Consider the following 144,179-nt stretch of genomic DNA (forward strand, 5'->3'; position numbering starts at 1 on the left):
GTGATCAGGTAGGTTATTTGGTGTGAAGTTGAGGAGTCAGTTAGTTTTAGATAGGCATAAAATAATTATTATTTAAAAGTACACATGACATTTCCAATTTGCATAAAAAAGAAATGCATGCACATAGCACACTATGAGCACTATACCTCTCATGCATTTAGAGATTGTGGTTTTTGGATATGGGTCTGGTGAAGAGCAAAAGAGAAGGAGCTGTTGAAACATTGAGTGGAGATAAAAGTCTAAGTGATTAAGGGCCTGATTCAGAGGACTGTATTTCACGGCTGCAAGGAAGCGGGATACAGTTAGTATCCCAGTGGACACGATGCCGGTACTGATATTACTGGTACTGGAATCCTGATGCTTATCACAATCCTGGTGCCGACATCCCAACCGCCGGGATACCAAAGGTAAGTAGTGGGGTGGGAGGGAGGGTTTGGGTGCAGGTTTAGGGTGAGACACTAGAGAAAGGGTTAGAGTTAGGCACTAAGGGGGAGGGCAAGGTTTAGGGTGCGGGGAGTGGGAGGTTAGGTTCAGGTACAATGGAGGGAGGTTAGGGTTACGCACCAAAAGAAGGAGGGCTAGGGTAGGGAGAGGGGGAGGGTTAGCCCTGTTGGGATGCCAGTGTCAGGATTATGACAGCCGAGATCCCGAATGCCGGCATCCCATACCGATTCCCGAGGAAGCAGCTCTGCAATACTGTTCAATAAAATGTAAATGCAGCAGGAGGTGTCTGTATAAAATACATCACAACTATCGCGATCGCTTACCTCAGCCTAGCCGGTGCCTGGTCACTTGTGAGGACTCGAAATCTGTGTCCACTGACACAGACCCTGGCCTTGCAGCTCTTCTGAGTGCCACCATTTTGTGTCTATATGGTGGGGATGCCGTTCCCTGTAATTGGAGGTCACTGAAGCAAGCAGTTTCATCTTACACAGTGAGTGCTGGATCATTGTTGGAATTTTATATATATATATATATATATATATATATATATATATATATTTTTTTTTTAAACTTTACTGTGTTCTGCTGGGAGAACACAATTGGAGCAGCAGACGGAGCTGGAGGAGGGATGAGGGAGTGAGCCGGAGGAGGACATGCCCAGCTGACAGCAGTAAAGTGTAACCCACTATACGCCGCCTGAGAGTGGCAAATAGTAACACCATCAAATTCCAAAAATACATAATTTTCAAAATTTGATGAATAGCCTACTTTGTACATCCCCATAGTAATGTACTAATATATGGGGAATGTGGAAATTAATGCAGGCAGACTTAACCAGGAGATGTCAGTGATATCTCCTGCGTTAAGTGTGTTCATGAATACTAAAATAACGGTAATTAAAGAAAATGTCCTAAAAACCATTATTTTAGTGTTGATGAATAGGCCCCATAGTCTGTACATGCACAGAATGGGTCTTGTAACTGTGCAGACCCCTAAACATCAGAGATGTACGCTAACCATCGGGTTAACATACTTCTCTGAATCAGGCCCTAAAAACATAGATCCATAAAAATTGTTTTCCATTTTATTTCTTTCCATCAATCTTGTATTTATTCTGCTTTGTGTGAGAAATGTAACATTTTTGCATTCAAGTCACTTTACCAGAATCAGTACAAATGTGTCAAGAAATGTAATTTGTTATTTTATGAATCATTGGACACAAATGAAGAATTAGAAAAATTTGCTTTGGGAATTCAGTTATACTCACTCCAGAGAATTATTATAAAACAAATAATTCTGGTGGGATGAAGCCATTTCAGAATGCTATATGTAAGTACAGTAGAATGGGTTCCTACTGGATTTCAGATATCAACAGAACCCACCTTTGGAATTAATAATAATTCCACAGTGATAGAATGGATTACCAATGGAATAAGGTTAGTAATTGGGGAAAATCTACAACAAATGAAAACTTTTGTAGGAACAAGGAAGTAATCCAACAAGATCTTGTCCTCAATTTAAGTGTTGAGGAGAGATCCTATTGTGTGTAGGAATTTCCCAGAAGAGACAAAGGGCCTTATTTATGAAGTGGCAGATTTTGTAAGATGCCGCTTACTGGCAGGTTGGAGTTGAAAATATAAAACTTCACTCTCATTCAATGTAAAGCGTGTCAGACTTTACACTGCCTGCGAGTGCCATTTTAAATATTCACCTCCATTCCACCAGGAAGTGGTGGCTTATACTGTACATGCTGCCTCTTTGTATATAAAGTCCAAAATCTCAATAAATTTGGTGAAAGCAGAAATATTAGAAGTATACCAATTAGTTCTGATTCTGAAACACTGGTGCATAACCAATTTCAGGTATTATGGTCCCCTTTTCCAAGCAAGGCTCCAAGGAATCACTTTTTGAAGAAGAGACACCATCATATTTGAACTCCAACAGTGGTAGAAAAACTTCAGATTGGATACCCCTTTAGGCCAAAGGGAGTTTTCCATCAAATAGAGTTAAATGAGAAGGCAGAAAGGGAGCATCAAAAGGGAGCCACAGGGGACTTTTCAATATTGCCATAAAGAACATTCCTACAAAGGATTACATTGTGCACCATCTAAGTACAGCAGTTGATTGGCCAGTTATGTTTCCTTAAATAAGTATATACTGTAGGCTCACTTTGAAAAGACACTATTTGAAAGATCCAATTACAAGACAAGCTCCTGTAGTGGTAGAATCTCAATTTAAACTTTAATCAAAATTCTACCCCGTATAAAACATAATGAGTCACCTGAATATGTTTAGTGGCCTAGTTATGGAGGATTTTATGAAGACAATGATGATAACCAAAAATATTTTTCAAATGTAAATGCACAAGTGAAACTTGCTCTTAACTTTCTAAAGAAGGTTACAGATCTAGTTGTGAGATCTGCAAATAAAGGTTTGGTGATGTCATACAAGAAAAAGGTGCTTATATTTTAGAAGCAAATTGTATATTGAGTGAAGCAAATATTAACCTCTCACCCTACAGTACTGTTAAGAATAGATCTGCATAATTTACTATTTACAGCCAAAAGGGGGCATGGATAAGGAATTTGATTAGTTGTATGTAACACAACCGGTTATAACATTCTTTCTATCTTATACCAAAGGTGCATAGGTATAAAACTTACCCCTCACCACAAGATGCCAATAATATCCAGGATTAATTCAGTGACCCTTAAATTATCACATTTACTCTATGTCCATCTGCAGCCTTATGAGGTAAATTTACCAACTGTCTGTTTTGGTCAAATTCCAAAACTGTTGGCTCTGGTGGGTATAAAAGTCATGTTGTTATCTTATAAATTTACTAACCATCAATCTTACATCAAGGTCGGTCCTTTTTGGTTGCTGAATTTACCATTGATTCTGACCTTTCCAATTAAATCAAATTGGTAAACAGAAGTAAAAAAAACAGAAAAAAAAATGTGCACCCCCCAAAACCATAACCAGCCTCAGACCACCGAATCTGAGCTGTAATTGGAAATTAGGGGTAAGAACTATATGGTTTTATCACTATATTACACAACCAGTACTAGGCTGAACCAGCTGGGGGATACCACTACTGCAGAGAGATGCACAGCATGAGGTCAGGGTATGACCATTTTATGTTCCCCTAGTGTTGTAATATGAGGTTAAACCTGCAGTGAGAGCGATTTAGCTAAGTTAGAAAGCAGAGTTTTTTGCAAGATGTAGTCAGACAAGTGTGTAAATTACATAAAATGTCACTAATTGTAGCTGCTTGAATGTTACTGTCAACATTCAAAAACTTTATTTTTGTCTCATCTTAAAGCATCAAATGATTCCATTTGTAATTTCAAGGACATTTTGTAACATTCAGGTGCTGCAGTTTGCATCTTGCTGTGGGGATAGGCATCATTCACGGAACTCTTCCAAAAAGTTTCTGCTCAGTGAGTTGTCATCTGTTAGTACAGGACAGGATTTTGAAATGTAAAAACCCCAACATTCAACTAAACTGTAACCATGACTTTAGCTTTGTATTCTCTGTATGTTGGGGGAAAAAAGGTCACGTGACCTCTTTCTTGCAGATTTTCAACTCTTACTTTTGTTTATTTTACAAGCGCCCTGATTGTGCTTAATGGTAATTTCAACTGACTTGCAAATTTTGTTTTAGAACCATTTCTAAATCTATGCAGGTTCCAGTGCTCAAAGTAAGGTGGCATGGTAAATGAGAGGTTGGTGCGATGTACCTCCCTACCACCTTACCACTGTGGCACCACTATTATCCCAACAATGCTCTGTTGAGTCACAGTGCTCACCGGCATGACAGGTCCTTTACTTTTCCCTGGCTGCAGCCAGGAGCCTGATCCTGGTGTCACAGCATCACGTCACGCTCCCTGCCCTGACTGCTTGCTCCCAGAGTGCCATGAAATAGGGGTGTTGGGGAGGTGGACATGCCCCTGTGACACATGGCCAAGCCCCTCCTGGCACATGACTTTGACTGTTTTTGCATGCTCATGTGGGTCCACAACCTTCTGTGTCAGTTGAGTTTCCAGAGCTTTGGTTTTAGCCATGTTGATGAATGAGACAAGGAATTTACATCACAAAAGCAATTTAGACACCAAGGGGTAAATGTAACATTCTGCGGCTTTGAAACATTGTTGTCCTGTGCAAGACTGTCTGATGTTTTATAGTAGCAGTCTTTTAATAGGCAAAATCAACCTGGTTTTTTTTGGTTGTAACGTTGTATTTTGTTATAATGTGAGGGGTTTGAATTGCACTCTGAGGGGAATGCGGAGGTAGTTGTCAGGTGCGTGAAGCTAACACACATTGGTGGGAGAGGTAAGTGAGACAGGCAGCAGCATTAAGCAGGATTTCTTGAGGGGGGTTTCCAAATGCTTGATTTTAGAGTGAGTGTGGCCAGGGCATAATTAGCACTTACCCAACTTTGCAACATACAAAGTGTATAGTGTGTCATAATTCCAGCATATGCAGGACCAGCGATCACAGTAAGCCATTAGAGGCGGCAGTAGGGCCATCCTGCCTGAGCTGAATGTTTTTATTTCAGATGTGGGCACCATTCCAGAGCATTGGAGCAAGTCCGGGAGTCTGGGGGAGCAGCAGAAGAACCTAGCACTGCCCTGGATATATACTGTATGTACATATTGGTCTCATATGCACTGGATAGTGTATTATTATGCAGTATTAATAATTAATCCAATAGTTGGCCTATAGCAGTGCACCCCTAACAGTGCATGTTTTCCAGATCTCCTAGTTGGTGCATAGGTGTATTTATTACTGGCTGACACATGTTAAAAGATCCACAGGTGGTGCTAATTATTTCATTTGTAATACTGAGAAGAACATGCAGCACTAGTAAAATTCTATTATATTACTATTTCTATTGTGGTCATAGTGTGGGTTGGGACCTTGCAACCGCAAACCCCCCCCCTGTGTTTACCTATGTTAAGGATAGATTGAAATGGGGAGAGACAGGTGAGAGGAAGACTAGATAGGAGAAAGTTGCAGCAGTCCATGAGGCAAATGACAAGAGTATTGATGAGAGTATTGGCAGCCTCCATGGTGAAAAAGAGACTGATTCTACAGTTATTGCAAAACACAATTGTGAGATATACCCAATGATGGAGATAAAGGAGAGGACAGAGCCAAGGATTACACTGAAGTAGCAGACATAGGAGACAGATGAAGATGGTGCTGTGATCAGATAGAGAGAGGAGGGGAGGAGTTCCAGGATGGGGGCAATACAATACAATTGTTTTGGACATAGTGAGATAAAGCACTGACACATCCAGGAGAATAGAGAACAAACAGTTAAAGACACAAGAGAAGTAAATTAGGACATCATCAGCGTAGAGATGACATTGGAGGCTGAAAGAGCTGATGAGATCTCCAAACAAAGAATTGTAAAGAAAGAAGAGAAAGGAACTAAGTCAGAGTTTCTCTTTCCCCAAGGCGCCCTAACAGGCCAGATTTTAAGCATATCCATGCTTGTGCACAGATGGCATAATCAAACTGACTGAGGTACTAATTAGGTCACCTCTGCTTAAGAATGGATATCCTTAAACCCTGGACTGTTGGGGTGTGTGGAGGACCAATTTTGGAAGTCAAAGGGCTAAATGAAGATCCTTTGGGAACACCAAGAAATGAAGAAACCTATACATGTTGCAGAAGTAAGTGCATATATTTCCTTAGTCTAATAGTGCTTATTGGCATCTGGTGGAACTGACAATACAAGTTATCCTGCCAGCCACCAGAGAGTTATACGTTTCCTTACAAGTGCCAATATTTGGCTATAGAGTAATATGTGGACTGCAGTATATAATCAGAATCTTCCCTGAATATTAAATCCATTAGATATTTATTTTGCCTAAGACATGAACCAGTGATTTTACAGATTATAATGCATTGATTTATTTTTACTGTCTGTAATTTAATATTGATAATGATCTCTATGCATTTAGAATATTTGGATTATTTTTAGATCTGCAATTTATATGTTGGAATGTTAACTGATATAAAATAGGAGCAAATTGAATTAAATTACGGCTGACAATATTAAGCAGTGACGATCCGTTTTTTATTAAGTGATGTTATTACATATAAAATAAACTAGATTGTATATTATTTATCATTTTAAGTGAGACTTAATTCTGATAATGAACCATGTTTTGATTAAAAGGTGTTTTGTATAGAGCTAATTTATATGCATTATGGTATTTTTGTTTGAGTAACAAGTTTCCCCAGCTTTGGGAGCTGTGAGTAATCCTTTGTGCTGCTCTCACAAGATATTAAGTAATTTCTGATTGAAATAAATATCGCACTTAGGGCCGTATTCAAATAGCCACGATAAGACAGAATCTGCGGAAAAGTATCACGGATGACGTCATTTCGCCAGCGAAAACGTATCCCCGTTTTCAATTCCAAACACTTTTCGCCGGTGCGGAAAGTCAATGCATTGGAATAGGCGAGAAAGATTTGCATACGAATAGCAGTCAAAAAAAAAGTGCAGAATTGGGGTATTGGGGTACAAAGCTGCGAGAACCACCCTGCACCCTTGGGACAGGCCCCCAAAGGTAATCTGCGTAAAAAAAAGTTTAAAAAAGTATTTAGATCACCCTCAAAATTTACTTTTGTTTTGGGGGCGAAAAAGTTCAAAGTTGGGGGACAAACTTTAAATCTAGCAAAATAGACTCCAGGAGGGTCTCTAAGTATGCCCCAGGTGTTTTAAAGTTTGCAGGTGCTTGTGGCAGGTGGATTTCGTATGATTTTTAAAACTTTACTTTAGCAACTTAAAAATATGCTAGCACCCATTTTCATGTACCCCAATTTTGCTGGGAGTAGTTATTTTGAACAAAAAAAACCTTGCAAATTCTATTCTTCACCACTTCTTCAAAGACACGAAATAGAAGCTATTGAGAGCATATAAGTACCCCAAATACCTTCAGCATGGCTTTTTAGGGGTATATACAGTGATCCACAATGTCAGACCATCTTTTGGAGGGGTCTCAGGCTGATTTCCCCAAAACTTACAGTACTTTTCACATGTTACAGTTTCGCCTACTCACGTTTTTGCCAATTTCTAATTGAATACAGCGGAAAGCGGGTACGTGCGCAATTCTTTTCCGCATTGAAAACCAGCAAAGTGGTAGAAAAGTACTGCATGCAATAAGTATGGGACTTTTTGCCTGGAATTGAATATGGCCCTAAGTGTTTTATATTTATATCACTTGTATGTCTTATGAATGTCTTAAGTGGGTCAATATTGGACAAGGAAATTAATGATGTCCGTATAGCTTCCTGGTGTGTGTCCTGTTTAATTGAACATCATTATTTTATGGTTTTACCTCACCCCCCAAATAAATAAATATATAGATCTGCAGTTAGTTACAGAAAAAGTGCATACAAAATTAAATAACTGTAAATTGTGTTCCTATGACATACTGTAAGAGATATCTATTACAAATGTGTGGACAAAGTTGAGTTAATAAAGTTTACCACATACTCTGGGTGCTGGAACAGTCTTGATGTTTTTTGCTTTATAAACTAGAACTCTCTGTATTTGATGCTTAAACCTATATATGATGATTGTATAATCCAAAGGACAGAGACATAAAAAAACAAGAAACCACATTTTTTTCAATATGTTGTATGAGACGTTTAATAATGGAATTTTTAATTTTTGAAAACATGATGATTGCAAGACGAATGTGTTCCCTTAATATGATCCACAGATGCTGGAGAGGAGAAACTGACACCACCAGTCTACATGTACAGACAGAGGACATTTGTGGATTGTCTGCAGCAAGTAATACAAACATACAGGCATGTCTTGGCAAATCCCATCAGTATTTATACTAATTGGAAGACAGAAAGTATTGTTTTATTCACAAATTTAAAACAAAAAAATGTATAAAAATTATTCCTAATAAATAATACATTTTGAACACGTCTTGGTGCTTCCTTGAACGTTATTGTGTGGTTATTCTTCAAACAAAGTGAATTAATTTTTCATGAACAACGAGATTAAGGTGTGAGTGTTACAGGGACAGTACAGTATACATTTAGTAAATAGAGACGGTGTACAGCTGGTTATTGGTTTCAAAATATAATTTAATAGTCATTAAATGTTGGCAATGATCAATGCATGGAGGATTATTTTTGTTTCGGTTGTAAATATTTTTACTTCCTGCCTAATAACCAGGAACCCAACTACAAAGGAACCAACAAGGAGTTATCTAAGAGATAAAGTGGGGAGAGATACAGTATCCACCAATCAACTTCTAACTGTCATGTTACAGGATGTGTTTGAATAATGACAGTTACAGGCTGATGGCTGCTACTTTATGTCTCCACCTTATCTCTCTATAAGGGCGGGATGTAATAGAGTGTGAGTTTTTAGTCATTTTTAAACTCGCACATTCTCGTGCGATGTACTGGGGTGCGAGTTTTCGGTAAAAGAAGCAAACTCGCGTGCGTGTTATCACAAGAATACAAATCCAGAAGTATATGTTTTTTTGGACCAACCGGATGGTGAGTTTCAATTAGTTTTATGTAGAGTTTTAAGCAAAGTCAGTCATTGGCCCTCAAAAGTCTCCTGATGCCTACCTCACCCTATAAAAAACCCCTGTCCTCCATTTTGTCCTTTGAAAGGTAGTGAGGAGTTTTGTGAAGGAGTGGTGAGAGAGAGTAAAAAAAAAAGTTTTGTATTGTGTTTGTGCTGCAGCATGGCATCCAGAAAGGCAAGGAGGGTGGCCAAGATGGAGGAGGAGGAGGAGGTTGTACTGCAACATGAGATTGGTGAGGAGGTCAGCAGTGAAGAGGTGGCCCAGGGGACCCACATCCATATGGCCAGTGACTTGAGTAGGCATCTGGTGGAGCTAACACAGGCCGCCAAAGACAAAACTGAAGCCATACGGGAGCAAACCCAGGCCTTTGTGGCATTACAAAGGTAGCTGGTGACACAAAGGTCGCTCTATTGAAGTGCCATCAACATCTACTCCCAGCTCACAAGCCACCAGTCCCCAAATTGCCTCACCAGTCAGTCCCCCAAGGCGAAGTGCCCGTACACGGGGGGTGCAAGTAAAGGGGCAGGGAGGGGTAGAGGCTCATCTGCCTCACAGTATTTTTTTTTACCCAAAAATGTTATGTAAATTTTGCAGAAATCTTACTAGTTTAGTAAAATTAGTAAATTCAAATTTGTGTCTGTCTTTCTTTATAAACTAAACTTAGATTTTAAAGTATATTTGGAACTATATTAAAATGGTAGATATGTTTGTATTCAATTAGCGGCAAAAAGTCAGAATCTGCGAAAAAGTATTGCCAATTGTGACTTTTGCCAGGCGGAAACAACTCCGTATGCAAAACAATATAGTTTTCGTGTACGCGAAAATGCAAGGCAATGTAATGGTAACACTGCTTAGTAAATAGACCCCTTCTGAAAAACATTACAGTTTGGGTTTGGTAATGGTATCTATACACTTTGAAAATATACATAAATAAGAGTATTTACATACTTAAAAATGTGTTTATACACTTATATGCATTTATATTTGTTTATGGATAGATATTTCCTTTTTAACCTTTTTCCCCCCCCAAAAACATGTCACATACAACTCTCCATTCACACCTAGGTCTATTTTTTGGTGAGATAATGGTAATGTTTTATATGCGAGTTTCGAACTCGCATCCTATTACATTGCTCGAGTTGTATGTACACACTGGTGAAAACATCTGGATGCAATTTTGAAAAAATGTGCGATTTGAAAAATGCGAGTTTGCATGATCTCGCTCGTTATTACATTGGTAAAGATTAAAAAATGTGCGAGTTTTGCGGCAAACTCGCAATTTTGCAAAACTCAAACTCTTTTACATCCCCCCCTAAGTGTTGATACATTTTTAACATCAGATTGTTTTATTGTAAAAAAGAGACATCATTACTTTTCAGTGGGAAAGCTGGGGAATGAGTGGGCAGTTTGCGGCCACCTGAATAAAGTAATAAATCCCTCCATTTGTAGGGACCTTGTTTCTGACTGCTACAGCTCACAGTCCCTGTCTCTTCTTTAGAGGCCCCTCTACAGTAGCCTAAAAGGAGTTGATGATTTTTGAGAAGTAGTTAATTAGATCTGAAGGGAGGTTATTGTGAGGCAGTTTCTCGCTACAGGATGGCAGCAGCATCCCGGCGTGCGGGATGCTGATGGTTGAAATACTTGCACTGGAATTTCCAACAGCATTGGGATCCCAGTGCCAGAATCCCAACCACAGCATCCCGAAGGTAAGTATCGGGGGTTACGGGAGTGTTAGGTTTAGGGTTAGAGGACAGGGCTAGGCACTATGGGGTTAGTAAGTTTTGGGGTGCGGGGAGGGGCCTGTTAGGGTTTGGCAACAGAAAGGGATGGTTAGGGTAGGGAGAGGGGTAGGGTTAGCATACTGACCAACAAGTGTCGGTATGTTGACTCTGTCGGGATTCCAGCATCAGTATTCTGACTGCCGGGATCCTGAATGCCAGCATCCCATACCCAACCTGCTCTTTATATTGTTTTTCAGGAACTAAGAAGCTCACTGCATTGCACAATTACAGACACTAATATATTTTATATATTGTACAACAGTCAACAGGAAGCTCTCTATATTCTATGGGGGGGAGGCGGGATGCTCTTTGTATTGAATTCCAGTCACTTAAATGCTCTCTGCAATGTAGGTCACTTGGTTGATCTCTATTATATGACAGGCACTGGGAAGCTCTCTGTATTGTATTGCAATCTCAGTCAACCAGTGCATCTTTGAGGTGTTGATTCACATTGATTTCTACAGTCAGATTCCAAAAAAGTTTATAGGTTACTGATCTCAAACATAAATATTGCTGCTGATGGTTGTGTGCTAATAGTGAGTCTGTTGGCATAAATCTAACATATACTGCAGAAGCTGGAAAGTGTTTGACTCAAGATGTAAATAGGTCTCTATATGAGCAAAATATTCCCCTTGTGCACGGGCTTCTTACGTGCAAATTAAAATAATTTTGAATCAGACTCATTGTCTTCATCTGTTAATATTATCTTCCAATACAAAGGCATTTATTACAGGCAATCAAATCAGATTATGATAAACTGTTTTATTTTCCCTTGACCAAAAGAGTTTTTTGGGTTACTTCAGGTCTCATCAGTATATAGCAGCATTTAGGGAAAAATATACAGCCTAATATTCCAATGCAAGAAGCTAATATAGCAAAAACCTCTACAACTACCAAATGTTTCCCCTTAGTACTGAGATAAGCTGGGATGGCACAGACCCAAACACTGCAGAACACCAGCATGCTGAATGTGATGTATTTGGCCTCATTATAGATGTCAGGTAATGTCCTCACCATGAAAGCCAGAACAAAGCTCACAGCTGCCATAAGTCCCATGTAACCCAACATGAAATAAAAGGCCAGCACAGAACCCTCATTACATTGGATGATGATAGTCCCAGGAGTAGTGTCCATGTTAATCTCTTGAAATGGAGGAGAAACTGACAACCAGATAACACCATTCAGGACCTGCACAGATGAGCAGATCAGTACTAAAGAATTTGGTAGCTTAACTCCCACCCATTTTCTCCAGTAGCTTCCGGGTCTTGTAGCCTTGAAAGCGATGCAAACGGTGATAGTCTTGGCCAGGACAGAGGACACAGTGACAGTAAATATGGTTCCAAAGCAGACTTGGCGTAGCATGCAGGTTATATGCTCTGGACGGCCAAGGAAAAGAAATACACAAAGTAAACTTAACTTAAGAGATATGAGGAGAATAATGCTGAGGTTCTGATTATTAGCTCTGACTATTTGGTTGTTATGGAAGGAAATAAATACTCCAATTATGAAAACAATTACAACAGAAAATAATATGGCTGTGATGGAAAACACAGATGCTATAGTGTCCATTTCATATGAAAGAAACTCTTGAGCTTTGGCAATACATAGGTTTTTTGCATCATTAGGCCATTCAGTATCAATGCATTTCATGCAATTTTCATTGTCTATGGAATAAACATGTGACATAAACAAAAATATTTAATCAATAATGTTGCCCTCAATTATTTTCTCTCTTCCTTACTTCCTCATGCAATCTCGCCATCTCTCTTTCTTTCTCCATCCCTCTCTCTCTTTCTGTTTCTCCCTTTTATTGTCTACCTTTCTTTTTTTACTCTAATTTTCTATCTCATTCCCCCTTGCTTCATTTCCTTTTTTGATTTTGTCTCTCTCTACCGCTCCTACATTTTAGTTAGTAAATCAATTTATAGCATTTTCTGATCAATTCAGAAAATTTCAGAAATGTTTTCTCATCTGCCAACAAAATCTCAAAATCAGTAGAAAATATGAAGTTATGCTTTTGAACCTATGTGACTCTAGACATGAGATGCCAGCAACCAATGATTGCTATTTTCACATTTTCTTTTAAATATATAAAAACTCAGTAATCGTGTTGATAAACTAATTAATTAACACAGTACATGTAGTGATTATCTAGCGTATAAAAACATCGCAAAATTTGCTTGAGATCTAATATACTATACAGTTAAAAATGCACAACTTCCCAATCATTTTAAAACACCATACTGTAGATATTATATACTGGAAATACTAAATATTGATCCCTGAGAAACCAACCTTTGGATGGCTCTAATAATTGTTCCTAATTTCTGAACTGTTGACAATGTTAGGATTCAGAAATGTACTTCAATGCTGTATCCAATACTTTTAGGGGTCAATTCATTATCATTGGCAAATTTAAATATACATACTGTATAAAAAAAAAGATGACTTGCATTTTAACTGCATATAGTTACATAGGCTATCGCTAACCAATCACTGCATGTGTGCAAGTGCGGGTTTGGCGCATGCACAGTAGCAAATAATCAGAAATACAAAATCAAAAATACATTGTATGCTTATCTGAGTCAAGTCCTGTGTCTCTGATTAGAGATATGTTGGTTTGTTCTATCTGTGTCTCCATGATGACACATACTGTAAAGTTATATGTAACCTCTCTTTACAGATATAGAGGGAGGTTGTGTAAAAAGGAAGAGTTCCATACAGGGGAGTATTTACAGAGGAGGGGGCCCATGTAAACTCACCCCCTCATAATGACACATTCAGTAGACTTCAGACACTAGTCTGTGCCTTGAGTCTACTGCGCATACTGCCTCAACATTTTCCCAGCAATTTCCCTACTGCGAATGCTGCTGCAACATATTCCCAGCAATGTCCCTGCTGTGCATGCTGCCGCACCATTTTCCCAGCAATTTCCCTAGTGCGCATGCTGCCGCACCATTTTCCCAGCAATTTCCCTACTGCGCATGCTGCCGCCCCATTTTCCCAGCAATTTCCCTACTGCGCATGCTGCCGCCCCATTTTCCCAGCAATTTCCCTACTGCGCATGCTGCCGCCCCATTTTCCCAGCAATTTCCCTACAGTGCATGCTGCCACACCATATTCCCAGCAGTTTCCCTTCTGTGAAGGCTGCTGCACCATTTTCCCAGCAATTTCCCTAATGCGCATGCTGCCACACCATTTTCCCAGCAATTTCTCTACTGCGCATGCTGCTTCACCATTTTCCCAGCAATTTCCATACTGCGCATGCGCAGTGTGTTGAGAAAGTGGCCCCTGCAGCCACTTTCCAGGCATTCTGTGTAGGACCTCTCCAGCCAACATGGGACTTCAAAGAGGTAAGTATTTGGAAGTATGGGTGCACGGTGTGAACCCTGCACCCATTACAGATACACCCCTGGTTACATGCAATAATGGATCTCTAAATGAAACATGGGGTGTATTTGGAAAAAAAGAATATTTGAGATGTCTGCGGACTATTCTGAGACTGGTCAAAGTTACTTTGGGCTGGGGTAAAAAAACAATAAAGGGTATATTTACTAAGGTGTGGGTTTTATTAAGTGGAGGTGTTGCCTGTAGCAACTATTCAGATTCTACTGTATTTATCATTTATCTACCAACTTCTAGGAAATAATGGCTAGAATTTGGTAAGTTGCTATGAGCAACATCTCCACTTCTAAAAACCCACACATTAGTAACTATACACCTAAGCCTGCAAATGATGAAAATTTATTTTTTGTTTCTTACCAAGTACTTTGTGAGGTTTATTGGGTAAACTATAAGTGGTCTGGTGTCATTCTGACATTTTTCTCTTTAAGCAATGAGTTAAATGTTTGATTATATCCAGTGGTGGCTCCAGGGGAGGGGTTGCAGCGCAGTTCAAAATTCAAGTAGGGGAGCCACACCAATTGTCATTTTAAACAAAGCCAAACATCACTGGCTGGGACTCACTGGCAGTTGGTTCGACTCCATTTGAATTTTGAACTGTGCTGCAGCACCAACGCCGGGGGCCGCCACTGTTTGTATGTAATATTTTAGGATGAATTTCAAAAATTCTGTTTAATTTGCTGCACCCAGATAATATTTACTAAAATAGATGAAAACCAATATTAAAGATAACATGTTGGTTTGTGCTGATGTTTGAGAAAAGATTGTTGTGTAATCATTTACTTTACCCTTCATTTGTGCTTTCAAATCTAAGGGGTCTATGTACTAAGCCTTGCAGAGAGTGGACAGAGATAAAGTACCAACCAATCAGCTACTAACTGTCACTTTATAGGCTGTGTTTGAAAAATGACAGTTAGTAGCTGATTAGGTGGTACTTCATCTAATTCCACTGGATTTCTCTCCAGGGCTTAGTACATAGGCCCAGATTCAGACCCGCTCGCAAGGTCTGTGGGCGTTTTTTTTTTTTTCTTTTGTCTGGCCACTCACAAAGCTGTGGGAGACATCCCACAGTTTGTGTGAGCGGGCAGGAGGCCGTCATGATAATTGAGACCATCGGCCTTGCAATGGTACCCTGTGGTAGGGTCTCGGCTACCTCAAGGCCGAGTGGGCTTCCTGCTCTAATAGAGCAGGAAGTCCACTACTGACATCACTTGTGATGACAGTAGGGCCTCCCACGAATGCTTGGCGTTCCTAAAGGAACACCTGCGTTTGTGCAGCCACCCCCCCTCCCCACCTACAAAACGGGGTGAGCAGTCACTCGCCATCAACAGCCGCCCTGTCTTGTAGCAAGCGCCATAGTGACTGAGCTGCAGTCGCTGGACGTGGCTCGCGCACGCCAGCCGTGGTGCGTGCGCAGTGGGGCACCATCGAGCCACTTGCGAGTGCTGGGCGCTTGCGAGCAGCTCTGAATGAGCTCCATAGACCGCTAAATATTAACATAGTATAAATATACTATACCAGACTTATTGGATATTTCTCCTTCTGAACATGGTGCACAGTCATAGCAACATGCATGGTGTCCTCCCATTGTAGCTTTTCTGAATCCATCAAGACACTTTTCAGAACATTTACCCCATGGCATCTATTGAAAAAGAAAAACAGATAATGAGGGTTTAACTAAATCTTCCATAAAAAGTAACTATTATTTATTTTTACATATATATTAATTGAAGCACCGCAATTCATTAGATCCAGACAGAGGAAACATTCACAATCAGAGGTCTTATATTTTTAAGGAGTTACAGATTATTCGACAGAACAGAATCACAATGTGACATGTGGGGGTTAACAGTAAATATTATTTGGGGGACATCCCCATAATGTTGCTCACCACTAAGGAAAAAAAACTCATAGCTTTGAAATTATTTATTAAATGCAGTCATATGTGTAATCCAAACAATCTACTATAAAGCTATGTAAACAAATAACCCTATGTGACCAATGGGGGTTTGAGGAGCCATATGAAGAATCCAACTAAGGCCCGTATTAAATTTGAGGTGAATGTCTGGATCCGCGATACTTTTCACCGATGGCATAATTTTCGCCTGTTTTGCTTTTACCACGTATGCAATTTGAAAGACTTTCCGCCCAGGCGGAAAGTCAATGCAATGTAATAGGCAAAAAAGTTTTTCCTATGAATAGCAGGCAGAAAAAAGTGCAGAATTGGGATTTTGGGGAGCAACATTGCCGGAACCCCCCTGCAGCCTTCAGACAGTCCCCCAAAGGTAAACTGTTTCAAAAATGTAAAAAAAAACACTTAAGAACACCACAAAAAATCACTTTCAATTTGGGGGGGGGGAAATGTTGGGGGACAAAGTTAAAAACTAGTGAACTTGACTCTTGAGGGGACCCCAAGTATGCCCCAAGTACTCTTTTTTATTGCAGGTGTTTGTGGCAGGTGGATTTTTCACGATGTTTTCAACTTCACTTTAGCAACTTTTAAATATGCTGACCCCCATTTTCAAGTACCCCAAATTTGCTGGGATAACTTATTTTTTGGAAAAAAAACTCCTGAATACTATTCTGCATCACATATATAAAAACGCTATTTCGCAGCTATTGAGCCCATTTAAAAACACCAAATACCTTCAGTGAGCCAAATTGGGGGGCACCATAGGGAACCCCCATGTCAGAGCATCTTTTGGGAGGTGTCAGGCTGATTTCCCCAAATCTGAGAGTACTTTCCGCCTATTCAAGTTTCGCCGGATCCCATTTTCGCATACTTTCAAATTTAATATGGGGTAAAGCGGGCACGTGCGTGATACTTTTCCGCCTACAAAACAGGCGAAGTAGGCAAAAAGTCCAGACTGCAAAAAAGTATCGCGGCTCGCTCAAATTGAATACGGCTCTGAGTTGAGGGGAGGTTATTGTGAGTGATAGGAGCCAACCATCAACCTTCAAAAAGTATGAGAGGGTAACAACACATCAAAGCTGTTTTACCAGTCCTGTTCGGAGAACCAACCAATAGTAGCACTAACATAGTGCTGTGCCTGAAAAAATTAATTGGAAAGTACCGGGTCAAAAAGACAACCAATATCCTGCCATTGCCAAATTTTGTAGCATATTCAAAATCAAGGAAAGAGAATCCTTAGTAACACATTTGAGCTCATTCAGAGCCGCTCACAGACACCCAGCTCTTGGAAGTGGCTCTATGGTGCCCCACTGCGCACACGCTGCATCCATCGTGCACGTGCACGAGCCCCGTCCAGCAACTGCAGCTCAGTAGCTACAGGGCTTGCTACAAGACGGGCGGCTCTCGATGGTGAGTGACAGCTCACCCCGTTTGTAGGCGGGGAGGGGGGTGGCTGTAAAAATGCAGGCATTCTTATAAATAAAACAGTAGTACAAGGATTCCTGGAGCAAAAGAATAGGATTAAAGCTGCCTGCTTCCAAACAGGGTTAACACCCTTTAACCCAAACACAGAATATACCAAACAAAAAAATTGAGTGGAAACACCGGCGCTAATCCTTCACCACTAAATACTCAAAGAAATACCACTCCCCTTCTTTTGATCATCTTCTCTTCCTTGTTCCAATTGGAAGTGTTAAAAGATCGTGTGTTGCAATTTGGAAGAAAAGATTCAAAAATGGAGACCTGATAAATCGACTTGATTTTGACAGAGCATAGCACGTTTTGGGAGGTGTATCTAGCAAATAGTTGTCCATAGTAACCCCAATCTGCCAGAAGTTTTATCGATCTATATACATCAATTTATCAGGTCTCCAATTTTGAATCTTTTCTTCAAAATTGCAACACATGATCATTTAACACTTCCAATTGGAACAAGGAAGAGAAGACGATCAAAAGAAGGGAAGTGGTATTTCTTTGAGTATTTATTGGTGAAGGATTAGCACTGGTGTTTCCACTCAATTTTTTTGTTTGGTATATTCCCTTAGGAATGCCTGGTGTTTGTGGGAGGCCCTACTGACATCACTAGTGATGTCAGTAGTGGACTTCCTGCTCTATTAGAGCAGGAAGTCCACTCGGCCTTGCGGTAGTCGAAACCCTTCCACAGGGTCTTGTCGCAAGGCCGATGGTCGTGATTATCGTGATGGCCTCCTGCCCACTCGCACATGCTGTGGGAGGTCTCCCACAGCTTTGCGAGTTGCCAGACAATATAAATAAAATGACAACAGACCCTGCGAGCTGCCAGCTGCAGCAGGCGGGTCTGAATCAAGGCCATTGTCAGTAAGTGTAGAGAATTTCACTATAGCAGTGCAAAGGTTATGCCATAAAACATGGGAAGGGCTTGTAAAAGACAAAACCGGGTAGATAGACAAGATGGTATAGGGGTCAACCCTGCCTAGTCTAATGCTGCATGGTCACAGGATCCCATTTGAACCCATTAACTAATAATGACAAATATAAACAATGAATAAGCCAAATAAATACAGTATTGAAATAACATATTTCCAGAACCTTAAACAGATGAGACCAGGCCACAGAGTCAAAAGCCTTATAAGTGTCTAATAGAGATGTGTGGTTTGGTGTTGCTGAAACCTGAATACACCCGAACTTTTGGATTCCAAGTCAAAAAGAGTTTTGGCTTGGATCACTCTTTGGGTTCCGGGTTGAACCAAGGACCAACTCGGGTCTGCTGTAAGTTCAGAACTCAGATCTGAAAACTGAATCTTGGGTTTTGGATTGCATATAAACAGGTCCAAATTACATGAGTTTTCCTTTATCAATTTTAAAGAAATTCAAAACCAAAACAGAAAAGAACCAAAACACATGAAAGTGGTTTTGCCAAAACCATAACATTTGAGGATGGTTTTGCCAAAACCAAAACACAAGGGTCTGAGCACATCTCTACTGTTGAGGCTTAATAAAATATTCCTCGATTTAGAATTTTAGGCAGACACCGTAGTAGCCACAATTGCTGTTCTAGATACCTTTACTGAATATCGAACACAGACATAATGCTGGGAGGTGAGCAAGTCAGAAACAATAAGTTGTAATCTATTGGCCATAATTTTTAAAAAATACTTTAAAATTGTCATTCATAAGGGGAAGCAGTCGGGAAGCCGACGGACGTAATCCTGACCATCGGCTTCCTGACTGTCTAATCCCAGCAAGGCACTAATGACAGGCATTGAAATCCTGACACCTGTCATTAGACCTATGCCAGGAACCCGACACCCAGCTTTCCGATTGAAGGTAAGCCAGGCACCACGCGTGGGCAGCCACGGGGGGAATGGTTAGGTAAGGACTCCCGGGGGTGATATAGGGTAAGGCATCCCCCCGGGGAGGGTTAGGTTTAGGCTAGGGGTAAGGGGGGTTAGGATTAGGCACCCCCGGGGGAGGTTAGGGTTAGGCACCCCCCCGGGAGACTTAGGTTTAGGCAGCGGGGAAGGGGTAGGCACCAAGAGGGGGGGTTAGTGTTAGACACTGGGGGGGAGGTTAGGGTTAGGCACCCCTAATGGAGGGTTAGGGGGTAGAATTAGGTTAGTGAATACTTACCTTTTGACGATTGGGATTTTCACCCCTGCCGGGTTGCCGCTGTCAGAATTTGAACTGCCGGTCGTACGACCAGCAGTAAATCATACTGATTCCATTCATAAAATATATTGGACTATAAGAGTCTACATATAGCATATCTCTCCATGATTTTTGCATAAGCATGGTTTAATATATTTACAAAAGTGTATCAGTGAGCTCATGACAGAGTCTTTTAAATTATAACCCCGTGTAGCTCTCTGGGGATGGGGTCAAATGAGTCTGTTAGCCAGAAAGGACCTGTTACGAATCCCCATGCCTACTCCATGTGAGACCACAAGAACCTGGCTAGCGATATCTTAAACAATAACAACCGCCCCTTGTTCCCTTAGAACTTGGATACGTTCACCGGTACTTAGGCAGCCACCTGGACTTATGCTCAGGGTAGTAGCGGCTCACATGGAGGTACAAGGGAATTCAATAGGTGAAATGTACAGTTGGAACAGATGCAGGTGATGGTATGGCATTGAGGAAAAGAAGAGAGGATATTTGACCAATGGTATGACTTGAAGTGGTCTAAAGTAGCACAGCAGCCGATGATGTGGCAACAGTATCGATGGTGTGGCAATAGTGCCATTGGTGTGGCAATTGTGCCAATGGTGCGGCAATAGCCATTAGTAAACAGTCTCATCTTTGGAAACGGCTTTGGGAGCCAATGATCCAGTGAATGTGCCGATGGTGCGGCAGTTGTACTGATAGTGCGGCAATAGTGCTGATGGTGCTGCAATTGTGCAAATGGTGTGGCAATAGCCGTTAATAAACAGTCTAAGTTTTGGCAATGGCTTTGGGAGCTGATGATGTGGCTATAGTGCTGATGGTGTGGCAATAGTGCTGATGGTGCAGCAATAGCTGTTAGAAAACAATGTAGGTTTTCACTGTAGCTGGGATGCCATATAGAAGTTGATGAGCTGATGGCAGCACGGGGGCTGCTTGGTGTGGCTAGGAAGCCATATGGAAGCTGATGAGCTGCTGGCAGCACGGGGGCTGCTGGTGTGGCTAGGAAGCCGTATGGAAGCTGATGAGCGGATGGCAGTACGGGGGCTGCTTGGTGTGGCTGGAAAGCTGTATGGAAGTTGATGAGCTGTATCAGGAGGAGAAACAAACAAACTGACCATGCATCAAAGCCGATGAAACTCACAGACACGCTATAGTCGGCACAGCTGCAATAGTCCAGTGAGTATAAATAGGCTGGTCCCAATCAGGTTTGCACTTGTGGAATACATCACTTCCTGAGGCATGCCAATCACCTAGCAAAAGGAACAACTGAAGTAACCCCGTCCTGTCTGGTCAACATGTTAGAAGGATTCAAGTTGTGACTGCGACTTGAAACATGACCATGGTTATTTCCCATTTAGTAATATCCCCTGACAATATGGCCCTCATTCAGAGGCGGTCGGAGGATGCAAGCAGTCGCTCAGAAAATGGGCAGCCACTTGCATCATGACTGGCCGCCTCTGTTTTGGTCATTAGGCTGTGGGTTAACACCCACAGCTCTAACGACCGCTTGGGTGCATCGCGACCATCGGGGCTTACGACGAGACCCTAGGGTAGGGTCACACTTGTCGTAAGCCCTGGAGAGCTTCTGGCTCTGTCAGAGCAGGAAGCTCTCCATTGACATCACTAGTGATGTCAGTGGGGCCTCCCCCAAATGGTAGGTGTTCCCATGGGAACTCCTCCATTTGGGCTGCCACCCCCTCGGCCCACCTTCCAAATGGGGTGAGCTGTCAATCAACATCGACAGCTCACCCCCTTTGGAAAGAGACCCACTATGACCGGCGCTATCTGTCATAGCGGGTCTCATGCATGTGCATGAGGGAGCCGGCTCCCTCATGCGCATGCGCACTGGACAAACATTGAGGTGGCCGTGCAGTCGTAGACCATACGGCTGACTCTGAATTAAGCCCTATGTCCCTTTTAGGCAAGGAAGCTTAGGCAGTGCTGCATAAACCAATAACCTCTCTAGGAGAGTATCATCAAAAGGAATAGAACTATAGAGCTCAATCTACAATTGGTGAAAACGTGATAAAATGTCTGGGGTAGTATATAGGTCGTGTCCATGGTCAAGTCCTTGATAGCCTAAATGAAAAAGCATTTTTTTTTACTACTAGGGATAACATTTTCCCTCCTTATTGTCCCACATGTAAAAGGGATGTTTGGTATAATCTTATTGTTGTGCCTGAGATGTGAGGAAAAATTGTAATACCCATTTGTTACATAGGAGACTAAAGTGGCTGCGGAAGGGGTGTCTACATACTGGTGGAATTTACGAGACACTGCGCCACTTAATTAACTACAACAAGCAGTGCTTTCTTGTCATAATTAAGATACAAAGCTAATAATATGTCCCCGCATAACTGCCTGTGATGTCTCCTTGAACAAAATGGGAGTATTCCAGTGGTTGATATATTTTTTTTATCAAAAAAATTGGATTGTGAATGTGATAAAAAACATTTAAAGTGCTCTGACCTGGAAAGGAAATCTGAGAAACGCCAACATCAGTCAAAAATCTGCAGATAACATAGTAGAAACATAATGTAACCACATAAAAATTGTAAAATCTAAGAAATAGTAAAGCCAATATTAAGGAATATTGGGAAGCAGGAATTTACTGTAACAGATCAGGAATATTGGGAAGCTGTAATATACTATAATAGATCAGGAATATTGGGAAGCAGGAATTTACTATAATAGATCAGGAATATTGGGAAGCAGGATTTTACTATAATAGATAAGGATTATTAGGAAGCAGGAATTAACTATAATAGATAAGGAATATTGGGAAGCAGGAATTTACTATAATAGATTAGGAATATTGAATTTACTAAATTAGATAAGTGCATTTTTAATGGAGACTTGTTTAGCCAATGTTGATACAAAATGATTAAAAGAACAGCTGAGAGTTTTCAGAGATTTTTCCTCTGAAATCTTAGGCACCTAAAACTAAACACTAACAGAAAAGTTATCCATGATACTTGGCATAGGTTAATAAAATGAAAATAAAATAAAATTTCTATCTTTTATCAAATTTGAGATATGTAAATTTAAATAAGTTAACACTGATGTCCAAGGTGCTCATGTATATAACATAGATGTCCAAGGTGCTCATGTAGAGAATATTGATGTCCATGGTGCTCATGTAGTGTAACATTGATGTCAATGGGGCTCATGTATAGTAACATTGCTGTCCATGGGGCTCATGTATAGTAACATTGATGTCCATGGGGCTCATGTAGAGTAACATTGATGTCCATGGGACTCATGTAGAGAATTTTGATGTCCAAGGTGCTCATGTAGAGTAACATTGATGTCCATGGGGCTCATGTAGAATAACATTGATGTCCAAGGTGCTCATGTAGAGTAACATTGATGTTCACGGTGCTCATGTAGAGTAACATTGATGTCCATGGGGCTCATGTAGAGTAACACTGATGTCCATGGGACTCATGTAGAGTAACATTGATGTCCATGGGGCTCATGTAGAGTAACATTGATGTTGATGGTGCACATGTAGAGTAACAATGATGTCCATGGGGCTCATGTAGAGTAACATTGATGTTGATGGTGCTCATGTAGAGTAACACTGATGTCCATGGGGGTCATGTGGAGTAACTTTGATGTCCATGGGGCTCATGTAGAGTTGGATCAACACAAAAGAACAAAATGCTCTTTTACATAAAGCACATGTACCCTAAAATGGAGAACATCAGATAACAGCTGCAAAATCAGTGTGAAAAAAAGTGTGTGGTCCACTTGATTTATCTGATACAATCGCTAGGCTATGGCACCCAAGGCTGGTGGCAATAGAGCAAACTGTGAGTCCCCCTGCCATAGTACCAACCAGCCCTGGGCTGATCAGCATTGGGCTACTGTATGTTCCCTGGGGCAGAAGTTCATAATTAAGGGTACCTACAGGGTATATCTAGGGACCTGATTGCCACTGGCAAAGTAATGGACTGGCGCCCCGCATAATTTCTGAATAATTACACTCTGTACTTATAATGTCTCCCCAGCCATACCCCTTCTGTCTCCCCAGCCATACCCCTTCTGTCTCCCCAGCCATCCCCCTTCTCTCCCCAGCTACCCAACTTCTGTCTCCCTAGCCATCCTCCTTCTGTCTCCCCAGCCATCCCCCTTCTCTCCCCAGCTACCCAACTTCTGTCTCCCTAGCCTTCCACCTTTTGTCTCCCCAGCTACCCACCTTCTGTCTCCCTAGCCATCCCTCATGTTTCATCAGCCAGCACCTCCTTTTATTTCATTAAGCAGCACCCCTTCTGTCTTCCTTGCCATCCTCCTTCTGTCTCCCAGCCAGCACTATTCTGTCTCCAAAGCCATCCTCCTTCTGTTTCCCCAGCCATCCTCTTTCTGTATTCCCAGCTACCCCCTTCTGTCTCCCCAGCCATACCCCTTCTGTCTCCCCAGCCATCCCCCTTGTCTCTCCAGCCATCCTCCTTCTGTCTCCCCAGTCATCCTCCTTCTGTCTCCCTGCCTACTCCTTCTGTCTCCCCAGTCATCCTCCTTCTGTCTCCCTGCCATACTCCTTCTGTCTCCCCAGTCATCTTCCTTCTGTCTCCCTGCCATACTCCTTCTGTCTCCCTAGATATGCCCCTTATGTTTCCCAAGCCAGCCTCCAGCCACCCACAGCCCACACAGATACTTACCATATCTTCTGGCTGTGGCTGTGGCTGGCTCTTCACTGCAGCGATGCTTCGCACAGGATGTCATGACAAAAAAAACTTTATTCATTACTTGAAAGTACCAGAGAGTTGGATTGAGGTGGATGGGTGATTTTTAATTTTTTATTTATGATGATTTATATAAAGATACAGTTTTTTTTAAAAACAGATCACTGAGGTTGGGATTGATTTCTTTTTTATTTTTCTAATATTGGATTTTAGGATATTAAGTGAAACCACCAGAGGCGAATGTCATATGGGCCTATTTGCTTCATTTTCTACTATGAAATTGTTAATAATGATAATAATAATAATAATAATAATAATAATAATAATAATAATAAGCAAGGAGTACAATAACAAATTATGTAAACTCCAGGGGTATGAACACTTAAAATATTTAACAACCTCTGCTCTATGGGGATATTGCCCACAAATATAATAGAACCCCATCCCCAGATAAGCCATCTCAATTTTAATATCTATATCACTATTTCCACACTACTGAGCTGTCGGAGTGAGTTGTTAAGTTGAATAAAATATTTAAAAGATGGGTTTTATGTGCTTGAGATTACCAATGGCTGCTGGGACCCTGCGTCTGGAACAATGTGCTTGCTGGGACTTGTAGTATACCAGTAATAAACGTATAAAAGAAAACAAAGACAACACATGATTACACATACAGTATATTACATAGTCCTGCACAAAAAAAGTATTTTCCACCAATTTAAAATAAATAAAACCTTTGTGAAATTATAACTTGCTGAGATGAGAATAAGAAATAAGCAGTTTTTAGATCTATTATATAAAGTAGGGGTTTCCCATAATCTGATATATTGAAGTGATACACCTCTAGCACATAAAATATGTCTTTTACATTATATAACGTGGAAAGGCATCTTACACTAATGTAACTGTGGCTCATTTTACCTCTCATATTGAATAACAGCCATTTAACACAATTTAAGAACCCCCAAATACTTTTATTAGGACCAATAATGCATTTCTATATTGCTTTCCTATGTCAGTTTCCCTTTTTATGGGGTACAGACAGATTTCCCCAATTTCTGTTGTACTTTTCACAGGTTACACCACTTAAAAGACACTAAATTATCACACGAAAAGCCGCAAAGTGTGCATAATTTTAACACACATTACGTTTTTGCTTTATAACAGCTAATTGGATATGGCCCCTAGTATGAAGTTAGAGACAGATATGTAACATGTGCCCTTATAGTCACACACAGTCAAGAGGTGATTCAAAAAAATTAAAACCTTCAAATGTTAACATCATACTAATGTTGAGCTGAGCGGTGAATGATTAAAAGTTTCCATGAATAAGTGATCCCGTCAGTTACCAGCTCTCATGTACAGTATGGTCAGGGCAGGCTCCAGGTGTTCCAGCACCCTGTGCGAGAAATGTTGGAGTTTTGCCTATGAACAGGGCCATCTCTTCCATTGGGCTTGTTGGGCCATTGCCAAAGGGCCCGCAGCTTGCAGGGGCCCACCAACCCATCCCCCCACAGATGCGGCCAGTTGGTAAATTTGTGATTTTTTTAATAAGCTGGCTGCCGGTGTCCCCCCCCCGATGATGAGTACTCACCTCAGTCCCAGTTTCACATCACCTGCTGGCATCAGACCAGTCAGACAGAGTCTCTCTGCATGTGGGAGGTCTGATGGGCATGCAGGAGGGTTTAATTTTATTGACCATTTACATTTTATTCCCGTGAGTGGGTGGGTAGGGGCCCCAGTGCATTGCTTTGCCCAGGGCTGTTGAGACAACCCTGCTTATGAACATTGATGATAAGCCAGTTTTGTTAGAGTTTTTAATATTTGGCCTGTCAGATGCTGAGTGTTAGCTCTTGTGTAAACAGGTATAGTTGTTACTTGCTGTGGTAGAGTGAATCTACTGTATGTTACAAGTAAATGTAACTGATTTAAATGTTGCAGTTGTAGTAGGTAACTATGGGCCTGATTTTCAGATGAAAGCTGGAAAAGGCAGACGGACCTCATGGATATCTGAATACTATGCATGCGCCGTAAAATAAAATTGGTGACTGAGCATGTACCAGACCAGGCATAAGCACATGAATGGAGATTACATATGCATACAGATATCGCTGGAGCGTTCTTTCAGTGAATTTGGGCGGTAACAAGGTAGCGACTATGTTATGAGTAGTTTTCAATATTGACCAACTGCACAATGAAATTCCCCTCCTTACTGCATTATTAGTGAAAGAGAATATATAATGTAATTCTATAAGTGGGTAGTTCATCTTCTATCAATAACATTTTGTAGCAAATTGCAATCACTCTCATTCATCTTAACACTAAGGGATGTAGGAAAATTTTAGGGACACTGACTTCCATATTGCCAATATGTTCATACAGCTTCACATGCCATCAACCCAACATGCCCTATAGAATATATGCCAGAATATAATTAGTATGTCCAATATAGCCAGTTTGCTTATTTAGCCTCACAAGGGGATGTGGTCAATATCCCGACCACGGGGATTCCGGCAGTCAGAATGCTGGCTTGGAATCCCAACACCTGTCAGAATCCAGGTGCCTGCATCCTGACCACCAGAATCCCGAAGGTAAGTAGCGGTGTTAGGGGGAGTGTTAGAGTTAGGGGTTAGGCACTAGGGGGAGGGTTAGAGTTAGAGGTTAGGCACTAGGGTTAAGGTTAGGGGTAGGCACTAGGGGGAGGGTTAGGGTTAGGGGTTAGGCACTAGGGGGAGGGTTAGGGGTAGGCACTAGGGGGATGGTTAGGGTTAGGGGTTTGGCACTAGGGGGAGGGTTAGGGTTAGGGGTTAGGCACTAGGGTTAGGGTTTAGGCACTATGGGGAGGGTTAGGGTTTAGGCACTAGGGGGAGGGTTAGAGTTATGGGTTAGGCATTAGTGGAAGGGTTAGGGGTAGGCACAAGGGGGAGGGTTAGGTTTAGGGGTTAGGCACTAGGGGGAAGGTTAGTGTTTAGGCACTATGGGGAGTGTTAGAGTTGGGGGTTAGGCACTAGGGGGAGGGTTAGAGATAGGGGTTAGGCTCTAGGGGGTGGGTTAGGGGTAGGCACAAGGAGAGGGTTAGGTACTTAGGGGAGGGTTAGGGGTTAGGCACTAGGGGGAGGATTAGGGTTTAGGTACTATGGGGAGGGTTAGGGTTTAGGCACTAGGTGGAGGGTTAGGGGTTAGGCACTAGGGGGAGGGTTAGGGGTAGGCACTAGGGGGAGGGTTAGGGGTTAGGCACTAGGGGGAGGGTTAGGGTTTGGCACTAAGGAGGAGGATTAGGGTTTGGCACTAGGGGGAGGGTTAGGGTTAGGCACTAGAGGGAGGGTTAGGGTTAAGCACTAGGAGAGAGTTAGGGTTAGGCACTAGGGAATAAAATATATCCTCATACAGCCATTTTTGCCCCTCACCCCCTTTCCCCTATATCACACAAGATACTACTCTTACTCCTATTCTGCTGTGGCTACAGCAAGTCAAATTGTGGTATAGACACAGTGCCTGCAGTATTGAATTCTATTACACCACTCTGTACCTCTTACTTCCTCTCTCCCCAGTTCCCCTTCTGTTAATTTAGCACAGAAAGCATTGGGACAGAGGAGGGAAGGTCTGTGGCAATTAATTATACTTCTCTCAGCCAATATGCCAGCCTCTAAACACAATTATTCACACAGTTTACCCTGTACTATTAATGGACTCTCCTTTAACCCTGAACTACATTCAACCTCACTGATTCAGGAAACAGCAGTGATCATGACTCTGTATATTGCTATCAGGGTGTGGTACTGTAATGCATGTGGGAGAGATTATTACATGGATGCCCAGTAGGACACCAATACACAAATTTAAGTTGGATACTGTTGGCCTTCTAAAATGACAAGAGGATACAGGTGGGCAAGGCCTGAGAATCCAAAATGGGAGGTTTTAGCTACTATACTAATACTAACCATTTCCATCCATCAGGCTCTGCTCCGCAGTGTCCACATGGCCACCCTCGTCGGTCGATGATGTCTCCTCTCTGGGCCTCCATGTCCACCCAGTGCTCAGGGTGCAGACTGCTGACAATGCACTGGTCCCAATCTGTGGCTGGCTGTCCACCCACCCACGCGAGCACTTTAGCCAGTGACCACCACCACCACCAGCCAGAATCGGAAACTGCGTTGACAGGGATGGCGTATGACGTAACACCCGGTCTGCCCAGCCAAATCTGGGAGGGAATGGCAGCAGCTGTTGGTGTTATAGGGCGGCTGCGGCACCATGGGTGTGTCTAACATGACAGCGCAGCAGCGGGATGGGTGGGCAGGGCCCGACATGACAGCACACAACAGGGCCAGGCTGGCCAGGGAAAATAGTGCATGCCCACTGTAAGTGGTGCCCTTGTGCAGCCACTCAGGTGGAACTTGCCTAGAGCTGGCCCTGAGTATGGTATCTTATTTCTGTCATCAGCAATCAATCACAGCCGATAATATAAATTAAGAAACTCTCCTCTAAAGACATCTCAATCAATGTGCACTGAAAGGGTAACAAGGAATCAGGGCTGCCATCAGAAATTGTGAGGTCCAGGACTGACAAAACAGGCATACATCCCTCCCCTGGTGTTTCTAATACTCCAGCCCTGCAGCATTTCTCCAGTATCAGCCAATGCAACTTATATTTCTGCCAGCCAGTACCCCTTATGTCTTTGCCAGCTGGCCCACTCTTATGTCTCTGCCATCCTGCCCCCCTTATGTCTCTGCCAGCCAGCCCCCCTTATGTCTCTGCCATGCTGCCCCCTATGTCTCTGCCAGCCAGCCCTCCCTTATGTATCTGCCAGCCAACCCCCCCTTACATCTCTGCCAAACTTCCAATAATGGTGCCAAAAGTTCCCAAGAAGAGGATCAGGTCTATAACTGTGGTCCTCTGACCCAGAGCCGCAAGTAAAGATTTGGGAAACAAATGAGGAAATGCAAGTCTCCCATTCCCATGGTAATCCCTGATCCTATAGCCCTAGGAGAGACATCTATCAAAATCAGCTGTGGAGGGCCAATTAGTTCTACTGCCCCTAGTGGGGCATTTCATTTGTCAACAACCTCTGGAGAGGTCTTAAAGACCATTACCGATGTTCTAGCCAATGACCAATCTCCAGGAGGAGTACCAATGTACAGAATCCCGAAAGAGTGCCAGAGAACCCAGAGGTGGCTGCCTTTCCAGAGGTCCCAGAGGTGTCTGCCTTGCCAGAGGTCCCAGAGGTGTCTGCCTTGCCAGAGGTCCCAGAGGTGTCTGCCTTGCCAGAGGTCCCAGAGGTGTCTGCCTTGCCAGAGGTCCCAGAGGTGTCTGCCTTGCCAGAGGTCCGAGAAGTGTCTGCCTTGCCAGAGGTCCGAGAAGTATCTGCCTTGCCAGAGGTCTGAGAAGTGTCTGCCTTGCCAGAGGTCTGAGAAGTGTCTGCCTTGCCAGAGGTCTGAGAGGTGTCTGCCTTGCCAGAGGTCCGAAAGGATCGACGCATGTCTACCTTGCCTGAGGTGCCGACTCCAGAAGGGGACCCTGAAATACCAACCACACATAATGGGGATAATGTCCAATTCCTTGAGGGGGTATCTAAGTCTCCAGTTCCAGGAACAATATCGGGTCTATCTACCCCCGTAGAGACATCTGATTCTGTGGCCTTAGAAAATACATCTGTTCCCAAGTCTAGTCCTATAGCCCCTGGAGAGGTATCTGATTCTGTGTCAAGTTGTGAAGCACCAGAAAGGGCATCTGTCATCAAGTCTAGTCCTATAGCCCCTGGAGGGGTATCTGATTCTGTGTCAAGTCCTGAAGTAACAGAAAGGGCATCTATTGTCAAGTCTAGTCCTGCAGCCCCTGGAGGGGTACCAATTCCAGCTGAGGCCCCAAGAAGGGGGTAATTCCTCTCGAGTTCCCTGAAGGGGAGATTCCAGTTGAGACCCCAGGAGGGGTAGATCCTGCCAAGTTCCCTGAAAGGGAGATTCTAGCTGAGTCCCCAGTAGGGGTAGATCTTGCCAAGTTCCCTGTAGGGGAGATTCTAGCCAAGACCCCAGGAGGGGTAGATCTTTCCAAGCTCCCTGAAGGGGAGATTCTAGCCAAGACCCCAGGAGGGGTAGATCCTGCTAAGTCTCCTGAATGAGTGATTCCAGTCAAAACCCCAGGAGGGGTGGTTCATCCCTTGTCTCCAAAAACAGTCTTCTGAATGTCCAGCTTCAGGAAAGACTTCTAAACATTTACTTTCTGAAAAAACTTCAAATCTGTCAGTCTTGGGAGGGGCACCACGCCCTGTAAAGTCTAGAAAGAAATATGAACCAGTTATTTTGGCAGGGAATTCACATCGTCCTCCTAAAGACTCTCAATCCATTGTTCCGAACCGAGACCCTGACCTAGTCATATTTTATGTACAATTAGAACAATATCATGGTCTGATGCTTCAGTGTCTAGAAGTAGCTCCTCTTCTTACTCCAGCTGAGACCATACGATGCTTGACTATGCCCTTCAGAGGGGAGGGTTTGAAATGGGTAAAGCCATTTATTTGGTTCAATGATCCTATTCTTCAAGATTTCAAGCCTTCTACAATGCTGTTATTAGAAGATTTGGTGGTCCTGACATAATCCTTTCTGACTCTTCTGGAAGTTCAGCCTTGTTGGACAAAAAAATGCCTATCACTGAGCTCAGAAAATCTTCAATTAATCAACGCACCAACAAAAAGTGTCAAGTTTGTAAGAACTAGACTTCTGAGGACTTGCAGTCTCAGGTCAATCACAACACTGTGTAACCTTCTTCAAGATCTCCAACCAGGAATATAACTGTTGGCTGTGCTGCTTTGTCCTCATCTTGTAAAGGAGTTTTGAATAAATATGATCTATTGTATCCAATACCCGTCCAGGCTATTGGCCATTCTGCCTGTGCCCAATCTAATCATGTTAATTAATTAAAACTGGGGAACAGCTGATGATGAGTTACCCAATGTATCAGAAGAATAAAACCTATAACTAAAGTATTTAATCTGTCTCCAGTTTTTTCAAACATATATATCAGTTTACAGCACTTAGGATATTGGTTATTATTAAGTGATACCATATATTATTGAACACAAGCTATTGGCTAGGTGTACTTATGTCAATGATTTACATGTGTTAGAGATATTGAAGGACACAAATGAAAAAGTAACATAACCTTTATTTAGACCATAGGATACTATTTAATTTAATTTAGCTGAGTTTTATATCAGTACATTTTGAAACAATCTATAAAGAAACCTCTTGTGACAATTCAAAACTTCAACCATCAGTGCAGTTAAATAGAGCAGATAAGCCTAGAAATAAAGACACAATAGATTCACATATTTTTATTAGCAGCCGTTATATTTTAAACACACTATATTTTCTTACACTTCTATTTTATTTTAATATTTCACCGATTCTCATATGTTATTTTATTATATACCAATAAAAGTATATGTTTTAGAATAAGTTGGTTCTGAGTGCACCATATAGGATGCTTTCTTTCTTCTTGAATATTTTGTCCATGTTATATAGCATCAAGGTAGCACCCTCATAAAATTGATAAGACTAATAAAGAAAATTATATTGGAGGTAATTTATTCCCAATGTATATGAAGATGATTGCAATTATGAGGTTTTGAACCTAAAAGTAATATAAGATAATATAATATAATATAAATCCAGTTTTCTGGACACTGGTGCGGGATTTTTTCACAACAAGTTTCTAATCATGTTTCTTGTCCGGTATCATCTGTCTCTGAGAAGAACACCATAATCCTTCCTTTCAATGTGGATTCTAACTCTGATTACAACTCTGAAGCCGAAGAAATTCCTTTGATTGAGGGTACCTTCAGTTCTGACAATATTTTTGGACTTACCATGCTCAGACCTCAGCAATCTCGCAGAAAGAAGAAGTCTCGACGTAAATTTTGAGTCTGCCTTGTTCATTTGTTTTCTTGTTTTCAGTTCGTCTTAGTCATGTTGGGGTGTCCAGAGTCCACCCTCAAGGGGGGGTACTGTTACATATGCCACTGCAGCTCTCTACCAGATTGGTTCTCAGTTGCTATCCTAGCTAACTGGACTCTGGCTACTATGTGCAGTTACTCACATGTTGGTAGTCTTGTTACCTGACCTCAGCCTGATGGACCAATCACAGGAGACCTCTCCCTTCATTAGGGAGTCAAGTCAGTTCCTGCCTGCTAGTGATATTATTAAGTTCTTGTACCTAGTGGATGTTCACGTGGTCGCTGCATGCTGTTTAGTTCCTTGCTCCTGAGCCCATGTTCATGTGTCCTGCCACTGTATACATTTGCTCATAAACTCTGTCCTCAGGGTCCTGTCCCTGCCAGTCCTACTCCTGTGTCCTGCTGAATTCTGCCTGTTCCCATGTCAATTCCTGCTACGTGTTTGTGCCTTGCCAAGACCATCCAGCTTACCTTTTGTGTCACCTCCGGTTTGTGTCCAGTCCAGCGTGTACCTGTACATCTGCCTGCCAGTTCAACCTTTTCAAGTACTGATTCTGTTACAAGCTTCAACCTGCATTTACCTGTCAGTTCAACTATAGCAAGTACTGGTTCTGCTACAAACTCCAACCTACATCAGCCTACCAGTTCAATCATTTCAATTACTGATTCTGCTACAAACTCCAACCTGCATTCACCTGTCAGTTTAACCATATCAAGTACTGGTTCTTTTACAAGCTCCAACTTGCATTCACCTGTCAGTTCAACTATTTCAAGAACTGGTTCTGTTACAAACTCCCACCGGCATCCTGAGTAGCTGGTCTGCCACAATCAAATCCACTTCCAGCATTACAGGTTCCACAGTATTCCCACATGCATCCTGAGTAGCTGGCCTGCCATAATCAAGTCCATATCTACAATAGCATTACTGCTTCAGCATAATTCCAGCCTGCATCCAGAAAACCTGGCCTGCTACTATCCAGATCTACACATCCTTTCTGTTTTGGTGCTTATCTACCTGTGCCAGTTAATTGCAAGTCTTCAGACCATCAAGCCAGTTTCCCAGCAGCAGAATCTAGCACACACCTGCATCTGTTAGCCTCTGTTATTAACCCCTACCTTGCTTGCTGCTTTACTCCAGGTAAATTATTCTCTGTGGATCCCTGCCTATTGCATGAGACCCATCAGCGATCCCATACACAAACTGGCTTTACATTACAAGTTGTCGTCATCATTGTTGTCATCCCCATCAGTTATACATCCTCTTCTTCACATAATATTAATTTGTCCCCGCTGGAATCCACCATAGGCGCCTCTGTAATTTTTTGATGACATTGTTGGTAGAGATCTTCCTCATGGAATTTGTAATTCATTTTAATGAACATCATCCTTTCCACATTTTGAGGAAGTAACCTCCTACGCCGATCACTGACAAGGTTGCCAGCTGCACTGAAAACTCTTTAAGAGTACACACTGGAGGGTGAGCAACTTAAGTAATGCAAAGCCAGTTTGTGTATGGGATTCCAAATTGCCTCTTTTTCCTGCCAGTACTGAAAGGGACTGTCTGACATGTCTATTAGGATGTTAAATAGTCCTCCACCATTCTGTAAATTCGAGACCGTATCACACATAGTCACGGCAGACATGTCACTGGTAGGCAGTTCTCTCAGGCCCGACCAGATGTCAGTTTTTGGTGAACGATCTGCATGACCAGCTGGCATTCTGTAAGGAAAATTTAGTTTTTTTCTGGCAGCTGCAGAAACTGAAGGAGGAGATGATGGTGTTTCATGTGTGGCTGCAGCTGACAATTTTTTTGCCAACAGCTCTTTGCATAGTTTTAGATTTCGGTCTGTTGGAAAAAAACTCACAAGGTAGGACTTAAACCTAGGATCCAGAATGGTCGCCAAAATATATTTTTCGGATTTCAATAGATTGACGAATCTTGGATCCTGGAGAAGTGAATCAAGGGCTTGATCCACCAGTCCGACATACCTTGTGCAATCATTCCATTTCAGCTCCTCCTTCACTTTCTCCAGCTGTTTTTGCAAAAGTCTGATGAGGGGAATGACCTGACTCAAGCTGGCAGTGTCTGAACTAACTTCATGTGTTGCAAGTTCAAAGGGTTTGAGAACTTGCACAACATGGAAATTATTCTCCACTGCGCTTGAGTAAGGTGAATTCCCCCTCCACGGCCTATGTATAGCCCTGGATGGCCTTTTGCTCTGCATACAGAGGGTAGAATTCCACCGAGTTACTACATCTTGCTTCAGCTGATGGCAAGGCAAATTTAACAGTACCTGCTGGTTAGGCAATCTTCGACAAGCATTTGCCAAATGTCTAAAATGTCATGATATTTTGCGGGCCACCGAGAGCATCTCCTGCACGCCCCTTTCTTTTTCAAAAATATTTTGCACCACCAAATTAATTGTGTGAACAAAACATGGGATGTGTTGGAATTCACCCACATGCAATGCTCTCACAATATTGGTGGCATTGTCTGAAATCATGAATCCTGAGGAGAGTCCAAGTGGGTAAGCCATTTAGCAATGATTTCCCTGAGTTTTTCTAAGAGGTTATCAATGGTATGCCTCTTAGTGAAACCAGTTATACAAAGAGTAGCCTGCCTCTGTATCAGCTGTCTTTTGGTAGATGTTGCTGTTGTAGGCAATAAACCTACCCAGTGTGCTGTCACAGTTATGTAATCCTTAGATTACCCTATCCCACTTGTCCACATATCAGTGGTCAAGTGGACAGTGGGCACAACAGCATTTCTGAGGACATTAATAATGTTTTTTTAATGTCCTTGAACAGACTTGGAATTGCTGTTCTAGCGAAGTGGAATCTAGAAGGGATCTGGTAGCGAGGACACAGGACTTCAATTAACTGTTGAAAACCTATGTCATATTTCGTAGTGTAGCCTTGGATGGCCTTTTTCTGCTCCTCCATCTGCTGAAGCATATAGAGGGTAGAATTCAATCTAGTTACTACTTCTTGCTTCAGCTGATGCAGGGCAAGTTCAACAGTACTTGCTGGTGCTGCAATCTGTGGAACGCAGTTGCTGAATGTCAAATATGTCCCGAAATCTTTTGGGCCACCGAGAGCATCTCCTACACACCTTTGTCATTTAAAAAAAAATGTTGCACCACTAAATTAATTGTTTGAACAAAACATGGGATGTGTTCAAATTTGCCCACATGTAATGCTCACACAATTTTGCTGGCATTGTCAGAAATCACACATCCCGAGGAGAGTCCAAGTGGAGTAAGCCATTTTGCAATAATTTCCCTGAGTTTTTCTAAGACGTTCTTAGCGGTATTTCTCTTAGTGAAACCGGTGATACACAGAGTAGCTGTCACACTCTGCTCAAATTGTGTGACTTGCCTTGCCATTTGCTGCAGGTCAGGATTTCTGCCTGAACTTGTTCGAGAACCATGCACTGACATCACGATCATGTACTATTTCAGCTGCTAGAATTCTACTAGTGGGAGTGCTCCTTCCTCAGCTGACCTCAGCAACCTAACAGGGACTTGCACCAGAGTCATAGAAGGGATCTGGTAGCGAGGACACAGGACTTCAATTAACTGTTGAAAACCCACTGCAGTAATGGCGGATACTGGATGCACATCTAATACCAGCATAGCTGTTATGGTGTCAATAACCCGCTGTGCAACTAGGTGATTGCTGTCATACTTGTTTGCCTTTACAAACAATTGTTTGACAGGTAATTGCTTTTAGGAGGACACACTACAAATAGTCTTCCTCCTGGTCCCCTACTGGGATGAAGATCCACTAACAGCAGCAGCAACAGGCATAGTTATCAAGGAACCCTCTGAGGAATCACAGATAGGAGAGGAGTCAATCATGCTTCGAATAACAACATTGGATTCAGCAGGACTACTCCCAATGATGAATGAGGATGTTGATGATGCAGGTTTTGGAGTTGGAGATCGAAGGCGCTTGGATCCCACAGAGAAGGGGCAGGTAGACACTGGACTTGTTAAGTTTTGATTTTTGGAACTTGTCGACATACACTTTGATATTTAATGAATGTGCTCCAAGTGACGTAACAAGGAGGAGGTTCCTATGTGGTTTAGATCCCTCCCTCTACTCACTCTTGCTTTGCAATGGTTACATATGGCTTGACAACTGTTGTCCGGATTGGGGTGGAAATAATTCCACACGTGAGAAGTGGATTTTTTTGTCTTTTGCCCCGGCATGACAACAATGGGCTTTGGCTTTTTCATTCCATCGGCAACAACTGTTGCCTTACTTACACAAAGGACATCCTTGGCATCAACATCCTCATCACCAACATCTTTATCATCAATATCCTCATCATCCTTAACACCTTCAACTACCAAAATATCCTTCTCCTCCATATGCAATTCCACAGAAGCATCCTCACTGAGTACGTCTGCAAGATGTTGACTGCCCTTCCCCACATTTACAGAGGGCACACAAATGTTGGAACTTGGAGGATCCTCCAGTACACTAGTATTTAGGTCTGGCTCATACATGGCAACCACAGGCACACTTGCACTCTAAGGGATTTGTCATTTCTCTGGGCACACAGTTGGTTTTTATGGAGCTGTTTACGCTTCTTAACAACTTTCAATTTTTTAATGGTACCACCACCACTACTACTACAAGCAGAAGGGCTATCAGAACCAGCAGTCATCATAAATAAAGGTCAAGGCCTTATCCTTTCCTTGCCACTTCGTGTAGTGAATGGCATATTGCCAATTTTTTGTTTATCTAAAGGCAACTTGCCTTTCGATTTTTTTTTTTTTCGTTTTGTTCTTTACTACAGTAAAAGTAGCTTTACCATATCCATGGTGTGACTTAAGCCCTGGGGCATGGGCCTTTATAGAGGATGAGGAAGTTGACGACCTTGCAGCATCATAATGACTGCTGGTGGCAGCTACAACATGCAGTTCTTGGCCTTTCTCTCCTGTCATGTGACAGCCTCCATATTTTCTGCGGTCTTGAAGCAGTGTCACAAGCACCATTAGAGTAGCCAAGGTGCGGTTACAAAATTCACATATGTGCAGTTGTGTGCACATAGAAAAATTTTTTACAAAAAAAGTTACTATTTGTTTTATATCTTTTTCGGGTCCACAACTTGGGCCCAGAGCACAGATTGATGATGACTGCAGTCGGATATTTGTTTTATATTTTTTTTGGGTCCACAACTTGGCCCCAGAGCACAGATTGATGACAACTGGAGTCGGGCAGCACTACGTTGCTGCTGTATCTTGTGCGGCTAATCCTAACTTGCACACACAAACACACAGAAAAATTTTCTACAATAAAAGACTATTTGTTTTATATTTTTGTGGTGTCCACAACTTGGGCCCAGAGCACAGATTGATGATGACTGGAGTCGGGCAGCACTACGTTGCATTGCTGTATCTTGTGCGGCTAAGCATAACACTCACACACAGAAAAAAAAATACACAAAAGACACAATTTATTTTGTTTTTCGGGTCCAGAACTTGGGCCCAGATGGACGCAGAAAACATCACAGCACCAGCCCAGATGGACACAGCAGACAGCACAGCCTTGACAGCACCAGAAGGATCAGCAGTGCACCAGACCAGGACACAGCAGACAGCACAGCACCAGCACAGGTAAGTACTACCTCTCACAGTCCTACACTACCCACCCTCCCTGTTCGGTCTCCACAGCCAGAGTGAAATGGTGTCCGCCGCGTGGTCCCTTATATACAATGCAGATCATAGAGACGAAAGCTCCTGAGCTGCGAGATTTCCTCTCTATGGTTTTGCCTCTGTTTGAGATCCGGGGCCGGCGGGGTAACCGAACACACATTCGGTTCTCTGCCCGGATCTCAAAATTCGGGTGGGTTTGGATCTCTGAGATCTGAACCCGCTCATCTCTAACTGTAAGTCATTGTTTTCTTGTGTTCCTCATTTGTAAGGCACTGCGGAACTCTTGTGTCACCATAAAATAAAGAATAAAATAATAGTAATGCCAATATTTGTTACTATCCAAAAGTTATTCATGTCTTTTAAAAGGGGATTATAATGGAATGTTCAGTTAAACATTCATTAGAATATAGATTAATCTTGATTTTAAACATTTTTACCATTGTACAGTACTTCATCACATACCCTTCCATTTCTCCAATGTATTTTCCATGGTTTCATGTATAGCTGCTTATCATCTGGAACTGATCCATCAAATGTTCCCACATATTCACTGTTATGCTCAATATTTCCTCCTGCATTAATATATATCCAATTTACTATGTCTAAAGGAGAAAGCAGTTCTCCATTTCCATTATAAAATATTTCTTTACCATATTCATCTTTATAATGCACCTTTGTTATGTATAAGTGAAGCTTTCCAATACAAAGAGAGTGAGAGAGAAAGAAAGAGAGAGAAATAGAATAAATATGGTAGAGATACTGTAATAGACATTTATGAGCACAACTAGATAGAAGATTTTACGGTTGTAACAATATAATGCAGCGGATTAATGCAAATTTAAGACCTAGCAAATTTTGCAGAAAAACATTAATACATTAAGGTATAGAAAAGACTTCACTTAATATTAATGATATATTTACCATTCCGGATCATGAATAGATTATTACTAATATATTTGGGTAAATTTCATCAGTATGTAGGAAAAAAATTGTGATTGCAGATCTCACTATACTTAGGTTTGCCATACTGTGATATCCCTTCAATCTGGGACAACTGTGATTAACACAGGTTCTGGGGCTGAATAAAATCAGGTGAAATCCAGGACTGAGTATATCCAGCTACAGAGCCTGTGTAATTCATGCGTGTCCCAGATTAAAGCAATATTATGGCTAGCCTAGCTATACTCCTCTGTCACTCAGTCATTTGCCACTTCAGTGCAGGCTACTGACAGAGAGACATTGTGCTAGACCAGACCTGGACCCGCCCTGTAATTATCACCAGCTAGTACAACCCCACTGCCTTTATGTTCTTATCTGTTTACTTATCTATCCAGTCAAATTGTTTGTTATTGTTTCTTGTCTCTACTTATACTGATTAATATACAATTTTAGTCTAATTCATTCTATATATAGCCCATTTATTAATTTCTATTGGTCTACCCTATTTAATTAATTGAGTATTTAATTTATATTATTTATGAATTAATATATTTGTAATTTTTTTTTCACTCTGAAAATCCTGTCAATCCATTATGACTCCACCCAGTGCTCCAAAGCTAAGAAGTAGCTAGTTACTATCTCAATAACTTGGAGAACCTGTGTCAAATGCCAGAGTCTGGCACCCTGTTACCATACCTGGGTGGTGTCACGTTGTGTCCATCCATGTCCCTGCTAGCCGCCTGCGGCATCCCCAAAGTATTTAGCTGCACTTGTCTGTAAATGATGCTGGCGTTCTCCAGCTGGTTCCCATAATTCTAAACCATGGGTGCTGTCATCTTGGATTATGTCTCTTGACCCACTCTACCAACTATCTTAAAGCAACTCCAGTCACATTCTCCATCCAGTCTATCTGCACTTAAGTCACCCTATTCACACCAAGAAGTGCTGGCAGCACATTGCTAGTATAACTTTTCTCTCACAGGGACAGCACCCTGTCCCTTGGTTGTCTAGCACATACCAGCATGTTGTTCCAGTTACCTTCTTCAGTATTGCTTCACAGCATTCTGAACCAGTCTGTTCCAGTTACCTGTGCCAGTGTTGCTTCACAGCATTCTAATCCAGTCTGTTCCAGTTACCTGTGCCAGTGTTGCTTCTTGGCATTCTGCTTTAGACTGTTCCAGTTACCTGCTCCAGTATTGCTTCACAGCATTCAGTCCTGGTATATTTCTACAGTCTGCCTCAGTAGTGCTCCCGGCACCCAGCTCCAATATTTCCTGCAGCCTTATTCAGTTGTGCTGCTGAATCAAGTTCCAGTGTTTTCTGCAGCTTGTTTAAGTTGTGCTCTTGCACTCAGTTCCAGTGTTATTGCAGCCTGCTTCAGTATTGCTTCTGGCACCCAGTTCCAGTGTAATTGCAGTCTGCTGATACACCAACCTGCTGCTTCAGCCATGGTCTATCCTGCTAGCATGCATCCTGGTTCATCAGTGGCCTGTATGAGGAGTATCATTATTAGGCCATCTAGCTTCACTCACACTCCAACACATATAGCTAGCCCAGGGGTTCCTGAGCCGAATCATAAAACTTCTAGATTTGTGACATCTTGTCCTGGCCAAATGGATTTAGAAGGGAAATTGGCCCCAAAGACCAACCAGTATTTGGTTAGCAGATTAGAAAAGCAGATATATAAAAGAGCTGAGTAGTGGACTCTAGCGCTGAATTTCAAAATTAGTAACACTGCTAATTCTTCTCACAGTCCTGATATATTTGTTATTTATGCAAAAGTTTCGAGGTCCTACAGAAATTTATAAGAAAGTTGTCCCTTAAAATATTTTTTTCAGAGAAAAAAGGAGAGTGAAGAGTCTGAGACTTGTAGTTCCTCAGTGAAAGTATTCAAGAACAAAATCACATTTTGCATGTGAGAATTGATGAAGCTGCATACTTACCTGGGCTTAATGAAGTGTGAGAAGTCTGACCAGAGTACAAGCAGTGGGACCATTTATGTTTAAACAAACCTTTATATTATGAATGAACCAAGCTTGCTGAAAGTAATGCTGCCCATCCATTTAACGATGCGGGGGACGATGGCACGATTACGATGCCATCGTCTCCTGCAGGGTGAACTGCATACAATGAACGTTCTGACATTCAGTGTATGCAGATCAATCATCCCCGAACATGGCAACCTAACTGTCATGTTCGGGCGATGATTGTTGTTAAAAATGACCAGCGGGCGCGCGCATCGCTGGTCATTTTTTAACCTTTTACTGCCCGATTTGCGGGCGATTACCAAGCGACGGAGCAATACCGACCATCGTTATCACTCCATTGCTAGGTATAATCGCCTGGTGGATGGGCAGCATAAGTGTTCTCCCATTGGGAGTTCATAAACTGCATTTTTTATGGGCAACTGGAGATTGATACATATTGTATTACGTAAGAGAACAATCATCACTACATACAGACATCTGTCATAATAATTATCAAATATATCAGGACTGTGACCAGAATTATCTGGTTACTACTTTTGGAATTCAGCACTAGTATCCACTACTCTGGTCTTTTATACAGTATATCTGTATTGTGGTGTTGGTTGTACACCTGTAGTAGACTGAGCAGCAGATACATTCCATAGTACAGGTGGTGGCTTATTGATCTTTTAACAGATTGGAAAAGCAAGAAGCTAACCAAGGCCACTTCATGCTATTTCTGCAGGACCGATCCACTCGCATGGTTTCAATCCAAGTATACGATCTGAATAACCAGATCATAGTGATCTGGGCATTCTTCTCCCAAAATCGCCTGCCTCAGGCAGAAGTATTTATTTTGAGATTTGAATATCGGTTTTGTAGTTGCTTTTAATTTGATTTTAATTCCGACTGTTAATACAGCAAATGAGGGGATCTTGCAATAGTCTGTGAAAGCATCGATGTTTGGTTGATAATCGGTTTTAGTCAAGATTCAGTTTTATATTCGATGTTCTGGTTAATTTTGACTTTAGTAAATATCTGAGTTGCAAAATGTAATGAAAATCACTTACAAATACACCAAAATAGACCTGTAGTAAATATACCCCAAAATTTTCAAAGTCATTTTGGATTTTGAGGCCACACATCATAATTACTTACAACACTTTCTCTTGAACTATGAACTAGAGTCTAATAATGATAAGACGATACTAGTTGATAATTAATGTTAATATTGGACAAAAGAGCTCTTTTTTCCTGTAAGCTGTTAAATTTGCACTCCACCCCAGCAGCCAATCAGTTATTTGCTTTTATCTCTCTATTGTCAATTGGTCAATAAATACAAGTGTCTTATTGGTTTGTATGGGTTACTGCATATTTTGCTCCCAAGTGCAATGTTAGTAAATCAGTTTTCTGAGGATGTCACTGTCAGTCTGTACTAAGTTGGTAAATCATGCAACTGTTATTTATATTACTGTAACTGGGCATGTATTTATATCAGAATCGGTATGGAATCCCGGCTGCCGCACGGCCGGCAGTTCAATTCCCGGCAGCATCAGCCCGTCAGAATAGCAGAGCCCAGCAGCGGAAGCCCGACAGTGCTGGAAATCATGATCGTCCCTAAGGTAAGTATAACTTACCTAACCCAAACCCTCCTTAGGGGTGCCTAACCCTAACCTCCCCCCCAAGTCCCTAACCCTAACCCCCTCCTTCCCCGCTGCCTAAACCTAAGTCCCCCAGGGGGGGTGCCTAACCCTAACCTCCCCCCAGGGTGCCTAACCCTAACCTCCCCTTCCCCTAGCCTAACCCTCCCAGGGGGGTGCCTAACCCTAAGTCCCCCCCAGGTGCCCTAAACCTAACCCTCCCCCCTCGCAGCTGTCAACTCGCGGCGCCTGGTATCCATTCGATCGGGATGCCGGGCGCCTGCCTCCCGAAGTCGTGAAAATGACAGGCATCTAGATAGAGATGCCGGTCATTTTTCCCACGCTGGGATAAAGCAGCAGGGAAGCTGGCTGTCAGTATTAAGGCAGCCGGTTTCCCGACTGCATACCCTTTCTATCTGCATAGGTCAATTCAAACTACAGTTAGGGCCCGTTTTCAATTGCCGGCGAAATGTCACTGACTTTTCACCTGCCCGACTTTCCGCCTACAACGTGTGTTTTTTGAGAAAACACTTTCCGTGTGAGTGCCGCTTTTCACCCTATTCAATTCCAAAGGACGTGAAAACACATCCCGGCGAAACTCAAACAGGCGAAAAGTGCTGTCAGATTTGGGGAAATTAGTCTGACACCCCCCAAAAGATATAGCCCTGCTGAAGGTATTTGAGGTTCTTAAATTCTCTCAATTGCTGCTATTTAGGGTCTTTGCACAAGTGGTGAAGAATAGCATTTAGCAGTATTTTTTGGCAACAATAAGTAGCCCCAGCAAATTTGGGGTACATGAAAATGGGTGCAAGCATGGTTAAAATTCGCTAAAGTGAGATTTTGAAAAACGAACCTTAAGCATGCACCTGCAATCAAAAAAATACCTGATGCAAACTTGGGGACCCCCTGGAGTCTATTTCGTTAGTTTTTAAGTTTGTCCCCCAACTTTGTTTTTTTTTCACCCTCAAAACAAAAGTACTTTTTGGGGGTGATCTAAAGTTATTTTTTTACTTTTTTTGATGCAGTTAACCTTTGGGGGACTGTCTCAAGGCTGCAGGTGTGTACCCGCAACTTTGCACCCTGAACCCCCAATTCTGCACTTTTTTTCGAATCTTTTCCGCTGGTTACAAGACGCAGACTTTTCGCACCGGTGAAAAGTCTTTGCAATTGAATACAGTGGAAAGTTTCCGAAAGACGAAATGACGTCATCGGCGAAAACTTTTTGCTGAGAACGACTTTTCGCCTGCAATTGAATATGGCCCTAGGGGTGAATTCAATTAGCCATGATAATATGGTAATTTTTCTCACGCTAAGTTTTTGCACCCTTCGCATGGAATTCCGCTTATCGTGTCTAGGCGCCCACCCATTTTTCAAAACCAAAGTCGTGAAGCTTCATTCACGCAAAAATTCTTCCTGCTTTTACCAGTGATAAGTGTAGGTGAACATGAGGAAATCTGTCAGTATCCCAAAAGAAGGCAAAGTAATATACAGTAGGATAATAATATAGAAATGTATTAGTTTCCCTAATAAAGGTATTTGGGGTTTTTAAATTGTGTCAAATTGGTGTTACATACATTTATCAAAACAGCCAAATAATGAAAGGGAGCAAGTGTTTTTTTTGGCAAAATAAATGTTCTTTTTAAATTAGGGTGCATTAAAATGCCTATACGTATATACTTGTGTCATTTAAAGACACTTTAAAAAACACATCAATACAGTATATGCCTCTAACAACCCAACTGCAGTATTAAAGACACCTGTCCCAATCATACAGCACCCACATATATCTATCCCATTCATACAGTATCCTCATTTACCTGACCCATTTAAACAGCACCCCCATATACCTGTCCCATCCATACAGCACCCCTATATAACTGTCCCATCCATACATCCCCCAGCATATACCTGTCCCATCCATACAGCACTCCCATATACCTGTCCCATCCATACAGCTCCCCCATATACCAGTCCCATTCATACAGCCCCCAGCATATACCTGTCCCATCCATACAGCACTCCCATATACCAGTCCCATCCATACAGCACCCCCATATACCAGTCCCATCCATACAGCACCCCCATATACCTGTCCCATCCATACAGCACCCCATTATACCTGTCCCATCCATACAGCACCCCCATATACTTGTCCCATCCATACAGCACCCCCATATACCTGTCCCATCCATACAGCTCCCCATATACCTGTCCCATCCATACAGCACCCCCATATACCTGTCCCATCCATACAGCACCCCCATATACCTGTCCCACCCATACAGCAACCCCCATATACCTGTCCAATCCATGCAGCACTACCATATACCAGTCCCATCCATACAGCACCCCCATATACCTGTCCCATCCACACAGCACCCCATATACCTGTCCCATCCATACAGCACCCCCATATACCTGTCCCATCCAAATTCTCACGATAAGCCATTTTTCATGGAAAATTGGCATACCGCGGCTAATTGAATTTCCCGCCAAATGTTTTCCAACCAAAGTTATTTTGGTCCCTCCAACCATTAACATTCACATGAACTGCTGATTTCACTGACTGGCTACTCTCTTCCCTTATGCTACATCAGCAGAATATACATTATGTTGATCAAAATAAACTATCATTATTTACACTCACTTTGTGTTCATTTATTTGAATTTTGTTCCTTGTTCCATTATTGCTTAGGAATAAATACAAATGGTGCAAAGCTTGAGCCATGTTAAGGACAGCAGTGTACACTCTGTAGGGAAGCGCATCTTTGGTGTAATTGAAATAGCCCTGAAAACTCTTCTTCAAATTACAGTTTCGTAGGCGTATTCCATGTAGCATTGTCAACGCAGAATTTTTTAACTCATTTCTAGTCCTGCACCAAAATTCAGTTATCCAGATATCCTCCATTAATGGGTCAGATGAGTGGTCTGGAGGATTAACATCATCTAGAAATTCCTGCACTCCAGGGATGTTACATATAGGTAGTGAAAACACAAGAGTGCAGTTAAGTGGTACTCTCATATTATAGGGAAGTACCAACTCTGGCATAGATGACCATAATGCTGGAAAAATAAAGGTCCTATCAACAGTAAATTGTGCTAGACTACGGATAAAATTTACAAAGACTAAGGCAGTTGTGCCACAAATGATGATGATTTCAGCAGAAGATTTCTTAATAATTTCCTGATATAATGAAGTTGAATTTTGTTTAGGCAAAAATTTAATCTTGAATTCGATACATATCCCATGAGTAGTTAGCTGGCTGCTCAGCTGCTGCAGCTCCCGCTCTCCACTGTCATCATCTGATGAAATGATCCCGACCCAGTTCCAGCCAAACAGTTTCAATAACTTTGCAGTTGCCACAAATTGTACCTGGTCATTGTGAATTGTTCGAAAAAAATGTGGGTAAATGTTTCTGTCACTCAGCGCAGGGTCTCTTGCTCCATAACTGATCTAAAATTGATAATGTAGAGTTAAATCATTTATTAAAACAGACAATTTATTTTCCAAAACATGTTTAGAAATCTTCCACACTACTCAGGGGCAGAAATACAGGAGACAAAGCAAGGTGGTCGCCTCTGGGTGCCGGCCATGGAGGGGTCACACTGACCTCCTCCATTGCACCAGGTTCTGTTTTATGCACCCCAGAGCAGGAATAAGCAGGGAGCCCAGGGGGCATGGTCCATGGTCATCCCTGTTCCAGGGCACCCGCCCTGGAGTCTGGTCTTTAGGGATGGATCTCCAGCAAGGAAACTGCAGAGGAAAGACTGTGTGTCTGGGTTCTACTAGGTTTTTAGTTTTGGATATGGAGGGTAGGGTGTGTGTGTGGGTGCTGCTAGAATGTTAGTACTAAATGCAGAGGAAAGAGCATGTCTGGTGACTGCTAGGGTGTTAGTAGTGAATTCAAGGGGAAGCATATGTCTGCATGCTTCTGGAGTGTTGGCAGTGAATGCAGGGGAGAGAGCATGTATTTGGGGCCTGCTAGGGTGTTGGCAGTTAATGCAGTGGGAAGGATGTGTGTCTGGGTGCTGCTGGTGTGTTGTCAGTGAAAAGAGGGTGGAAAGTGTGTGTCTGGGTGCTGCTGGGGCATTAGTAGTGATAGCACAGTAGGAGGGTGTGTGTCTGGGTGCTGCTGGTGTGTTACTAGTGCATGCGGGGGGGAGTGTGTGTCATGGTGCTGCTGGGGTGTTGTCAATGAAAGCAGAGGGGGAGAGTGTATGTATGGGTGCTGCTGAGTTGTTAGTGAATGCAGGGGGGTGTCTGGGTGTTTCTGGGGTGTTAGCAGTAAAAGTATGAGTCTGAGTGGATGTTGCTGGGGTGTTGGTAGTGAATGTAGTTTAGCGGTAGCGTGTATGAGTGCTACTTCAAGTGTAGGCCAGTATTGTGCCTCCGGGCTCTTTGTATGAACTTATGCCCCTGACACTACTTATTTCATCTAAAGAAGGATATTTTTATTTTTACCTATACTCTAACTTACTATACAACATCTATGTATTATGACTTTGAGTGGCAAGAAAAATACTCTATTAAGAGTGAAAATTAATAAAAATAAGTTTCAATCTCAAAGAACAATCATAAAACAAAAGACAAATGTACATTTCAAAAGTAAAAATAATTAAAATTGGAGCACATATTTTTGGTTGAAATGTATTTTTTGAAAATATGTTCTGAAATATAGGGGTCCAGTGCGATTCAGAATTGTGGACATTTCTCTGATGAACATTTTCATGATCAGGGACATTTTGGGACTGTGGATAATGACAATGGAGTTGTTTGTTTCTTGTGTCGGATTTGAAAGGTCATATTATAATAAAAATGAGCTTTCCTATGTACTGTTCCCCTGGACAGAGCAAAAAGTATCATTGAACATTAAGGTAGATTTCTAATTTCTGAAAATCAGTTTGTTTTGTAGGGAAGATGGACATTAGCAGGAAACATTTTTTAGAGTAATATCATGCAGTATGTTAAAGGAGCCATTCCAAGGCCATGAAAGCAATGTCTCAAGTGCTCTATAAGAATTAGAACACTCTCCAATCACCTCCACATACTGTACAATCTCTAATTTTACAAATTTAAAAGAGCTTTAGCCGGGAAGAGAATGTACAGTATGATGACTCGCAGACTCTATGTTCTTGTAATGAAGCAGAGAAATTGCTTTCACATTCAGAGAAGTGTACACCATGGAGGGATTCTTCCCCCTTCTCTCTATACCCTTAGACTAGGGGAAATACAGACATTATATAACTAATGAAGTGTAGCAGGATATTTGTAGTAATAAAACAAGTTCCCTTTGAGGGAAAACTAGAGTCCATGAAAATCTATAGATGTTCTCCTTAAATCTCTTCAGTAGAAAAAAAGGTTTAGTAGTACTCCTTACGTGGCTCTGCTTACTAGAGCAAGGATGTAGTCAGATATATCTAGAAAACGTCACTTCTTTAACACCAAATCATTCAAATACCATATTTAACAACCATATATATGACAAAGAGAAACTCAACAAAGACAAGCAGAGCTTTGTGCATTATTCTTATAACAGTGACAAGTATATATTAAAAAGTATACTCTCATTTGCCAAAAATTATCATAGCATATAAAGTCTCAAAAGTGTCAGCACTGATCCAGCCCAGTGACATTAGAAAAGCCAATCAATCCTTTTGATTATAGTATTAAAAATATCAATTAAATCTACATGTGTTGACTACAAAATAATATTTTACAAATTGATATTGAAATAACAGAGTTTATTAAAAATAAAGTAGAGGTGTACATAATAATCAGAAAAAATATGTGATTAAAATTTCAACAGTATTTCCACTGTGTGTCAGGACTCAATAAATAAATGACTTTAGTGTTAACTAGCTGAAGTACCTGGCATTGCCTGGGTTTAAACCTTCAAGCTATTAAGGTTTATTATGTGATGTCATCCAAATAAATCCAGTGGAAGTCCCAGAAAAAGGCTCCTTGGGTCAAACTTAATGCCCGGAGCACTCCGTTGTGTGGCATGATGGGGACCCTAACCACTCTATTAGGCATCCCAGACCAAGTGCAATCCCTATGTGAAGTTTTCATCCAAATCCATCAAATGGAAGGCCCAGAACAGGCTCCCTGGGTCAAAGTTCTGTCCATTAAACACCAACAGGAGGTCCGATTGGGACCTAAACCACGTAGTATGTCTTCTGGGATCCAATGTTAACACTCTGTGAAGTTTTTGTCCAAATCCATCTAAAGGAAGGCTCAGAACAGGCTCCTCAGGTCAAAGTTCTGCCCAGCGCACACCAATGGAAGGTCCTACTGGGACCCTAAGTCACCTAAAACCTGGCCAGGATCCAACTGGACCATCTCACATTGGTTTCCACCCAATTGGTGCAGTGGTGTATATTCAAGTAATTAAGTTTTTATGTGATGTCATCCAAATCCATCCAGTGGAGGCCGAGAACAGGCTCCCTGGGTGAAAGTTCTGCCCAGTGCACAATCCACTGTGAGGTCTGACCAGGACACCAACCATTCCATTAGGCATCCCAGACCAATTGCCACCCCTGTGTAAATCCATCCAGTGAAAGTCTCAGAACAGGCTCCCTTGGTTAAAGTTCTGCCCACCGTACATCAACGGGAGGTCTGACCAGGACCTCAACTACATAGTATGTCTTCTAGGGTCCAATGTTTCCACTCTGTTAAGTTTTCATCCAAATCCATCCAGTGGAAGGCTCAGAACAGGCTCCATGGGTCCAAACAATCTCTGTGGGTCAAAGTTCTGTCCGGTGCACAACACTGTGAGGTTTGACTGAGACCCCAACCATTTCATTAGACATGCTAGACCAATTGCCATCCCTCTGTGATGTTTTTATCCAAATAAATACAGTGGAAAGCTCAGAATAGGCTCTCTGGGACAAACTTCGTCCCAGCGTCCCTGGGTCAAAGTGATGCCCAACATACACCAACAGAAGGTCTGACCTGGACCTCAACCTCCTAGTATGTCTTCTGGGAATGTTACCACTCTGTGAAGTTTTCATCCAAATCCATCCAGTGAAAGGCTCAGAACAGACTCCCCAGGTCACAGTTCTACCCAGCATACACCAATGAGAGGTCCCACTGAAGTGCCTGTCTTCTGCTATACAATGTTACCACTCTGCAAAGTTTTTGTCCAAATCCATCCAGTGGAAGGTTCAGGACACACAGTGACATTGGTGTGAGTGCTGGGTGAATAGGGAGGTTACATAGCAGTCTGTGCACAGGACACACAGTGACATTGGTGTGAGTGGTGGGTGAATAGGAGAGGCTACATAGCAGTCTGTGCACAGGGCACACAGTGAAATTGGTGTGGGTGGTGGGTGAATAGGAGAAGTTACATAGCAGTCTGTGCACAGGACACACAGTGACATGGTGGGTGAATAGGATAGGCTACATAGCAGTCTGTGCACAGGGCACACAGTAACATAGGTGTGAGAGGTGGGTGAATAGGAGAGGTTACATAGCAGTCTGTGCACAGGGCACACAGTGACATTGGTGTGAGAGCTGGGTGAATAGGAGAGTCTACATAGCAGTCTGTGCACAGGGCACACAGTGACACTGGTGTGAGTGGTGGGTGAATAGGATAAGTTACATAGCAGTCTGTGCACAGGGTACACAGTGACATTGGTGTGAGTGCTGGTTGAAAAGGAGAGGTTACATAGCAGTCTGCATACAGGACACACAGTGACATTGGTGTGAGTGGTGGGTGAAGGCGCTGCTGCCACCAGTCTGTATAGTGCTGCTGGTCACATGGGTCACTGCCACGACAGGGCCCCACTGCAAAGCAATACAACTAGAACACCTCAAATAAAAAAATAGTTGACAAAAGGGATTTCATCATGGACGAAGCCACGGACAACACCAAGTAATTTATATTAGCGCAGTGCCATTTATTATGTAAATTAAATTGTCAAACAAATTGTGAACAAATGGTACTGTTGTCTGGCCTCTCATCCACTGCTTTGCTGGACGCTGGATCCTATATTACCGCTGACTGCTAATTTCATTCAGTTGGACACAGAAGACTGCAGGACTGACACTGCCCAATGATATATCTGGAGGCGTGAGTTCCACCTCTACAAACAGCTGTCCCTGAATGTCTATGGACCTTGCTTTGATGAATGAGTACCACACTTACCTGAATTAGGGCTTAGTGTGTATATAATACTGTAAGGTGTTATTTGTGATGCAATATTCATATATAAGGAATTAATATGCACAAATACTGTAAATGTAGGGAAAAACAAAAGTTGGCCACAGAAATAAATGCAGATCTCTGCTTTTCTTTTGAACCAGTCACATTGATTTACATATGCATTAATTTCTGCAGCTGACCTATCCATCCCATCAATTTTGCCTACACATGACAGCAATTTATAATTTACACATGGCAAATACGCTTTTCTTACACCAGTTATACTCACTCAAACACAAATTAAAATGTGTCTGAGATATGTATTGTTTTGATATAGAGCATGTTCAGCATGGGCATAGCTATAGTGGGTGCAGGAGGTGCCAATGCTATGGGGCCCAGAGGTTTAGAGAACTCCTGGACCAGAGAATAAAGTTGTCTACCAAGTTCTCAGAAGTGCGTTCTAAGCAATTGGGTCTGGCCTGTTGCCTTGGTCAAATGTGGTGACATTGCACTTTCAATGAGTGGCATGTGTAGTGGATGTTGTAATGCTAAGGCGGCACTGTAATGTGGCATAATCTGAAGTAGGCACTGTAATGTTACATATTATGAATTAAAGGCACTGTAATGTTGCAGAGCATGAACTGTGTTGCATAATATGAACTGGGGCACTTCAATGTGGCAAAAATATGTATGGGGCACTACAATGTGGCATATTATGAACTGAGGGCACTACAATGTGGCATAATATGAACTGGGGCACTTCAATGTGGCATAATATGAACTGGGGCACTACAATGTGGCATAATAAGTATGGGGCACTACTATGTGGGATATTATAAACTGGGGGCACTTCAGGGTGGCATAATATGTTCTGGGGACACTGGGCCTGATTCAGAGCCGGACACGCAGACAGAGCGCTCACTCTGAATCAGGGCCGGGCTTTTTTTTTTTTAATGGCCTCCTGGCTGCTCGCAAAGCTGTGGGTGACCACCCACAGCTATTGCGAGTGGCCATGATGATGGTCGCGATGGTCAAGACCATTGCAACCATCGGGCTTGCGACGAGACCCTTGTGGTAGGGTCTTGTGGCCGCAAGCCCCAGAGAGATTTTGGCTCTAACAGAGCCGAAATCTCTCCACTGACATCACTCGTGATGGCAGTGGGGCTGCCCCCAAATGGTAGGGGTTCACATGGGAATGCCTCCATTTGCCTGGACATGCCCTCGGCCCACCTACCAAAGGGGGCGAGCTGTCACTCACCATCGACAGCTCGCCCCCTTTGTTGAGAGACCCGGAGTGATGGAGTGCCCATCGCTATCCAGGTCTCGTGCATGTGCACGACGGAGCCAGCTCCATTGTGCGCATGCGCACTGGCCTACCATTGACCCAGTTGAGAGCACACAGCGCTTGCGACCGGGTCTGAATCAGGCCCATTGTGTGGCATAATGTGAATTGGGCACACTGTGGACACAATGGCCCTGATTCAGACCCACTCGCTGGCAGCTTGCAGGATCTGTGGGTGTTTTTTTTCCCTGGCCGCTCACAAAGCCGTGGGAGACCTCCCACAGCTTGTGCGAGTGGCCAGGAGGCTGTCGCGATAATTGTGATTATCAGCCTTGCGATGAGACCCTGGGTAGGGTCACGGCTACCGCAAGGCTGAGTTGACTTCCTGCTCTATTAGAGTAGAGTAGTGATGTCAGTAGGGTCTCCCACAAACACCAGGCATTCCTAAGGGAATGCCTGCATTTGTGCAGCCACCCCCCTCCCTACCTACAAAATGGGGTGAGCTGTCACTCACCATCAACACCTGCCTCGTCTTGTAGCGAGCCCTGTAGCAACTGAGCTGCAGTCGCTGGACGTGGCTCACGCATGAGCATGCTGGACACAGCACATGCACAGGCAATAAACATTGAGCCACTTGCGAGCGCTCTGCACTCGCGAGAGGCTCTGAATCAGCCCCAATGTGTGCTGGCAGCACTACTATTTGGCATATTGTGAACTACAGAACTTCTATGGTCCAGCTGTGGATAGAGGTGTCTCATTAGAGGTATTATGGTGGGGGTTCCTTCAAAAATGTTGCTATGGGACCCACAAAATTCTCACTATGCCCCTGATGTTCAGTGTGGAAAATCATAAGATCCATCCCCAAACAACTATGAGGCAGCCCCTAAGAGTTTTGGTTTTTGATATGAAATCAATATCTCAATTGGAACTAATAGGATTGAATTACAAGGAAATATACTTCATTCAAGTCAATGTAAACCAAAACACCAGTTTGAGACTTGGAGCCTAAGACTATATGGACATTTATGGAGTGTTCTTAAGCTTTCCCAGCATCCTTAGGTCTGTATGCGCTTTATTTGCACCTGTTTTTCTTTCTTGATTTTTTATTTACATGTGATCTGAAGCCAGGAGGCAATGAGGGCATCTGAGAGTATTTACATTACATCATACTGTATATTTGTTTTTTGGTGGGAGGAGGTTATGTGCTTGGGATTCCTCGGCTTCCACCATAAAAGGTTCCTTGAACCCTCCACATTCCTAAAAATATATACTTTATTGATCTATAAGAATATGTGATGACACTTACCTGTGTATACCCATATACATTCAATATTTGTGCCATTGGGATGGTGGTGTGAGAGTTGAGATCTCCAATAAAACCGGCTACTTTGCCATGTTCCATACACTTGTAATTAGGAACTGTCTTTTTGTGCCCAGACAATATCTGTAATACATCTTCCACAGCTTTATTCTCACTTCCACAAGAATCATACAGATGATAACCCAGAGTAATATTGGGCAGAATGTCTGGGTTCCTGTTAATCTGATTAATTGCAAAGATAAAAGCTCTAAGATGTCTGTATTCTCTACGGAGTACACTGTTAAAAAAAAAAGATGTGTTCAATAATTTTTCTATTTTACCTTTATGTAAATTGTGTAATTTCACTGCATTATTCAAAATTGAACTTTTCCTATATGTGATCTCCAGTATAGCATAATAATAGTTACCTAGACTATTAGGCTGGACAGTGATGGGATTTAAATACCGATGACTCAACAGTGGCCGGTTCAAATCCCGACTGTGGAAGGCTGACAGTAGAAGATCCTGATGCCCAGTGGTAAGAATCCTAACCCTCCCCTCTCCACCCCTAACCCTAACCCTCCCTTTGGGGTGCCTAACTCTAACCTCCCCCCTAGTGCCTAACCCTAACAGGGATGCCTAAACCTAACCCCACTTCCCACAGCCAAATATAACCCCCCTTTACCGCAGCCTAAACCTGGCCCTCCCGGGGGGGTGCCTAACCCTCACCTCCCCCTAATTGCACCAAACCTAACCTCCCCTTCTCCTAGCTGAACCTTAACCTTCCCCAGGGTGATACCTAACCGAAAGTCTGCCCGGGCGGTCCCTAAACCTAACCCCCCCATCCAAGGGCTAAGTGTTATACTTACCCAGCACACGACGATCGGGATGGTGGGGGTCGGTCTTCCGGTGTCGGGATTAAGATAGGCGTTGGTATTTTGTTGCCTATCTTAAATCCTGTGTCGGGCAGGTAGTGTCGGTCTATTAACTACATCCCAGCTGAACAACACCTCCCCTTCTCTCTTCTCTGGGTAATAGCCAATAAAATTTGATAAAAAAAACCTCTGTCCAGTTAGCAAATGCTAAATGGCTTACCCCACTTGGACTCTCCTCTGGTTTTGTGATTTCGGACAATGCCACCAATATTGTGAGAGCATTACATCTGGGCGAATTTCAACACGTCCCATGTTTTGCTCACACAATTCATTTGGTGGTGCAACATTTTAAAAAAAAATGACAGTAGTGTGCAGGAGATGCTCTCCATGGCCCGCAAAATATCCGGACATTTTAGACATTCGGCAAATGCTTGTCGAAGATTGCATGACCAGCAGGTACTGTTAAATTTTCCCTGCCACCAGCTGAAGCAAGAGGTAGTAACTTGGTGGAATTCTACCCTCTATATGCTTCAGCAGATAGAGGAACAGCAAAAGGCCATCAAGGGCTATACAACGGCCTATGACATAGGCCGTGGAGGGGGATTGCACCTTACTCAAGCGCAGTGGAGAATAATTTCCGTGTTGTGTAAGGTTCTCAAATCCTTTGAACTTGCAACACATGAAGTTAGTTTGGACACTGCCAGCTTGCGTCAGGTCATTTCCCTCATCAGACTTTTGCAAAAACAGCTGGAGATACTGAAGGAAGTGGTGAAATGGAACGATTATGCAAAGTATGTCAGACTGGTGGATCAAGCCCTTGATTCACTTCTCCAGGATCCAAGATTCATCAATCTATTGAAATCTGAAAAAAATATTTTGGCCACCATTCTGGATCCTAGGTCCTACCTTGTGAGTTTTTTTCCAACAGACCGAAATCTAAAACTGTGCAAATAGATGTTGGTAAAAAAATTGCCAGCTGCAGCCGCATGTGAAATGCCATTATCTCCTCCTTCAGTTTATACAGCTGCTAGGAAAAGACTAAATTTTCCTTACAGAATGCCTGCTGGTCATGCACATCGTTCACCAAAAAATTACATCTGGTCGGGCCTGAGAGAATTGCCTTCTACCATGACTATGTGTGATACGGTCTCCATTCACAAAATGGTGGAGGACTATTTTAAAGATAATATCCTTATAGGCATGTCAGACAGTCCTTTTCAGTACTGGCAAGAAAAATAGGCAATTTGGAGGCCCATACACAAACTGGCTTTGCATTACTTAAGTTGCCCACCCTCCAGAGTGTTCTCCGAAAATAATTTTCAGTGCAGCTGCCAACCTTGTCAGTGATCAACGTAGGAGGTTACATCCTTAAAATGTGGAAAATTAATTAATTACAAATTCCACGAGGAAGACCTCTACCAACAATTACATGAAAAAATTACAGTGGGGTTGGGGATGACGAGGACGAAGATGACAACAACTAGTAATGTAAAGCCAGTTTGTGTATGGTATAATTTTCATTTCCATGTGCACATTGGCAGCTTGTTTTATGGGGGTCCAAACAAACCAATAATTTCATCCACAATTGGCTGTCCTTGTCGCTGAAATGATTGGTTTGTTAAACTGTGAATGTCCTGTTTCATATACAACATAAGGGTGGGTGGGAGAGCCCAAGGACTATTCCATCTTCCACCTTTTTCCTTTCCATTATGTGCTGGTTGGGGCATTGCTGCCTGACATTTGAAATTAATGTTATGGTTGGTTTAGGAACCAATGATTTGTTTTTTAATTAATTTATTATCAATTTTATAGCCAGTGGCTGCATCAATGAATTTATTTTTATTATTCATTATTCAGCCAGGGGCTGCACCCAAGAAATTGTTTTTTATTTTTTTTATTAATTTATTATTAATTATTCAGCCTGGGGCTGCACCAATGAATTGTTTTTTTAAATGTATTTATTATCAATTTTACAGCCAGGGCCTGCACCAATGAATTTATTTTTATTATTAATTATTCAGCCCTGGGCTGCGCCAATGAATTATTTTTTTATGTATTTATTATAAATTTTACAGCCAGGGGCTGCACCAACTAGTATCAACTATCAATTCTTCAATCCTCAAGTGTATCCCAACCATCATCTTTGCACAGTCCTCAACTCTATTAATAATTACATCAATCAGTTTTGAGCCAGTAAGCTGGATGCAACCTTTTTTCGCTTTAACTACGTAGATTAAAAAAATCAATATTGTGAGCTGTGAGATGGTCAAAATTGACTAGAAATGAGTGGAAATAAATGTTATTGAGGTTATTAATACTGTAGGAAGAAAAAAGGTCAATTTTATGTGATTTTAGCTGTTTTTTTTATTTTTAAAGAAAAAATCCAGGTCCAAAACCAAAACACGGAGGTGAGGTTTTGGAAAAACCAATCCAGATCCAAAACCAGGGTAGATCCAGATCCAAAAACAAAACCAGAACCAAAACACAGGGGTCAGCGCACATCTCTATAAATATGTACTGTATACATTTAGTATGTGACTTACCTTAGACAGACCAGTGGTTGGATCCCAAATCTGTATTGAAATTCCGACAACCAGCTATGAACAGTGAATATTCCACCTATTGTGATATCTCCTTCCTGGGAGTATTTATACTCAAATACGTATTCAATGACTTGAGAAAGATGACATCCGGGAGCCGGGTTCTGTGTCTGAGATCTGCAGAGTGTGATGCTCAGGATGCACAACCAAATCATTCGGTTTAAAATATTAAATGCAACGTCAAGTGGTCGAAAACAAAATCTCAGCTGCATAATTCTGATGAAATATGTAAGACTAACGTAAAGCACAAGGAACCTATGAGAGGTTAATATATATTATGTTATGATATACTGTTACATATAAGTCAATTTAAGTGACATAAAATATATTTTGCATAAATTTGATGCTCAGCAAATGCACAAACCTTGCAATCGCATTTAGGGACAGATTTTCTAAGCGGCAACTTTTGCATCAATTCTCATCTGTTTACCCTGAAACCTAAAATAGCAATAATATTACATCAAATCAAGGCATATTGTGCATTTAATACAATTGCAGTTTTAGATTTTGAGGTGAAAATCTACTGCTTAATAAATCTAGTCCTTACAGTTAAAAGTATCTAGTACAGTGCTTGCAGCCCCTTGCACATGGAACAGCAGTCTAGGATCATTAACATGTGTGTATACAGTATCAGCCACTTGCCTGGCACTAACGCATGAGATGCAACCGCAGCCAGGAGTACGTTACCTGACCAGGTTGCATCTCATACGTTAGTGCCATCCTGCTGCGTACCCCTATGTAATGCAGGAAATCCCTTCTGCACATGTGCGGAACGGATTTCCTCCTCCTTCTCCAGCCCCCTGGCAGTGACGTTGTGGTCTGCTCATGAAATGTGTATTGTATTAATTTGTATTCTATTGCAAGAACTCCTTGCAATTTGTCATGCTATTTCAATCATCATTAAGTTATTCTTTTTATATTAATTAATTGCTACATATTATTTGTTCTTTTATATTGAGACCACCACATAATTTTACTCCCTTTACTATCAGTGCTCTTCATTCAGGAGGTAGTCAAGAAGCCGACAGTTGAAATGCCGCCCGCTGGCTTCCCGACTGTGAAATCCCGACAGGGGACTAATGATAGGCATTGAAATCCCGATACCTATCATTATCCATCCACCGAAATCCTGATGCCCGGCATACCAAATGAAGGTAAGCCAGGCGTCGCAAGCAGACAGGGTTAGGTTTAGGGTCCCCTTGGGGTCTTAGGGTTAGGCACCCACCCAGGAGGGTTAGGGTCAGGTTAGGGGAAGGGGAGGTTAGGGTTAGGCACCCCCCCAGGACGGTTAGTTTTAGGCAGCGGGGAAGGGGGGGTTAGGGTTAGGCACTTAGAGGGGGGTAAGGGTTTGGCACCCCTGGGGGGAGGTTAGGGTTAGGCACCCCCCTGGGAAGGTTAGGTTTATGGTGCGGGTAGGGGGGTTTAGGTTTAGGCATCCCTAAAGGTGGGTTTCAGTTAAGGGGGGGAGAGGGGAGGGTTAGCTACTGTAGGTTACTTACCTCCATCGGGATCTGCGCTCTTCAGCATACTGGTGTTGAGCTTTAAAAGTTGGGCTCACATCCGGCGGTCAATCATACCATACCCGTTCATTCATCTATTTATGTATTTTTTTGCATTGGAGCTTGACACACTCCTTTGAACAAGCTGCTTTATTGACAATGCTGATTTGGTATATTTCCCTTCATCACTAAGGGGGGCGCAATACGTCTAAACCAAAAGTGGTGAGTTCCCCTCCAAACACAATATGATGATATCTGCATGTGCAGAGGTCATCTGCAGCTGGGGGGACTGATCATCAGCCCCCCTGCCCCCATGCTCATCTGCACTCTGCAACAAGGTGAGGGGCTATACCACAGGGGCAGGTAAATGTGGGGTCGTATTTTGGCAGTGGGTGGGGTAGGGGTAAGTTACAGTATGCTGCCTCACACAAACATTTTCTTTGTCTGGGGGGAATATTTAAAAAATAAATAATGACATATGTAGTGACCCATAGGGAAGGGGGAAAACTTAAAGGGGGCCCATTCACAATGGGGGTGTGTTTGCAGGCTCTGCCACTGGATCTATTTCCACTAGGGGGTTGAGGGTTGATAATGATGGAGATCTTTTGCAACTATTTCTGATGGGGGTGGAAAGTGATATTGCAATGGGGCCTATGGACATGAGTATGGGGTGCAAAACACACCCTAGGTATATATTTTTTTTACCTTATTAAGTTTTAAAAAATATATGCAATTTAAGTAAACTCAAATCATTATATACACTTGAATTACATTTTGCACCCTTCATCATGGTATGAGCTGTAGGCCACTCTACTGTTGTTTTCAAAATCGAGATTGCCCTCCAAGCGGGAAGCAATCGGGAAGCCGACAGACGGAATCCCAACCATCGGCTTCCCGACTGTCTAATCCCGGCAAGGGGTTAAATGACATTCGTCAATATCACCCGGCTTACCAATTGAAGGTAAGCTTGGCGCCGGGTGCGGACAACCGTTGGGGGGAGGGATAGGTTAAGGGTTCCCAGGGGGACTTAGGGTTAGGCACCTCCCCAGGAGTTTAGGGTCAGGCTAGGGGAAGGGAGGGTTAGGGTTAGGCACCCCCAGTGGGAGGTTACCATTAGGCACCCCCTCGGCGACTTAGGTTTAGGTGGCGAGGAAGGGGGGTTAGGTTTTGGCACTTAGAGGGGGGATTAGGGTTAGGCATTTGGGGGGAGGTTAGGGTTAGGCACCCCTAAGGGAGTGTTAGTGTTAGGGGCTAAAATAGGTTAGTGAATACTTACCCTTCGATGATCAGGATTTTCACTGCTGCCAGGATGCCGTTGTCGGGATTTGAACCACCGGCTGCATGGCATTAATCATACTGAGTCCCTCCAACCATCTACTGATTCTTACTACCTGTTCTTTGACTACCATCATGCTGCTGCTGGTGGCTAAAGCTCAATTACTTCTTGGCTATTTACTAGAACACAGTGATAACAATTCTTCATTTACTTGACAGTACAACAATGAATGAACACTCTATCCCATCACCCAGCCACACATTAACTTAATAACATTCACATTTAACAATAGCACCTAACCAACTGAACAATAAATTAACAGCATGGCCATTTAATTGTTCCATTTTTACATCCTACTACCCTGAAATGAAATTAATAGAATGCACATTAAACATGTAGACTTATTATAAACTCTCCTACCCCTAAAATTACAAGAAAAACAATGGAGGGATTTATAGGCTGACAGCTTATAAACTTCTAGGGCTAAATTTAATAACAATGGTGTTCAACTTCAAAAGCAAAATGCTGGACATCACGGAGCATTGGTTGTCAAAAGAACATTATTTACTAACTATAGTATTTGAGCTTCTATTGTAATGTGCCGATGATACCCATCATTTCTCTTCTGTCTAAACCCTTTTGCATTGTCCCATTTATGATAGAATCCGAATCAATTGTCAATATGCAGAGGATACAAAGCACTGCACACATCAGTATAATCAGTATGGTCTGTGCAGTATGATCAGTATGATCTGTGCAGTATAATCAGTATGGTCTGTTCAGTATGATCAGTTTGATCTGTACAGTATGATCAGTATGGTCTGTGCAGTATGATCAGTATGGTCTGTGCAGTATGAGCAGTATGGTCTGTGCAGTATGATAAGTATGATCTGTGCAGTATGATCAGTATGGTCTGTGCAGTATGATCAGTATGGTCTGTGCAGTATGATCAGTATGGTCTGTGCAGTATGATCTGTGCAGTGTGAGCAGTATGATCTGTGCAGTATGATCAGTATGATCTGTGCAGTATGATCAGTATGATCTGTGCAGTATGATCAGTATGGTCTGTGCAGTATGAGCAGTATGATCTGTACAGTATGATCAGTATGGACTGTGAAGTATGGTCAGTATGGTCTATGCAGTATGATCAGTATGATCTGTGCAGTATGATCAGTATGATCTGTGCAGTATGATCAGTATGGTCTGTGCAGTATAATCAGTATGGTCTGTGCAGTATGAGCAGTATGATCTGTGCAGTATGATTAGTATGGTCTGTGCAGTAAGAGCAGTATCATCTGTGCAGTATGATCAGTATGGTCTGTGCAGTATGATCAGTATGATCTGTGCAGTATGAGCAGTATGGTCTGTGCAGTATGATCAGTATGGTCTGTGCAGTATGATCAGTTTGATCTGTACAGTATTTTCAGTATGATCTGTGCAGTATGATCAGTTTGATCTGTGCAGTAAGAGCAGTATGGTCTGTGCAGTATGATCAGTATGATCTGTGCAGTATGATCAGTATGATCTGTGCAGTATGATCAGTTTGATCTGTGCAGTAAGAGCAGTATGGTCTGTGCAGTATGATCAGTATGATCTGTGCAGTATGAGCAGTATGATCTGTGCAGTATGATCAGTATGATCTGTGCATTATGGTCATATGATCTGTGCAGTATGATCAGTATGATCTGTGCAGTATGATCAGTATGAACTGTGCAGTATGATCAGTATGGTCTGTGCAGTATGATCAGTATGGTCTGTGCAGTATGATCAGTATGGTCTGTGCAGTATGATCAGTATGGTCTGTGCAGTATGATCAGTATGATCTGTGCAGTATGATCAGTATGATCTGTGCAGTATGATCAGTATGGTCTGTGCAGTATGATCAGTATGGTCTGTGCAGTATGATCAGTATGGTCTGTGCAGTATGATCAGTATGATCTGTGCAGTATGATCAGAATGGTCTGTGCAGTATGATCAGTATGATCTGTGCAGTATGATCAGTATGATCTGTGCAGTATGATCAGTATGATCTGTGCAGTATGATCAGTATGATCTGTGCAGTATGATCAGTATGGTCTGTGCAGTATGATCAGTATGGTCTGTGCAGTATGATCAGTATGGTCTGTGCAGTATGATCAGTATCGTCTATGCAGTATGATCAGTATGATCTGTGCAGTATGAGCAGTATGGTCTGTGCAGTATGAGCAGTATGGTCTGTGCAGTATGATCAGTATGGTCTGTGCAGTATGAGCAGTATGGTCTGTGCAGTAGGATCAGTATGATCTGTGCGGTATGATCAGAATGATCTGTGCGGTATGATCATATGATCTGTGCAGTATGATCAGTATGATCTGTGCAGTATGATCAGTATGGTCTGTGCAGTATGAGCAGTATGGTCTGTGCAGTATGATCAGTATGATCTGTGCAGTATGTGCAGTATGGTCTATGCAGTATGATCAGTAAGATCTGTGCAATATGAGCAGTATGGTCTGTGCAGTATGATCAGTATGATCTGTGCGGTATGATCAGAATGATCTGTGCGGTATGATCATATGATCTGTGTGGTATGGTCAGTATGGTCTATGCAGTATGATCAGTATGATCTGTGCGGTATGATCAGTATGGTCTGGGCAGTATGATCAGTATGGTCTGTGCAGTATGATCAGTATGATCTGTGGAGTATGAGCAGTATGGTCTGTGCAGTATGATCAGTATGATCTGTGCGGTATGATCAGAAATATCTGTGCAGTATGATCATATGATCTGTGCAGTATGATCAGTATGGTCTATGCAGTATAATCAGTATGGTCTGTGCAGTATGATCAGTATGATCTGTGCAGTATGATAAGTTTGATCTGTGCAGTGTGAGCAGCATGATCTGTGCAGTATGATCAGTATGGTCTGTGCAGTATGATCAGTATCGTCTATGCAGTATGATCAGTATGATCTGTGCAGTATGAGCAGTATGGTCTGTGCAGTATGAGCAGTATGGTCTGTGCAGTATGATCAGTATGGTCTGTGCAGTATGAGCAGTATGGTCTGTGCAGTAGGATCAGTATGATCTGTGCGGTATGATCAGAATGATCTGTGCGGTATGATCATATGATCTGTGCAGTATGATCAGTATGATCTGTGCAGTATGATCAGTATGGTCTGTGCAGTATGAGCAGTATGGTCTGTGCAGTATGATCAGTATGATCTGTGCAGTATGTGCAGTATGGTCTATGCAGTATGATCAGTAAGATCTGTGCAATATGAGCAGTATGGTCTGTGCAGTATGATCAGTATGATCTGTGCGGTATGATCAGAATGATCTGTGCGGTATGATCATATGATCTGTGCAGTATGATCAGTATGGTCTGTGCAGTAAGATCAGTATGATCTGTGCAGTATGATCAGTATGATCTGTGCGGTATGATCAGTATGGTCTGTGCAGTATGAGCAGTATGGTCTGTGCAGTATGATCAGTATTATCTGTGCAGTATGATCAGTATGATCTGTGCATTATGATCATATGATCTGTGCAGTATGATCAGTATGATCTGTGCAGTATGAGCAGTATGGTCTGTACAGTATGATCAGTATGGTCTATGCAGTATGATCAGTATGATCTGTGCAGTATGAGCAGTATGATCTGTGCAGTATGATCAGAATGATCTGTGCATTATGATCATATGTTCTGTGCAGGCCTCATTATGTATCAAAGTAAATAATGGTTAAATGTTAGAATAAAATGTAACATCCATAACCAGCCCCGAACCTCTTAGCCTGATCTGGCATTGGAAAATTGGGAGGGGGGACATTGTGGGGTTCAGACAAACATAAAAGTGATGGTGTTGTTCATAGCAACCAATCAGTTTTTTTCTGAACAATTATGAGATTTTATATTGTGAAACAGAGATCTTGTAAAACCTTAAATGGCCAGCTCATAGTAAAATATTGTTTAAAGTCTAACAAAGGTAACAGCCCATGATTTTCAGGACCATGAACAATTCCAGTGGGATGTTCATTAGTTTTAAAGCAAAAACAACCTGAATATACATTAACTGACTGTCACTTTAAATCTAATGACTATCTTGCCAGAATCGCACCAGCTCTCTGAAATCACAGACTATTACATTTGGCCATAAGGGGTTAATAAAATAGGGTGTGAGTTGTGTGAAGCAGCATGATTTTGGCAGTCTCAGCTGCAGATTTAAAGTTACAACAATTTAAAATGCAAAACCAGAATAGTTTTTCTTTTAAATTATTGCTGCTTTAAATCTTCAGTCAAGGTAGTCCAAATCGTGCTGCTTCACACAACTCCACCCTATTACATTAACCACTAAACCTGCTTTAGTCTGAATTGTAGATAAATTGCAAACTAGGAGCAGGCCTTCGTTATCTGCTGCATGACAATATCTGGCAGATGGGATATAATGATGAGACCGGCGGCAGCATGGTCACTGGTCTCAATGCCGACAGCATAATCCCGGCAAGGGATGTAACATAAGTGTCAAAATACCGACGCCTATGTTAATCTCAAAACCGGAATGCAGAGGACGCCAGCCCAAACAAAGGTAAGTCTGGGGCACCCTTAGGGTTAGCCACGGGGGGGGGAGTTGTTAGAATTAGGGACTTTACAGGGAAAAGGGTTAGGTTTGGGGGGAGATTAGGGTTAGGCACCCCTATGGGGGAGGGTTAGGGGCACCACCAGGGGCAGGTCAGATGCAGGCACCCACCCTGAGAGGGTTAGGTTTAGGGTGCGAGGAGGAGGGGGCAGGTTTTGACACCCTTGGGGAGGTTTGGGTTAGGCACCTCTAGGGGGAAGGGCTAGTGGCACCACCAGGGGCAGGTTAGATGTAGGCACCCCCCCGGGAGATTAAGGTTTAGGGTGCGGGGAGGAGGGTCAGGTTTAGGCACCCCTGGGGAGGTTTGGGTTAGGCACTTAGGGGGAGGTTAGGGTTAGGCACCACTATGGGAGGGTTAGGATACTTACCTGTCCCATTCGGGATCTCCTCCTGTTGGGCATCCGCTGTCAGGATTTGTGATGCATTATCTGTGTTTGCCTGAAAGTTTATGCATCATGACATTCTACAGTACTGTCCTTACAATATACAGCTGAAATGTTCCCTCTGAACTTCAGTGAATATATCCTTGAATGTCAGTTGAACATTCCTTCAATAATGATATCTTTTTCCTTGGAATATTTCTGTTTTAAAGTATATTCCTTTGTTAAAAGATGGCAGCCGGGTCTGAAATTCTGTGTCCCAGCTCTGCAGACTGTCACACAAAGGGCAAATAACCAGCAGAAAATAAATAAAAGATCAGCCCCATTGTTACAGAAAATCAGGTGCATTTGTCCTTGCTCAGCACTGACAGCTGCAGACGAGTATTATGGAATATTCAGGGTGTAGGTAAAAGATGAGGTAGTGGGAGCTTTATATTCATTATAAATTAATCTTTATCCAAGAACTAATAAAAATAGAATAGTGTAAATAGAACTGTAAAAGAAAATAAATTAAAATACAAATATATGCTACACAAGGGGCCACTATACATAGATGTTATTTTATGGTTTTTTTCATCGTATAATATAATTAATATCTGAAACACCTGTTTCCATGAAAAATGTAAAGTGGAACTGAAGTAAGGTAAAATCAAATCATGACAAAATTAGAGATGTGAGGTTCTGGTTCTCAGAGAACCGACAACAACTGAAGTTAGGGTCACCGAGTCCCAGTTCAGATCTTCCCGTGGTTCAGAACTCAGATTTAAAAAATAGAACTCGGGATTTAGATTGCATGCTCACAGGTCAAAGAAAGTGATGTCATTTTAGCTGTTTTTTTTTTTTTTAATACAGATCCAAAACTAAAACACATGAGGGTGATTTTGCAAAACCAAAACACAAAGATGAATCCGGATCGAGAACCAAAACACAGGAGTCGGCGCACATTTCTACAGAACATATGATGCTATTTCCGATGGCATTGAGCATTTACAGACTGGGACAAATTTCACATTTTTTCAGGGTCAAAGGAGCTACTTCTGAGTTCGATCAATTTCTGCACATGGACGCAAATGATATTAGAGATTCGAACCCACCTGAATTTTGCAGATCCGAATCGGATACAAGCCTGCTCAGGTTTTCCTGCCCAACTCGGATCTCAAAGCGAGGCAAAACGTCATCCTCCTGCTGTTGGATTCTTGCGGGTTTTGGATTGTAAATATTCCCCGCACTCGCCGCCATTTTCATTACAGCTGTGGAGACTGAGTGAAGAGGACGCAAGTGAGGGGTTGTGCTGCTGCTGTGCATAGGGGTTGGCTGCTGTGCATAGGGGCTGGCTGCTGTGCATAGGGGCTGGCTGCTGTGCATAGGGGTTGGCTGCTGTGCACAGGGGCTGGCTGCTGTGAATAGGGGCTGGCTGCTGTTTATAGGGGCTGGCTGCTGTGCATAGGGTTTGGCTGCTGTGCATCGGGGCTGGCTGTTGTGCATAGGGGCTGGCTGTTGTGCATAGGGGCTGGCTGCTGTGAATAGGGGCTTGCTGCTGTTTAAAGGGGCTGGCTGCTGTGCAGAGGGTTTGGCTGCTGTGCATAGGGGTTGTCAGGGTTGGCTGGCTGTTGTCCAATGTCCATAGGAGCTGGTTTCTGTGCATAGGGGCTGAGTGCTGTGCTGGGCTGTGCTGTGCTTGTTGTCCATAAGGGTTATATTGTCTATACTAGAAGCTGTGCTGCAGACAGAAGAGGGGGCATCAGTGGATCCTGTGTCACTGCAGTCCATAAAGGAGTGCTGCTGTGTTGTCCAGGGGGTGCTCTGTCCATCAGGGGTGTTCTTCACCCCCAGTGTAAAAAAAATAAAATAAGTGCTTTTTTTCTGTGTGTGTGTGTGTGTGTGTGTGTGTGCGTTAGACACACTTATCAGCAAAGTAGCTGTGCAGTGGTGCTGCCTGTGTAGTTTATCAAGGGGCTGCTGCCTCATTCAAGGTTGCTCTTCCCCAGTTTTAAAAATATTTTTTTTTTGTGTGGTTGTGTGCGTTAGCCACAACTTAGCTGTGCTATAATTGCTTGGTGTCACTGCTGTAAAACCACAGTGAGTATGAAGGACAATCACATGACAGGAGAGCAGAATCCATTTACCAGTCTTGTAGATGTCAGCAGCAGTCATGATGATGATGCAAGGCCATCAACATCATCTATGAAGGCCGATGCCCCAGGGCTTAAGTCAGGCCATGTAAAATCAACTTTTACCCTGTTAAAGAAAAAAAAATCTAAAGCTAAGAATTGGCAATATGACATTCACTGCACAAAGTGGCAAGGAAAGGATAAGACCTTGGCCTATATTTATGACTGGTGTTTCTAGTTGTGATGATTTAATCCAATCTGCTTGTAGGAGAGGTACAAAATATGTTTTAATTGTAAAGACGAGTAATACACCAGAACCAACTGTGTGCTCCAAAAGGTCACAAATCCCGGAGGAGAGTCCAAGTGTTTCTACATTTGCCATGTGTGAGCATGACCTTTCTAATACTGTTCTTGAAGAGGATCCTCCTTCCACCATTTGTGTGCCCTCTGCAAATATGGGAATGAGCAGCACAAGTCAAAATGCTAATGTAGAAATCGAGGATGCTTCTATGCAATTGCACAAGGAGGATGAGGAGGATATTTATGTAGTTGGCAATAACAACAAGGATGTTAATGATGATGAGGCTGTTGATGTCAAGGATGTTTGTGTAAAAACTGTTAATCAGGCAACAGTTGTTGCCCATGGTGGGAAAAAACCCATTGTTGGCATGCCTGGGCAAAGGACTAAAAAATCCAACTCTCATGTGTGGAAATATTTCTACCCAAATCCGAACAACCTTTGCCAAGCCACTTGTAACCATTGACAAGTAACAGTGAGTAGAGGTAAGGAGCTTAACAATCGAGGAACCTCTTCCCTGTTACATCACTTACAGCGCATTTATCAATCAGCAAATGGTATTGCAAATTCAAAAACTTTGGGGACAAAAAACCTAACAACAATGAGTCCAATGTCACCTAGCTGCTCCCTTCTATCTGGATCCAAGCGCCTGCAATCTCCACCACCAACACCTGCATCATCATCAACATCAACATCCTCATTCATGATCGGAAGTAGTCCTGCATCCAAATTCATAAGGACTGATTTCTCTCCTACCCGCTGTTCCTCATAAGGATTCTTGAGTGCTACGCCTGCTGCTGCTGTTGCTGTGAGTGGATCTTCATCCCAGAAGGGGACAGGAAGAAGACTACTTTTAGTAGTTCAAGAAGTTCAACCACACAATTGACTATCAAACAATCCTTTGCATTTGGGAGCAAGTATGATAGCAGACACCCAGATGCACAACGTATTACTGACGCCATAACAGCTATGCTGGTATTAGATGTGCGTCCAGTATCTGCCATTAATTCAGTGGGTTTTAGAGAGGTCCTGTGTCCCCGCTACCATGTCCCTTCTAGATTCCACTTCTCTAGAATAGCAATTCCTAATCTGTACTAGGACATTAAAAAAAACCTAATTAATGTCCTCTGAAATGGCGCTGTGCCCACTGTCCACTTAACCACAGATATGTGGACAAGTGAGACAAGGCAAACTAAAGATTACATGACTGTGATAGCCCACTGGGTAGGTGTACTGCCTCCAACAGTGCAAACAGCAGCAACAGCATCTAACAAATGCAAGCTCATTCAGAGGCAGGCTACTGTCACAACTCCCAGATGGTTATGTATGCGGCCCATATTAGGGAGTTGGCTAGACCTAAGCCTGAGGCGCAGAGTCTAATGTGCCAGCAGTATTCACCAGGGACCGTCGCAAGAAGGCTGCATCTGACACACAGTTTGCAGCCCACAGGATAGGTTCCCTTATACAGGTGCTTGTAAACTCCGGTTGAAGCGGAGAAGAAATATATCTTAATCAACAGGCCTGGTCATAACCAAATGGACTTAGGTGGTACCATGGAGCAGGCGTATGGGAATAGCCAAAGTCAAAACCAGATATCAGATGCAGTACCAGGGGTTAGGGGAAATCAGGGTCACAAATAAAGCCAAGGTCAGGAAGAGCTAATGGAATATCACAGGAACACTGGAGTCTGGTAAATGAGCCTGATAGCAGTGGTGGTTTTCTGCACAAAGGAGCCACAGGTTAGAACTGAACACTAGGAAGCAACACTTTGCTCAGGCACCAGTGGGAGTTCTCACAGGGGATATGACTCTGCTGCAAGTCCCAGAAATGCAGCTGAGGTCAGCTGAGGCAGGAGCACTCTCACTGGTAGAATGCTAGCAGCTGACATAGTGCATGATGGTGATGTCAGTGCATGGTTCTCGAACAAAGTCAGGCAGAAATCCAGACCTGCAGCGAATGGCAAGGCAAGTCACACAATTTGAGCAGAGTATGGCATTACCCTCCTCCTAATGGGTGGCCTCCGGACACCCCTATGACTTGAGAAAAAAAAAAACTTGAAGATCAACAGCACTTCATTGGAGAAGCAGAAACCATGGTAGCAATTAATGCTTTCGACGAATCTTCTTGCCCTTTCGGTAACGTCTTGATCCACTTGGAAGAGACAACATCTCTGGTTCATGGGAAACTTCTTTTCTAAACATAGGACCTCCAGGGAAAGGTGCTTCGTCCGCTATAGTATCATAATCAGAATCAGAATCCAATTCTAGAGTCATAATCAATTTTTTTTCTTTGAAAATAGCACCAGAAGTGGGTGATGGATCCAAAGGACCAGGATACCCAGAAGAGCCTTCATGGAGAGGGGCCAAGGAAGTGACCCCAAGTCTCAATACCGCAGGCTGTCGACCTTGTGCTGATCTTGAGGATTTTGGAGCAAACTTTTACAGTACCGCAGGCTGTGGACCATGAGCAGATCTTGATGCTTTTGGAGCAAACCTTTGCAGTACCGCTTCAGTAAAAGCTGAGAGATCTTCTAAAATGGTATCCTTGGTCTCTATGAGTGGATTAGCCCAGTCCAAAGATTTACCTCTAAAGACCAAAAGGAGTTATTTTACCACATTGGCAGGAGTAAGTGAAGGCAACAATCTGGACTCCACATCGGAAAGATATTGATATGCCAAGGCATAAAACTGATCTAAATCTCCATCAACATAAACAAATGGTTGATCATCCACCGAACTTCTAAGCAGAGAATTAGGTGAAGGGCCAACTGCAGCAGGTATTACATTGATCTGTGAGAACTCTTAGTCTTTTTAAGAACTAGGAGACGGAGGGCTATCACTCAGCTGAATAGGTAGAACCAGATTTGGATTGGAGACACTTAAACTGGCTGGAATTGTAGAGGTCAAAACCGGATTAAGACTGGACACACTGGAACTGGATAGAACAGGAAGTTTAGATGACCCTTTCTGAGTCTGGACCATACTAGTAGTCCACATGGTGATGCTCTAAGGAAGTTGCAAACCAGAGTCCATGTCTGTATCCATGGCACTGTGAATCCCTGCTGGGATATTGGCACTGGAAATCTCCTCTGGGGCTGAAGCACTGGAGACCCCTCCTGGGGCTGAGGCACTGGAGACCCCTCTTGGGGCTCAGGCAATGGAGACCCCTCCTGGGGCTGAGGCACTGGAGACCCCTCTTGGGGCTGAGGCACTGGAAACCCCTCCTGGGGCTGAGGCACTGGACACCAGTTCTGGGGTTGATGAACTGGAGACCTCTCCTGGGGCTGAGGCACTGGAGACCCCTTCTAGGGCTGAGGTACTGTAGACCCCTACTGGGGCTGAGGCACTGGAGACCCTTCCTGGGGCTGAGGCACTGGAGACCCCTCCTGGGGCTGGCAACTCAGGCACCTCTTCTGGGGTTGGCAACTCAGACACCTTCTCTGGGGTTGGCAACTCAGATACCTTCTCTGGGGTTGGCAACTCAGACAACTTCTCTGGGGTTGGCAACTCAGACACCTTCTCTGGGGTTGCAAAGTCAGATGCCCTACCTAGGGCTACAGAATCAGATGCCCTATCTGGGGCTATGAAGTCAGATGCCCTTACCAGGGCTACAGAATCAGATGCCCCCTCTGGGGCTACAAAGTCAGATGCCCTTACTAGGGCTAAAAAATCAGATGCCCCTATGGGGCTACAAAGTCAGATGCTCCCTCTGGGGAAAGAGAATTGTATGCCCCCTCTGGGGCTGGAAAGTCTGATGTCCCCACTGGGGCTGGGAAGTCAGATACCCCTTCTGAGGCTGGCACATTGATCACTGCTTTTGAGGCTGAAACATCGGCTGCCGCTACTGGGGTTAAAACATTGAATACCCCTCCTGGGGTTGAACAGTCGAATACATCTCTTGGGATGGTTATGGATGCGGCCTGTAATAGGGAGTTGGCTAGACCTAAGCCTGAGGCACGGAGTCTAATGTGCCGGCGGTTTTCACCAGAGACCCTCGCAAGAAGGTATGGGCTTGGCTACATCCATTACACAGGTCGTGGCCCTCAGGATAGGTTCCCTTATACAGGTTCTGGAAAACTCTGGATGAAGCGGAGAAGATGTATAGCTTAGTTGACAGGCCAGGTCAGAACCAAATGGACTTAGACGGTACCAGGGAGCAGGCATAAACAGGTCACAAGGAATAGCCGAAGTCAAAACCAGATATCAGATGCAGTACCAGGGGTCAGGCGAAATCAGGGTCACAAATGAAGCCATGGTCAGGAACAGGTAACGGAATATCACAGGAACACTGGAGACTGGTAAATGAGCCTGATAGCAGTGGTGGTTTTCTGCACAAAGGAGCCACAGGTTAGAACTGAACTCTAGGATGCAACACTTTGCTCAGGCACCAGTGGGAGTTCTCACAGGGGATATGACTCTGGTGCAAGTCCCTGTTAGGTTGCTGAGGTCAGCTGAGGAAGGAGCACTCCCACTAGTAGAATTCTAGCAGCTGAAATAGTGCATGATCGTGATGTCAGTGCATGGTTCTCGAACAAGTTCAGGCAGAAATCCTGACCTGCAGCAAATGGCAAGGCAAGTCACACAATTTGAGCAGAGTGTGACAGCTACTATGTGTATCACCGGTTTCACTAAGAGAAATACCGCTAAGAACGTCTTAGAAAAACTCAGGGAAATTATTGCAAAATGGCTTACTCCACTTGGACTCTCCTCGGGATGTGTGATTTCTGACAATGCCAGCAAAATTGTGTGAGCATTACATGTGGGCAAATTTGAACACATCCCATGTTTTGTTCAAACAATTAATTTGGTGGTACAACATTTTTTAAAAAATAACAAGGGTGTGTAGAAGATGCTCTCGGTGGCCCAAAAGATTTCGGGACATATTTGACATTCAGCAACTGCGTTCCACAGATTGCAGCACCAGCAAGTACTGTTGAACTTGTCCCGGAATCAGCTGAAGCAAGAGGTAGTAACTAGATTGAATTCTACCCTCTATATGCTTCAGCGGATGGAGGAGCAGAAAAAGGCCATCCAAGGCTACAGTACGAAATATGACATAGGTTTTCAACAGTTAATTGAAGTCCTGTGTCCTCGCTACCAGATCCCTTCTAGATTCCACTTCGCTAGAACAGCAATTCCAAGTCTGTTCAAGGACATTAAAAAAACATTATTAATGTCCTCAGAAATGCTGTTGTGCCCACTGTCCACTTGACCACTGATATGTGGACAAGTGGGATAGGGTAATCTAAGGATTACGTAACTGTGACAGCACACTGGGTAGGTTTATTGCCTACAACAGCAACATCTACCAAAAGACAGCTGATACAGAGGCAGGCTACTCTTTGAATAACTGGTTTCACTAAGAAGCATACCACTGATAACCTCTTAGAAAAACTCAGGGAAATCATTGCTAAATGGCTTACCCACTTGGACTCTCCTCAGGATTTGTGATTTCAGACAATGCCACCAATATTGTGAGAGCATTGCATGTGGGTGAATTCCAACACATCCCATGTTTTGTTCACACTATTAATTTGGTGGTGCAAAATATTTTTGAAAAAGAAAGGGGCGTGCAGGTGATGCTCTCGGTGGCCCGCAAAATAACCTGACATTTTAGACATTTGGCAACCGCTTGTCGAAGATTGCATAACCAGCAGGTACTGTTAAAGTTGCCTTGCCATCAGCTGAAGCAAGAGGTAGTAACTTGGTGGAATTCTACCCTCTGTATGCTTCCGTGGATGGAGGAAGAGCAAAAGGCCATCCAGGGCCGTGGAGGGGGAATTCACCTTACTCAAGCGCAGTGGAGAATAACTTAAGTGTTGTGCAAGGTTCTCAAACCCTTTGAACTTGCCACGTGTGAAGTTAGTTTACACACTGCCAGCTTGAGTCTGGTCATTACCCTACTCAGACTTTTGAAAAAGCAGCTGGAGAAACTGAAGGAGGAGCTGAAACTGAGTGATTCTGCCAAGTATGTGGGAATTGTAGATCAATCCCTTCATTTGCCTTGACAGGATACAAGGGTCATCAATCTTTTGAAATCAGATAACTATATTTTGGCGACCATACTTGATCCTAGGTTTAAGTCATACCTTGTGTCTTTCATTATGATGGACATAAATCTGAAAAGATGCAAAGAGCCGGTGGTGAAAAATTTGTCAGCTCAAGTGGCACGTGGCATGGCAGCATCTCCTCCTTCAGTTTCTGCAGCTGCCAAAGAAAAAATTACATTTGCATAAGAGACCCACTGCTGGTTGTGATGCAGATCAGTCAGCAAAACCTAATGACATCTGGTTGGGTCTGAAAGAACTGACTGCAATGAGTGGCATGTCTACCGTGACTTTGTCTGATACAGTTACCATTAAGAGAATATTGGATGATTATTTTAGGAATAGCATCCATATAGGCATGTAACTCTGACTGTTTCACTACTGGCAGGAAAAAGAGGCAATTTGGAGTCCCTTACACATACTGGCTTTGCTATACTTATGTTGACCATCCTCCAGTGTGTACTCTGAAAGAGTTTTCAGCGCAGCCGGGAACCTTCTCAGTGATTCTGTATAGGAGGATCCTTCAGAAATATGTGAAAAGATGATGTTCATCAAAATGAATTAGAAATTCCACGAGGAAGACCTTTCCCAGCAATCAAGTCAAAAAAATAAAGAAGCGTCTGTAATGCTGGATTCCAGTGTGGACAAATTAATATTTTGTGAAGAAGAGGATGTACATACTGATGGGGCTGATGATGATGATGATGATGATGATGTCAGCCCACAACAGAGACCCCAGGATTAGTCCCCATCACTTACCTTTGTGGGCGCTGACCCATGGTGTCTCCCATCTCCCACAAGGTGCAGCGGTGTATTCTCCCTCTGGTGTGGGTCCTGCTGCTGTCCTCTCCAACAGGTCATGCTGTCCTCTCACTTCCACATCGGCTTCTACTGACTGTTCCATCTCCAATACTCACATGCTGGAAATGCTGCCCTCTTGTCCATGGGCACTGCCATCTTGGTTTTGCCCATGTGACTCAACTACTACCAATGAGGATGTTTATCCTTCTTTCTCAGCCAATCAGCATCCTATGGATCCTATTAAAGGATTCCCTGTAGCACTCACATTAACCTTACGGCTTCCCAGCCACACCAAGAAGTTCCTGTGCTACCACCATTTACCTTGTGGCTTCCCAGCCACACTAAGTAGCTCCTGTGCTACCACCATTCACCTTACAGCTTCCCAGCCACACCAAGTAGCCCCTGTGCCACCACCACTCACCTTACAGCTTCCCAGCCACACCAAGTAACTCCCGTGCTACCACTATTCACCTTACGGCTTTCCAGCCACACCATGTAGCTCCCGTGCTACCAGCATTCACCTTACATCATCCCAGCCACACCAAGTAGCTCCTGTGCTACCACCGTTCACCTTACGGCTTCCTAGCTGCACTAAGCAGCTTCCATGCTGTCACCAGCTTTCAGCCATCCTTCTACATGCACTCATAAGTATCTACAGTGCTATACTCTTTCATGCTTGGAAACTTCATCAATCCAAATCTCCTCAAGAGATCATCTGAGTTTAATAGTACAGGTCTAAGACCAAGCCTGGGAATACAGCCTCAAAATCCCACGTCTGTGACAGTTTGCACTGGCCCGATGGACTCGGCAAGTGGTCAGGGATCTAGTGTGGATTCCTCTCAAGATGTTATTTCATGTCCGGAAAGACAAGAGACTTCTCAAGCTCAACTCATCCAATTTATTCAGGATATGTCATCTCACTTGGATAGCATTCAGGCTCTGAATCAAATCCTGCTTCTACTAATGCTCAAGCTGCAATTGCCTCCTCTGTGGTGTCTCCGCCTGAAGTTGCACCTACTGCTCGGCTCCAACTCGCTCTTCCCAGCAAGTTTGATGGCAACCCCAAACTATGCAGGGGTTCCCTAAACCAGTGTGAGATTCATTTTGAACTTCAACCAGCCAACTTTCCGACTGTTAGAACCCGAGTAGCTTTTATAATTTCACTCTTCTCCGGACAAGAGCTTGATTGGGTCTCACCACTCTGGGAAAAATCTGATCCGCTACTCTCTAACTACCCTGAATTCATTTCTATGTTTCATAGGATCTTTGATTAGCCCGGAAGAGTTACGTCTGCTTCGACAGATGTTCTCCATCTTTGACAAGGCAGTAAAATGGTTTGGAAGTATGTCATCCAATTCTGAACCTTGTCATGAGAGCTCAACTGGAATGAGGATACTCTCATTGCATCCTTTTGGAGTGAGCTTTCGGAAAGGTTCAAAGATGATTTAGCCACTCGTGACCTTCCTTCTAAATTAATTAGTTAATTTCTCTCTGTAATAAAGTGGATCAACAGCATGGAGAGAGTGCTCTAGAGAGAGGTAGATTCGACTGTGGAAGACCATGACCTGCTTCTCGAGTACATTCACCTACCGTGGGTTAAGAACCCATGCAGGTTAACCGTTCCTGTTTGTCTGCTGAGGAGCGACAGAAGAGACGGGGACAGAATCTCTGTATGTATTGTGGATCATCTCAACATCTAATTAAAACTTTTCCCATCCGTTTGGGAAACACCTCCTCCTAACTTATGACAGAGTGGATAAGTTAGGATTTGCTATTGACTCACCTAGGAAATCAGATTCTACCATCCAGGCTCAGTTTAAATTTCCTCAGGGTACTAAAGTCATTCTTGCTCTTTTAGATTCTGGAGCTGCAGAAAACTTTGTGACTACAGACTTTGTCAAAAAACATCGGATTTCTGTTGAAGCATTACCCTGAGTTATCACTTTAATGGCTATCAATGGTAGTCATATTATTAGTGGTACCATCACTCATCACACCAAGCCACTTAAACTTACCATTGGGGTGCTTCATTCTGAGGAATTGTCCTTCCTAGTGATTCCTGAAAGCCTCTCACTCTCTAGTTCTTGGATTACCCTGGCTACAGAGACATTCTCCACTAATCGACTGGTCAGCCATGCAAATAATCTTCTTGAGTACTAATTGTTCAAGAACTGCCTTCATCGAGTAATACCTATTTGGTCCTCTGATCTACAGCTTCCTGTGGGCCTGCCTGATTCTTATTCTAAGTTTCAAGATGTCTTCAGCAAACAGAATGCACATTTATTACCTCCTCATCACAGTTGGGATTGTCCCATGGACCTGATTCCTGGGAAGAATCCTCCTAAAGGACGAATTTATCCTCTTTTGCTTCCCAAGACTCAAGCTATGTCAGAGTATATCGAGGAAAACTTAAACAAAGGTTTCATCCGACCCTCCACGTCTCCAGCTGGGGCTGGATTTTTCCTTGTTAAAAGAAAAGATGGTGGTTTACACCCATGTATTGACTATCGAGGTCTCAAGTATATAACCATTAAAACTCGCTATCCACTTCCCCTCATAACTGAATTGTTTGACAGGGTAAAAGGGGCCATAGTTAAAACAAAGCTGGATTTAAGAGGTGCCTACAATTTAATTTGTATTTGCCCTGGAGATGAATGTAAAACAGCCTTCAACACCAAAGATTGGCACTATGAGTATCTTGTTATGCACTTTGGCCTCTGCAATGCCCCTGCTGTTTTTTCAATTCTTCGTCAATGAAAGTTTCATGGATCTTTTGTACAAAAGTGTGGTCGTCTATTTAGATGATATCTTGATTTTCTCTCAGGACTTAGAGAGCCATCGGAATCAAGTAAAAGAGGTCCTTCTGAGGTTACGCTCCAACCAGCTCTTCTGCAAACTGGAGAAATGCCTTTTAAAAGTATCCAAGTGTACCATTTTTGGGGTACATCATCTCTGGAACGAATCTTCCAATGGATTCTGCAAAACTTCAAGCTGTACTTGATTGGTCTATCCTGCCATCTCTGAAATCTATACAGCGGTTCTTAGGTTTTGCCAACTATTACCGCAAGTTTGTTTAAGGATTTTCCACAAAGGTGGCTCCTATCACAGCCCTCACTTGCAAAGTAGGAGATCCAACCAAATGGTTCGTAGAAGCCACTTCTGCCTTTCAACATCTTAAGCAGGCATTCATCTCTGCTCCTGTTTTGAAGCAGCCAGATCTAACTTGACCCTTCATTCAAGAAGTCGATGCGTCTTCTGAGGTAGTTGGAGCAGTTCTCTCTCAGTGTTTCAAAGATGAGAAGCTTCATCCCTGTGGATTCTATTCCCGGAGATTTCTTCCAGCAGAGAGGAACTATTCCATTGGGGACCAGGAGCTACTCGCCATAAAATTGGCTCTCGAGGAGTGGCGATATCTTTTAGAGGGGTTTCGGTATCCAATAACCATTTTTACGGACCACAAGAATTTACTGTAGTGTAAAGTCTGCCAATTGTTTGAATCCCCGGCAAGCCAGATGGGCAATGTTCTTTTCTAGGTTCAACTTCGAACTCTCCTATCATCCTGGATCACAAAATTGTAAAGCCGATGCTCTTTCTCGTTCCATGGAAAGTGGTTCCAAACAATTCACTGAACAGTCTCATCCAATCCTGGATCCAACTTCTTTTGCTTCAACCAATGTCTCAACAATGTCTCCTGTTGGGAGAACGTTCGTTGTTCCTCATCTCGGCAAAAAGTTGTTGCACTTGGCTCATGCTTCTCATTTTTCTGGACACTTTGGTATTGACAAAACTCTTGAATTTGTCCGGAAATCTTATTGGTGGCCTTCAATGAAAGCGGACATTGGGCCTCATGCAGAGGCGGTCATTGCATACAAGCAGTCGCTATGAATCAGGGTGGCTGCTTGCATCCTGAACAGCTGCCTCCTTGTTGATTGTTAAGCTGTGGGTTAACACCCACAGCTCTAATGACCAACATGGGTGATGGACGCGATGGTCTAGACCATCGTGACCATTAGGGCTTATGACCAGACCCTAGGGTAGGGTCTGGGCACAAGTAAGCCCCAGCAATCATGTCAGTGAGACTGCCCCCAAATGGCAACTGCAACCCCTCCATTTGGCTGGGCACGCCCCCGGCCCGCCCATGAAATGGGGTGAGCTGTCACTCAACATCGACTGCTCACCCCGTCTTATATGAGACCCCTAATGACAGATCGCCCATCATGGGGCAATATCGAGGCACTCAGCGCTCACAACCAACTCTGAATGAGCTCCTTTGTCTCCTATGTTTCCTCATGTGTCAATTGTGCTCAGCACAAAGTGCCTCGGCAGGCTCCATCTGGGCAACTCCAACCACTAACCATTCCTTTACAGTCATGGACACACTTGTCAATAGACTTCATCACTGATCTTCCTCCATCTCGAGGTCACAATACAATCTGGGTTATCATGGACAGGTTTTCTAAAATGGCCCATTTTGTACCCCTTGCTGGGCTCCTGTCTGCACCATTACTTGCTCAAAACTTTATAAAAGAGATCTTCAGACTTCATGGTCTACCACAAGAAATCATCTCTTATAGAGGAGTACAGTTTTCGTGGAGAAGTTTTGGAGGTCACTCTGTTCGACTCTTCAGGTGAAACTTAAATATTCCATTGCATACCATCCTCAAACCAGTGGACAAACTGAGAGGGTCAACCAGGACCTGGAGCACTTCATTTGCAACTTCATCTCCTCCTCTCAAGATGACTGGATTGAGCTACTCCCATGGGCTCAGTTCACCCACAACAATCATTACCATACTTCTACCGATTCAACCCCTTTTCTTACAGTCTTCAGTCATCATCCTCGGATTCCAGACTTTCCCTTACTTCCGGCACTGGATGTGCCTGCTGACAGAATATCTCTTCAACAGTTCTCTAATATCTGGAAGAAGGTTTGTTCCGCTCTCACTAAAATTTCAGCCCGGTATAAGAGATTCGCTGACCGCAGAAGATGAGCTGTTCCAAGTCTTCAAACTGTAGATATGGTTTGGCTCTCCACTCAAAACCTCAGACTCTGAGTACCATTGATGAAATTTGCCCCACGTTATATTGGTCTATTTTCGATTATCAAAATTTGGAATCCAGTGGCGTACAAGCTAAAACTACCTCCATATCTTCGCATTCCTAATTCCTTCCATATTTCTCTTCTGAAACCACTGATCCTAAATAGATTCCAGAAGGATCTTCCTAAGGCTTCTAGTGTGCGGACACAGCAAGGAGAGGAGTTTGAAGTTGACAGAATCCTAGATTCCCATTGTCAATGCAATCATCTTCAGTACCTCATCGACTGGAAAGGTTATGGTGCAGAAGAACGAATCTGGATAAACGCTTCCAATGTTCATGCTCCTCGCCTAGTTAAGGTGTTCCATACAAAGTTTCCTCATAAACCAAGAAAGTATCCAGAGGCCACTCATGTAGAGGTGGGTACTGTCACAGCCTAAAACAGATACCCCAGGATCAGACCCCATCACTTACCTTTGCGGGCGCAGACCCACAGTGCCTCCCAGCTCCCACGATGTGCAGCGGTGTCTTCTCCCTCTGGTGTGGATCCCGCTGTGGTCCTCTCCAACAGGTCCTGCTGTCCTCTCACTTCCACGCCGGCTCCTGCTGACTGCCTCTGCTCCAATACTCACATGCTGGAAATGCTGTCCTCTGGTCCATGGGCACGGCCATCTTGGTTTTGCCCATGTGTCTCCACTACTACCAATGAGGATGTTTCTCATTCTGTCTCAGCCAATCAGCATCCTGTGGATCCAATAAAATGATTCCCTGTAGCACTCACAAATTGCCAGTGCATCAAGTCCCTTAGTCTGACTAAGTGAGCCTCTTCACTGAGCTCTGTGAGCATTTGCTACCATCCAGCAAATACTTCTCCAAATGGCTTCCCAGCTGCTCCAAGCAGTCTGTACTGCCACCATTCATCTTACGGCTTCCCAGCCGCACCAAGTAGCTCCCGTGCTACCACCATTCACCTTACAGCTTCCCAACTGCAACAAGTAGCCCCATGCTACCACCATTCACCTTACAGCTTTCCAGCCACACCAAGTTGCTCCTGTGCTACCACCATTCACCCTACAGCTTCCCAGCCTTACCAAGTAGCTTCTGTACAATGACCATTCACTTTACAGCATCCCAGCTGCATCAAGTATCTCCTGTGCTACCTCCATTCACCTTACGGCTTCCTAGCCACACCAAGCAGTTTCCGTGCTGTCACCAACTTTCAGCCATCCATCTACATGCACTCATAATTATCTACAGTTTTATACTCTTTCATGTATAGAAACTTCATCATACCAAGTCTCCTCCAGAGAGCATCTGAGTTTAATAGTACAGGTCCAAGACCCAGCCCAGGAACACAGCCTCAAAATCCAAGGTCTGTGACAGTTGACATCTGATCTTACCTATGTTGTAAAGCCGGTTTGGGTATGGGATCATTGCCACCAAAGTCCACTGCGCATTGGCAGCTTGTTTTGTGGGGGGTCCAAACAAACCAATCATTTCAGCCACAAGTGGAAGTTCCTGTCACTGAAGTGATGTGAATGTCCTGTTTCATATATACAACATAACGGTGGGTTGGAGGGCCCAAGGACATTTCCATCTTGCACCTCTTTTCTTTGCATTATGTGCTGTTTGGGGCATTGCTTCCTGACATTTTAAATTTTATGGTTTATGAATGTCCAGAAATTGTAATGGCCACAGACAGCATCTCCTGCATGCCCCTTTCATTTAAAGAGTTTCCAGTTCCCCAGTCTGCATTGTTTTGCTCCTGTCATTTGTGTCATCCAGGCCACATGGCCCGCACTTCAGTCAGTCATTTGCCGTTTGTGTCATCAAGGTGGCACAAGCCGCACCTCAGCACCCAGCATTTGCAATCCAGTGCAGTGCAAACCACACTGCAGCATCAATTGTACACAAGCCAGTGTACTGCGGTTGTGTCAACCCATCGGTACAAGCCGCACATTAGTGTCAAGTGTACGCAAGCCAGTGTACTGCTGCTTGTGTCAACCCGGCAGCACACATCACACAACAGTGATATTCAACCAATGGTTCTCAGGCCTCAAAGCTGCTACATGGCCCAAAGGCCACATACTGCCAAGAGTTCTCAGGCCTAAAGGCTGCTGCACAACCCAAAGTCCACCTGTCATCACTCCTCACCAGCCCTCAAGGCTGTAATGGTTGCTACTTGCCAAGAGTTCCAGCTCTCAAAGCTGTTGCAGGACTGGTTCCGAATCATAGCTCTGTATTCCAATACTACTCAGCCCCGGAGGCTGCATCAACAATTAACTATCAACTATCAATTCTTACTTCAGCCAGTGGCTGCACCAATTATCAAGTATCAACTATTCTTACTTCAGCCAGTGGCTGCACAATTATCAAGTATCAACTATTCTTACTTTAGCCAGATGCTACGCCAACTATCAATTCTTATTTCAGCCAGAGGCTGCACCAATTATTAACTATCAATTCCTCATTCAGTCAGTGACTGTTTTAATTATCAACTATAAATTCTTCAATCCTCAAGGGGTACCCCAACCATCATCTTTGCACAATCCTCAACTCTATTTATCACTCAGTTTTGATTCTGCCTAGGAATTGTGACAGCCAGCTAGCTGGATGCAACCTGTCATGGGCTGGGAAATTGGAAGGGGTGGACCTGACCTGGGTTGAGATGCACAACTGCAGATACTTAAAACAAACACAAAAGTCTCTGAGGTTCAGGAATAATGTTTAGGAGAATTGCAGGGTTAAATACTGTAGAACTTGTAGATGAGTTGATTACTGAGTTGAATACTGTAGCAGAGTAGAATATATCTCCTAGATGCAGAATTGGGAAAGCACTTTGAATATAACTCCGGGATGGAGTGTGCTGGATTGGGTGAGCACTTGGAATAGAACTCCGGGATGGAGTATGCTGGATTGGGTGAGCACTTGGAATAGAACTCTGGGATGGAGTGTGCTGGATTGGGTGAGCACTTGGAATAGAACTCCAGGATGGAGTATGCTGGATTGGGTGAACACTTGGAATAGAACTCCGGGTCGGAGTGTGCTGTATTGGTCAGGAGTACTCCTGCCTGGAGTACTCAGGAACAGAGTCACAGGTGAACTGGAACTGGAAAAAGCAGGGCTCAGAAGCATAGGTCTGGCTAGAGCAAGAGCACTATTGTACTGGCAATGAGACACAGTCAGGGAAGGACTTTTATACCCCTGGCCAGATGGTGATTGGCTGGAGTCACTGGAGAGGTCTGCTGACTGGATGGGGTTGGATCACCTGACCTGATCCAAGATTGCCGCACCCATGATCCGGATGTCTGGCATGCAAAAGCACAGGAAGTGCATGGAGAGGCAGCAAGAACAGCTAGGCAACAGTGGGGATGCAAGGTACCACCTTCTGGCACAGGTCCCACCCTGGATTCCCCTGAAAGCAGTGGCCGGTGACTCAGCAAGTTGCGATGACACCAGCACATGGGACGATGCAAGGGTCTCTGACGGAGGTCTCTAGCATGGTTTGTGACAGTACCCCCCCTTTTAGAAGTGGACTCCGGACACTTTCTAGGCTTGTAAAGAAACTTAACATGAAAGGCTTTTAGAAGAGCAGGAGCATGAACATCAGTAGCAAAGATCTAAGTTCTCTCTTCTGGAACATAGCCCTTTCCAGTCAATAAGGTTTTGAAGCTGTCAATAGCAGCAGCGGGAATCCAGGACCTTCTGGATATCGAATTCTTGATCACGCTGAGTGTGGACACTAGGGGGGTCATTCAGACCCGGTCTTTAGTGCCGATGTGCTCAGACCGGGTTGATGGCCCCCCACAGAGCACGCCGGTCGTAGTGGGTCTCGATCCAAAGGGGGCGAGCTGTCGATGTCGATTGATAGCTCACCCCATTTGGAAGGCGGGCCGGGGGGGTGGCAGCCCAAATGGGGGCATTTCCTTTGGAACACCTGCCATTTGGGGGAGGCCCTACTGACATCACTAGTGATGTCAGTGGAGAGCTTCTGGCTCAGACAGAGCCAGAAGATCTCCGGGGCATATGACAAGGGAGACCCTACCCTAGGGTCTCGACATAAGCCCCGATGGTCGTGATGGTCTCTGACCATCACGACCATCACCCGAGTGTTTGTTAGAGCTGTGGGTGTTAACCCACAGCCTAACAACCGCAACAGAGGTGGGCGGTCAGGATACAAGTGGCCGCCCAGTTTCTGAGCGACCGCTTGCATCCCCCGACCACCTCTAAATGAGGCCCTAGGTGTCTTAGAGAGACTTCTTTGAAATTAATTCAAGACAAGAGGTTTAGGAGCGATACGTGGAATGAGTTAGGGATTCGTAAAACAGGAGGTAATTTAAGCTTAACAGCAACTGGGTTAATTACCTTTTCCACAGAGAATGGACCATTGAATCGTGGAGCGAACTTCATGGATGGAATATGAAGTCTAAGGTTTCAGGTTGATAACCATACCTTGTCTCCAGGTTGGAACTTTGGAGCGGCTCATCTCTTACGATCAGCAATTTTTTTGTAGCGTATGGAGGCTTTCATCAATGAGGAACGGACCTTCTCCCAGATAGCCGTCAGATGCTGAAGAATATATTTAGCAGCTGGTACATCAATAAACGGAACCAATGGGAACTCGGGTAGGCGAGGATGCTGACCATACACAGTATAAAAGGGTGTATTCTCTGTGGAGGTGTGATAGCAATCATTGTGAGCAAACTTTGCCCAAGGAAGCAGCTCCAACCAGTTATCTTGAGAAGATGAGATGAACAAACAAAGGAACTGCTTTAGGTCTTGGTTCACCCTCTCCATTTGCCCATTGGTGTGAGGGTGATAGGCCATGGAATATTTATGTTTTACCTGCAGAGCTGAGCACACAGATCTCCAAAACTTGGCCACAAATTGGACTTCTCTGACGGAGATGATATCTTGAGGAAGGCCATATAAATGGAAGGTCTCCTTAATGAAGATTTGTGCAAGCTGGGACACAGAAGGCAGACCTGTTAACGGCACAAAATGATTCATTTTGGAGAATCTGTTGACAACTACCCATATGCTGTTATTGCCTTGAGATGGAGGCAAGTCCGTTATAAAGTCCATGGATAAATGGGACCAGGGCTGTCGAGGAACATTCAACAGATGCAGTAGACCAGGAGATGTTTTCCTAGAAATATTATGTTGAGCACATTGATGCAGGATGCAACAAAGTCTTTGACATAGGTTCTCAATGTCGGCCACCAATAAGAGCGTTGAATGAATTTGACAGTCTTCTCAACTCCAGTATGTCCTGAAAATCAGGAAGCGAGGGCCCAATGTAATAGCTTCTTACAAAGATCCGGGGCCATGAAGGTCTTTCCCAGAGGAGGATCTGGCATGAGCCTGGCAGAGGCAAAGGATGTGGAATGCAGAATTGGAGGAGGAGGTTACTGCTTGACCTCTTGTTTAGAATCCAGGGAGCAGGACATGGCATCAGCCTTTGTATTCTGAGGACCTGGATGATAGGAGAGTTTAAAATCAAATCGGGAGAAAAACAGTGCCCATCTGGCCTGTCTGGAATTTAGACCACTGGCAGTCTGTAAATAGAGCAAATTCTTATGGTCAGTAAAAACTGAAATGGGAAACGAGGCTCCTTCTAGCAAGTATCGCCACTCTTCCAGTACTAGCTTAATTGCCAGGAGTTCTTGGATGGGATAATTCCTTCCTGCCGGTAGGAATCTTCGAGAGAAGAAACAGCAGGGGTGTAGCTTGCTATCATCAGATCGTTGAGAGAGAACAGCTCCCACCCCTTCCATAGAGGCATCTACTTCAAGGATGAAAGGACGGGTTACATCAGGCTGTCTTAAAACTGGCACGGAGATGAAGGCTTGTTTCAACTGGTGGAAAGCCAAAGTGGCCTCAGGAGACCAAACACTGGGGTTAGCACCTTTATGAGTGAGAACTGTAATGGGAGCAACAAGTGAAGAGAATACCTTGATGAACTTGCGGTAGTAGTTGGAAAATCCTAGGAACCGCTGAATGGATTTCAGTGTAGTAGGTAGAGACCAGTCAAGAACGGCTTGCAGCTTCTGTGGATGCATGTAGACCAGTTCCCGAGATAATATATCCTTGGAAGGGAATTGTTGTGGTCTCAAATGTGCACTTCTTGAGTTTTCAAAAGAGCAGACTTTTTCTTAGACGAAGCAGAACTTTTTTGACTTGGGAGTGATGTGACTGAAGATCTTGAGAGAAGATTAAAATGTCATCCAAGTATACTATTACTGACTTATATTGAAGTTCTTGGAAAATCTCATTTACAAAGTGTTGGAAGACTGACGGGGCATTGCTAAGGCTGAAGGGCATCATTAGATATTCATAATGCCCATTCCTGGTGTTAATAGCAGTCTTCCATTCATCTCCTTCACGTATACGGATCAGAATATACGCACCCCTTAGGTCAAGCTTGGTGAAAACAGAAGCACCTTTCACTCTGTCGAACAGTTCTGTAATGATTGGAAGCAGATAATGGTTCTTGATGGTAATATCAATAAGTCCACGACAGTCGATGCAGGGATGGAGGCCACCATCTTTTTTCTTCATGAAAAAGAAACCTGCTCCTGCGGGCGAGCTGGAGGGGCAAATAAAACCATTCTCCAAGTTTTCTGTTCTATACTAGGACATAGACTGGGTCTCAGGTAACGAGAGGGTATAAACCCGTCCACACGTTGGCATTTTCCCTCAAATTAAATCTATAGGACAGTCCCATTTATGATGAGGAGGAAGGGTGTCAGCTCGTTTACTGAAGACATCAGATAAGTCTTGATAAATCTCAGGAAGGCCTTCTAGAGATTTCACACAGGAGTTTTGTATAGGAAATTTTAGAGGAAGAAAGTTCTGAAAACAAAATGGACTCCAGGAGACAATCTGCAAGGACGTCCAATCGATACGGGGATTATGTATTTGAAGCCATGGGAGGCCCAGGATCATTTCATGACAGGCTTTAGGAATGACAAGGAAAGATAAGGTTTCCACGTGAAGCGCCCCAAGTTTGAGCTTCAAAGGTTGGGTGCAATGTGTAATTCTCCCACCGATGATTTGACTACCGTTTATTGCAGTTAAGTACACTTGTTGAGGTAGCCACTCGGTGGATATGCTATGTCTGTGAATGAAGTCCGAAGTGAGAAAATTCCCAGCTGCTCCTGAGTCAAGCAAGGCAAGAACACTTAGGCAGCCTTGGCTCACTTCCAACAAGGCAATAAGAGTAGGATCGGTTTCCTTGTGTGATTCCATAGATACTCCTAACCTAACCCCTCTGTCAAAGGTTAGGAGGGGGCATTTCCTGGATGGAATAGACAAGACTTAAGGTAGTGGTACGAGGAAGCAGAGTACACACAAATATTTTCCAGTCGTCTCCTTTGACGTTCTTCAGCAGAGAGTTGGGAACGATTTACTTGCATAGGCTCATCAGGAGGAGTAGAGAGTGAAGTAACTCAAGGAACAGAATGACCTTTAGCACGGTCGAACTGATTTCTTTCATGGCTCACTCTCTATGATGCAGTTAAACCTTATTACATAACGAAATCAGAGCGTTCAATGATGAGGGCAGTTCATGGGAGGCTAGGTCATCCTTAATCCTTTCAGATAATCCGTTCCTAAAGGCTGTGACTAAGGCATCCTCATTCCAGGTTAGCTCAGAAGCTATTGTGCGATATAGAATCACATATTGGCTGACCATCCTGCTTCCTTGACAGAGAAGTAAAACATCGTTAGAGGCAGAAGACATTCTACCTGGTTCATCAAGATTCTTCGAAAGGTGGTCACAAACTCAGTATAGTTGGAAAGAATTAGGTCAGCTCTCTCCCAGAGGGTAGAGACCCAGTCCAGAGCTTGACCAGTCAGGAGTGATATGATGTATGCTACTCGAGTCCTTGAAGTAGGGAAGCTAGTAGCCTGTAGCTTGAAGTGAATCTCAAATTGATTTAAAAAACCTCAACAGAGCTTTGGCTTCCCATTGAATTTATTAGGAAGAGGTAGCTGAAGATGAGACACTGGTGGAGAGACCACTGTGGGAGTGGTTGCAGGAGTAGAATTACTGTACTGGAGATCTGCTCTAGATATTCCTGAAAGGAGAGCTTGAACATTAAACAGATGAGTAGATATATCTTGAATATATTGCATCTGCTGCACTTGTGCAGAATCCTGTCTACCCAGGCGATTTAGTAGATCCTGGATAGATCCTGGCCCAGGGCTCGGAGTACCAGATGGATCCATGTGGCCAGTACAAACTGTCATGGGCTGGGAATTTGGAAGGGGTGGACCCGAGCTGGGTTGAGGGACAGAGACACCTGGACCAGAAGGGAGTTTGAATTTAAATGGTTTAATGTAATTCTTTAACATACTGATGAAAGAGGACTAACTGAGTGATGGTAAATAAAGTCCTTGGTGTAGAGATGCACAACTGCAGATACTTCAAACAAACACAAAAGTCTCTGAGGTTCAGGTATACTGTGGAGAATTGCAGGGTTAAATACTGTAGAACTTGTAGATGAGTTGAATACTGAGTTCAATACTGTATCAGAGTAAAATATATCTCCTGGATGGAGTATGCAGGATTGGGAAAGCACTTTGAATAGAAATCCGGGATGGAGTGTGCTGGATTGGGTGAGCACTTGGAATAGAACTCTGGGCTGGAGTGTGCTGGATTGTGTGAGCACTTGGAATAGAACTCCAGGATGGAGTGTGCTGGATTGGGTGAGCACTTGGAATACAACACCGGGATGGAGTGTGCTGGATTGGGCAGGAGTACTCCTGGCTGGAGTACACAGGAACAGAGTCACAGGTGAACTGGAACTGGAAACAGCAGGGCTCAGAAGCATAGGTCTGGCTAGAGCAAGAGCACTATTGTACTGGCAATGAGACAGAGTCAGGGAAGGGCTTTTATACCCCTGGCCGGATGGTGATTGACTGGAGTCACTGGAGAGCACTGCTGACTGGATGGGGTTGGATCACCTGACCTGATCCAAGATGGCCACGCCCATGATCCGGATGTCTGGCATGCAGAAGCACAGGAGGTGCATGGAGAGGCAGCAGGAACAGTTAGGCAACAGCGGGGATGCAAGGAACCACCTTCGGGCATAGGCCCCATTCTGGATTCCCCTGAAAGCAGCGGCTGGCGACTCAGCAAGCCGCAATGACACCAGCCCATAGGAAGATGCAGGGGTCTCTGATGGAGGTCTCTAGCAGTTTGTGACGCAACCTTTTGGCCCTTAACTAGATGAAAAAATCAATATTGTGAGCTGTGAGGTGGTCAAAATGCACTGGAAACAAGCGTAAATTAATGTTATTGAGTTTAATAATACTGTATGATCAAAAACAGACACATTTTATGTGATTTTAGCTGTTTTTATGATTTTTTTAAGAAAAAAAACAGATCCAAAACAAAAAAAAAACACAGAAGGGAGGTTTTAGCAATAACAATAGGTTTTGGCAATAATAATAGATGCAGATCCAAAACCAAAACATGGGGGTCGGCGCACATCTCTACTCAAAATATGCATTTTATTTGCTCAAATAAAACAACTGGAAGTGACAAAACGGCATTTCTAGCATGCACAGACCACTGGGGTTTGCAACATTTATACATCTGTGTGCGACGGAGATTGAATCTGTGTAAAAAGGGCTCCGATGTGAGCAGCTGTGGCTTTTCCTCCAAGCTCCTATGCTCTTTATCTATAACTTTGTATGTGTGTAAAACCAATTCCTTTGTAGCTAAAGACACAGCCCAGCTTCTCTAGTACACTGTGAGTGGTTTTTCGCTGCAAAATTTATGCTCACGCTTTGTAGCATACAGAAACCCATAGAGAAATTTACTAAAGGTCAATTTTAATCGATTAAAAATCAATCTTTGATGGGGTTTTGAATCAATTAGCATTGAGGCAGGATTTTAAAAAGCATTGCTCATTTTACAGGTAGGCTTTTGTCTAATTTCCATTGGTCACATGGGGCTCCTGCTGCCATCCCTTTTTAAAGGCTCCTGATGGTACCCACATTCAAAAGTGCAGAGATACTGTATAGTTGATCTTTCTGGGTCTTTTTATGGCAACTTATATTCTTCTTCTATAGATCACTCCTTAAATGATACATCCCTCCCCTGGATTACCCAGGAAACATAAAGCACTTATGATTGTTCCTACTGTATATCTGCGGATGAGTTGCTCCAAGCAATTAAAAAATGTAGTCTTTAAAAGCCCCAGGCCCGGATGGATTTTCCGGGGAGTTTTACAAAATTTTGAGTAAAGAGATAAGGTCTTCCCTTGCTATAATTTTTGAATGTCATTATGTCAGAAAACACTATTCCCCACTACGTTAATTCAGGGATAATTAAAGTATTACCTAAACCGGGATGTGGTTCTGAAGAACCAGCTTTGTATATGCCTAATTCTATATTAGATGAGGGTTATGAAAATGTTATCTGATAGATTAAAATAAATTTTTCCACCCATCATAGCACCTGATCAAACAGGCTTTATTTGGGGGTGTCACTCTACAATTAATACAAGAAAGGTAATCTCAGTGATCCAGTTGATTACTCTTTCATCAGGTTCTTGCCCACAATTAATTATTTCCATGGATGATAAGAAAGTGTTCGACCTGATTACATGGGATCATCTTTATCATACTTTAACCCGATTTGACTTTCCACCACAATTTATTTAACTTTTCAAGTCTCTATATACTGCTCCACTTATACAGTTGTCCAGCAATGTATACTTATCGTTTCCTTTTTCCTGTGATACATGGTACTCGACAGGGGAGTCCCATGTCCCCTCTTTGCAATAACCTTAAAACACCCGGTCATACATGTAGCTTTGAGAAATCTGCAACATTTCAAAGGGATATTCATTAGTTCTGTAGAACTCAAGCTCTCCCTTTTCGCAGATATGATACTATTTCTTTCCAACCCCCATACCTCTTTTTCTGCCATATTGACTTTAATAACTTTTTGGTGCCTTTGCTGGGTATAAAATTAATTTGCACAAATGAGAATTAATGCATCTAGGTATTACCTACATTAACTTCCAACAACACCCAGCCTATAATCAATTTTGTATTGCACCTCAGAAATTTTAATATTTAGGGATATACAGTATATCCCCACTCTTTGTCTTTGTTATATGATTTAAATTTTACACCAATTATAATCAAAATTTCCCAATTGTTGGACTCTTGGAAACTACTTCTGCTCTCTTTATTGGGTAGATTAGCTCTGATTAAAAGTGTTATTTTTCCAAAACTTTCCTACCCCATTCAAATGTTGCCCCTTGTCCTGTCTAAACTGACTATCACCATCTGTACTCATCTATTCACTAAATTTATTTGGTGTGGCCAGTGGCATATCTATAATGGGTGCAGTGTGTGCAGACCACATGGGTCCAGGGGTACCCCGCATCACATACACTGCACCCATTTTATTTTAGACTGACCTGTCCGTGGTCCCATGTCGCTGCTCAGAATACCGTAAAATGGCCACTGTGGCCATTTTCTGGCATTCTGCACATGCGCAGTAGACTCTGGGTACACTCTAGTGCCCAGAGTCTACTAAGGCTACGGTGGCTGGCTAGCCGCAAAAGTCGGCTGCTGGCCACCAGGGAGAGAGGAGGGCACCCAGCATGGGGAGTGCACAAGGGCCCCCTCCTCTCTTAAGATGTCCCTGGGCGTGGCGGACATTCTAGGATTGCTGTGTCCAAATTACAATTACCGAGATTGAACAGTGGGGTAGGGTTGCCATATATTGTGACATTTAATAAAGCTGTTTTATTTAGATATATCAGTGACTGGTTTTGAATAAGGAAACTTACATAAATGCTTAATCTGAGAAAGCTAAATTTTCTCCTTATTTACCGGCGGCCCTTCTCCATTCTCCTGTGAGCCTTATCCCGATGCACATTATGCAGAATGTGCTGTTTCATGTGTCGAAGCCGGATAATTGGCTGAGACAGGATTGGTTTAAAATCAGATCTGTGCAGCGCCATTTTACAAATGGCAATGAGATGCCATTTTGCTTCTGTCTGCCCAGCACCATTTTTAGTGAAATTCGCAACTATAAGTACATACGGCGATGCTATTATTTAGCGTTGTGCGATTCACACACAATAGAAATAAGTTAAAAGTCCTTACCGCATATATACAGACAGTCACTAAAACATATAAGCTACTGTAAGTATCCCTGCAAGACACGCTCCATAATATACTACACAAAACACATAGTCGCACAATGCTAACTTGCATCTTTTCCCAATTCCCCACTACTTGCACACTGCACACTTACATGAAAGGTTCCCTAGTATTAAAGTGTAATATTCAAGGTTTATTCAGTAATTATTAATGTTGTGTAATAAAGGTTATTTGACATCTAAGGTTTAGTACATGGTAAGCAGACCATGTCTGGTGTTGTACTGATCCACTGTGTCTCCACAGATTTCTGGTACCATCGGTGAGAAGATCGGAACATGCATCTGCAAACTATGGACTATAGAGAGTTAAAACATTAAAATGTACTCTGTAATGTTAGCAGCTTAGATTTGCATGCAGCGGGAAAAAGGAGACAAAAGGCTGTCGGAGGCTGACCTGTGTCCATTTGAATTGACCTGTTAACTGTCCTGTAACAGAAACATCATGACGGAGAACAAACGGAATCATGCCAAACTTGCCTATTGTACTTCCGGTGTTTAATTATAGAATCTTAACACTTAATACTACTCATTTATGAAACATATTATGGACACTCTTACTACTCAATATACATTAAAGATTGATTAAACAGGGATGAAGTTTTTGAGGTAAGAATTAAGACTTTTTAAGGAACTCTGCACAGGGGAGAGGGGCGGGATCTTACACAAGATAAATATCAGTCTGTTTGGAGTGAACACCACTGCCTTGAAAAAGACTAGTTAGTCAAAACGCGTTGGTGTGGTGTTGTTTTATCTATCCAGTGTAGGAGCATTCAGCCATTACCTCATCACTTGGGTAAGAACACCCGGGTATATTTTATTTTATTTTTCATATGTTTACTTCCCTAGTGGTGTTGACATCAGTAATGTGCATGTTGCCCATATATATGGATATGATTTTTTAAGAAGATTTTATTTTGGATATATTAATAAAAATAAATTTTTAATGAGAAGTGGCCTTTATCATTTTTAATGGATTGGAAAGCATTTTCATTTTAAAGATAACATTATATGAGGATTTACTACAGTATACATGTAAGCATATGTGTAATCATGTCTCATTATTTGGATTGACACGTGGTGTGGTAACGACATAGATTATCATTGATTTGTGCACAAAGAAAAGAAGTGTAAAGAAACCATTATATGTACGGTGGATACTAGTGGATGTAAGCTTTATTGTGAGCATCCTATGATAAACTTGCACTTGAGGGTGACCTACTATAAATAGATCTACACAAAACCCCATTCTTTATATGTGGAAGGGACCATTTTTGTGACTTTATATAAGGACTACTAATATCACAGAAATATTACACTATCAGCTATTTTGTTCTCTATTATTTCTCCCCTCTCATATATGGAGAAAAAATCTACTTGATAACATGTGAGAAAGAGTTTGAAATCAAGAAGAGATACGGACACTAACAACTATAAGTATATTGATTTATTCATTATTGCAGCGCACTGTTTTATTTGTTTATATTTTATTGCCTATTGTACTGCCTATCCCTGTAAGAGTATACAATATATGTGCGCTCTCTGACCTCAGTCGAGAGTCTTATTGCTGTGCTGTTGACGGAGGTTTATATTGCTGATGCCAGTATCTGGGACCAGAGCACGTGCATATATAACAACTGTACCTTGGGTCTGTATGATTTATTTGCACTAATTGTCTTTAGATCACAGCATGTAACAATCTGTTTTTATGTTGAATACTAACTTTTTGTGCTTTGGAACCACATTCAAAGTCTGAAGGCATTTATTTACTGTGCAACTCATTACGCTAAATTGAGACAATTCTAGAAGGTATAGGCAGGATCGCATAGAGGTTTAAAATAGGTATTGATAGTTGGGGGCTCGCAGTGTGAATCATGCCTCCGGTCACTCGGTAGCGATCTTTCAGCAAAGGGTGGAAGCGCCTAACAGGAGAACACATTGTGCTTCCGAAATCTGTTACAACTGTTGTTGCTGAGAGTGCGCTACCTGTTATTGTGACTTTAGGAGCGCTGATTGAGAATCCAGGGACGAGGAAGGAAAAAGTTTGTTTTCCTTCATCGATAGGTTTTTTTGTGTTTGTTTTGTGTGTTAAAAAGGGGAAGTTGCATTATTGTGTAAGCGGCTAAATCGCATTATAGCATAAGAGTCATAATACATGTTGTGTAGTAGTCGCATTATTGTGTATGTGACTAGTAGCACAATAGCGTATACGTATTTCCTGTCTTGCTGCCACATGTTTTAAACAAAGCCGTTGAATTGCATTATCAAGTGTTGCCAATAGCTGGATAAACATGTATTTTCTGCACAGGAAAGAAGTGTGTAACAGTGAGCATTTGTTGGTTTAGGGTGTAACATGGTTCCTAAATGTTAAGAGTATCGTAGGACCCTTAAGTGCTAGGCGTAAGGAGCGGCCTAGTGACTCGGTAGCAGATTACTGTTTACTATACACAAAGCAGGTATATGGGTTGTTATTTTTGTTAGGATTCAGCTCTCAGTGTGATAACAGTATTCAGTAATCGATTAGGCTTATTTGAGAGCTGTAATTGCACCGCATAGTTTTGGCTAATCTGTGATTGTGATCTGATGAGAGGGTGGACAAAATCAATTGGAAAACAAAGGGTACATATTACCCCCTAGCAGTTGAAAGGTAGTCAAAAAGGGATTTATGCATGGAAGCAGCTTCTTCCATAGGTGCGTGGAGGCATCTAGAGATCTTTAATAGGGTTTGTGGATATGCCCTGTTTCAAAGACATCCACAGGTAAGTGAAAGTGTCTTGAGTGTCTTTCACCAGTTTAAATCTTTATTGAAAAATGTAGGGGTTGTCCCAGGAAGGGAGCCATGCAAACAGTAGAGATGTTAGACAATGATGTGCTGCTAATGGAAGCGCCGCTTGGGTCGGTATGCCGTATTGTGCATACTAAGTACGGTGCTTATGCAATTAGGTACTGTGATGTATGGTTTAAGATGATGATGAAGCGTGTGAGACCGTTTCCCAAAATTGGTAGCTTTGATAAGGATGTATTGAACAATATCCGAGATAACATCAGTATGGTGCAATCTCGAGTGAAAAAGGTAAAATATGTTTAAAATTATGGTAGCATGAAGAGGATGTGTGGCTTAAAGGTGTGCAAGCGACACAAACTAGCGTCACAAGCACGTTACCGGAAAATACACCCACAGTGCTAAATTGTGGAGCGTACGCACCGCAAGATAGTACACACGTGCAGCAAGGTAGCATTGTGGAAGGTATTGCCAGTGGTTCACACGCACCACCGCCGCCCTATGTGGATGGGGGTGCAGGTACAGTTATTGAAAAAACCCATAAAAATGTAACAAGTAATTTGTACCATCTCTTAAGTAATCATAAGGAAAATGTTTATGATTCAGATTTTGAGCCTATTGTTATGTCTGCCATTTCCCATGCTGTACACATGTTAGATGCTCCACCATGAGAAACACAGGTGGTGCCACCATCTTCATCAGTGATAGTTCAGGAAGTGGTAACATCCACTGCACCCGTAGAGGAAGTTGTAACAGACTAAACCCCCAGCCAGGTAATAACATCAAAAGTAGCAGTGTGGCCATTCTGCATCCCATCCGGACAATAACTGTTCCGAATGGGAATGCGGATGCGAACGGTGTAGTGACCACAAGGGAAGTAGCAATGCATTGTCCTTGGACAAGAGCGGAGCTAAATTCCATAATGAATGATCTCCCCAATCCCAAAAAGGAATTAGCCAAATTTCAAAGAATTTTAAAAAATGTAGGTAGTTCTCACGAGCCAACCAATATAGATTTGCATGTGGTGTTAAGCGCTTGTCTTCCACGCAATACCAATGTTACAAAATTTATTAAAGATTGTGTGTTAGATGGAGATGTTCCCTTTACAGACAAAGTTAACCAAGGTAACATTTCCTGCATTGTAACTCAATTGGGTGTATATTTTCCAGTAGTAGTTAACTGGAGCAAAATTTTCACCATAAAACAAAAAGAGAGTGAATATGCCGAAGATTATTGTAACAGAGCTCTGCAGGCTATCACCCAGTACACTGGATTAGAAGATATTAAAGATAGCACTCACCACAGGGGAATGATTGTCACTGTACTCATGGATGGTCTGAAAGAGAACCTAAAGACCTGAGTTCAGACCTCGGAGCCTGGCTGGAGGGACACCCTCATAGAGTCTGCTACATGACAAGAACATCTCTAAAAAGAGAGAGATCCAGAGCGAGAAACTAATGGCTGTTAGTATTCAAGCTCTAGAAGGAATGACGGTAACATCACAGCCAGCAGACAAACCTGCAGCTGCACCTGAACAGCTACATGTCCTCACTAAATCTACACCACTGCAAACACAGCCCTACCCCACTTATCACACACAACCACAACTCCCAAACTATCCACAACCACCATATATCCCTCAATATCCTTAACCATACCCACCACCTTTCCCTCCTGCTCAACCCACACATCAATCCTTTCATCCACCCCACTCACGAAAGTGCTTTAACTGCAACCAACCAGGACATGTAAGTAGGAACTGTACAGTGAAGAGGGTAGGATCCCCTAACCAGGGAGTACCTGGATATCCCCATAAGGGATATACACAGAGACCAGCAAATGTCCAACAGACACCAGCTCCAATTGTGGCCATTAATGCTTTATTGGAGAGTTGGAGTCAACGCTAGGGGTCAGGTCATACCTGTAGTCTACAGATTGTCAGGTTAACTGGAAGTACTAGGGAAGAATCGGTAATGATGGTTTATGTAGCTGGTACTAGATATATTTTTCTTGTAGACACAGGGGCGACCAGGTCAGTGATAAAATCTCCCGTTAATTTACAGGTAACCAACGAGACAGTACCAGCAATGGGCATAACAGGTAAAGTGCAACATTATCCTTTAACAAAATCCACAGAGGTCACTATCGGACCATTGCATACCGGGCATTCTTTCCTCCTGGCAGCAGCGGCTCCTACTAACCTACTGGGAAGGAATTTGTTATGTAAGATGGGTTGTGTCATATATTGTACCCCTGATGGTGTATTTTTAGATATCCCAGAGAGAGTTGCGCATGAGGTGAGGGATATGTTGGACACTCCCCAAAGGATAATGTATCATGCTACCAGTTTAAATGAAAATCCATCTCGGGTAGATCTAATGTTATCCCAAATTCCAGGTTCACTTTGGACCAAGGATGGACAGGACACTTGATTAATGGCAAACGTAAGTCCCGTAATGGTAAATTTAATAAACAGTAGGCAAGTTCCAAAAATTCCCCAGTACCCATTAAAACAGGAGGTAGAATCAGGGGTTTATCCCATAATTGGGTGATTGCGACAACAGGGAATTTTAGTTCGTACAGCTAGTGTAGACAACAGTCTCATTTTTCCTGTAAAGAAGAGTGGTGGGAGGGGTTATAGGCTGGTACAAGACCTTAGAGGTGTTAATAAGGTGGTAAAGATACAATTTCCCTTAGTGCCAAATCCAGCTGTCATTCTCATGCAGATCCCACCAAATGCAACCCATTTCACTGTCATTGACCTCTGTTCTGCTTTCTTCTTTGTACCTCTTCATCCTGACTGTCAATACCTATTCGCCTATACATACAGGGGTGTACAATACACATGGACACGATTTCCCCAAGGTTTCATAGTTAGACCCAGGCCTTACACAACTGTTTACAATCTTTTCAACCTGCCAATGGATCTGTTCTAATACAATATGTGGATGATATATTGTTATGTTCTGATTCGTTTATGTCATGTTTAAATGATACTAAACTTTTGTTGCTTCATCTCTTGCAAACAGGACACTAGGTTGCTAAGGACAAACTACAGTCATGCCAGTCCAGGATTAAATATTTCAGACACTGCCTAACTCAGGGGTTATGACATCTCACAAATGACAGAATTCAGGCAATACAGAACATGACACTGCTGCAGAACCAACAGCAAATTCGTATCTTCTTGGGAATGTGTGGATACTGCAGAATGTGGATCCCAGGTTTTTCTATTTTGGCCTTGCCATTACAGGACTTAGTCTCTTCCTCAAAGCCCGATCGTGTCATACACATAGAGGAATCAGAGCAGGCTTTCCTTAATCTTAAGGATAGTCTGACAAGAGCACCTACATTGGGAATACCTGATTATGAAAAACCTTTTGATTTGTATTGCACGGAAGCTGATGGATTGTGCAGCAGGTGTCCTCACACAAAAACATGGTGATGCCAGTAGGTACGTAGCATACTACAGTGCACAATTGGACACTGTGGCAAGATCACTCCCAACATGTTTAAGAAGCGCTGCAGCAACTGCTCTATTGGTCAGTAAGAGTGAGGATGTGGTACTAGACCAAGATATGATTGTCTATACACCCCATGCTGTATCTGCTTTGCTAAACTGTGCCCAAACCAGACATGTCTCCTCAGCTAGGTTCACAAAATGGGAACTAGCCTAAATAGCACCAGCAAACATCACCATCAAAAGGTGCAGCACGTTAAATCCAGCTACGTATTTACAATATGTGCAACATGATGCACAAAGGGTGGAGAGACGTGAGCCACCGGCGACAGGTGAGTTCTGCAGGTATATTGATGCACATGTATGGAATATCTGAATCAGACCTTTACTGCAAGACCTGACATATTGGATACACCTTTAGAAAATGTAGAGGTGACATTTTACATGGATGGGAGTTGTCATAAACAAACTGACACTAAAGAATTATGTACAGGTTATGCTGTGGTAAATGACAAAGACATCATAGAAGCCGAACCTTTAGGTCTACCACACTCAGCACAAGTGGTTTAACTGGTGGCATGAAAAAGAGCATGTGAATTAGCAGAAGGTAAATCTGCTAATATCTACACTGACTCTAGGTACGCCTTTGGGGTAGTACACAATTTTGGTGCCTTATGGCATCTGAGAAAATTTATAACAGCAGCAGGCACACCAATTTTACATTCCAAACATATAAAAGGACTATTAACAGCAATACAACTGCCAAAGGAAGTGGCAGTAATTAAGTGTAAAGCCCATACATGTGAGGATGATCCAGTGTCAGTGGGCAACAACAGAGCAGACAAAGCTGCAAAATGGGCATAAGGGTTAAAAATGAATGTACCAATGGAACAAATTATGGCCCTCATTCAGAGCCGTTCGCTATTTACGTTCGTTCGTTCAAAAACAAGGGGTGGCTATGCAAATGATACGTTCGCACATTGCAGTCTGTTCACACCTCTAAGTCTGAACGAGCGAGCGAAACATACGCTCGTTTATTTGATAAAAACGCCCCTGGCCGCTCGCACCATACGTCATGTCCGCTATTTATTAGATTAATCGAGTACATCGAACAGGATATGAACTGCTCGCTATTCTTGTGGTTGGTTTTTTCAACCGCTATTTTGCGAGCAGTTCTGAGTTAAAAAAAAACAAGTGACGTGGTCATTGACGCTGCTGTATTAATTATGCACACCCATAAAATGCCCGTTTTGACCTTTAAGCATGCCTGCGATTGGATCTCCACTCCCCGTTTTCAAGCACCTTCCCCTGTTACCACCCACATATGCCTCATTCTGTCACTCAAATAACAGGCACTCGCTATATTGCATACAAATGATTTTTGGCCGCACTGACTGGTTCGCGCATGCGTACTAAAAACTGTACGCAAGCACAGATGTGCGAACATCGCTCGGAACGAGCGTACTGCCACTAGCGAGTGGCTCTGAATGAGGGCCTATGTCTTTTCAAACAATTGATATGCTGAAATTAATTGAGATGCAAAATTTGTGTTCTATCCAGGAAAAGTCAGTCTGGAAGTCCAAGGAATGTGGGCAAATGTCCTCTGGACTCTGGAGGGATGGACAAGGTAAGCCAGTAGCTCCCAAGGCACATTACTCCAGCCTGGCTGAGGTAGCGCATGGCCTGCCTCATTTGGGAAAGCAAGGTATGTGCAAATTGATGAGAGCATACTGGTGTGCACCGGGGTTTTCTTCTCAAGCGGAAAAGAGAGCAATGTCCTATCTGACCTGCCGGAGGAAAAACATTGGGAAAATTATCCCTACCGAACCATCCCACATCCCACTGACTGACGGACCTTTCCAGGTAATACAAATTGATTTCATCCAATTACCAACCTGCAGGAATCTCAAGTATGTATTAGTGTGCACTGATGTGTTTTCCAATTGGGTTGAGGCATACCCAGCTGCCACTAATACTGCTGCGTTTACTGCCAAGAAAATTGTCATGGAGTTTGTATGCAGATACGGTATCCCTAAAATTATCGAGAGTGATAGGGGTACTCATTTCACAGGTGATGTTTTTCAAAATATGTGTAAACTGATGGGTATTAATAGTTGACTTCACACCCCCTACTGACCGCAAGCCAGTGCCAAGGTAGAGGATGAATGGGACTATTAAAAATAATTTAAGTAAAATCATGGCAGAGACTGGACTAGGATGGCCGGAAGCATTACCGTTGGTCCTGCATAGCATAAACACCACTCCTAGACCTCCTCTAAATCTGTCCCCCTTTGAAATACTGTTTGGTAGACAACCTCATCTGATTATAAGTCCACAGGAAGACTTGAAAGGTAACAACGAGGTAACTGTAAGGTATCTTATATCAATGAGTAAACAGTTAAAACAGCAACAGCAGAAACTGAAATTGTTGTCACATGATATGCAAGAAGGTCAACCAACCAGTGGAGAAACAAGGTGGAGATGAGGCTGATAACGTGGACCTGTCATTCACGAGCTTGTTCCGGGAGGGTTAAAAGGTTGCTGTGAGATATCTGAGCTAAAGAAATTTTCAGCTCCTTGCTGCGGGAATGGAATGGTCTGCTGTGTTCATTTTTATATACTCTTCCAGACTTTCCATCATCCTGGTTTGCTCGGGGATTTCTGGTTTCTGTGATGGGGACTGCTAGAGGAGATGTTAGCTGATGGCAGTATTGATGGAGTGGAGTCAAAAGGAGGAGTGCTATGCCAATCAGGGGAGTGTTTGACCAATCGTAGTACAGTAATTGTTAAGAGATCTGCTATATTGGATACTCGGAGACAGTGTTAAGGTCTATCGTCTGAGAATTATTGTATGTGTGAGTTCTGTGGGTCCGTAATTGATGAGAGATGCATCCAACGGTGTCAACCCAAGTATAATCAGTTTTGGGGTGGGTATCCTTTAGAGGATTATCACACCATGGTGGGCAAAATTTTTAACCAAACCAACTGTTGGGTGTGCTCTCACGTGCCCCAAGGACAGCCCAATGTAGGATTGGTGCCATTCCCATTAAATGTCTCTGAAATTATAGAATCACAAAGAGGGCATGCACTAGATGGAAAATTTCTTAAGACCAAATCACCCCATTTTAAACTCCACCAGTACCAAGTAGATAAATCAATTATGTTTAAACATCACCAACTCCAATGAACCAGGAAGTTGGGAGGTGACTGGGAATAACCAGACAATGATCTTCTCACTAAGAGCTGATCATGAGCCTATGAATTATGAATTGTTACGCACAATTACGTCAGGTGGAAGACACTTCCGATATAAATTTACACTGAGTAACACCAAAGAAATGATTGGTAGGGTACCAGAAGGATATTGTGCCAAGATATTACAACGAGAAACTTGTATGAGTCAAATGGGAGAACCTGAAGTAGGATCACTTGCTAGGGAAGTGTGTGGGTTATTGATGTTTACAATCCCATATGTTCTCCCCGATGATGTATATTTTATATGTGGAAGGAAAGCATATAAGTGGCTCTCTCTCCGAGTTCCGAAGGTATGTGTTACCTGGGAAGAGTAGTCCCATAGGTTATGACCCTTACACATGGTGAAATGCTTGGTATTCATAAGACACACCATCACCATATCTTCACACACAGTATGAACACAGAGACAAGAGAAATATCATACATGGTGAGGTGCACAAAGCCATACAGTTAATTAGTAAGACAACGGGCTTTAAAGTTTTAGTAGCACTGGATCCCACCAGGATCGCTCGGGGTACATTACATTTTATATATAACCAAGGCCTTGTTAAATTAATAGATAATATCACCAAGATGTATGATGACACATTCAGATATACAGGTAGGGAGTTGCAAGCGTACAAGAAAGAACTGGTGCAACACAGACTAGTGTTAAATTATTTAACAGCTGTCACTGGAAGGTATTGCATAACTTTGGCCACCCAATTTGGTGTAAAGTGTTGCACTTATATTACAAATGATACAAGCGATCCCAAGTAGGTAATAGACCGGAAGATGGATGAAATTCTGCAGTTAAAATGGGAATTCGGAAGAACCATAATGCTTCAGTGGCTGAAGAAGAGAAGAAGGTAGAGGAATGGGTTTCATGGTTGAACCCAGTGAAATGGTTCTCAGGTCTAGGAGAGTGGGTCCAGGAAATGATTGCTAGCATAGATAAACTCATGATCCTTATACTGGTTGTCATCATAGTAATTGGCTTATATGTCAGGTGTGTCCCTACTGTGTTGAAATGTGGAAAATGTAAAGATAAGGTGAATCAAAGTAATGCAATTATGATGGTGGTCAGTAGTGACAATATGAATACTGAGGTAAATGTAGAACTGCATTACAACCCTGAACTAGGAAATACCATTGTAAAATGTATTGTATTTAGACATGCATAAAATGTATTATTAAAATGTTATTTTTAAAAACCTCAAATAATGTAAGTCCCTATTCCCCCTCAAGACTTCCTTTATAGGATTGGTGCATCCCCACATCTCTCCCATGATCTCCCAAGATCCACGGTGTGCGTATAAGGGTAGTTTTATGTCCTCTCCTAGAGACCCAGTATTGATGGATTAAGAACCACCTTGTGCCATCTCATAATAACATTAAATAATATGTCATAAAGTAAGCATAAAATAAAATTTAAAAGTCAGAGTATGATAGCATGTTGTTTGCTATCAAAGGGTGGATTGTCGAGACAGGATCGGTTTAAAATCAGATCTGCGCGACGCCATTTTGCGAATGGCATTGAGATGCAATTTTGCGACTGGCAGCCCAGGGCCATTTTTAGAGAAACTCGACACTATAAGTACATATGACGATGCTATTATTTAGCATCGTGCAATTCCCATGCAATAGAAAGAAGTTAAAAGTCCTTACCGCATATATACAGACAGTCGCTAGAACATATAAACTAAGTACCCCTGCAAGACACGCTCCATAATGTATTCCACAAAACACATAGGGCCAAATGTAATAGGTAATCTATTTTGGTAAATTGCGAGTTTGGTGCTAAACTCACAATTTTTCACAACTCTGTAATAGGGTGTCTGTTCACTAAAACTCACATTTTTCAGAGTTACTAAAACTCTCCATTCTCAAACTCGCATCCAGATGTTTTCACATTGAAAACAATCAACTCGCCCAATGTAATAGAGTGTCTGTTTCAGACTCGCAAAAAAAAGATTACCAAAAGTCCCCAAATAATAGACCTGCTTCAGGCTAGCGAGTACATCCTGAGCAGGTCAGATTAACACAGAAATATGCACATATCCATGAGATATGTACATGCTTCTGTGTGTACTTATGTTAAATGTTTATAAATAAAAAAAAAATTACGTGCACCCCTCCCCAAAAGCATAACCAGCCCCGGGCTTTATAAAGACTGTTCTGGTTCTAAAAATACAGGGGCCAAAATGCGTAGGGGGCCCCTGTATATTAAGAACCAGCACAGGGCTATGTTGAGCTGGTCCTGGTTCTAGAAAATCAGGGGACAAAACAAGTAGGGGTTCCCTAAAAATTCCAGAACCAGCACCGAACTCTTTCAAGCGGGGGGATAATGCCACAGCCAGGGAAAACCTTTCACCGGTTTCCCCAGCCAAAGCATTATCCCTGACCGCTAGTCAGTCCAGGCTGGGGATTCCTGGGGAGTTGGGTACCCCCCCAATAAAGGGGTACCCTCTCCAGGGCACCCCATGCCTAGACGGATAGCCCGGGGCAATACCCGGCACCCTATGCCTGTGAGTTCCGGGTTGATAGTGTAAAGTGTAAAAATAAATTTTCCATATTGTCTTTAGTTGTAGAACCATAAGTACCAGCAAGCCTTCCCAGCATGCTGGTATTTGGAGAACCACAAATACCAGCATGTGGGTCATTACGGGCCTGCTGGCACTTGTAGTTCCACAACTAAAGAAATACTTAAATAAACAAACATACACCGTGAATGTAAAATGTTATTAAAACATACATACTCACACATACTCACCTAGTATCCAAAGTAATCCATAGGGGTGTACCTGAAAAAAAAATCCATACTCACCTCTCCTATGCATAGATCACATCCACTTGTCCAAGTAGGCAATCCAGGGGTTAAAATAAAAAACGCCAAAAAAACGATCCATGCCGGACTGAGCAAAGGTATGTGTGTACACATACATTTGAACCACGTAAATGACCGGGGCCAATCAGTGAAGGGGCTGCCAGCCAATCAGGGAGCATCTCCATCAGAGCAGCTCCTTGATTAGCTGAATGCGGCCAGCCTGTGTGTCCCATAGACTTCTATGGTGAGAAATCCCCATAGAAGTCTATGGTGGGAACCGCTACATCGTAGCCGCCAGATTAATTGAGGTTAATCTTGTGGTTACATCAATGATACAATGTCAAAACAGCAGATCGTGTCTGGTGTTGTACTGATCTACTGTGTCTCCACAGATTTACGGTACCATCGGTGAGAAGATCGGAACATGCATCTGTGAACTATGGACTATAGAGAGTTAAAACATTAAAATGTACTCTGTAATGAAAGCAGCTTAGATTTGCATGCAGCGGGAAAAAGGAGACAAAAGGCTGTCGGAGGCTGACCTGTGTCCATTTGAATTGACCTGTTAACTGTCCTGTAACAGAAGCATCGTGACGGAGAACCAATGGAATCATGCCAAACTTGCCTATTGTACTGCCTATCCCTGTAAGAGTATACAGTATATGTGTGCTCTCTGACTTAAATCAAGAGTCCTCTTGCTGTGCTGTTGACGGAGGTTTCTATTGCTGATGCCAGTATCTGGGACCAGAGCGCGTGCGTATATAACAACTGTACCTTGGGTCTGTATGACTTATTTGCGCTAATTGTCTTTAGATCACAGCGTGTAACCATCTGTTTTTATTTTGAATACTAACTTTTTGTGCTTTTGAACCACATTCAAAGTCTGAAGGCATTTATTTACTGTGCGACTCATTATGCTAAATTGCGACAATTCTAGAAGGTATAGGCAGGGTTTATAAGGTATAGGCAGGATCGCATAGAGGTTTAAATTAGGTATCGATACATGATACATACTTTATTTGGCGATCACTATGATCCAAATTATCCAGTATCAGTTTCACAAATTGTTCCTTTTTGTGGTAATCCACTGTTCAGACCAGGACTTGACAATATTTGTTTTATCCACTGGAAAGCGAAAGGCAACTCCAAAATTAAAGATGTCTTTGACCCAGGAGGTGTTATTTTGACTTTTAAGGCCTTGCAGGACAAGCCCCACTTACCGCACAACCAGTTTTTTTATGTATCTCCAAGTTTCTCATTATGTGCACACCAGCTTGTCCCAGATGGCCGGTGTTTATAATTCAGCCTATTCATAACTTGCTGTCACTTTCAACTTTATACCCATATTAAACTAGGGGGTAAATTTACTAAGAATCGAGAATGGTCGAGTTTATTTTTTTTTTATCTTGATTTGCATTGCCGAATCTTGGGTGATTTTACCGTTTTTCATCTCTCAAATTTACTAAGAATTGAGCTTAGCTGAAAGTGAGATGGCTAATGGTGAAGCAGATTGAGATATCTCTCACCGAGTTACAAGTGAAGATGAGATTACTCACCCGAGATTGCAGTGTTTTCTCTCTGCAAATCTCTCCCGAGCCAGCAGTCTGCACATATTAGTGAGATATCTAAAATTGCGGTGATCAAAATGAGTAGAGTTCTACCATAATTTAAGAACCAGCACCAGGCTGCAGGGCCAGTCCTGGTTTAAATATAGGGGAAAAAAAATTGCATAGTGGTGCCCCTATATTTAAAACCAGCACCAGACCAAGCCGTCCAGGGTGTAATGCCATAGCCAGGAGACCATATTATCAAGGCTCCAGGGCCAAAGAATTCTCACCCCAAGCCAACCTGGCCAAACCAGAGATCTCAGGGGAGGTGGGGACCCCCTATAAAAAGGTCTCCCCTCACCCAAAACCCTAGTCTGAAGCCTGGGGCTCTTCCCCACACCCCTGGGATGTAAGTACGGGGGTAATAATATGTAAAATTAAAGAAAACTATTGTATTTTGCAGTGGAACTACAGGTGCCAGCATGCCTGCCTTTTGGCAAATGTGGAACTACAAGTGCAAGCAGGCAGCCAGCATCCATACCTCCACTGTAAAATAAATAGTTAAATAAAGACATAACACACACACCTTAGATGGTACAAGTTTAATACACACATACCTCAATCACACATACTTACCTGTACCAGCCGGTTGGTCCACTTGTCCCAAGTAGAAATCCATGTGCATGCCCTGCAAAAAAGATCCTATACTCACCTCCATCCTGGCACTGCTCTCCGTAGCATCCACAATCTTTATAAAACAAAAAAACAACTAACCTGAACCAAGCCGAACAGATGTAAGTATATTCAGTTACATTAACTTACACTTTGCAAAATGACAGATGACCAAAGTCAGCTGTAATTTCTCACAGGGTGCTAGCCAATCAGCGGTCACTTTACATGTAGCGGCCGCTCCTTGACTGGTTCCACGTGGCTCCCACGTGGACCTTGATCCAATTACTTGACAAAATGAGATGAAATATCAGTAAATATTTGGAACTGAAAAGGAAATATTCACCAATTCTTAAAGCAATCCAGGGGAATGTGGGGGTCCTAAAGGGACACATAGCCCTGGAGGCAGATGAGAGAACAGATTTGTCTAGAACGATATTAAAGTTGCCAATAACAATTACATGTCCCTGCACGACTCGCTCTATGGCCCTGATTCAGAGCCGGATGCTCTGACAGAGCGATCGCTCTGAATCAGGGCTGGGCTACTATTTTTATTGGAGCGGCCTCCTGGCCACTCGCATAGCTGTGGGTGTCCACCCACAGCTATTGTGAGCGGCCATGATGATGGTCACGAAGGTTAAGACCATCACGACCATCGGGCTTGCAACAAGACCCTTGTGGTAGGGTCTCGTGGCCGCAAGAGAACTTTTGGCTCAAATTGTGCCAGAAGCTCTCCACTGACATCACTTGTCATGTCAGTGGGGCCACCCCCAAATGGTAGACATTCTCATGGGAACACCTCCATTTGGCCGGCCACGACCCTGGCCCGCCTACCAAAGGGGGCGAGCTGTCACTCACCATCGACAGCTCACCCCCTTTGTTGCGAGATCCGGAGCGACGGAGCGCCCGTAGCTTTCCAGGTCTTGTGCATGCGCATGATGGAGCCGGCCCCATTGTGCACATGCCCAGTGGGCCACCATCGACCCGGTTGTGAACGCTCAGCGCTTGCGACTGGGTTTGAATCAGGCCCTATGTGTCTAAAAGCCTCAGTATCAAAAATAACCTGAGCTTGTTTAGGAGCATAAAGTGAGACTAGGTCACCATTTTGGTTCAGAGGGTACCAATTGACAATCTGGAAACGGCCATCAGGGTCAACATAAGATTCGGATACCATAAAGGGGAGGTGACAACTGTATGGGGTATATTTACTAAAGGTCAATTTTAACCGATTTTGATCTATTTTAAATTCATAAAATCCATTCAAAATTAGACATTGATGTTGATCAATTTTTATTGATTTAAAAATGATCAAAATGGATTCAAATTGTCCTTTAGTAAATATACCCCTATCAATTCAGAATGCCAGATTGTTTTGCTAATTGAAATTCCACCTAAGGCGAGCTCAGGGAGGACAGAAACCTCCCATGGAGCAGAAGCATTTTCTTTGAAAAAATTAGAGTGTTCTGCTCCATGGGAGGTTTCTGTCCTCCCACAGCTCGCCTTGATTCAATGGGCAAAATTTACCTATTAGCGGGTTCTAGACCCCGGCGGTTTGGGGGTGGTTTTGCTATCCATAGATGTACTAAGGCCAAAACCGCTGCAAAACCGTCATCAAAAGAAATTTTAGAAAAGAATAGAACAGGGCTGTCTTTTAGAAACCGCTGCAAAACCGCCACCAAACCCCCAGAGTTTAGAACCCGCTGTCAAACCACCATCAAACTGCAAGGGCTTAGAACCCACCACTTAGTAAATTTTGCCCAATTACTTGACAAAGGAGTTGGAGTTGAAATGGTAATACTCACCAATACTTTTTGTCAAGTTGACTGAGGATTCTAGTGATTGGCTGCAGTGCTCTTAGATGACAAAAATGTAGGTGTATGAAACATTAATGTATGACAAAGGGGAACCGAGCAGTAATGAATTTAGTGAAGCAAGTCAATGAAAATATGGACATCTGAGCGCTTTCTTGGTTTACGCTGCCTAAGCCGTTAAAGCTATATCACAACAATGAACTTTGTTATTTTTACCAGAGAATGATAAGTATTATCCAGTTTTTCCACAAAAATTGACGTAAGCCCTGTTTACTGCTACAACATTTTATTTTTTCCCTTTTCTTACTGTTCCTATTTAATTTATGCGAAAAACGATTCTTTAATTTCAAACGAGTCCAATTCCTAGTAGGAGTCTGCTTTGGCATGACAATAAAACAAGCACAGGGACAGACACTTAACGTGACTGGAGCTGACCTACTGTAAGAGACTCTTTTCTCATGGAGAACTTTACGTGGCCCTTCTACGTGTCACGTCAAAACTAAATTGTTGCCTTCTGACGTCAATCTTATAAGACCTCAGTTAAACAAGACTAAAACGTAAATTCAAAATTGCTCCCATGCAAAACAGGGGTGGGTTGCTAGTGGAGATATAAAGGGAATAATTATGCCACTATCACGGGCATATTGGAAGTACTGTACAGTAGATGTTACAGTACATAACATTTTCATGGATAAACGCACATACTCTAGATCATCACAATTTCTCAGCTTCTTTCAATACAACTGACTGTTCCAGTCTGTAATATTATACCAAATAAAATGCCATTGCCTCTCATTTGCACATAAAATGTTGTATATTATTATCTACAGAATAGCAGGTGATGAAAGCCTAGTACTAATTTCCAGTGACTTAGAATACAATTAGGATAAATCCCAAACCAGTTCTATACTGTTGTCTATTCCTTTATGAACATCTGCTGCTAGAAGATCTATTTCACTCTATTATTTCTTTCAATTCTTAGGACTAATATCAGTGCTTTATGTTTACGCAGCTCAGTGCTGGGCGCCTGGGTTGAAATCTGATCATGTCACAATCTGTATGTAGTTTAGATTTTGCCTGTGTGCATTATATTGTATTTCCCAAAACATAGTGCTGTGTTAATCGGCTTTATATTAATTTGCTGCTGTGTGGTTATGGGGGTTATCTGCCTCTGGTGGGGAAATTTGATTCTAAGCTCTACTGGTTCAGCACCTGGGCTGTAAGTATTATCCATTATTCATATTGAACCAGTATAATATACTGCACCGTACAGTCAGAGATACCATCTATGTTTTATGATTGTACAGTGCAGTATATATGAGGCTATATGATTAATGGATAAATATTAGAGAACATATGTGATGTAGACTTTAGCAAACAATGTCTTAAATACATTAATAGAAACTAATGGCTGATTAGTTACTGTGACACAAATAGTTACTTGTTCCAAATCTCAGAGTTGGTTTAAATGAATAGAATACAAAAAAAAGCAAACGTATTAAATATATTGCAGAAAGTGGATGCAGTTTTTATGCCGGAGGACGAGCAGTCAAAATACCAATGACAGAATCCCGTCGCCCGGCATAATGCAGATGCCAGTGTTGGAATCCCAAATGTCCGGTCGGCGGTAAGTAGTGTGCTGTTAGCCGGAGATGTGGGAGTTAGGATTAGACACACCCAGGGGGGAAATTAGGGTTAGGCACCCTCGGGTTAGGGTTAGCCTATGGGGAGGAAGGGTTAGGGTTAGGCACCATCAGGGGGAGGTTAGGGTTAGGCACCTCCCCAGGGAGGGTTATGTTTAGAGTGCGGGAAGAGGGGGTTAGGATTAGGCACCACCTGGGGAAGTTAGGGTTAGCACCACTAATGGAGTGTTACATTTAGGGGGGTAGGGTTAGGGTACTTACCTGCCCATGTCGGTATTCTGTACCATTCGGGGTTCTAGTGTCTATATTTGAACCATTTGCTGTTCAGCCGCTGGCATCTCATACCGAATCCACAGAATGACCAGTAGAGGTTTAGTTTTGCTCCACTAAATGTCTTCAAACAACTGACAGCAGCCACACTGAACATGACTTCTGATTGACTGATTGATTATTTAAAAGAAAACATTTTGTAAGACTCAGCACTACTGTGCTATTCTTATTTTCTGTCATCATTTGAGACAATTTCCTTTAAGTGGCAGCATAGTCAATAGTATTTTTTATTGTGTATGAAATAAATTCCCAACCAAAGCTTTCTAGCTGTTGCTTCAAAAAATGTTTCTCTTGCTAAACACACTTAATATAACTTGCAATAAGCTGATAACTGAGTATAAATTAGAGATAAGCAGTTCAGACTCCCGGAATCCAAACACACCCGTACTTAGGGGTCACAAGTGGAACAGAGCCCCGTCTCAGGTCTTCCCACTTTGTTCGGATCTAAAAACGCGGTAAATGTCATCTTCCCGATGTTGGATCTTGGGCGTTTTGGATGCGATAAAAGTCCCTCCCTTGTGGTTTGAGCGCCATTTCACACAGGACGCTGGAGAGTTAGGGTCTGTGGGGCATGCGGCAGTGTGACTGTGATTAAGGGCTATGGGCTACTGTGTGTCACACTCAGTGTCTTCATCGTCATCATCAGTGAGGGGCTGTGGGCTGCAGCAGTGTCTATGACTGTCAGTATCTGTCATCAGTGATGGGCTGTGGGCTGCAGCAGTGTCTATGACTGACAGTATCAGTCATCAGTGAGGGGCTGTGGGCTACAGCAGTGTCTGTGTCTGTCAGTGTCTGTAATCAGTGAGGGGCTGTGGGCTGCAGCAGTATCTATGACTGTCAGTGTCTGCCATCAGTGATGGGCTGTGGCCTGCAGCAGTGTATATGACTGTCAGTGTCTGTCATCAGTGAGTGGCTGTGGGCTGCAGCAGTGTCTATGACTGTCAGGGTCTGTCATCAGTGAGGGGCTGTGGGCTGCAGCAGTGTCTGTGACTGTCAGTGTCTGTCATCAGTGAGGGGCTGTGGGCTGCAGCAGTGTCTTGATTGTCAGTGTATGTCATCAGGGAGGGGCTGTGGGCTGCAGCAGTGTCTGTGACTGTCAGTGTCTGTCATCAGTGAGGGGCTGTGGGCTGCAGCATTGTCTATGACTGTCAGTGTCTGTCATCAGTGATGGGCTGTGGGCTGCAACAGTGTATATGATTGTCAGTGTCTGTCATCAGTGAGGGGCTGTGGGCTGCAGCAGTGTCTATGACTGTCAGTGTCTGTCATCAGTGAGGGGCTGTGGGCTGCAGCAGTGTCTATGACTGTCAGGGTCTGTCATCAGTGATTGGCTGTGGGCTGCAGCAGTGTCTATGACTGTCAAGGTCTGTCATCAGTGAGGGGCTGTGGGCTGCAGCAGTGTCTGTGACTGTCAGTGTCTGTCATCAGTGACGGCCTGTGGGCTGCAGCAGTGTCTTTGATTTTCAGTGTATGTCATCAGGGAGGGGCTGTGGGCTGCAACAGTGTATATGATTGTCAGTGTCTGTCATCAGTGAGTGGCTGTGGGCTGCAGCAGTGTCTATGACTGTCAGGGTCTGTCATCAGTGAATGGCTGTGGGCTGCAGCAGTGTCTATGACTGTCAGTGTTTGTCGTCAGTGATGGGCTGTGGGCTGCTGCAGTGTCTATGACTGTCAGTGTCTGTCATCAGTGACGGGCTGTGTTCTGCAGCAGTGTCTATGACTGTCAGTGTCTGTCATCAGTGATGGGCTGTTAGCTGCAGCAGTGTCTATGACTGTCAGTGTCTGTCATTACTTAATGCCTGTGGGCTGCAGCAGTGTCTATGACTGCCAGTGTCTGTTGTCAGTGATGGACTGTGGGCTGCAGCAGTGTCTATGACTGTCAGGGTCTGTAATCATTGAGGGTCTGTGGGCTGCAGCAGTGTCTGTGACTGTCAGTGTCTGTCATCAGTGAGGGGCTGTGGGCTGCAGCAGTGTCTTTGATTGTCAGTGTATGTCATCAGGGAGGGGCTGTAGGCTGCAGCAGTGTCTGTGACTGTCAATGTCTGTCATCAGTGAGGGGCTGTGGGCTGCAGCATTGTCTATGACTGTCAGTGTCTGTCATCAGTGATGGGCTGTGGGCTGCAACACTGTATATGATTGTCAGTGTCTGTCATCAGTGAGGGGCTGTGGGCTGCAGCAGTGTCTGTGACTGTCAGTGTCTGTCATCAGTGAGGGGCTGTGGGCGGCAGCAGTGTCTGTGACTGTCAGTGTCTGTCATCAGTAGGGGCTGTGGGCTGCAGCAGTATCTATCACTGTCAGTGTCTGCCATCAGTGATGGGCTGTGGGCTGCAGCATTGTATATGACAGTCAGTGTCTGTCATCAGGGAGGGGCTGTGGGCTGCAGCAGTGTCTATGACTGTCAGTGTCTGTCATCAGTGAGGGACTGTGGGCTGCAGCATTGTCTATGGCTGTCAGTGTCTGTCATCAGTGATGGGCTGTGGGCTGCAACAGTGTATATGATTGTCAGTGTCTGTCATCAGTGACGGGCTGTGGGCTGCAGAAATGTCTGTGACTGTCATTGTCTGTCATCAGTGAGGGGCTCTGGGTTGCAGTAGCATCTGTGACTGTCAGTGTCTGTCATCAGAGTGGGCTGAGGACTGCAGCAGTGTCTATGACAGGGTTGCCTACCCTCCCGATTCGGACGGGAGCCTCCTGATAAATGGGTGCAGATTCCGCCACCCCTGGAAAGGCAGACAAACCTCCCGCCTGCCGCCGATCCCCCATCTTCCCCCGCCAGTAACTGTGAAACCCCCGCAGCGGGGGAGACGCTGACATGATTTGCGTCATTTTGACCCAATCCCCTTCTTAACAATGCCTGTTTTTTGGCATTGTGCAGCAGGGGCGGGGCCAAAATGACACGATCACGGGGCCCCACCCATGTCACACCCTTAAACTGCCCTCAGCCCACCCAGTCACGCCCACTTTTGCTGGCCATGCCCCCTTTTCTGCCAATCAGGCTGTTCGCTCCCGGAAAGAACAGCCAGATAGCCGGCTAATATGGTCTATTACTGTCAGTGTCTGTCATCAGTGATGGGCTGTGGGCTGCAGCAGTGTCTATGACTGTCAGCATCTGTCATCAGTGACGGGCTAATAGCTGCAGCAGTGTCTATGACTGTCAGTGTCTATCTTTAGTGATGGTCTGTGGGCTGCAGCAGTGTCTATGACTGTCAGTGACTGTCATCAGTGATGGGCTGTGGGCTGCAGCAGTGTCTATGACTGTCAGTGTCTGTCATTAGTGACGGCATGTGGGATGCAGCAGTGTCTATGACTGTCAGTGTTTGTCGTCAGTGATGGGCTGTGGGCTGCAGCAGTGTCTATGACTGTCAGTGTCTGTCATCAGTGATGGGCTGTGGGCTGCAGCAGTGTCTATGACTGTCAGTGTCTGTCATCAGTGATGGGCTGTTAACTGCAGCAGTGTCTATGACTGTCACTGTCTGTCATTACTGACTGCCTGTGGGCTGCAGCAGTGTCTATGACTGTCAGTGTCTGTCGACAGGGATGGACTGTGGGCTGCAGCAGTGTCTATGACTGTCAGTGTCTGTCATCAGTGATGGGCTGTTAGCTGCAGCAGTGTCTATGACTGTCAGTGTCTGTCATCTGTGATGGGCTTTTAGCTGCAGCAGTGACTATGACTGTCAGTGTCTTTCATCAGTGATGGACTGTGGGCTGCAGCAGTGTCTATGACTGTCAGAGTCTGTCATTAGTGACGGCCTGTGGGCTGCAGCAGTGTCTATGACTGTCAGTGTCTGTCGTCAATGATGGGCTGTGGGCTGCAGCAGTGTCTATGACTGTCAGTGTCTGTCATCAGTGACAGGCTGTGGGCTGCAGCATTGTGTATGAATGTCAGTGTCTGTCATCATTGACAGGCTGTGGGCTGCAGCAGTGTCTATGACTGTCAGTGTCTGTCATTAGTGACAGGCTGTGGGCTGCAGCAGTGTGAATGAATGTCAGTGTCTGTCATCATTGACAGGCTGTGGGCTGCAGCAGTGTCTATGAGTGTCAGTGTCTGTCATCAGTGATGGGCTGTGGGCTGCAACAGTGTATATGATTGTCAGTGTCTGTCATCAGTGAGTGGCTGTGGGCTGCAGCAGTGTCTATGACTGTCAGGGTCTGTCATCAGTGAGTGGCTGTGGGCTGCAGCAGTGTCTATGACTGTCAGTGTCTGTCATCAGTGATGGACTGTGGGCTGCAGCAGTGTCTATGACTGTCAGTGTCTGTCATTAGTGACGGCCTGTGGGCTGCAGCAGTGTCTATGACTGTCAGTGTCTGTTGTCAATGATGGGCTGTGGGCTGCAGCAGTGTCTATGACTGTCAGTGTCTGTCATCAGTGACAGGCTGTGGGCTGCAGCATTGTGTATGAATGTCAGTGTCTGTCATCATTGACAGGCTGTGGGCTGCAGCAGTGTCTATGACTGTCAGTGTCTGTCATCAGTGACAGGCTGTGGGCTGCAGCAGTGTTTATGAATGTCAGTGTCTGTCATCATTGACAGGCTGTGGGCTGCAGCAGTGTCTATGTCTGTCAGTGTCTGTCATCAGTGACCGGCTGTGGGCTGCTGCAGTGTCTATGACTGTCAGTGTCTGTCATCAGTGATGGGCTGTTAGCTGTAGCAGTGTCTATGACTGTCATTGCCTGTCATTAGTGATGGCCTGTGGGCTGCAGCAGTGTCTATGACTGTCAGTGTCTTTCGGTAGTGATGGGCTGTGGGCTGCAGCAGTGTCTATGACTGTCAGTGTCTGTCATCAGTGATGGGCTGTTAGCTGCAGCAGTGTCTATGACTGTCAGTGTCTGTCATTAGTGATGGCCTGTGGGCTGCAGCAGTGTCTATGACTGTCAGTGTCTGTCGTCAGTAATGGGCTGTGGGCTTCAGCAGTGTCTATGACTGTCAGTGTCTGTCATCATTGACGGGCAGTGGGCTGCAGCAGAGTCTATTACTGTCAGTTTCTGTCATCAGTGATGACTGTGGGCTGCAGCAGTGTGTATGACTGTCAGTGTCTGTCATTAGTGATGGGCTGTGGGCTGCAGCAGTGTCTATGACTGTCAGTGTCTGTTGTTAGTGATGGGCTGTGGGCTGCAGCAATGTCTATGACTGTCAGTGTCTGTCATCAGTGACAGGCTGTGGGCTGCAGCAGTGTCTATGACTGTCAGTGTCTGTCATCATTGACGGGCTGTGGGCTGCAGCAGTGTCTATGACTGTCAGTTTCTGTCATCAGTGATGTACTGTTGGCTGCAGGAGTGTGTATGACTGTCAGTGTCTGTCATTAGTGATGGGCTGTGGGCTGCAGCAGTGTCTATGACTGTCTTTGTCTGTCATCAGTGATGGGCTGTGGGCTGCAGCAGTGTCTATGACTGTCAGTGTCTGTCATCAGTAATGGGCTGTGGGCTGCAGCAGTGTCTATGACTGTCAGTGTCTGTCATCAGTAATGGGCTTTTGGCTGCAGTGCAACTGTGACATTGATTAATGTATCTATTCATGAAAAAGTGTTGTACAGAATTGCTACTTTTCACTGTAGATCACATCAATTCAATGCGATTTATAGTTTAGCTAAGTAGCAATTCTTGTACTTATACCTGTGATGTGATAACACTCGGTCCGGTGGTGCTGTCTTCTCATTTTTGTCAGTGAAAGTTTTTTTTTTTTTTTTTTTAGGTTTTTACTTGCGCCGGCAGCAGCCGGGGATGGTATGAAGGGGAGTAGGTAGGGCCGTAGAGAGAGGGGGCATTGGCTGAGGAGGTCAAGTGGGCATGACTTAGCATATGTATATGGCATGTCACCTTACTGTAACAAATGGCAGGTTCTAGGGGGCACTGGGGCAGAGCGGGTGCCGGGCAGTTCTACCATAAGAGAGTTGGAAGGAAACCAGTCAATCTGAAGTTTGAAGTTGCCCGGGTCAATTAAGTAATGTTAATGCAGGCCAGCGCTGACGGGATGGAAGGAGAGTGAGCCGGCAGCTGAGTGAATTGAAGTGACCCAGAATATGCATATACTGGCTCTCTCAGGACAGCACTGGTGAGATTGAGGGCTGAGCAAGTCGGCAGTGGAAGCACCAGACAGTCAGTAGAGTTATGTGACCTATCATAGGCATATGCTGGGTCACTTCCCTATACTCTCCAGAATGTCCCTGTAATACACAGTTAGTAGAGGGTTTTTTTTCCCTCCCTCTTTTCCCTGAGCACCACTGATTGGCTGGTGTCAAGGAAGGGGGTGGGGAGATGGCAGGGTGACAGCTGTCTTCCTTGCTCTTCTCCTTTCAGGAGGCTCTCACTGCCATCCTGAGATGGAGAAAAAAAATCAAGAAGTGAAAAGGAAAGATGAGCTTTCCATGCTTCTATGAATCACTCTCCCCTTACTACTGTAGAGGGAAGAGATAGTGACACAGAGCTGGGGAACCGCTGCAGAAATCTCAGATTTAATTTTTTTTCATTTTGGTGTTTCCTAACCCTGCATTAACTTTTCTACATCAATTACTCTGTGTGTACGACAAGGGCAGTTATGCAAAAGCCGCACAGGCAGTGTTTAATCTAAACAGACCATTACCTGTGCTGACACTTGCTGAGGGATGAGATCATAGAGCGTCCCTCCACCCCACCATTCATTTGTAAGGCATGTCTGCACTGTGTGAGTGCCGCACATCACTGCCAAAATTTCTGCTAGAAACTTGCAGAGCAATACTGTTTGCTGACTACAGCATGAATGAGCATGGACACATCTTTATATGCTATGTCGTAAGAGTAGCCATTCTTTAGGTGGAATAATTATGCTCAGGGAGAAAACAGACCTGCTGAGCAGAGAAGCCATTAACCCACTTTTCAGCAGTCCATTTATGGAGATGAGAAACCCATTGAGAGAAGTCAAGTTTTGAATTAGCAACTGCCTTTCAAGTCTAAGAGAAGATCTATGGAGACCAGCAAATATTATTTATAGAGTCATCTGCTACAGAGCCTGTAAAGATTCCAGTACAAAACTGCCATCAGCTCCGTTAAGTCAAGTTACAAGAGGACAGAGTATTACTCAGACCTTTTTTTGCTACAGGCAAGTTCCATTGTAAACTTTAGGAGCAGAAGCCAAACCTCCATTGAGTGCTGTTATGGATGAAACTATTGCTTGTTGTCTATACCTAACACAAGCCAAAAATTTGGGAGAGATATTTTGTTTTAAAGTTTTAATTAACTAGCACTGCAGCACAGTGTATGGGTCCTAACTTTCACACTAAGGGCCTGGTTCTGTGCCACAATGCAATGCACATTGTGGCTGGTGACTGGGAGGTGACTATTCAAACAAATTGAGATGGTCTTTTGTGTATGTTTTATAAGTGTCATGGGCTGAAGTGGTTGTGTATACAGACGCTAACTGTAAATGTTCACATTGGAGGCCACACTCAGAAGAAAAATCTGCACCTACCATAGGCTTGCTGAAAGTTTTTATGTAGTAAACCTAATAGATGACTAAAGTTTAGTATTTTTAACTGTTTTATTTGTTTGATTATATACTGTGACCAGGATGGGGTATTAGACTACTACCTCTAATGGTCCATCCACAGGACTATTTTTTGCTAAAACTATTTGGGATTATTTGTGAATTTTTCCTGTTTTACCAAGGGATTGCACTGCTGAATTCTTAAAGTGACAACACTGGGCTTTGAACATTCTTAAATGACCGCCCGGTAGTTTGCCCGATATCTGCCCATTGATTAACAGGATTTGCTAGACTTGAAGTTAATAACATCTGAAATCCTTTCCACATCACAAAAAGCAAGGAAGGGGTTAATTCTGGGTGTGACTGGACACTATGTGAGATCGAGGGAATGCTAACTTCATCAACTCCTATTGTTCTCCCCTAGGACTGTGCTAGACTTTGTGGAAGGGAATCAGCATGGGGCAACTTGCACAGGATCTTGCCTTCCTCTCTCCCTCCTATCTCCAACCCTTTTTTTCTGCAGCATCCAAAAAGCAGAAACCACCAACCCTTGGAAAGCCCTAGCAGGCAGGTCTACCCCTGTGGGAATTTGGGACTTTTTAAAAGGAGCAACATGGGTGCAACTAGGGACTACTGTTCTTAGATTTGTGCTGGTGTTGACATATTAAGATATTAACATATTAAGAGGTGCTCCCAAGCTGAGACTTGTAGTACAATGCAGGAGACAAAGAATACAGGGGCACACTCTGAGTACTAAAAGCAATGATAGTAATATAGATGGTACTATGTTCCCTCTCGATTGAGCAAAATGTATCATGGTATGTCAGATAGGTGCTAGAGAGGATATGAAGCTGAGGGCACCTTTCTCCACATCTGGTGGACTTGTTATAAGATAATGGCCTTTGGAAGGATGTCATTAGCCTTGTAAACCATCTACTCACTATACATATTCCTTATGATCCGAAGTATAGTCTTCTCCCTTTAGACCAGGAATGGGGAATCTCAGGCCCGGGGGCTGTATAAGGCCCATTGAATCATTTGGTCTGGCCCTCAGAGATTTTTCCTGCTAGCCTCATCTGGCTAGCAGGGTGCCTAGAATGGCACCATGCAGCCAGAATCTATGCAGTAGTGCCACCTGGAGCATCCTTAGGATGCTTCAGATGGTCACACTGCTGCCATTACAGCTGCCCTTACAGCTCCCCAGAGCATCCTGAGGCTGTAATCATCTGCAATTGTGACCCCGCCCCCATCTGATGTCACAGGGAGGGGGCGTGGCCTTCACCGGGCCCACAATTAATGTTATACTGTATATATCAAATTAGCCCTCGGCAGAATAAAGGTTCCCCACTCCTGCTTTAGACCTTCCTATGCTGACTAGACACCAAAACAAATTGATGCACCATATTGTTAATGCAACAAAATGTCAGTTAGTTCGGATTGGAAAAAGTTTGATTCTCCCTCTATTCAGTCTATTCTATATCGCATCTTATATACTTATCGCATGCAATGTATGACTAGTATTATTAACCATTCTTCTAAATCTTTTGATAAAATTTGGAGCCCATGGTTAGCTTCTCTATCGGCCCTCTCCCCTTTTGCCCTGTAATAGTCATTTATATTGGTATATGTATAAATATCTAGGTGTAGGTATATCCACCCCAGGGATCTTTCCTCCCCCCCCACCTTTTTTTCTATTTTTTTATCCCTTTTTTTTCTATTTCTTTATTCAGCCTTCTTTACTGTTGTGTACACTGAATTTTTATTTATTTTTTGCTTCACTTTCCATGTTAAATTGTAAAAATGGATCACAATCTCTGTTTTCTAGGAACATACCTTTTCTGACTGATAATTAAATGATTGTATACAGTAAGTGATATTTTGATTATTATGACCCCTGTTATTCATTGTGATCTTTCTAATAAAAACTATTTAAAAAAAAAAGAACAATGATAGTCAAAATAATCCTGATAATTCTAAAATTCTAATGGAGTATAAGAAAGATTCTTAATACAAGTTTGGCCAAAAATGTTTGCCCATCCACTGCATCAAGGTGAACCCCCTAACATCCCTAATACTAACACATTGGGCCAAATGTAATAGGTAGTCTGTTTTGTTAAATTGCGAGTTTGGTACTAAACTCGCAATTTTTCACAACTCTCCAATGTAATAGGGTGTCTGTTCACTAAAACTCACATTTTTCAGAGTTACTAAAACTCTCCATTCTCAAATTCACATCCAGATGTTTTCACATTGAAAACAATCAACTCGCCCAATGTAATAGAGTGTCTGTTTCAGACTCCCAAAAAAAAGATTACCAAAAATCCCCAAATAATAGACCTGCTTCAGGCTAGCGAGTATATCCTAAGCAGGTCAGATTAAAACAGAAACATGCACATATCCATGAGATATATACAAGTTTCTGTGTGTACTTATGTTAAATGTTTAAAAAAAAAAAATGATGTGCACCCCCTCCCCAAAAGCATAACCAGCCCCGAGCTTTATAAATCCTGTTCTGGTTCTAAAAATACAGGGGCCAAAATGCGTAGGGGGCCCCTGTATATTAATAACCAGCACAGGGCTTTGTTGAGCTGGTCCTGGCTCTGGAAAATCAGGGGACAAAACGAGTAGGGGTCCCCTGAAAATTCCAGAACCAGCACTGAACTCTTTCTAGCGGGGGCATAATGACACAGCCAGGTTAAACCTTTCACCGGTTTCCCCGGCCAAAGCATTATCCCTGACCGCTAGTCAGTCCAGGCCGGGGATCCCTGGGGAGTTGGGTACCCACCCAATAAAGGGGTACCCCTCTCCAGGGCACCCCAGGCCTAGACTGATAGCCCAGGGCTATCCCCTGCACCCTATGCCCATGGGTACCGGGTTAATAGTGTTAGTGTAAAGTGTAAAAAAAAATTTTCCATTTTGTCTTTATTTGTAGAACCACAAGTACCAGCAAGCCCTCCCCTGCATGCTGGTATTTGGAGAACCACAAATACCAGCATGAGGGGCATTACGGTCCCGCTGGTACTTGTAGTTCCACAACTAAAGAAATACATAAATAAACAAACATACACCGTGAAACTAAAATTTTAATAAAAAATACATGCACACTCACACTCACACATACTCACCTAGTATCCAAAGTAATCCATAGGGGTGTACCTGAAAAAAAAATATATACTCACCTCTCCTATGCGTCGATCATGTCCACTGGCAATCCAGGGGTTAAAATAAAAAAACGCCAAAAAACCGAACCATACGGACTGAGCAAATGTATGTGTGTACACATACCTTTGCTCCGTTTAAATGACCGTGGCACACGTGTGCCCCGTCAGTGAAGATTCCGCCAGCCAATCAGGGAGCATCTCCGTCGGAGCAGCTCCCTGATTAGCTGAATGCTGCTAGCTTGTGTGTCCCATAAACTTCTATGGTGTGAATTCCCTTTATTGGGGGGTACCCAACTCCCCAGGGATCCCCGGCCTGGACTTACTAGCGGTAAGGGATAATGCTTTGGCCGGGGAATCCGGTTAAAGGTTTTCCCTGGCTGTGGCATTATCCCCCCGCTAGAAAGAGTTCGGTGCTGGTTCTGGAATTTTCAGGGGACCCCTACTCGTTTTGTCCCCTGATTTTCCAGAACCAGGATCAGCTCAACAAAGCCCTGTGCTGGTTCTTAATATACAGGGGCCCCCTACGCATTTTGGCCCCTGTATTTTTAGAACCAGAACAGGCTATATAAAGCCCGGGGCTGGTTATGCTTTTGGGGAGGGGGTGCACGTTTTTTTTTTTTTTTTACACACACACAGAAGCCATCACGGGTCTCACTGATCTGTGATGGCTTCTCTAAAACTCGCACCTTTTAATGCTACTTGCATTAAAAGGTGTCAGTTTACATAGTCCTAAACTCGCCTAAACTCGCAAATGCAGTAGCCTCAAGCTGAAAAGTTTGCAGGCTATTGAATTTGCGAATTTCAGTACAAACTTGCACTTTTAAAAAGTGCGAGAAAGTGTGAGTTTGTACTGTTAGTAAAACAGACTACCTATTACATTTGGCCCATTATGTCAATTTATCCAGGATTTACCTATAATGTGATTCATTTTGTCTTTATTGAGACTATTGCATTACACTGCCAAACACTGCCAGCTGGTACTCAGTGGCAGTTGGTGTGGTTTCCCTCTTTGAATTTTGACCTGTGCTGCATCCCCACATCTGGAGCCGCCAGATCAATGGGGTCTTTGTTAGCTGCCAATCCATAGCAACGTGGCTGAACAGAGAGACAACTGCGTTCAATAAATTGTAACTGAGCTGAGTACAATCATCTAAATTAAAATAAACTTTTAAATCTATTATGATATTAAAAACAAAAGATTGCACAAATTTGCCATCAAATCAACTGAAGTAAAGTGCTTTAAAGAAACCTTATTTGCAATTTATTCATTTTCATTACGGTACTTGTGGCTTTAAAAAGTATCTTTTGTGCTTGTCATTTACACATGCATTTGAACAATCATTGAGATGTGTGGGGGGGATCTGCACATTTAGGAGATACGGGGCCTGATTCACTACGGATTGCAACTGTGATCGCGGCTGTGATTACGCACGCAGTCCGGCTGCAATGATATGCTAATCCATTGCGATCGCTATCCCATTGCAGCACTACAGAGGGACGCCCACCTTACCTTACACAAATCCGTAATGTTTAGCAAGACTGCAAAACCATCGGTAACATTGCATACAATCGGAACCTCACACACACTTGCACAAGCTCTGACCTTACTTAGAAATTGCTAACGTCATCGCACACTGTGTGTAGTCAGGCTGCGTACGGTATCACAGTGGATAATTTATGCATGCCACTATTACAGCAACACACCGGCACACCTGCATTTTGCTAACAACCCCCCGTTCACCGCCCACAAACGACACTTCCTTTCAATCACTCTGCGATGGGTCTGCGTAGTCACTGTGATCGCTGTCCCGATCATGGTGGCCGGTTTGCGCACACGCACTGCGATGCATGCACATGCGCAGGATGCAACAATCGGCCGATTGCATGTGTAAACACCATTGCGATCGGTAATGAATCCGGCCATCTGTTGCCTGCAAACACCAGCAAATGCAAGCACGTCTATTTTATTGGAATGGTACAACATCAATGCTATTGTCCACCCCAGGAACATGGGGCCTGATTCAGAACTGAACGCTTTGACCAGAGCGCTCGCTCTGAATCAGGGCCCTCCTACCTGTTTTGGAGCGGCCTCATGGACGCTCGTATAGTGGGTCTCGCGCATGCGCACAACAGAGCTCCCTCCGGCGTGCGCATGCGCATTCGCCATACATCGACCCACTTGCGAGCGAACTTCCCTTGCGAGTGGGTCTGAATGACCCCCATGGTGAGCCTGGAATACTATATTTCCTCCAGACAACACAATGCTATGAGAGATGTGAATCATTGATTAGTTTCTGCAGCAAAAAATAATATTCCTGTCTTGGAGTAGAGAGTACCGTAGGCTAACAGCTACAACTCTCAGATGCAACCTCAACAGGAACAAGTTGGCTGTAGGAACTCCATCCCCCACTCTGGTGGTCTGTGCTTGGTACACACAGCCCTGGCAAAGAAAATCCCAAAACCTACCACCTCTGTGACCAGCTGAATCTCAGGAATAGGCGGCCTGATTCAGGTTGGCTCGCAAGGCTGCATTCGCATGCACCTGCTCGCTGTGAATATATGCTAATGCTTGCAAATGCACGGGAACCGCAGCTGTATACCAAGACGCCCATCACTGTATAATGCCTGCCCTCTTCCCATGACATCGGTACAATCGAGTAACATTGGAACCATCCGCGCAGTTGTGGTTGACCTGACCCTACCGCAGAAAGTACTAAACTTCCTGTCGCCATCTAGACTTCTGCCAGCGTATGCTATCGCAGGGGCTTAATTTTGCACACCCCTGTAACGGCGTTTAAACTCCCAGGCATGCCTGCGTTTTTTTGACCACTCCCCGTCACCACCCTCAAACGGTCACTTCCTGTCAATCACTGTGTGAAGACTCTGCATGCTCACTGCGATTGCTTCCCGATCACTGTGGTCAGTTTGCGCACGTGCACTGCGTCTTATATGCATGCACAGAATGCAAACATCAGCTAGCTGCGTGCGAATGCAGCCTTCCGAACCAACCTGAATCAGGCCCAGAGAGAGAAGGGGGAGGCCAAATACACAGCAGAGTGGCGTCCCTCCCCGCGGTGACACCCGGTGCGAGGAGGGATGCCATGCGCACAGTCACTGCCATGTGCCGCTGAAAGGGGGCATGGACTCGGAAAGGGGCATGGCCTAGGGAAGGGACATTGCCTTGCACCCAAAACACGGTCCCCGGCACATGGTTAACTTATCAATGGGGTGGTGGGGGGTCCTTTGGACTTGGCAGCAGCTATGGGATCCTCAAAATATGGAATGCACCTGAAGGGAGAAAATAACATCACAGCAAACACCTTCTCTTGGCACACCCACAGTCAGTCAGGGATGTCAGAATGTCGACACAACATTTTTGTGTTATGTTTATGGTTAGGGTTAGGTTTAAGGTTATATATAGAGTGATGGTTAGAGCTATGGTTAGGTTTAGGATTAGGCTAAAATAAGCACATGTATATAACTGTGGGACTGATTCAACAAGGATCACTATTGATAAAGCGTATGCAGACGGACGATTGTAGCATACTGTACATGTGTATGTATTGCTATGCATGCTTGAAGACACCACTGTGATCACACTTAGAACAAGCAGACCATGCAGAGACATCACAGAGTGATTGATGGCAGTGAGTGTTTGGAGGTGGTGACAGGGGGGGTGGTTGGAAAAACTCAGACGTGCCTGTCCATTTGAACGCCGTTGCATGGGCATGCATAAATTAGCTACTGTGATTGCATACGCAGCCTGTGTACTGTGTGCTACGAGGTTAGCAATTTCTAAGCAGGGTCAGGGCTGCTGTAATTCAGCATGAGGGGCCAATGCTACTCGATGTTACCGATGTTTGTGGAGAATTGCAAGGTATTATGGATGTGAGATAGTGGTAATTGGAGGCAGGGCTGTAGCTAGGGTAGTGCGGCCAGTGCCATCGCACAGGGCACCACATGTCAGTGGGCGCTGTTTGGGCCTGTAAAATTTCTGTTTATTATTATTCTTGCTTGTAGCTTCCTCTTATGTCATCCCCAGCATCTCCTGGCCTCTCCTTTCTCTTCCCTGGCCCTTCCCCATGAAGCCATGGCCCTTTTTTGGGTGCATTATGTCCCTTTGAAAAATGAGGGGGGCGCCAATGCTCTTTCTGGCACAGGGCACCAAACAGTCTAGTTACGACTCTGGTGGGAGGCAGTGGGCATCTCTATGCTGGCAGTGTGACAGCGTTGCGATAGCAATCATTAGCATATTTTCACAGCAGTCCTGCATGAGACTACAGAGCTACAATCTCAATAGCCATCCTTACTGAATCAGGCCCAGTATGTAGATATTCTGGTATCAACAAGTTTACTGTCAGCATTATGAACATGTCAACATTTTTAACCATGTTAAAATTTGTGAATGTCAACATTTTAAATGCTGACCTAATGTTCATGTTGACATTCTGAATGTCAACTTTTCATACAACACGAAAATTGTACGAGTACTGGTGTCACGTTTGGGCTATGGTGATCCTCTGTAGAGTGGTTGGAAAACAGGGACCCAGGTTGGGAAAGGAACTGAAGGCAAGGGGCCAGAATACATGCCTTCCTCATCCTCATCCACAAGTACCAGATGTTGGCTAGACCTGACCAAAGGCGCAGAGTCTAACTTACTGGGAGGTGTTCACCAGTGACCTCTCCAAGTGGGATTCAGGTTTAAGCTGCACCCCCCAAGCAGGTCGCGACCCATTGGTCAGGTGTACTGCCCCGCACTAAGTGTCTGACAAATTTGGAGCAGCCAGCATAATCAATACTCTATCTTCCAATAATCCAGTCAGATGTGATCTGAAGAACTGACTTTATTATCCGATAGAAGAACTTGCATGGATGTACACAGATCGATGCGTATAAACAAGTGTGCACGTGTGTGCGCATGTATGCATGATGAGATGAGTGATGATAAGTATTGATATGGTAAAACATCAGATGCTGTACCAGGTTGAGCATATGCAATGATGACTGTCTGGGACCATGTGAAAAGGAAAATGGATGCTTACAGCTCATTTAGCCCAGAATGCATTGCTAGACTGCTATGGCATGCTAAGAAGGTCAAAATGGATCAGATTTAATCTGCTGCTGTCCTGTCCATGAGGTGGGGCTGCTAATGTTATTTAGTGTAACATAACAAACCCTATGCTGAAGGCATGACACTCTTTGTCTGGTATCATTGATACCACAAATTTAAACTTTAAGTAGGTAACAGTAAAAACAGTTCAGACACTGGTCTAAGCAACAACTTAGTCAACCTTACAAACTTTTCTGTCCTTGCTCGGGACCTTCTTGGTGACAATACACAAAGGGCACTCGTTAAGTTGTGACTGGCAATCTCTGACAAGCACAATGTCACCAGGTTTTAGGTTGGGTTTGGCAATTTGCCACTTGGTCCTTGGCTGCAGGGTAGAGATATATTGTCTTTTTTGCCTGTCCCAAAAGGTGTTTGCTGGGCTTTGAACTTGCCTCCATTGTCGTTTGAATAAGTCTTTGTTGGTGAACTCTCCAGAAGGAGCATAGATAGTCCCGGTCTTCTGAGTAAGAAGAGTAGCAGGAGTAAGTAGAAGCGGATCTTCTGGGTCTTTTGAAACTGAAGTCAAAGGTCTAGCATTGACAATAGCTGAGACTTCAGCCATGAAAGTTGTTAAACTCTCGTGAGTAAGTCTTGCAGTACCTACTTGTAGGAATATGGAAACAAGGATTCTACGTATTATGCCAATCATCCTTTCCCATGTACCTCCTATATGAGAAGAATGAGGCGGGTTGAAAGTCCATGTACAACTTTGCTCACTGAGGTATCTCTCTACACCTTTAGTGTTGATGTTTGAGTGAATTTTTAATTATTTGGTTGCATAAATATTTTGACAGTAATGCCAACCTTTACATTCAGTCACTCTTAGATATGTGGCACGTTTAAATGAACGGGCTGTATGACTTAGGCAGGTAATTGGTCTAAGAAGTGATTTCCAAGTTGAGAATCTCTGGAAGCTGTGTGGCTCAAGTTGACAATGTGAGATCATGGTATGGATCATTGTCACAGTTAGCACTGCAGCACAAAGTACTAGCCTGGGTATGGTATGCTCTGGAAGTGGTGCTAACTTCTCTTTGCACATGACAAACCCAATATGACACTGGCCTCTAATATGCACAGTTTTAAGAAATGCAACAGCTGCAATTGCTTGGATTGAAGCATCAGAAAATACACATAGACTCTGGTTTTGTACTTCTGTAGAAGGCACAGGAGCATATGAACATGTAATATAAAGGTTGGTTATGGTGGACAGAGAACTTTTCCACTCCTCCCACAAATCTCTTTGCTGAGGAGACAGTGGCACGTCCCAGTCAGATGACTCACAGGTTAGGTCTCTGAGCAAGGCTTTACCTTGGATAGTGACAGGAGCAGCAAATCCTAAGGGGTCATACAAGCTACCTCTGCGGGTGTAGGGTCTTTCCCCACTGTTCACTTGGAAGGTAAAGGAGTCAGATTTTAAGTTCCATAAGAGTCCAAGGCTACGTTGAGCTGGTGGAGAATCAGTTCCAAAGTCTAAATCCCTTATGTCACTGGTATGATCTTGAGAAGGGAAGGCTTCCATCACTCTTTTGCTGTTAGAAGCTATTTTGTGAAGCCTGAGATTAGAGCAGGCAAGCATTTCTTGAGCTCTCTTGAGGAGTCTGATTGCTGTCTCATCTTTTGGCATAGATTTTAAACAGTCTTCTACATAAATATTTTTCTACAAGTTGTATAACATCAGAACCATACTCTAGTTCACCCTCTTGAGCTGAATGTCTGAGTCCGTAGATGGCAACTGCAGGGGAAGGGCTGTTACCAAAGATGTGTACCCTCATGCGGTACTCTGCAATATCTTTAGAGGGGTCATTGTGGCTGAACCATAGGAATCTTAAGAAATCCCTGTCACTTTCCCTCATGAGGAAGCAATGAAACATTTGTTGCATGTCAGCTGTGAAGGCAATAGAGTCCTTACAGAATCGTATGAGTACTCCAAGGAGTTTGTTGTTAAGGTATGGTCCTGTCAGGAGAATATCATTTAAGGAGCTGCCTTCAAACTTGGCACTGGAATCAAACACGACTCTGATCTGACCTGGTTTCTTTGGGTGGTATACTCCAAACATTGGTAAGTACCAGTATTCATCTGTGTCTTTAAGAATGGGAGCTATCTCAGCATGACCGTTCTCAAATATTTTGTTCTCTGTTGTTAGGTAGGCGCCGTCTGTGTGTTTTAAAGGGTAAAGGTGCAACCCAGCTGTCGGCATCATCTTTGCCTAGTCCTTTTTTAATTATTTCCAGGAATAGATTGTCCTCTATGGACATTGCGACTTGGTCATCCCTTTTTGTTCTTAAGAAGACTGCGCATCCCAAATGTTCTTGGTAGCTGTCACAGATGTGTTTGTCGCTATGAGAGTCTATGACAGTGCAGTGTGGTAGTTCCTTTATGAGGAATTGATTGTGACAGTTGAAATAGAGAAGGGCATCCATTTTCTACAGTACAGGTAAGCATGTTGTTGACGGTAGCTGGTTTATGCACATTTCCAAGACATACTTCTCCTATTATGACCCATCCTAGGTCTAATCTATGAGCATAAGGAGCATTGTGTGGACCGTTAATCTGACTTCTGACTTTGTGGACTCGTAAGATATCTCTCCCAATGAGTAGAATTATTTGGGCTAGTGGGTCCATTTCTGCTATCAGATGTGCTATACATTTCAAATGTGCATGATGGATAGCTGTGTCTGGTGTAGGGATTTCAGACGTATTATCAGGGATCTCATTGCATTCAGTGATAGTGGGTAAGGGATGGCATGTCTTTCTGTCTATGGACGCGACTTGATAGCCGATTGCTCTCCTCCCCATTGTCTCAAAACTCCCTGCACAAGTCCTTAAGGAGTATGGAGTGCTGGGTCCTTTGATATTAAAGGTCTCAAAGAAGGTTGATTTGGCTAGGGACTTGTTACTTTGGTCGTCTAGGATTGCATAAAGTTTTACAGCTTGTTCTGGTTGACCGTTGGGGTAGACTCTCACTAAACAGATTTTGGAGCAAGATTTGGCACTAATAGTGTCTTTGCAGACTTCAGTACATTGTGAAGTTATCTCTGGTATGACTGCAGTAGTGTCTCTTTGCTCCACACTGAGCTCCAAAACATGCTCTGTGTCACCATAACTGTGTTGTAAAGTCAATGGGGAAGGTCCAGGGTGTAGAGCTGTGTTGTGTTCTGTGCTGTGACATTCTATGCAGTTAACACTAACCTTACAATCCTTGGCAAGGTGGGTTGTAGAAGAGCAGCACTCGTAGCAGATGCCATTTTCCCTTAGGAATGCTTTGCGGTTCTCCAAGGACTTTTCTCTGAAGGCTTTGCATTTCAGGAGAGGATGCGGTTTGTTATGCAGGGGACACTGCTTGGCAGGATCTTTATCTTTATTCTCTTGACGAGTAAAATAGGTAGACCTGTGGGAAGAATCTGTATAATGCACACTAGTCTTGTGAACTGCAACTGACATTTTGCAGGGGTTAGGTAGAATAGGGGTTGAACTAGTCAGTGTAAAGGCAAAACTAGAATCATTCCTGGTTTTAGCTTGTTGGTGCACGAAGTCCACAAAAACAGAGAATGGTGGAAATGGCACGTTGTGCTGCTGCTTATATTTGGAATCATGGGTGAGCCATTGCTCCTGCAGATTGTAAGGTAGCTTTTGCACTATAGGGTTAATGCCTCTGGCTGTGTCAAGGAAGGCAAGTCCTGGTAAGTCTCCCTCACACTTGGCTACTTGAAGCTCCATTAGTAAGTCACTTAATTCTCTCAACTCTGATAGCTTTTGTTAGGTAACCTAGGGAAATCATCAATTCTTTTGAACAGTGCGCTTTCTATCATCTCCAGTGAGCCATAGCACTCATTAAATCTATCCCATATCATATTAAGGCCATTTTCAGGGTGGTTAATATTGATCACTCTTAACCATCTAGCATGTTCAGCGGATTCATTCCCAAGCCATTTAATTAAAAGGTCTATATCTTCACTATGTGAAAGGTCTAACCCTCTAATTACATTTTGATAAGAGGATTGCCAGGCTCTGAAGCTCTCAGGGCAATCATTGAACTTTGAGAGTCTGTTTTTGACCAGCTCACGGTGAGCAAGAAACTTGGCAAAGTCTAATGTGTCTTGATTGGCTCTAGGAGATGCTGTTTGTGCATTAACATGGTGAGTAAATGGTGCGTGGTCCTACCTGTTAGGATTGTATGGTTCCTGATGGCTTGTATCATACCACTTTTGTGTGCAGGTAGTTGTGCCTTTGTTGTAGTTTGCCAATTCAGACACCTGGTGTGCGGGAAAGTTTGTCCCTCATGGGTTCCCTGTGCCTAGAATTCTCTTGTTTGCAAGTTTGCAGTTCATTGTTGACTAGTGGAGGCGCTGCATAGTGTGTTTGGCTTGTTTCACTGACGAAGTCTGAATGCATGCTTTGTACTGATTGAGGTTTGCTACTCAATTTGGGTGCTTGATTGACATATTCTGATGTGCGTTGCAGTGAATTCTGCGATCCAAGCTCTGTGTCAAGCACATTGATCCTCCTTATATTAAGAAGTTCTACAGACTCTAAGAAATCTGCTTCAGCCATTGCGTCTGCCACTTCCTTCTCTGCAGTGAGCTTCTCACTAATTGCTTCTAGGTGGTATTTCTCCATATCTCTTTCTGCATTCAGACGTGACCTCTCCGTATCTCTTTCTGCATCCAGACGTGATCTTTCTGCTTCCAGAAGTGATTTCTCTATTCTCTTCTCTGCTTCTAAACGTGATTTTTCTATTTTCAATTGCATCTCTTGTTCAGCAAAGGTGGCCCGCACTTTTTCAGCTTCCGCTTTTGCACGTGCCATTATGGCTGCATTGCTGACACATAAAGATTTGGAGGAACTAGAGACTTGGGACCTTGTTTTGTATGAAGATGTCGTTTTCTGTGACATGATTATGAAATGGAAATGCTTGACTATGTAGAGGCTGCTGTGTTGTAATGTGCAGATAACTGAGCTGACACTGTTGCAGGTCTCTGAGTAGTCAGGGTCTTGGCACTGTTGTTAGGCTGTTTTACTGCAGGGACTGTTGTCTTGCCATATGCAGGTGGCTGTACTGACAGTGTGAAATTCCTGTGTAGTCAATGGTGGTACTCCTATTGCTGAGCTGCCACAGTTAGACTGTATAGAAACTCTTGTGCTGTCATATGCAGGTGACTGTACTGACAGTATGAAATTCCTGTGTAGTCAATTGCGGTACTCCCATTGCTGAGCTGCCATGGTTAGACTATATAGAAACTCTTGTACTGTCATATGCAGGTAGCTCTGGTTGGTAGTGTAACAGATCTGTGAGTCAGTATGTGTCCTACTTGCTGACAGAAAATGTTACTGACAAAGTCAGATATATGCATCACATGCTGGGAGCCCGATGTTTTACTGTACTGCCCCGCACTATTGGCCTGATTCAGAGCTGAACGCTCTGACCAGAGTGCTTGCTCTGAATCAGTGCCCTCCTCCATGAAAATGGAGCGGCCTCCTGGCCACTCACATAGCTGTGGGTGACCACCCACAGCATATGCGAGCGGCCAAAAAGATGGTCGCAATGGTCTTGACCATCGCGACTATCGGTTTTGCAATAGAGACACTGCGGTAGGGTCTCCCTGCCACAAGCCCTGGAGTGATTTTGGCTCTATCAGAGCCAAAATCACTCCCATTGACATCACTAGTGATGACAGTGTGGCCAGCTTCAGATGGTAGGCGTTCCCATGGGAACACCTCCGTCTGGCAGGCACACACCTGGCATGCCCACTAAAGGGGGCGTGCTGTCAATCAACATCGACAGCATGCCCCCCTTGGTGCGAGACCCGAAGCGATGGTGAGCCCATCACTCGCCAGGTCTTGCGCAAGCGCACGATGGAGCTCCCTCCATCATGCGCATGTGCAGTTGGGAACATCGACCTCGCTTGCAAGCGTACTGCCACTCACGAGCGGGTCTGAATGACCCCCTATGTATCTGACAAATTTGGAGCAGCCAGCATAACCAATACTCTATCTTCCAATAATCCAGTCAGATGTGATCTGGAGAACTGAGTTTATTATTCGATAGAGGAACTTGCATGGATGTACACAGATCAATGCGTATAAACAAGTGTGCACGTGTGTGTGCATGTGTGTGTGATGAGATGAGTGATGATAAGTAATGATATGGTAAAACATCAGATGCTGTACCAGGTTGAGCATATGTAATGATGACTGTCTGGGACCATGTGAAAAGGAAAATGGCTGCTTACAGCTCCTTTAGCCCAGAATGCATTGCTAGACTGCTATGACATGGTAAGGTCAAAATGGATCATATCTAAACTGCTGCTGTCCTGACCACTGGGTGGGGCTGCTAATGTGAATTAGTGTAACATAGCAAACCCTATGCTGAAGGCATAACATCAGGTATCTGGCACAAGTGGGAAACGGAAGAGCACAATCACAAGGAACACACAGGAGAATGATACTGGAAGTTTTGCACTTGGGTGACATACTAAGTACACACACTGTGGCTCCAAATGCAGACCTGGCACTGGAGAATGGCACTAGGAGATTGTACTTGGATGACATAATAATGGTCTCATTCAGAGCCGCTCGTAAGTGGCCATTCGCTCGTTCGGAGCGATGTTAGCACATCTGCGCATGTGTACGGATTGTAATACGCATGCGCGAACCAGTCAGTGCGGCCAGAAATCGTTTGTTCACAATATAGCGAGTGCCTGCTATTTTGAGTGACAGGAGGAGGTGTATGTGGGTGGTAACAGAGAAAGGCGCTTGAAAACGGGGAGTGGAAATCAGAACGCAGGTGTGCTTAAAGGTCAAAACAGGCATTTTTAGGGTGTGCATAATTAAAACAGCAGCGTCATCAACCACGTCACTTTGTTATTTTATAGCCAGATCTGCTCGCAAGATTGTGGTAGAAAAAACCAGCCACAAGAATAGCGAGCAGTTCATACGCTGCTCGATGCACTCGATTAATCAAATAAATAGCGGACATGACGTATGGTGCGAGCGGCCAGGGGGCGTATTTTTCAAAAAAATGACCGCATGTTTTGTTCGCTTGTTCAGACATGGAGGCGTCAACAGACCGCAAAGAGCGAATGGTTCATTTGAATAGCCACCCCCTTTTCCTGAACGACCGTCCGCAAATAGCGTCTGGCTCTGAATCAGGCCCTAAGTACACACACTGTGGATCCAGATGCAGAACTGGCACATGAGAATGACACTTTGGAGATAGTAATCGGATGGTGTACTGAGTACACACACATGCCATGGGTTAACACTTAGGTATATATCACTAGAATAAAGGAGCATGGAGCCTGGAATGCCACAGCAGCAAGTATTCACTGGAAGTAACGATGTTGTACAGGCAACTTCCTGTTGTCCAGAGCCCGGCTAAATACCCTAAGGTAGCAATCCATTGGAGAATAGTGTCAGCTGACAGCAACCAATGCTACCATTGGGTAAAGGCCTAATCAGGTGATGTAGACTATCATGGCTGCGTCCATGATGGTAACCACAGTAACCAAATCACGGAACAAGCACATGGATGTTCTAGCAGACCCCATAATCCTCAGCACGTCACATGTGCCGCACCTGGCATCTGACCACTCGAGAAATCAGGGGAAGCCGGAACTGAGGTGAGTAACAGCTGATCCTAGACCGCAACCTGACAGTACCCCTCCATTTCATGGTGGACTCCGGACACCCACAAGACTTATCAGGAAACTTTTTATGAAAAGCTCAAACACGCTGTGGAGCATCGACATTAGACACCTTAATCCATGTTTGTTCTTCAGGTCCTTACCCGTTCCAACCAATGAGATACTGAAGATTATTTAACTGGTGTTGAGATTCAAGGATCTTCTCAATTTCAAATTCGACTCCCAATTGAGTATGAACTTGAGGTTTCTTGGGTTGAGAGTGCTGGAATTGTTTAAGAAATAATGGTCATAGAAGAGAAACATGAAATGTGTTGGAAATCTTCAACTGAGGAGGTAGTTCCAGTTTATGCACCACTGGAATGATGATGTTAAGAATGTGATATGGTCCAGTGAAGCATGGAGAAAATTTTATGCTTGGGACCTTCAATTGAATTTTCTTAGTTGACAGCAACACCCTATCTCCAATCTTTAGAAGAGAATGGCAAGACATTTTTGATCTGCAAACTTCTTGTAATTACTAGAAGCTATCTTCAAAGAGGAGTGAATGTTTTTCCATATATCAGAAAATGATTCCACAAGATTTGTGACGGCAGGTACTTCCATGGGAGGAAAATCTTGGAAATCAGGAACACGCATATGTCTTCCATATACTGCAAAAAATGGAGTAGAATTTGAAGAGGAGTTGTACCTAAAATTGTGGGCAAACTCTGCCCTAGAAGATGCGAAGAGGTAAAGAATTGTTTCCAGTTCCTGATTCACCCTCTCAGTTTTGCCATTTGTCTGTGGGTGATGGGCAGAAGAAAACTTCAGTTTAATTCCACAAGAGGCACATAAAGCCCTCAAGATTTTGGCCACAAATTGCACACCTTGATCTGACACTATCTTCTTGGGTAATCCATGAAGATGGAAAATGTCACGAATAAACATTCTGGCCAACTGTGGTGCAGAAGGAAGTCCAACAAGGGAATAAAATGGGACATTTTTTAAAATCTATCTACTACCTTCCAGATAGTATTATGGAGCTCATTCAGAGATGGTCGTGAGTGCTGAGTGGTCACAACCAAGTTGATGTTGCCCCACAGCGCATGTGCATGACGGAGCCGGCTCCATCGTGCACATGCACGAGACCCAGCTAACGATGGGTGCTCCATCGTTAGGGTTCTCATAGCAGACAGGACGAGCTGTTGATGTTGAGTGACAGCTCGCCCCATTTGCTGGGCGGGCCTGGGGCGAGCCCGGCCAAATGGAGGCATTCCAGTCAGAACGCTTGCCATTTGGGGGCGGCCCCACTGACATCATTGCTGATGTCAGTGGGAACTTCCAGCTGGAACAGAACAGGAAGATCCCTGGGACTTACGAGTGCCCTGACCCTACCCTAGTGTCTGGTCCTAAGCCTCAATGGTCACAATGGTCTTGACCATCGTGACCATCATCCATGCCAGTCATTAGAGCTGTGGTTGTTAACCCACAGCTTAATGATTGACAAGGAGGCAGCCGTTCAGGATGCAAGCGGCCACCCTGATTCAGAGCGATCACTTGCATCTAACGACCGCCTCTAAATGAGGCCCTATGTACCTTAGAGGGTCGTAACTCAGAAATAAAATCCATCAAGTCCAAGGAGGATCAGGAATAGGAAGAGGACACAAAAGGCCAATAACTTTATTGCAAATGGATTAATGCTTTGCACACTTGGCACAGGAAACAATAAAATTCCACACATCTTCCTTCATAGTGAGCCACCAGTAGGAGCTCTGTAAAAACTTAAAAGTTTTGATGATGCCTGAGTGGCCAGCAGACAAGGAGGCATGAGCCCAAGTTAATAAGTTCTTATGCAACTGAGGTGCTACAAAGATCTTGCCAGGAGGAGTAGATAGGAACTGGGTTTGAGCAAAGACAAGAGGATCCAGAATAAGATGAACTTGAGGTTGTTCTTCTTCTTCTTACTGTGGAGATAGAAAGGAGTGGGAGAGAGCATCAGCTTTTTTATTTTGTATGCGGGATGAAATTGGACTTTAAAATCAAACCTGGAGAAAAAAGAGACTAGTCTGGCAATCAAATTATGAGCTGTCTTGAGATAAAGAAGATTCTTATAATAATTATTATGATTGTAATAGGATACTTAGTGCCTTCCAAAAGGTGTCTCCATTTTCTCTAGTGCCAATCTTATAGACAACAATTTTTGATCCCCTATGGCATAATTCTTCTCGGCCAGGGAAAATTTCACAGAAAATAAAACACAAGAATGATTCCATCCATCTTCAGCCCTTGGGACAGTACAGCACCCACTCCTACTAAAGAGCCATAGACTTCTAATGTGAAGGGTTTCTCAAATTGTGGTTGTCGAAGAATTGGATCTGTGGAAAAAGCTATTTTGAGTGCTTGCAGGGCAGCCACCACTGCAGGAGGCCAATGAGATGGGTTAGCATCCTTTAGTGAGAGCCGTCATGGGGGCAACAAAAGTTGAAAAGTTTAAAATAAATCTCCTATAATAATTAGAGAAGCCAAGAAGCCATTGGATGGCTTCCAAGGAGTTTGGTTGGGGCTAATCTTGTATGGCTCTGAGCTTGTCTAAATCCATTTGAAGGGAATCTCCTGATATGATGTGCCCCCAAAATGGCATGGATGACTGTTTATCAAGGCATTTGGAGATTTTCCCATACAGATGATGACTTCAAAGATAGGACAAAACCTCTATGACATGTAGGTGATGGGATTGCAGGTTCTCTGAAAAAATTAAAATGTTGTTCAGATAGACAACAATAAAATTGTAAAGGACATCTTGGGAGATTTCATTGACGTAACTCTGAAAGACTGCTGGCGCATTACACAAGCTAAAAGTCATTGCCAAGTACTCACAATGGCAGTCTCGCGAATTAATAATGGCTTTGCACTCATCTCATGTTCTAATATGGATTAAATTATAGTCTCCATGGAGCTCCGAGATGAGTGGCAAAGGATATCTATTTTTTTCTGACATAGCAGCTGTTTCCGGAACCAAAATAGTGTAGATACGGCCATGGGGCAGCACCTTTCCAAGGATTAGACTGATGCAACAGTACCAAGGGTGATGGGGAGGCAATTTGTCTGCAGCTTGTTCACAAAAAAACTTCAGCAAAATCTTGATATGGTTTTGGCAAATGAGAATCCGGTTTGGAAATTAATTGATTGATACGTAGGAATCTTCAGGGAAGATTCTGTATAGACTTGTTGGGTTCATACTGGAAGAAAATGAGGAAGACACTGGTGAAAACAATTGGATCCCCAAGCCAGTACATGCATGGTTGACCAGTTCAGTGGGGGGTTGTGAGTTTTAAGCCAAGGGAGACCTAAGACTAGAGCATGGAAGCTTTAGGTCAAACCAAGAATTCTAACTCCTCTTGATGTAGGCATCCTACTCGAAGTACAACGAGTAGAGTAACTGAAGATCTAATATATCCAAGGATGATATTGCCATCTACACCAGAAAGAGCCAGCTTGCTTGGAAGAGGAAGAACCAGAATTCCTAGTTCATATGTCAGAGATTCAGAAATAAGATTTCCGGTGGCTCCTGAGTCCATCACGGCTTTAATATCTTTGGTTCAAGTCTTGAAATTGAGACACAGGTAGCAGACTATCCAACAAGTGGGAAGGCTTAGTTAATACCTCCAACTAGATGCTCCCATAACCAGTTAGGGTCTCTCATTTCCCGAGAGGAGAGGACAAACTTTAAGAATATGATATGGGGCCGCATAGTAGAGGCAAAGCTCATTATGGAATAGGCGGGTCCACTCAGAGAGAGTTAAACATGACCTGTTGACCTGCATAGGCTACTCTTTAATTGGAGCAGGAGAGGAAGAACACGCAGCTGGCAAAAATCGATCCATGAAACAATCTTCACATCCTCTACTAGCCTGCTGTTCTCTGTGGCACAGGTCTATCTTGATACATAAAGATATATCTTCAGATAGGGACTCAGGAACATCTCAAGGGCCTAACTCATCCTTCATTCTCTCAGACAATCTGTAAAGAAATTATGCCTTAAGTGCCTCATCATTCGACTTTAACTCATAAGTGAATGTCTGGAATTGAACCACATACTGGCCCAATGTACGTGTCCCTTGTCAAACTCGAAGGAGATCAGAGGAGGCTGAGGCAGTCCTGCTTGGCTCATCAAAAATTCTCTTGAAAGAACAGATAACATTTTCATAATTGGAGACGAGAGGATCAGCTCGCTCCCAAAATGGAGAGACCCATTCCAAGGCAGTTCCAGACAGTAAGGATACAATGTATGCCTCCTTTGACCTTGGAGTGGGGAAATTCTGGGGAAGGCCCTCGAACTGTATCTCACACTTATTGATGAAGCCCCAGCAGCACCTGGGGTTTTCATCAAAGTGGTAGTCGGGTAGTCGGGTGAACACAGCCATGCCAGTACATTGCAATGCTGTTGCAGGGGCATGCATTAATTATCCACTGCTAACTCTGATGCAGCCTAAGGCCTCATAGCATGTGCTGAAGTTAGCAATTCCTGAGTGAGATCTGATTTGCCTTTACTGTGTGTATGGGTCTAATGTTACTCAATGTTATCGATTGTTTTGCTACATTGCCCAAGTATACAAATGTGTGTAAGGGGATGTGGGCGTCCTTATGTTAGGCTGTGATCACAATGCATTTGAACACATTTGCAATTCACCACTGATATTAGCAATTAGCAACTGCAGTGCGTGTGTTCTAGCAGAATAGCAATCCTTGCTGAATCAGGCCCAAAGCACACACTGTGGCTCCAGATGCAGAGCTAGCATTGGAGAATGGCACTAGGAGATCATACTTGATGACATACTAGGTACATAGACTGTGGCCCCAGAAAAAGAACTGAAACATGAAGATGACACTAGGATGATATACTGTCCTGAGTACACACACTGTGGATCCAGACGCAGAACTGACACAGGTGGATGACACCAGGAGATTGTACTCAGATGATATACTAAGTAGATACACTGTGGATCCAGATGCAGAACTGGCACGTGAGGATGACACTTTGGAGATAGTACTCAGATGATGTACTGAGTGCACACACACCATGGGTTAACACTAGGAATATATTGGTAAAGAAAGGAGCATGGAACCTGGGCCCTGATTCAGAGCTGGATGCTCTGACAGAGCGCTTGCTCTGAATCAGGGCCGTCCCACTGTTTTTTTTGAGCGGCCTCCTGGCCGCTCGCATAGCTGTGGGTGACCACCCACAGCTATAGCAAGCGGCCAAAAAGATGGTTGCGATAGTCAAGACCATCACGACCATCAGGCTTGCGATGATACCCTTGTGGTAGGGTCTCATTGCCTCAAGCCCAGGAGGGCTTTCGGCTTTATCAGAGCTGAGAGCACTCCCACTGACATCACTTGTGATGTCAGTGGGGCCGGCCCCAGACAGTAGGCGTTCCCATGGGAATGCCTCCATCTGGGCAGACACGCCCCCGGCATGCCCACCAAAGGAGGCATGCTGTCACTCACCATCAACAGCACACCCCCTTTGTAGCGAGACCCAGAGTGACGGCTTCCCCGTCGCTTTCCGGGTCTCTTGCATGTGCACGATGGAGCCGGCTCCCTCATGTGCATGCGCACTGGGCCAACATCGACCCGCTTGTGAGCACTCAGCGCTCACGAGCGGGTCTGAATCCAGCCCCTGAAATGCTGCAATAGCAAGCATTCACTGGAAGTAACGATGTTGTACAGGCAACTTCCTGTTGTCCAGAGCCTGGCTAAATACCCTAAGGTAGCAGTCCATTGGAGGATAGTGTCAGCTGACAGCAACCAATGCAACCATGTGGTAAAGGGCTAATCAGGTGATGTAGACTGTCATGGCTGCGTCCATAACAGTAACCACAGGAACCAAATCACGGAGCAAGCACAGGAATGTCCTAGCAGACCCCAGATATAATCCTCAGCACATCACTCGCTGCCGCACCTGGCGTCTGACCACTCAAGAGGTCAGGTTAAACCAGTGCTGAGGTGAGTACCAGTCAATCCTAGACCGCAACCTGACAACTGGGCAGTACTTTCATTCTATGCGCCACTGTGAATTGAAATTAAATGTTTCAAATAATGGGCAAGAGTTTGCCCAACTCATGGGCAGGCAGTGGAGAATGTAAAAACCATCATCCAGTTGGAAATTTATGTAATGAGCAGTATTCGAGTTTCATGAAAGCAGGCAAAGAGCCAATAAAATATCAACCATCCCATTGAGTTTCTCATTCCCATACCACAAACCACTTGTGCCCCTCTGACAAATGACTTATACATCATTGATGGCATTGTGAATGTCATTGTTAACCAATGACCCATGTGATAAGATTAATGCTGAAAAAGCAGATATTTGCCAAACTATTTTTAGGGGACAATAAGTAGTGGGGAAACACAGACGCTGAGCATCCAAGAAGGAAAAGGGCCGCATATGCTCCATAATTACCACAGTCACCTTGGACCGCATGTCCTCTTAGAAATCTTAGTGGACTTCACTCACTGGGTAAATAGAAACTATCCAATAAATTAATTAACTATGGAACAGAAAATCAGCATCATCACAGAAGGAATGCAGACATAACCACTTATCCAATGCTGACATATATAAGAAAGAAGGTTCTTCATCAAAACCTAAGCCAATCCTTTGTAGGAGGGCAGCTCAAGGCACACTGGGTCTTTGGAAGAGTGACTGGTGCTTCAGTTTACAAAGGTGTGGCAAAATGAACACTGCACCACTCTGACACTGTGTCATATTGAAGGAAAAGCACTTCCCTTTAAGTATTGACAATGCCAGGGAAAAGTTAGCAGTGTCCAAATGCCACAGCCAATATGTCATCTCCAAACACACCTCCACATCCTTTTAACCAATGGACACAGAGTCCTTTCAGCCTACATATGACAGAAATCCACATTCTACTGTAAGTGCACCATGTAGCAACCCGATAATTCACATACATTGACTGAATTAAATAAATATATTTTAGAACATTCATATTCTCCAAAAGCCGGGAATCTAAATAAAAAGCATTAGAAACCAACATGCAGCATTACCAGTTGTAATAAGAATGAAAAGCCTCTTCACCAAACCCCCATAGGCTTTAGCCTTAGCCCTTTTGGGCCTCTTCTGTGAAAGTGAACATGTCTATGATATTCAGGGGCACCAAGAGGGGGGCAGGAGCGGGTACAGATTACCCAGGCCCGGGCTTCCTGAGGGGCCCGGCGGGGGCCTGGGTCCACCGCCACCACCCCCTCCCTCACAGCAGCCACAGCAGTCTCCTATGCCTGTGGGAGGGAGCAATCACACTGATTGTGACCCCCCTGGCTTTGAGCTGGACTGAGGGAGCTCAGAGTGCCCCCTGTCCCCAACGGGCAAACTTTTTTGTTTACTTTTTTCCAGGAAGGGGGCATGGCCACGCCTCCCACGATTAGGCCACGCCCCCTGTTACCTGGGCCCGCCGCGGCTCTTAGCAGGCCTGATGATATAAACAGTTCTGTGCTCACGAAACCTGAAGTGTAATAAACACTTCAGGCAATAATGAATGATACTGTCACAAGTCACCAGCGCACCTTGTTACACACCCATGTTCTGGTTGTCTCTCCTCCTCCGAGTCATCCGGTTCACCAGTCATGGGCCTAATGTAATAGGGTGTCTGTTTTGGTAAATTGCGAGTTTGGTGCTAAACTCGCAAATTTTCACAACTATCCAATGTAATAGGGTGTCTGTTAACTAAAACTCGCATTTTTCAGTTACTAAAACTCTCCATTCTCAAACTTGCATCCAGATGTTTTCACATTGAAAACAATCAACTCGCCCAATGTAATAGAGTGTCTGTTTCAGACTCCGAAAAAAAAGATTACCAAAAGTCCCCAAATAATAGACCTGCTTCAGGCTAGCGAGTACATCCTGAGCAGGTCAGATTAAAACAAAACATGCACATATCCATTAGATATGTTCAAGTTTCTGTGTGTACTTATGTAAAATGTATTTAAATGAAAAAAAAATTATGTGCACCCCCTCCCCAAAAGCATAACCAGCCCCGGGCTTTAGAAAGCATGTTCTGGTTCTAAAAATACAGGGGCCAAAATGCATAGGGGGCCCTGTATATTAAGAACCAGCACAGGGCTTTGTTGAGCTGGTCCTGGTTCTGGAAAATCAGGGGACAAAACGAGTAGGGGTCCCCTGAAAATTCCAGAACCAGCACTGAACTCTTTCTAGTGGGGGATAATGCCACAGCTAGGGAAAACCTTTCATCGGTTTCCCCGGCCAAAGCATTATCCCTGATGGCTAGTCAGTCCAGGCCGGGGATCCCTGGGGAGATGAGGACCGCCCCAATAAAGGGGACCCCCTCTCCAGTGCTCCCCAGGCCTAGACTGATAGCCCGGGGCTATCCCCGGCACCCTATGCCCGTGGGTGCTGGGTTGATAGTGTTAGTGTAAAGTATAAAAATAAAAATTTTACATTAACGGTGTTTGTTTATTTATGTATTTCTTTAGTTGTGGAACTACAAGTGCCAGTGGGCCCGTAATGCCCCACATGCTGTTATTTGTGGTTCTTCAAATACCAGCATGCAGGGAAGGCTTGCTGGTACTTGTGGTTCTACAACTAAAGACAATATGGAATCTTAATTTTTACACTTAACACTATCAACCCGGCACCCACCACCCTAGGGTGCCGGGTATAGTGTTTTTAAGTTGAGGAGTTTAATTCCAGATGGTTTGAATTCAGACTTTGAATTAAAGTGGTTTCTGAATTAATGTACAATTTGCACTTTATTGTTTTATTATTTCAGAATTTGATGTGGAATTTATGTATTCTATATGATTAGTTAGTCCTGCTTATTATGACAACAATTACTTATTAGTTTATATTAGGTGTGAGCGGGTTCGGACTTCTGAAATCCGAACCCCCCTGAGCCCACCCAATCTGAGGCCGATCCGAGTAAGGCTCGACTTTTCCCGCTTGACTCGGATCTGAAATTGAGGCAAAACATCATCATCCCGCCTTCTGGGTCTCACGGGTTTTGGATCCTAATTAAGGTACCCATGTCGGCGCCATTTTCTAACTCGGCTGTGGACAGTGAAGAGGGAGGGTGGGAGTTAGGGCTGGCTGGGCTGTGAAGTGTAGTGTAGTGCAGTGTAGTGTTGTGCTGTGCTGCACTGTGCTGCTGTTGTCCATAGGGGCTGTGTCCACTACTTCAAATTCCATAGGGGCAGGCTGGACTGTGTTGTACAGTCAGTTGTCCATAGGGGCTGTATCCACTCCAAAGTCCTGTGCAGTGTCCCAGTCCTAAAGGGGTGCTGTAATGTTGTCCAGGGGGTGCTCTGTCCGTCAGGGGTGCTCCCCCCAAGGGCAAAAAAAAATATATTTTTTCTGTGTTTGTGAATTGTGTGCACTGTGGCTGCACATGCATCAACAAAGGAGAAGCGCCAAGCGTGCGCCTGTGTCCCATAAGTAAAAGGCCAGCTGGCTTGTCCATTAAAGGGTGCTGTAACCCCCAAAGGGCACTCCAAACAAAATAAAAAAATATATTTTTTGTGTTTGTGAATTGTGTGCGCAGTAGCCGCATGTGCATCAACAAAGTAGTGTCAAGCGTGCGCCTGTGTCCTATAAATAAAGGGCCAGCTGGATTGACCGATAAAGGGTGCTGTAACCCCCAAAGTACACTCCAAACAAAATAAAAAATCATTTAAATCATCTGAAGAGAAACGTAAACTTGCCAATATGCCATTTACAACACGGAGTGGCAAGGAACGGCTAAGGTCTTTCCCTATGTTCATGACTAGTGGTTCAGCTTCACATGATGATGGAAGCCCTCCTCCCGCTAAAAAAATCAAACGAGTTAAGCTGGCAAAAGCACAGCGAAGAACTGTGCGTTCTAAGAAGATATCACAAATCCCCAAGGAGAGTCCAAGTGTGGTGGCGGTTGCGATGCCTGACCTTCCCAGCACTGGAAGGGAAGAGGTGGCTTTTTCCACCATTTGCACGCCCCCTGCAAGTGCTGAAAGGAGCACCCACAGTCCACTTGCTGATATGCAAATTGAAGATGTCACTGTTGAAGTACAACAGGATGAAGATACTGGTGTAGCTGGCACTGAGGAGGAAGTTGGCAAGGAGGATTCTGATGGTGATGTGGTTTGTTTAAATCAGGCTCCGGGGGAGACAGTTGTCGTCCATGGGATGAAAAAGTCCATCATGGTCATGCCTGGGCAGAAGACCAAACATTCCACCTCTTTGGTCTGGCAAAATTTCTATCCAAATCCGGACAACAATTGTCTTGCCATATGTACCATATGTAAAGGTGAAATAAGTATGGGTAGGGACGTTAACCACCTAGGAACATCCTCCCTTATACGGCACCTGCAGCGCTTCCAGAAAAAGTTACTGTCAAGTTCAGAAACTTTGGGTAAGACCGTAAGCAGTCCAGGGACATCTAAATCCCTTTTTCCTGTTTTATCCAAGGAATCGGTGGATGAGGAGGATGAGGACGACATCTTGCCTCCATAGAGCAAGATTTTGCAGGGACACATTAATTGCCAGCTTGTTTTGTGGGGGCCCAAACGAACCAATCATTTCAGCCACAGTCGTGTGGCAGACCCTGGCGCTGAAATGATTGGTTTGTTAAAGTGTGCATGTCCTATTTATACAACCATAAGGGTGGGTGGGAAGGCCCAAGGACAATTCCATCTTGCACCTCTTTTTTTTCTTTGCATTATGTACTGTTTGGGGCCTAGTTTTTCAAACTGCCATCCTGTCTGCCACTGCAGTGTCACTCTTAGATGGGCCACGTGTTTGTGCCGCCCACTTGTGTCGCTTAGCATAGTCATCCAGCTACATCGGGCAAACCTTTTGGCCATAAAAACAATATTGTGAGGTGTGAGTTGTTCAGAATAGACTGGAAATGAGTGGAAATGAAGGTTATTGAGGTTAATAATAGCATAGGAGCAGAAAAACCCACAAAGTCTGTGATTTTAGCTGTTTTTATGCTTTTTTTAAAAAAAAATACTGATCCAAAACACAAAACCCAGAACCGAAAACACGGAAGGGTGGTTTTGGCAAAACCAATCCAGATCCAAAACATGAAGAAAGATCCTGATCCAAAACCAAAACACAAAACACGAAAATTGGCTGTGCACACCCCTAGTTTATATCCAGTTTTAAAAGATTTATAGAAGGAAGTTATTTTTAATCTACAAATCTTTTGAATTAAAGTATTTATTTGTCAGCTTCCGGAGATCTGGAATGCGTGTGGAACCTCCAACTTCCGGTTTGCCTCCCACATGATCGAGCGCAGGCATTTTGGAACGCATATGGAACGCGAAACTTCCGGTCCGCGTTCCAACTACCAGGTTTGATCATTACACAGGACTGTGATTTAGAGGAGTGCTTTAATTAGGTACACACAGCTTCTGGTTCATCTCCCACGTGACCAATCTCAGGCAGCATGGAACACAAATGGAA

General features: G+C 43.6%; 2 protein-coding genes across 2 annotated transcripts; both read right to left on the reverse strand.

Annotated features, from left to right (window-relative positions):
* Positions 1 to 11,566: 11,566 nt before the first annotated feature.
* On the reverse strand, positions 11,567 to 74,322 carry LOC148479288 (vomeronasal type-2 receptor 26-like). The gene is made up of 5 exons (XM_088454702.1): positions 74,249 to 74,322; positions 69,474 to 69,566; positions 53,338 to 53,629; positions 15,725 to 15,848; positions 11,567 to 12,468 (listed from the first exon to the last, which is right to left on the reverse strand). Exons 1-5 carry the CDS (start codon positions 74,320 to 74,322, stop codon positions 11,567 to 11,569), a joined length of 1,485 nt encoding a protein of 494 aa, XP_088310828.1.
* LOC148479289 (extracellular calcium-sensing receptor-like) lies at positions 45,223 to 46,285 on the reverse strand. The gene is made up of 2 exons (XM_088454665.1): positions 46,217 to 46,285; positions 45,223 to 46,059 (listed from the first exon to the last, which is right to left on the reverse strand). Exons 1-2 carry the CDS (start codon positions 46,283 to 46,285, stop codon positions 45,223 to 45,225), a joined length of 906 nt encoding a protein of 301 aa, XP_088310791.1.
* Positions 74,323 to 144,179: the final 69,857 nt, after the last annotated feature.

Source organism: Taudactylus pleione, unplaced genomic scaffold, assembly GCF_031769625.1.
Source record: "Taudactylus pleione unplaced genomic scaffold, aTauple2 ptg000627l, whole genome shotgun sequence".
Lineage (NCBI taxonomy): Eukaryota > Metazoa > Chordata > Amphibia > Anura > Myobatrachidae > Taudactylus > Taudactylus pleione.

Excerpts from the sequence above, each read along its gene's own strand:
- LOC148479289 (XM_088454665.1), bottom strand. The coding sequence starts at position 46,285 with ATGCCCCCTGGGCTCCCTGCTTATTCCTGCTCTGGGGTGCATAAAACA. Across the intron at positions 46,060-46,216 it reads AACCTGGTGCAATGGAGGAG|ATCAGTTATGGAGCAAGAGA; the intron begins GTCAGTGTGACC and ends TATCAATTTTAG.
- LOC148479288 (XM_088454702.1), bottom strand. The coding sequence starts at position 74,322 with ATGGTGTGGCTGGAAAGCCGTAAGGTGAATAGTGGTAGCACGGGAGTT. Across the intron at positions 69,567-74,248 it reads TGTGGCTGGGAAGCTGTAAG|AGGTAAATCTTTGGACTGGG; the intron begins GTGAGTGGTGGT and ends TTTGGTCTTTAG. Across the intron at positions 12,469-15,724 it reads AGAAATATCCAATAAGTCTG|ACAATGAAAATTGCATGAAA; the intron begins GTATAGTATATT and ends TTTATTCCATAG.